At 42.1% G+C, this 121896-nt stretch overlaps 6 protein-coding genes and 1 long non-coding RNA gene across 15 annotated transcripts in view; 4 read left to right on the top strand and 3 right to left on the bottom strand.

Moving 5' to 3' along the window:
- LOC117271268 (uncharacterized) overlaps positions 1-6454 on the top strand; it is an 11098-nt gene extending 4644 nt beyond the window's left edge. Inside the window, exons 2-3 of the long non-coding RNA XR_004502855.2 lie at positions 3239-3339; positions 6123-6454. This is a non-coding gene — a long non-coding RNA (uncharacterized LOC117271268). The remainder of the gene's footprint in view (positions 1-3238; positions 3340-6122) is intronic.
- A 12803-nt stretch (positions 6455-19257) lies between these two features.
- stx7l (syntaxin 7-like) lies at positions 19258-31810 on the bottom strand. 2 transcript variants are annotated; one of them, XM_033649070.2, is made up of 10 exons: positions 31726-31810; positions 28089-28182; positions 27832-27901; positions 27547-27637; positions 27284-27421; positions 25004-25050; positions 24828-24918; positions 24641-24713; positions 22882-22964; positions 19258-22426 (listed from the first exon to the last, which is right to left on the bottom strand). In XM_033649070.2, exons 2-10 carry the CDS (start codon positions 28171-28173, stop codon positions 22331-22333), a joined length of 774 nt encoding a protein of 257 aa, XP_033504961.1. In that variant the 5' UTR covers positions 28174-28182; positions 31726-31810; the 3' UTR covers positions 19258-22330. The 2 variants fall into 2 exon arrangements, with proteins under 2 accessions (XP_033504961.1, XP_078029779.1); XM_078173653.1 differs by having other exon boundaries at positions 25004-25053.
- A 4680-nt stretch (positions 31811-36490) lies between these two features.
- Positions 36491-42036, top strand: leg1.1 (liver-enriched gene 1, tandem duplicate 1). The gene is made up of 8 exons (XM_033648309.2): positions 36491-36834; positions 37100-37186; positions 37269-37342; positions 38713-38817; positions 40425-40543; positions 41218-41359; positions 41463-41559; positions 41673-42036. The coding sequence occupies exons 1-8, from the start codon at positions 36537-36539 to the stop codon at positions 41819-41821; spliced, it is 1071 nt and encodes a 356-aa protein (XP_033504200.1). The 5' UTR covers positions 36491-36536; the 3' UTR covers positions 41822-42036.
- A 4404-nt stretch (positions 42037-46440) lies between these two features.
- On the bottom strand, positions 46441-88448 carry dpf3 (double PHD fingers 3). Of its 8 annotated transcripts, XM_078173634.1 has the most exons (13): positions 88316-88448; positions 74242-74402; positions 71617-71724; positions 66490-66623; positions 66190-66285; positions 65340-65412; positions 64788-64829; positions 60908-61045; positions 60578-60706; positions 53231-53343; positions 53068-53121; positions 50152-50233; positions 46441-50010 (listed from the first exon to the last, which is right to left on the bottom strand). In XM_078173634.1, the coding sequence occupies exons 1-13, from the start codon at positions 88345-88347 to the stop codon at positions 49943-49945; spliced, it is 1230 nt and encodes a 409-aa protein (XP_078029760.1). In that variant the 5' UTR covers positions 88348-88448; the 3' UTR covers positions 46441-49942. The 8 variants fall into 8 exon arrangements, 6 of the variants coding, with proteins under 6 accessions (XP_078029760.1, XP_078029761.1, XP_033504690.1 ...); XM_078173635.1 differs by lacking the exon at positions 64788-64829; XM_033648799.2 differs by lacking the exon at positions 53068-53121.
- Positions 88449-88885: 437 nt separating this feature from the next.
- wdr21 (WD repeat domain 21) lies at positions 88886-106555 on the top strand. The gene is made up of 13 exons (XM_033648870.2): positions 88886-89362; positions 89452-89576; positions 95386-95543; positions 95668-95750; positions 96203-96305; positions 96466-96609; positions 98578-98627; positions 98723-98802; positions 99060-99152; positions 99591-99688; positions 99831-100007; positions 101158-101272; positions 104666-106555. Exons 1-13 carry the CDS (start codon positions 89244-89246, stop codon positions 104899-104901), a joined length of 1581 nt encoding a protein of 526 aa, XP_033504761.1. The 5' UTR covers positions 88886-89243; the 3' UTR covers positions 104902-106555.
- Positions 106556-108370: 1815 nt separating this feature from the next.
- On the bottom strand, positions 108371-116335 carry zfyve1 (zinc finger, FYVE domain containing 1). The gene is made up of 13 exons (XM_033649476.2): positions 116198-116335; positions 115231-115726; positions 114897-115140; positions 113514-113774; positions 113223-113437; positions 112940-113046; positions 112313-112421; positions 112137-112234; positions 111816-111933; positions 111309-111479; positions 109697-109877; positions 109482-109595; positions 108371-109393 (listed from the first exon to the last, which is right to left on the bottom strand). Exons 2-13 carry the CDS (start codon positions 115717-115719, stop codon positions 109161-109163), a joined length of 2340 nt encoding a protein of 779 aa, XP_033505367.1. The 5' UTR covers positions 115720-115726; positions 116198-116335; the 3' UTR covers positions 108371-109160.
- A 1986-nt stretch (positions 116336-118321) lies between these two features.
- pigh (phosphatidylinositol glycan anchor biosynthesis, class H) lies at positions 118322-121249 on the top strand. The gene is made up of 4 exons (XM_033648221.2): positions 118322-118818; positions 119218-119427; positions 119570-119653; positions 120146-121249. The coding sequence occupies exons 1-4, from the start codon at positions 118639-118641 to the stop codon at positions 120215-120217; spliced, it is 546 nt and encodes a 181-aa protein (XP_033504112.2). The 5' UTR covers positions 118322-118638; the 3' UTR covers positions 120218-121249.
- The last annotated feature ends 647 nt before the right edge of the window (positions 121250-121896 follow it).

Below are 121896 nucleotides of genomic sequence, written 5' to 3' on the forward strand. Positions count from 1 at the left end.
ATAAAAACATCATGAAAACATCATAGTATAGCATGTCGATAAAAACATCATGAAAACGTCATAGTATAGTATACTTTTGTTGAAAAACAAAAGACAATAAACAGACAATCCCATATCACATACATATGTGCTAAGTTAAAAAACATGTCTATCAACAACTCCAACTGTTACTGAAAACATCAGGTATGACTACCTTTATTGTCTTTTGTTTTTCAAGATATTGTGTGAAGCATGTACCATCTTACATGCCACTCTAGGGTCTGTGTTGGTGACTGTTGATTGAACACAGCTGACCACTGCAGCTGTTAAATCAGTGCATGCACTACTAGTCCTGTAACTCACACTGATGAAGGCCGGACGGCCGAAAGCGCTTTGTCCTTTAAAAATGCTTGAAAGGCCTCATTGAAATCTTTTTACCTGCTGACGGACATATCTGTGTGCGATCCTCAAACTGTTTTTGTTCTTGCCGGATATTTATTTGGACTACGCACCAGGAGGGTCAGAGCGCAGTGGTAATTTTTGAACGAAAATTTAAAAACGTAAAACAAACTAGGCATGCAAAAATACAAGAAACAGCAATAAATAATAATAATAATGAGCAGTGAATAAAAAGTGAGCAATGGATTGAAGTGATACTATGTAGATAAAAACCTGATAAAAATGTCATAGTATAGTATGTCGATAAAAATGCCATGAAAAATGTCATAGCATAGAATGTTATTGAGATTGTTATAAAAATGCATCAAAGTCACCGAATGAATTTCAAATGTCATAAAAGTCATATAATTTGTCATTATCATCAAACTTGATATTGTCCATAAAATGTCTCATAGAATAAATAAAATGCATTCAGAGAAGTGTTTTTTGATTAGATTTCCAAAACCTTTTCACAAAATGCTGGATTGTTTCTACTAAATGTCTTTCATTACACAAACGGTCTAGTACCAATCAGTGCAGGACTTTGGCTAAGACAAGTTGGCTGAACAGAAGATAGAAATGTTGCATCCCTGATTAGCCAACGAAAATGTAGCAGCTCAGGGAAGTGAATGCAGCCTGCTCTTCTCTCCTTCAGCTAACACCATCGTAATGTCCTTGAGGGCATTTCCTAACGTCCAAATTGCTGCCCAGTAGACCAACACTAGAAGACTGTGGTTGCACTGGGCAGCAGCCAGGTATGAATGTGTGTAACTTTGTACGTGTGAAGCAGGGTGTTGATGAAAGAGAGCATGTGTCCTTGGCAAATATTCCCAGGATAAATTAAGGCAAAAAGTGAAAAAGTCTAAACTGAGAGCTAAAAAGAAAGCGTTTGATGTGGTGGCAGATTTGTGCTTTGAAGGTCAGATTGAACCGGTCACAGAACAGAAACACGGGGACGGAGTCAGCTGAATGCCTGTTCACCTCTAGATGTGTATCTTTGCTTGAGACCAAGCTGCCTGAGCCCACAGAGAAGTGTAAAGAAAAATCAAAGTTTCACAAAAATGCATTAATTAATCCCTCTGCCAAAGCCATAACTGTAATAATGATCTCATTTTATGAAACCGTTTATGGTCTCTGCCATCTCTCTTTCCGTCTCATCTATCAAAGTTGTCTCATGTCATCAGTAAAGTTAATTTAATCTTATCTAATCTTTGTCTTCTACAGAATACTTTGCAAATGCTATCATTTAAATTTAGAGAATTTTGAGGAACTTGTACTTGAGTATATCCATGTTATGCTACTTTATACTTCTACTCCACTACACCTTAGGAGGAAATAAAATAAAACAAAGCAATATATAAGTACACATTAGTACAACAACAGTATAACAACACAATGCAAAATAAAAGCAGTGAACAAAGCAAGATGTAATACATAGACAGGCTATTTACATTATTGCATGTATCGTGTAGACACTTCACAGCTGGTATCAGATATTGCACATGAGTGATGACTGGTTGTCCATAGTTTTTGCATGTCACTGAAGGAGCTTCACAGTGCTGTCAAAGTGTCCTGCATGGGGTGGGACATGTTGTCCATAAGAGATGACAGCTTGGCTATCACTGTCCTTTCTTCCATCACCTCAGCTGGGTTGAGGGAACATGCCAGGACAGAGCTGGCCTTCTTAGTCCGTCTGTTGAGTCTCGTCCTGACAGCTGTCGAGATGCTGCTGCCCCAGGAAACCACTCCTTAGAAGATGGCTGATGCCACCACAGAGTCAAAGAAGGTCCCCACGAGTGCCCCCTGTAAAGGACCTCTCTTGTATAGTGTATTAGTCCAGTCCAGGTTATTGTTCAGGAGAACACCCAGATACTTGTAAGATTTCACTAATAAATGAACCAATCGACTAACAAATGATGATGTATAATAATAGATTAAACTACCAAGCAGTATGTAAAGAATTTAACGAGCTCCACCTTCACCAGCTGCAGCATACACTCAATGGCTACTTTAGGTACACCTGTTCAACTCCTCCTTACTGCAAATAGCTCATCAGCCAATCACGTGGCAGCAGCTCATTAACATTTAGTCATGCAGACATGATGAAGACAAGCTGCTGAAGTTCAAACGGAGCATCAGAATGATGAAGAAAGGTGATTGAAGTGACTTTGAACGTGGCATGGTTGTTGGTGCCAGACGGGCTGGTCTGAGTATTTACTGGGATTTTCAGCACAACCATCTCTAGGGTTTACAGAGGATGGTCCCAAAAAGAGCAAATATCCAGTGAGCCAAAATGCCTTGTTGATGCCAGAGGTCAGAGGAGAATGGCCAGACTGGTTCAAGATGATAGAAAGGCAACAGGAAGTCAAATAAGCACTGGTTCCAACCAAGGTGTGCAGAAGAGCATCTCTGAAGCAACAACACCTTGTCCAACCTTGAAGCAGATGGGCTACAGCAGCAGAAGACCACACCAGGTGCCACTCCTGTCAAAGTCTCTGAGGAATGTTTCCACCACCTTGTTGAATCTGTGACACCAAGAATTAAGACAGTTCTGAAGGCAAAAGGGTTCTAACCTGGTACTAGCATGGTGTACATAATAAAGTGGCCAGTGACTGTATAAGTGATTGCTGGTGTGCGCTCTCACTTGCACACAATCACACAAAATGTGCTGCTTAACCATCACAGAGGACCCAAAAAGCTGGTGTTATATCTGTCTCATCATTATCGTCAGTTCTGTCTTTGCATTTCTTTTTTTCTCGGTCTCATCTAAACTATATATTTCCTCCCATGTTGTCTCATCTTGTCTGGTCTCATCTGTCAGCTGCACCTTGACAGTTGAGGATGAATGCCAGACAGTGAAATGGAAACAAGCAGTCTGAGAATCCTCCCGGTGTGAAAACATGACGAACATCTCACAACACTGTGAGTAAACCCAGGGCCTCCCTCCTTCACTTTTCCCCTCTCGTGAGCTGTCGATCTACCTCCCTGCCTTCCTCGTCCTGTCTCTCACACATTTATCCTCCCCCTGTTTGTGACAGCAAGCTGTGTTTGCCCAGCAGCTTTCACCCGACCACCATCCCCGCCCCACCCATCAACCCCTCTTAACCTCTGACCCCGACTGCCCCACCTGCCTATTCAAACACACACACTCTTTACACCTCCTGTTGTGTTAGCTTTGTCCACCTCTGACGTCAAACTCCTTTCAATGCAGCCGATTAACAGGTATAATTCACTCAGGGCTGTAAAATAATGGCCGTGCATTCCTGTGTGTGTGCTGTTGTCCAGTAAATCAACCATGTCCAGATAAATAATTGAGAAATAACCTATTCAACAAATTGTGCAAACAAAGAGAGGTTTTTTGAGGGATTAATCATTAAACACAGTTTGCAGTGCTAACACTGTTATCAGTCTTTATTATATTGCTATCAACAAAGTGATGTTTGAATTGATATTTGATAACCTGAAAGCACTTCAGAGACATCTATGCTTGACTGTGCTGATATACTGTAAATACTCCACCACCTCTAAATAAAATTTTAAAGGTACACTATGCAGGATTGTGTATAGACTTGTACAAAAGTAATTCCTCTCAATCCACACTTATGACCCATTAGAAGTGGATGACGGTGTATTTATCTGCAGAGATTCTGCACTCTATATTTTCTGATTTTCTTCTTATTTTGCTGTGTTGGGGACATTTCTGGGCACCGTGTGCAGAAGAGATCAGGACTTCAAAAAAAGGTAGTAACCAGGTGCCAGACTAGCCTCGAAATCCAGACCCAAATCTAGAAAGATTTAGGGTCTGGCTATGAGTAATGCAAATGGCCCAACTCGGTGGGGGGGCACCAAGCATGTATTTGAAAATATCACTGCACGCAATTGGATAACACTACAACCAATCAGAACAATACACGGGGTGACGTATCCAGAGCTTAGCTACCAGCGGAGCTAACTGGTAGATTAGACTCTTCGGCAAAACAGCAAAAACGTCCTTCTTGCAAAGGAAAGACTCGAGCGCCGTCTTCTGTTCCTCTTTTAGAGAAAAAGCCAAGTCTAACTCGTTCATTGTAGCGGCCAAAGCCGTTTCAAACAACTGGTGTTCATCCGTAGCCATCTTGCAATGTTTACTGACTGATTCTGGACTTCGTCGTCACAGTGCTGTCGCCATCTGTTTAGCTCGCCTCTGGCCCGCCTATATCAGATACACTGATGTGATCGGTGCAGCTCAGCTCCAACAGCATGGGTAATGAGCATCATTCCTGATTGCCAGAGTGACTCGCTGAGCAAATTCAAATTGTGCTCTTGCGAGAACTCTGGATTTCCAGGGTAGTGCCAGACCATAAGCAGCACGCATCTTAGGGGAAGCTACAAAAATCACAGACACAGCACCGAAAAATATAAATACAACAAGGCCGGACACCAAGCGGAGTGAACCTGGGGATTGTTTTTACTTTCACTCTCCCAATTCCTACATAATATACCTTTAAAGGTCCTGAGAACCTACTTTCTCAATCAACTTCTTACCATCAGTGATAGGATCCTATAAGCTCACTCAATTTTCTGCTAAAGATTTAACAGTTTGGTTTATTTTGTCAGAATTCTTTTGTGTTTTGTTTTCATCCTCACTTTAGAGCAAGTTGTCTACCGATCAGAAGGATGATGGTTCGATCCCTGGTCCCTGCAGAGTACAGAACAATGTGTCCTTGGGCAAAAATACTGAATCCCAAATAGCTCTCTATGACTGTGCTATCGGTGTGTAAGTTTAGCTTAGTTTATTTCCACCTACATACATAGAAAATACAGTTAAAACATTGTGCAGGAGAGGTTAGAGGCCAAACATGGCTTATGAAGATACCTCCTCTGTTAATTAACAACAATCTTACATAAAAAGAAAAAGATAAAAGTGAAGATTTCATAACTGAACAAGAATTCCAGACGAAGAAGTGATACAAAATTGTTAGAGATGTACAATGTAAAAAAAACAACAACCAAACAAACAAATTACAAATGAATCAATGAAGAGTCTTTGCAAATTAGAGACCATGTCATATGTTTTCTGAATAACGGTAATGTAGCTGATGACTGTAGAGATGGAAGTAGGTTGTTCCAAAGAGATGGTCCTTCGTGCGTTAATGTTTATCGGGTGACCAGGTGGAACCTTGTATGGTGGGCACCACAGCACCAGACTGCCCAAAACAAGTTAAGCAGGTTTGTGTTAAAGTCACCTCTGCATACCCTTCATTCCATTTTTACTTTCTGTCACTCTTGTCTGTTGTTTTTATTTATTTTAATTATGACTTTAATTGTGTTTTTAATGCTCTGTAAAGTGTCCTTGAGTGTTGAGAAAGGCGCTTTTAAATAAAATGTATTATTATTATTATTATTATCAACTTAATGTGCTTCTTGTCAATGAAAGAGTCATACAAATCCAGCTGGGACTTACACATAAAATGAAGTTAATTTCTTAACTTAGGTTTGGGAGCAGGACCACGCCTCAGCCACACCCCTGACTACCTGTCAAGCCTGCTTATACCTGGTCAACCCATCCTGCTCTGTTTGTCATAGATTTCTTGACCCGCCCTCCCTTTCCCTTCCCTTCATCCTCCCTGCGTCATCCCTACCAACATTCCTTAATCCTCTCTTCCCTTCTTTCATCATCTCTCCTTATTCAATCAGGTGCATACCTCTCCCATGTCTCATTCTAGGTACCATCTGGGGGCCTGCAATAAGCTCAAGTTGGAAAAATGCCTGAGACGCAACCCCCACACTGAGTCTCCCTCTGCCTGATCTCTGGTGCATCCTCCCAGATCAACCTATCAGAAGACATCCCTCTTCCACCACAACCCTCCAGTTACACCCATTCACCAGTCCTCAGCAACTAACACCTCCTGAATTACAATAAACATTTAAACGACATATTGTTGTGGCGCGGTCCTTACTGGTGAAACTGTTTATAATGAGGTCATTCAGCACAAACTTTTCATATACGGTTGCAACCAAACAGAGTGAACTACCAGTATCTCTGAGATTGACTGAAGCACAGAGAAATGTTAGGCCAGCTTTGAAGAGGTCATAATATTGACCTCGCAAATCTAATACGGTGTTGTCCTTTAATGTCTCTTTTCTTTCTGATTGTGATATGGATACTGTATTTGTGCTTCTCGGTCTTGGCATCTTGACCCCCCGAGAATCCCAGTGGAAAACGGCCTGCAGATTTTATGTGTTATTTAATCCTTGCCAGTTGTAGATGTACAGTCTGTGATAACTGTCTTAATTGCTTATATATCTATCTATGGTAGCCCAGCCACCAATGTATGAATGTCTGTGTGAGTGGGTGAATGAGGGCTTTGTTGTAAAGCGCTTTGAGTCGTCGCTAAGATTAGCAAAGTGTTATACAAATGCAAGCCATTCAACATTTTCTCTCTGGTGAGAAGTAGGCGAGGTTGAAAAACAGCGATGTCATGTATCTCCTTGCACAAATGAGGAGTTAGCAATGTATTAATAGCAGTGCAACAGTTGTGGGTATGTTTCTTCATACCCATCATTTCCGACATATCAGACTGGAGCCAACAAAGAAAGGACTCAAAAACACAAGGTCTTTTTACTGAGAAAAAAAAAAGGGTCGGTGCACAGATAATGAGTCTAAAAACACAAACAAAGGTATCAAAACCTGGTGAGATCCAAAGAGAACACTCGGGAAAAAGACAAGGACATACACTCAGACAACTGAGGATGAAGTGGCAACAGACAAAGGGCAGCACAAGGACTGAGTACACAAGGGAGGAGGGGTAATGAGGGACAGGTGAAGCCAATCAGGGCGGGGCAGGGAAACACACAGGGGCAGGAAGTAAAGTACCTGAAACGAGACACAAGGGTGAGTATCAAAATAAAACAGGAAATACTGACAAAAACTGAAAACAAGGAAAACATTACCTTAATGTGGACCTCAGGGTTTAACACAAAGTTTGAAAGTTGCTTATGAATATTTAATGTTGTTAATGCTTGTAATTCAGGTTATTTATTCTCTGCTTATTCTGTTACATTTTACAGCCTAATATCAGCCTGTGCTAGACTGCACGTAGCTATCATCATGGAAGAACAACTAATGTAGAAAATGATGTAGTTTCTGCTCCCTAATTACCTAAAATTATGCAGTTTGGATGGGAAGCCGCCTAGCTTACTCTGCTGGCATGTTTTTCCTGCATTGTGCGGCTCCTCAGAGCGTAACTGTGTTTCCACAGGAACCTCTAACCCAGAGCCAAATTCCTCCAGTCCCAACATGACAAACGCCCACAATTTATTACCCACCATTATAGAAACCAAGAATCAAATACCTACCAGTATACTTAACCAGACTCTAATTCCATGGTCCTTTCCATGGTGAAGCCCCAGAGTTTAAGCCTTACCTCTGCATAACAATAATAAGAGCTGAAGCTTGGCGAGGCCTCGCTACTTGTGTCCGTATGTGTGTCTCTGTTTGTGTGTATGTGTGTGTGGTCTGACCGGTGCCCACATCCTTCCAGAGCAACAACATGGCCACCTAGGAGACACACATCCATTCCTCAATTACCTCCCTGCCTTCCTCCATACCTACCTCCATCTTTCATTCTTCATTCCCACCAACAGTGAGGTGGCTGCAGAGTTATGACGTCTGTTGCGTTACACAAGGTCACCCTAGTTTGTCTTCCTGCATTTTTTCCCCTGGTTGCGCTCCCCTAAACAAACAGTTCCCTACACATATAGGAGATGATTTGAGGTGAGCAAACCAGGATGGTATTTAACTTGTTCACACAGGATGTAACAAAAAATATTTGAGGTGAAGGTTAGAGAGGCCTCTCTCCACTTCTCCGTTGTTGCACATGAATAAATCAATTTGTGCTGTAATCAGAGACGTCTGCAGGATGAGAAACTGGGAGTTCAGGGAAGCGTTAACACAAATCATCTTCCAATATCAGCTCGCACCTCACATACAACTCGAGGTTTTAAGGTCAGCATTTAAATCACAAGGAACAAGTTGGAGACTGTAAACAGAGTGTAGGGTAACAGAGACTGGACCTTTTTAAAATGCAAACGAGGGAGTTTTTCAAACTGGGACACACCCAGACTTATGAAAATACAGTGGTAGCCCTGTGATGCAGAGATGTGGAACACAGGCCCGTGAGACATTTACAGTGATATCTAGAGAAACTGCATGCTAGGAGAGAGGAACAAGATATACAGGTCGCCTAAAAGCGTGGCTGCTTTGAGTGACAGGTGGGCGCAGTCCGTGTAGAAGTCACTACCACTCATGAGCTCACGGTCGCGACATAAATTCGTGTATACAACATGCTTGATGTTCAAGTGGTGAGAGAAACTCTGCTAGGCACCAGTAACATTAATGCTACTGTCAGCGAATAAAAGCCAACAAGGCTAACAAAGCTAGAGAATAACGCAGGACATGCAAAGGCATAATGACAGAGGAAAAAGATGAGGCTGAATACCATAAATTTCCTTAGACATATTGGCCTACAAAATTACAAAGAACCAGCTCTATACCACTAAATTTACAATACAATTACGCACAATCAACGAAAAAAATGAACGTTCATGGCCTTCACCATTTCTAAAGAGGTTGGCAAATATATCACAACTCGTGAACTCTGAGCTTTCTGAAAATTTCACCTCATGAGGTCATGAATACCGCAAGAGGGGGGCATTCATATGGACTCTCCCTGTGAACACAGTTAACCAGCCCTTAGTGTATTTGTAAGTCTTTGGAAAAACCATATTGTTGTCGTTTGTGTACTTTGCGTTGTGTGTCATTGTAAACGCAGTTTTCACGCACTCTGAGCCCAAGACGAATTTCCTGTAGAGGACAATAAAGTTTATTTGATTGATTTGATTTGATGAAAGTTAATTGTAATGTTTTGGTCGCCTACAAAAGTCTTGTTCAGTGTTCGGTTGTACTAAAAGACCTTCTAAGGAGTCGGATGTTCTGTTTTAATGGTTTTAAGCTGGTTTTTCAGTAGCGAAAATTAGCATTAGCACAGTTAACCATAGCTGTAAATGCACCGTGCTAACCAAGCTAGCAGCTAGAGTTGGAGTGCTCCACCCTTTTGTCCAAATACAGACACTTCTGACTAAAAATCCAAGATGGCGACGGGCAAAATGCCAAACTGGAGGCTTCCAAACGGGACTCCACAAAGTCGTCACATGGCTACATTCATATCATTCCTATATATATATTCGGTAACACTAAAAAGATTCGTAGGTTCGAGGGGAACAGCAGTCAGTTGACAATGCTCTAAGGGTTCATTACTATGAGCGGCCCCTACGACATTACATATAAAGTTTATAAAAATATTGATTAGTGCAGCTTTAAAGACACCTGATCACAACTGACACACGACTATGTATCACATGAGGCTGCAAAGACAAACGAGGTCCTATTCCCACAAGTTAAGACAACTGTCTTTTTTCCAAATGCAAAATGTGACACAGTGTATGGCCACTAACAAAAGGTTTACCGAGGCTAACGCAGACGTTTCAACTTTCTGTGACCTTAGTGACCTTTGGTATAAAAGGCCGTCACTATGGTTAATAAGAGGATACTGCATGCTGTTTACTGACATCACATCAAATGGATTCTGCTCACTGAAGTTGAGACATTTACCACTGGCTCCCACCAGCATCGACCAGCATCTTAAGGTTCCTGCTGCAGGCTTAAATATGAGAAGCTCAAAAACACAACCTCTGCGCTCACTTGATGCTAGTTATTTATTTGTTTTTCAGTGCAGAGGGAATAAACACTTCTGCACAGGTGTACTGAGGGTTTCTTCGGTGTGCGAGCTCGGAATTTTAACTTTGAAACAGCAGGTGAGTGCAGCAGTTTCCTCTCAGCGTGGAACATCCTGTCACATACCTGAGAGCCGCTTCCTCTTCAGAAAAACATCAATATTTACCAGAATACACAGAAGCCTCTAAATCTAAAAAACCCGCTGGCGTGTTTTTCTGTTCTAGTGCCAGTTGTTATCCCACCAGTGCCAGCTCTACCACATCTTTATTTATGACTCAAAATATTCCCTTTCAGAGAGAGCACACCTCGGGGAGGACATTTTGACGGCAAACTCACTGCATTCCTCCTGCTGGACCTGAGCTGGACTCCAAAGTAAAGTTTACATTCCTGCTGCTGGGAGGAATGCTGCCCTCTGGGGATCTGGAGCAGACCCGGGGATTACAAGTCAGGGATCTCGGATGGAGACTGGGATGCTCTGTTACAGGTGAGTTTTGAGGATGTCAACAAGAGGAGCTCATTTACACATTTCAGTGGTTTATCTTTGTGTGTCAGATCTGCAGACTTGAGCAGTGGCTGCTAAACATATGAAATGTATTAAATGAACATTGATGTAATCTCAATTTTAATTCTCAGAATTAATGATTCTCTGTTGAATGTAAAGTCTGATTTAACAGACACACAATCAAGACGTTAGCTCTTTAATATACTGACTCAGCTACCGTCATATTTCAAATCAGAACTCAAGCTTTGCATCCCTGAAATGATGTCGTGATTGTCCTGAACAAGAGCTGACATCCTGTGGGTATTGGCCAGCCCTAAAAATAGTGAGGGCATCTGCAGCCATAGATACAGCACCGTAGATGTGCTGTAAGTGAGACGGGAGGAGAGAGGACGAGAAATAAGAGTATAGGAGGAGAGGAGAGGATTTCAGCTAAAAAAATAATGTACTACTCTGTAGCTATTACTGCTCCATCTGATGATAATTATTATTAGCTGATCTGCGCCCCAGAGCAGACAGAGGTTCATTGTTTCTCTCAAGGACACTTCTGCATGATGGCTGCTGAAGGGCTTGAAACTGAGCAGCCGCTCTGAAGGACAGTCTGGACTTTGATCTGAGCTAATTAACATGGACTGGACCAGAAAAACCTCGCTGGGGAGAGATCAAAGCTCAGACTGGCTGTGATGAAAGTCTAATGCAGTTTAGTGGCACTTGGTGTTACTCCATAATATGACATGTGTTATTCTACAGACACATTTACCCCTTGTATTTGTGTACAACTGTAAACAATGTACAATGGCAGTATACTGTGTGGCTGTTGTGTTATTGTACATACAATACCAATACAATGTGACAGCATTGCATATGTTGTGGACTCATGGTGGTTATAGTAAGCAGTCCAGCACTGCCCTCTGCTGGCAGCAATAATTATCTACTTTGCTCCTGTGCAAAGATGCAAGCCAGATTTTTTTTAGCAAATTTCAGCACCATCATTCAGCAGGTGCACATTTCAAGAAGTAAAAGATGTGATTAGAAGTGCACTGAGTTTAAGAATTGCTGAGATGTTACTGTGTACGACTATCTGCACACAAACCAGGTCCAGCACCACCTCCAGGCTCAGGGACAGCTTTGTCCTGCAGGTTTCAAGTTTCATTTTATTTGTGTAGCACTTTAAAAAGCAAAACAGGTTTTGCACCAAAGTACTTGACAAAGACAGAGAAACAGAGCAAAGAAAAACAGGTGGCATGGTGGTGCAGTGGTTAGCATTGTTGCCTCACAGCCAGAAGAACCCCCCCCCCAGCAGGATAAGCGGTTACAGAAATGAATGAGGTCAAATACAATTAAAAGCCAGAGAATAAAATGGGTCTTAAAGTGTGTCTTAAATGCATCAACAGACTCTGGCTGTCTAATGGCTTCTGGCAGGCTATTCCAGAGCTGAGGAGTTGCTATAAATGTCCCTAGCCTTTCTTTTCCACTAATGGGGCACAGCCAATATGGCCCGGTGGTGATCTGACTGGTCTGGTGGTCATGTAAGGGTTAAGGAGCTCCTAGAAATATGTAGGGGCAAGACCACGAAGAGAGTTATAGACAATTAGAAGAATTCTGAAGTGTATCCTGAAATGAACAAGGAGCCAGTGTAAGGATGCAAAGGTAGGGGTGACGTGACCTTGTAACTGATGAGCGTTTTGAACTAGTTGCAGACAGGAGATGGTAGCCTGAGAAATGCCATGGTACAGGGAGTTACAGTCGTCCAGCCTGGATGGTATTAGTGCATGAAAGACTCTTTCTAGATCAGTGGTTGACAGAAAAATGCCTAATTTTGGATATGGTTTTGAGTTGGTAGAAGCTGGACCAAACAACAGAATGAGACATTGAGCTCCTGAGCTCATCACTTAACCTTATATATATGTGTTTATTTACTTCTCACATTTATTACACTCATGTTTACATTCAGTTTATTCCAACAAGTCCTCCAATCCTCATGAAAAGTACGACTGAGTACAGACCTGTTTATTCACTTGCAACACTACCACTACCATATAAGTATTTTTATATATACATATTTAACAAGCATTGTTGAAGGGAGCCTGAGATCTACATTTTTCATTGCCAACCACTGTTTCTTTATAACTGCTTTGCATAGGATAATAAAGAACTTGAACTTTAGCTTGAAATCATTTCTCACATTAGACGTACGGCTAAAATACCAATGCATATTACAATACACTATTTCATGGTTTATAGTCGATATGATCCCCATTAGTCTCGCTAATGAGGTTTTGAGTTTCCTTGGGGCTTAAAAATACACACAAATGACATGAAACAAAAATAAAAACAAAATTAGTTAAAAAAAAAAAAAAAGATTGACCTGGAACACGGCCCCGTGTCTTTGCCCTGGAGAATGGTAACAATGACTGTTTAGAAGACCTACTTTCAGCTTACTAATGGAAAAGGAAAACTAATAGCAACATGTTATTTTCTCCAGTTCTTTTCTAGAGATGCACATAAAGTGCGCACAGTGAGCTCAGTGTTTGCCCAGATGAGTTATTTCTCCAATTGATGTGCGTCACAGCAGAGTGAAACTTCTATGTACACTCCTCCAGTGAGTCCAACTCCTGTCATTTTCTGTGATTTTCTACACCAGCAGGCAAAATCCGCCTCTGTGCCCCAGACACATTATGCTATTATAAGAAAGAAGACAGATAAACAGGTTATTTCCACCCACAGGTTCAGCCTCGATTCACGTCTGCCAGAATCACGTGTATTTCTGTTTTGCATTTTTCTTAGCAGTTAAAAAAATGTAAAAGAAAGTGACGCGTGAAAACAACCTAATAATTTCCTCTGTGTCTGTCCACCTCACACCAAACACCTCTTGCTTCCTTTACAGTAACTTTGCACGCGGTCAGACTTTCCCAACCCTCCTCAGCTGTGACATTTCTGTTTGGAAGGAAAATCCTGCTCAGCTCTTTGCAGCAACGTGCTACTTTCTGTGTGTGTAACCAGCCCAAAATACTCCCTGTCCTACTGACGCCCAGTTCAACCTGTTCTGTGCCCGAGTGATGTATTTACAACACTGTGTCCAAATCCTCCACATCTCGCACTGCCAAGGAAACTTTTGCCTTCTGCGTCACAGCAGTCTGTGACTTCCACATCCCACTCCAAGTCCAACACCGTCTGCTCTGACATATACAGGCTAACTCCCGTCTGCTCCTTGATCTCATTCTCTCATGGCTGCCTGAAACCTACTTTCAATGGGGTAAACAAGGAGATGGCATAGAATATGGGTTTTAACTCTTTTTAGACACAATTTTATGTTTTCATAACAGTTTAAGGTGTACCACAGGGATCTGTTTTTGGTCTTCTTAAATTTACATGTTCTTTTTAATGTATAAGCATTAAACATTTGTGAAATTTGTGTGTCTATGCAGATGTCACCTTGTTATATTTGGCTCAGCCCCAAAAGTTGATGAGGTATTTACTTAATTCCAGTTAACATTAGCCTTGAGAACGTAGGCTGTTCTTATAGGTGCAAACTGCTGAGGTGATGTTCTCAGGAAACAGGAAGACACTCTTGCATCACATGCAGATGCAGTGGATTACTGTCTTATAGGTTCAGAATGCAATTCTGGAAAACGACATCTGTTTGCTGAGTCTGATTCCTAGGTCATCAAATACAAACAGCCATGGGTTGGTAATCAGACCAGACCACCAAACCACAATCCAAAGTGTCAGTATTTGACAACCTGGGATTGTCTGTGTAATATTTTTCAGTATAGTTTATCATGAGCATAAATGTACACATTTCTTAAGTTTACTTTTAATCTATTTTTGTTTATTCTATTGATGTATATATTGTAGTTAAATGTCACACTTAAAGCCCCAGCACAGTGACAATATATATTTTATTTTTAACATTTGAATATCTTAAGTACTAGTGTTAAACACTGTGGCATAATGCACATTCTATTTTTTTTATCTTAATGTACATTTTCATTCCTGTTTTATGATAGTTTATTGCTTTATATTTACATACTTCTATTTCATACTCTTATTCTTACACATTATAATTCTCTGTTCTTTACATGAGAGCAACTGTTACAAATCACAGTTTCTCCTTGAGGATCAATTAGGTATTTCTGACTCTGATCCTGATTCTGATCGAGACTCCATAGATATGCGATGACCCGGGAATGGAACTTACCAAACAACTATCTTTCTTCAGAATTACATACTGCACCTTTAAATGCACAACAGCTGTTGCCAATATTATGCTGAGTATCATCACTTTGACCAGACATTCCCTGTAGTGCAACAGAGTTCTGCCACTACACCATTTTTTCCTGTATTTATTTGCATGATGTCAGGGCCTAATTTAACTATTACTTTTCCAAGGAAAGTCAGTTGAGCACACAAGTTGTTCTCATTAGCAGGAAATGCTGAGGAGAGAAATCACTGTTCATGACTGTCTTCAAAAACTTTCATCACTTTTACCTGACATTCCCTATTGTGCAACAAAGTTCAGCCACTGAACTATTTGTCCTTTTATTTATTTTCCCAGTGAAGGTCAACTAAGCAATAAGCAAGCATGTTGTTTTCAAGTATCACCCACATACACATTTATTGTCATCGAGTAGTGGATACTGAGTTGTACTGAAACAATTCAGTTAACTGTCTTGATAAAAGAAAGAATAGTCATCCACAGTTACTGAGGGTAGGAGGACCATTAGTCAATCATCTTCCCTAAATGTGTTCCTATAACCAGTCTCCACTTTACTAATCTCTATGTTGCTACTCTCAAACCAGCATAAGTGTTTTGTCTACAAAGTTAACAACTCAACTTTCTTCAGTCTGCAGGGTAAGCAAGGTGACGACATATTATGTGTTTGTGAGTCTTTTAAGATTAGATTTTATGTGTACAGTTTTGACATAGGGTGCACCACAGGGATCTATTGTGGGTCCTCTTTTATTTATGTTTTTTATGTTCTATATCAAAACATGTAAAATGTAGATTTTCACAGTTTTACACTTGTCTTATTTGGCTCTGCCCCAACAATAAATGAGCTTTAAATAATGTTCAGTCTTAGTCTTGAGAAAGTAAGCTGTTCTTATAGGCAGGAATTGCTGAGTTAATGGTGTTCTTAAGAAACAGGGACCCATTACATTACAAGCAAATATCATGAGTGTCCTTAATGCACAACAAGTATCATCACTTTGACCTGACATTACCTATGGTGCAACAAAGTTCAGCCACTGTACCATTTGTCTTTTACTTATCCGGATGGTGTAAGGCCCAAAAACCTTATTTGAACCTTTATATTTACAATGAAAGTCAGCTGGGCACATCATGTTTTCAAGCATCAACCACAATATACATTTACTGTCCTCAGGTAAGGGGTACTGAGCTGTACTGAAGCAATGCAGTTAAATGTCTTGATAAAGGGAAAGCAAGATAGTCATCCACAGTTACTGAGGGTAGGAGGACCATTAGTCAATCATCTTCCCTAAATGTGTTCCTATAACCAGTCTCCACTTTACTAATCTCTATGTTGCTACTCTCAAACCAGCATAAGTGTTTTGTCTACAAAGTTAACAACTCAACTTTCTTCAGTCTGCAGGGTAAGCAAGGTGACGACATATTATGTGTTTGTGAGTCTTTTAAGATTAGATTTTATGTGTACAGTTTTGACATAGGGTGCACCACAGGGATCTATTGTGGGTCCTCTTTTATTTATGTTTTTTATGTTCTATATCAAAACATGTAAAATGTAGATTTTCACAGTTTTACACTTGTCTTATTTGGCTCTGCCCCAACAATAAATGAGCTTTAAATAATGTTCAGTCTTAGTCTTGAGAAAGTAAGCTGTTCTTATAGGCAGGAATTGCTGAGTTAATGGTGTTCTTAAGAAACAGGGACCCATTACATTACAAGCAAATATCATGAGTGTCCTTAATGCACAACAAGTATCATCACTTTGACCTGACATTACCTATGGTGCAACAAAGTTCAGCCACTGTACCATTTGTCTTTTACTTATCCGGATGGTGTAAGGCCCAAAAACCTTATTTGAACCTTTATATTTACAATGAAAGTCAGCTGGGCACATCATGTTTTCAAGCATCAACCACAATATACATTTACTGTCCTCAGGTAAGGGGTACTGAGCTGTACTGAAGCAATGCAGTTAAATGTCTTGATAAAGGGAAAGCAAGATAGTCATCCACAGTTACTGAGGGTAGGAGGACCATTAGTCAATCATCTTCCCTAAATGTGTTCCTATAACCAGTCTCCACTTTACTAATCTCTATGTTGCTACTCTCAAACCAGCATAAGTGTTTTGTCTACAAAGTTAACAACTCAACTTTCTTCAGTCTGCAGGGTAAGCAAGGTGACGACATATTATGTGTTTGTGAGTCTTTTAAGATTAGATTTTATGTGTACAGTTTTGACATAGGGTGCACCACAGGGATCTATTGTGGGTCCTCTTTTATTTATGTTTTTTATGTTCTATATCAAAACATGTAAAATGTAGATTTTCACAGTTTTACACTTGTCTTATTTGGCTCTGCCCCAACAATAAATGAGCTTTAAATAATGTTCAGTCTTAGTCTTGAGAAAGTAAGCTGTTCTTATAGGCAGGAATTGCTGAGTTAATGGTGTTCTTAAGAAACAGGGACCCATTACATTACAAGCAAATATCATGAGTGTCCTTAATGCACAACAAGTATCATCACTTTGACCTGACATTACCTATGGTGCAACAAAGTTCAGCCACTGTACCATTTGTCTTTTACTTATCCGGATGGTGTAAGGCCCAAAAACCTTATTTGAACCTTTATATTTACAATGAAAGTCAGCTGGGCACATCATGTTTTCAAGCATCAACCACAATATACATTTACTGTCCTCAGGTAAGGGGTACTGAGCTGTACTGAAGCAATGCAGTTAAATGTCTTGATAAAGGGAAAGCAAGATAGTCATCCACAGTTACTGAGGGTAGGAGGACCATTAGTCAATCATCTTCCCTAAATGTGTTCCTATAACCAGTCTCCACTTTACTAATCTCTATGTTGCTACTCTCAAACCAGCATAAGTGTTTTGTCTACAAAGTTAACAACTCAACTTTCTTCAGTCTGCAGGGTAAGCAAGGTGACGACATATTATGTGTTTGTGAGTCTTTTAAGATTAGATTTTATGTGTACAGTTTTGACATAGGGTGCACCACAGGGATCTATTGTGGGTCCTCTTTTATTTATGTTTTTTATGTTCTATATCAAAACATGTAAAATGTAGATTTTCACAGTTTTACACTTGTCTTATTTGGCTCTGCCCCAACAATAAATGAGCTTTAAATAATGTTCAGTCTTAGTCTTGAGAAAGTAAGCTGTTCTTATAGGCAGGAATTGCTGAGTTAATGGTGTTCTTAAGAAACAGGGACCCATTACATTACAAGCAAATATCATGAGTGTCCTTAATGCACAACAAGTATCATCACTTTGACCTGACATTACCTATGGTGCAACAAAGTTCAGCCACTGTACCATTTGTCTTTTACTTATCCGGATGGTGTAAGGCCCAAAAACCTTATTTGAACCTTTATATTTACAATGAAAGTCAGCTGGGCACATCATGTTTTCAAGCATCAACCACAATATACATTTACTGTCCTCAGGTAAGGGGTACTGAGCTGTACTGAAGCAATGCAGTTAAATGTCTTGATAAAGGGAAAGCAAGATAGTCATCCACAGTTACTGAGGGTAGGAGGACCATTAGTCAATCATCTTCCCTAAATGTGTTCCTATAACCAGTCTCCACTTTACTAATCTCTATGTTGCTACTGTCAACCAGCAGAAGTGTTTTGTCTACAAAGTTTACAATTCAACTTTTATCAGTCTGTGGGGTAATCAAGGTGATGACATTTATTGTCAAGTCTTTTCAGACTAGATTTTATGTGTATAGTATTGACAAAGGGTGTACCACAGGGATCTGTTGTTGGTCCTCTTTTATTTATGTTTTTTATGTTCTAAATCAAACATGTCAAATGTAGACTTTCACAGTGTTGCACTTGTCTTATTTGGCTCTGCCCCAAAAACACATGGACTTTAAATAAAGTTCGAGTTAAATGGTTGAGTTAAATGTCTTGAACAAAGGTAAGAAAGTCATCAACAGGAAATGAGTGTATGAAGACCATTCCTTAATCATCTCACCTAGATATGGTCCTAACTCTATCCTTGACAAAGGAGGGGAATGACATTCATACAAATAAATGAGCACCCAGTGTTATGTGAAGTGACCTGTGCACTGACTGTCATCCGGCAACCTGCCAATCGGTCTCTCATTTATTTAACTTTGGTTATAAAACTAACTAACTAGATTATTTAAATAAAAACAAGTCTAATATACTGTATTTTTTCTGCAGAATGAGTCATGCACGAATAATTAAAGGACTTTTTAAAACTAGAGAGACTTTGTGTTGGAAAAAGAATAAACTTTAAGTGGTGACTCAGAAATTAAAAATAATATTAAGAATTACAGAGTTGCATAAAAAAACACTCTTCTCATTTAAAGTTTCGTACATTCAGGTATTTTATTGAGCTCGTGGTAGGCAGCGACATCTCAGTATTAAAAATATACATGTGATCTTAACTTTACATACAGGTCAAACTGTTGTAGCAAATAATTATTAGTGTTTGCCTTCACTTACTTTACTTTGGGTTATAAAAACTGTGGTTTCTTTATATCAGGAATAAAGAGATAAAGATAACTCTGTCTCACTTCCAACTCGTCCAATGCCAAGGCTTGGTCAGTGGCCTTTTGTATCAGATACCGATGCACCAAGGCACTTATTAGCGGTGATATGAGATGCACAGGGCAGCAGCATTTTTTGATGCTCTGAGGCACTACCATAGTACTCCGAACTTTCTTGGGGGAGACTTTCCCGTGTGAAATCAAAAGTCAATTGAGTTACTGTAAAACTTCAATTAATAGCCCGGGCTATTATTTGCTTAAATCACTGAAATCAACAGGCCTTCATTTGGGACAGGCGTCTATATGGGACAGGTCTTCATTTGTCAAAATGTATAGGTACACCAGGGTAGTACAAGGGACTGGGTGTTTAATTGAGACTAGGCTTTTAATTGAAGTTTCTTGAAGTGTATCTTAATAACAGCATAGTATGTGTATCATGCTACGCTACTGACGTATGTCACATGACGTTGCATTACGCTAGTAATAAATGTACTTGTTTTAGGCCAAACTATTATGTTTTTTCTAAACCTAACCACGTACTTCTGTTGCCTAAACCTAACGAGGTAAAGATATTTTTACATTTGTCCTGAGGTCATTCTGAAAAGAGACGGGATGCATTTGACGAGCGCAAAAATTAAAGTTTATTTTGAAAAGCTGCAATGCATGTAACTTGCATAAATTGATACGCCCTCCCCGAGCATCCAAAACTGACACTGGTGAGGTACCTAGAGCGCCGTAGTTTGACGTGTCAATCAAGCCTCAGTATTTGATGAGTTGGATGTAAGAATGTTATGATAAAGACGGTTACTGTGGACTGCCAGTCACAGAAAAACAATGACAACTGACTATCAGTACTTTTCTATGGGTAAAGCCTCTCAACACAAACTGTCAACCCCCACAGGTGTTTTCACTTCATTGGGCTGATTAGACCGTTCCACTGGACCACGATTGATTACATGTTCAAGGGAACCATAGCTGTGTTAATCAGGTCTAATTAGCCAGAAACTGAAAACACCTGTATGATGTACGGTGCCTTTAAAGAAACATACCTAAGTACTGTAGGTTAAAACAAACCATAAAACACAACTTTAACAATAACATGTTGCACTGATATTCTTTATGTGTGATCATCCGTAATGTGACAGGTAATTCAATAAAAAAGATTTTCCGCGATGTCCATTCAATCTCCCTCGGCTGCATAGTTAAAAACAAAGGAAACACACCACCTACTTAAAGTAACAACAAAATCTTCTCCTAATGGAATGATTGGCTTAAATTGGAGCGTAATAAAATGTCCTAACAACAAGATTTGGGATTGATATGTACAGTACTTATTGATTTATCATTAATATTAGAATCATTGGAAGAACATATTTTAATAGAAATGAACAATTAATCTCAACTAATTACAACTTCAAGGGGCTCTATACAATATTCAGAGCACATCTATGATTTAGAGCAGAGCTGGTGCAGCTACAGGGTCCAGATTTCCCCTTTGTCATTATAGGTCCATGCAGTTTAGCATATTCAGCATTATACTTGTGTTTGGCCATGTGTCGAGCTAGTTTGCTGTTTCTGTTAAGTAGCTGTTTGTTAGTCACTCACTCTACAGCAGGAAATGGCACTTCAAAATAAAAGCTCTGTGCTGGAAATTCAGTGGACTTAAAAATAAAGTGTGTTTTTTACAAAGCTGATATGTTAGCAAGTTACTTATGGACCCCCAACCCACTTTTGGGAACCACTGATTTAGCGGTTGTCTCCACAGAGCTCTCAACATGGAGGTGACTGAGTTAGTGGCTAGTAGCTAACTGTGCTAACAGCTGAAACAGTGCTAAAAATAGCAACAGTGCTGAAAAAGCTATAGGTGTTAACCTGGGAGGGTGGCTGGAGGGTGGCTGCTACGCTTCAACAACAACATCATCATCCCCTTATCAGTGGCAACTGTTGTACGGGTGCAGTTAGAGTGGCAGCAATCAGTTAGCCTGTGGGATACACACACAGGGACTCATGCTCTAACATGGACCTGTGGCCGGACTGTATCACAGCAATAAACAGAGACGCTCCGATTGCAACACACAAAGAGAGCATGACTACATTCTCAGCACAGGATGTCATTGCTCCACTTTATCTTTACATGGCAAATAGTTGTTTGTTGCTATATTAATGTTGTGAATGTTGTTTAGAGCTTCTCTAAAACAAAGGAGATAACAGATTTTTAAAAAGAGGGTTTTGTCACTTAGAACTCTGCATTGCAATAAGTTGAGTGCAGTTAAACTGTGCTATGGACCAAAGCTGACTTTTGTTTAATCTTAAATTTACATAGTGCACTTTATTCAAAGTTTAATTGCTGAGTAAGGTTTAGCACGTGAGCTTTTTACATCTGACCTGATAAAAGGAAGCAGCTGCAGCAGTATGACTGATCCAAAGGTTAATCCCCTCTCACCTGCTTACAGCAACTTGCTGCTTCATTGCACCCAGAAGCATTGTCTGTAAAGTACTCAACATTCAAAGCCGGTGGAGTCAAAATGGCTGCCACTGAACACAGCAATACTCCACGTTTACATTACACCTCCATCTGACAATCAGGTGCAGACTCAGACCTTTAAATCATGCCTAAATCAGACACTCTTCAATTAAAGCTGATTATATAAAGCTACCTGTGCTAGTTTTGTTTTCACAGTGAAGGAGTGTGCCGCCCCGTCAAAGAGGACTGCGGTGTCTTAAAAATATAATCGAGTCAAAGAAAGACAGACTCAAGGACTCCCCTTCGTGAGGGGGGTGAGAAAAGGAGGAGGATGAGAAGGAGAGGAATGATGTTGCTTCATCCTTTGCCCAGGTTGATGACTAAACAGGAGAGGCAGAGGAGAGGAGGAGGAAGAGGAGGAAGAAGCCCTTATTTTTTGAGAGCACCCCAGATGATGAATCCAATAATAACAATCGCTACAGCCAGCACTATCAAAATGATGCATATCTTCTTCCGGGAGCTCCGCTGGGGGGAGAAGAAGCACAAAGTGGTTGTTTGTGCATTAAATCAATTATTAGTCAGAAGATAATTAATATACAAGTATTAGATATAATCTGGATTTTAATGGAAACATGGATTGATTTACTCTGGACAGCTGATGGTTCGAAGTGACTCACAACCATAGCATGAATCAGATCACCTTGTGACTCAGCTTTTTCTTTTATTTTCTCCTTTACGCCTCGTTATCTACGTCTTATTTACCAAAGCCAACTGACTAAGAGCATGGTTACACAAGGGAGTGCAGGAGGTGGAGGAGTCATACATGCACACATACTGCTACCTCAGAGACTTTTTAATTGCTTCACTAATTTCAAGCTAACTTCTCATGTATGTGTACATTTCAATGCGTCTTCTCTCTTTGCTCCTTTCTTTATATCGCTCTTTCCTCTATCCATCCTCTCTGTCCGGCGGTGTTTTACCTGGTACTCTGCAGCACGTTGCAGCTGCTGGGTGGCGTTCTGGACACTCACGTCTGCAGTCTCCACGTTGGCTTCTATACTATCTGCAGAACACACAGGGAACACATTTTAAAGTGCAGCAGATCTGAGAAGGGCGAGCACATGTGGAATTGTCAGCACAGAACATCACTTGGACAAAATCACATTCTTTGTTTTGTTTATTCATTAGTTATCTAATGTTCTTCATATTAACCAGCACAGCAACGTTGCAACAGCTGGTATTAGTGCTTGTGGCTTCAGGGGTTCTGCCATTACTGTTCTGGGGCGGCAGTAGCTCAGTCCATAGACTTGGGTTTGAAACTGGGGGGGGTCGCTGGTTCAAGTACCCGTCCATGTTAAGCACTGAGTGTGGACTGGTAGCTCCATCTCTCCATTTAATGCATGTAAAGGTCCTGTTTGTACATGTGTGTGTATTTCAGGCCTGTGTGTGTATGACAGAGTGAAAAAACTGAATTTCCCCTTGGGGATTAATAAAGTATATCTTCTTCTTCTGGAGCCTATGGCATGTACCCTACGCCATAGCCTGACGTGCACCTGCCCAGAAATGTAACTACATGTTGCGGCGACGCTAGTCTGAGTGGGTGGAAGTTCGCTGCATAGATCAGCCTCTCATTGGGCGGAACAAGCCACCCGCTGAAGTCCCGCCCTACCACCTCTGGTTGTGTGGCAGTTTTCAATCGTTTTCAACACGTCCTTTACTAACTTTTTCGGTTTTTCATCTTGCGGGGATGTAGCCATTTTTCTGCCATGGGTCGCGTCCTGTAGGCGATATTTTTGTGGGCGTGTTACACCAAAACCTGTTTCCCCCCGGCAATATTTTTGCAAGCGCACCGTTGCTGTGGCACCGCCAAGAACGACTGTGATTGGTTGAAAGAAATACAAGCAGCTGGGGCGTTTTTTTCTCCAATCTCAAGGTGAGAGTCGGCCCAGCCAGACCTTTCTTTTCTTGAGAAAGGTCTGGTGAGCGAGACTACGGCGACGCAGACCTCCTGTCTATTTCTGTAAGCTGAAACCGTTTCCCTCAGTGGAAACAAAGCTGATTTGTGTACTTGTGTTTGAAACTGTCTCTATTAAGCCATGTTTAATGTATGATTAATGTGTGTTTTGAATCAACTAAATTTTACAGCACTTCACAGAAACCTACACCACCAACTAGTGTTTTGGAGGTGTAACTGCAGAGTGATACAGACACACCACCGCACAAGTATAAATGCTCACAACGGCGTAGGCTACAGCACAGGGTCTGCCGCACAACTAGAAATCCCGTCACTAGTCCTCAGCTACACTGCAGTCCCTGATTGGCTGCTTACGTTGTCAACTATGGTGTCCATCCCTGATTGGCCCTGAATGGATTTTAATTTCTGAATACAAGGCAGGGTGGCACCCTGACTGATACAGAGAGCGATGGTCTTACCAGGCTGAGATGCTACTAAATCCTACACACTTGACCTTATGTCATGGATCCCTGTATCATGGCTGGAGTGATCCCATTATGAGATGCTTTCTACTGTAATTTTACTATTGTTTGGGTTTTTGGTGGAGTTTTCATTATCTAAGGGCCTAAACATGCATCATTATATATATATATTACCTTTTCCCTAAAACATTGTGCCTCTGCGCCTACATTAGAAATCAGTTCAATTCAGTGACATCAATGAAATGCTTTGGTAGAAAAGTAAGTAAAGTAAATGTTTCAGTTCAGTTTTCTATAAAATCTCACCTATCATGTCTCCCTGCTCGTGGACCATCATCCCCAGGTCCTTGAAGATGTCATTGATATCTGTGATGTCAGACTGAATCAAGCAACACCAAGACAGATGGTTCATGTGAAAGGGAAACACTGAGCTGATTAGATACTGTACACATTAGTGTCCATGCTGGTAGAGACATCTGATTCTTATTTGTACCTCCAACTGTCTGATGGACATCTCCCTCTCCTGGATCAGCCTCAGGTCTTCCTCAGTGATGGCCTCGGCCTGAGCCTGCACCTGGGCGTCACTGCGGGGACACATGTAGATGAAATAATAAAAATGGTGATACTAACAACAGAAACTTTAATAATGACCAGAAATTGTTTCCCTACCTGAGGAAAGGAGGCGCATTTCCAAAGCTGTCATCAGGCTGTCCTCCCTGCTAAAGGAAATCAGGAGGTCTGTCATTATTACAGTACACACAGGGTGCTATAAAACCTGCAGTGCTCACCATCATAATACCTCATTGAATTCAATCTGATTAATTATCAACAGAACAGTTGTCATAAACATATGCGTGGTGACAGAGTAAACTGTACTGTAGCTTTTAGCTCCCAGCTGATACACGTTCCTTACTGACTTTAAAGCGGTAGGGAACTGTTCCTGCTTATCAGCATGACCACAGCAAATACAGACACTTTTCTGTGCTGTGAGATAAGCAGTGAGGGGGCAGAGCTGCCAAGTGGCACTGTCCCGTGAAACTTCTCTTTTAAACTCTCAGTTCAAAATCATATTCAGGACACCACCAACAACAAATACAGGCTCAACATATTTCTTACTGTTCAGATTTCTTATGACTTTATGAATATACAGTAGCAGAATACAGTTCTCACTGATCCCAGATCCAAAGGAAGTCTGTGTGTGTCCAAAGATTTGATTTATAATTCAGAGACATGAGGAGGGAGACAGCTGAAGAAGAGGAAAAAACTTCAAAGTTCAAGTCTTAAGTCTTTAAATGTGTACTATAATAGTAGATGTGGGTATTGTAAAACTGTAATACATTTACATTTTGATCAGTATCTCCATTAGAATGTAAGGGAACACTTTACTTGAAGGTATCTACATAAGAGTGACATGACACAGTGATGAACCTGTCATAAACATTATGTACATGTCATAAACATTTATGACTGCTGTCATTAAGTGTCATTTGGTTTTTGTAATGACAAGCTGACATTGTTTGGGTTGTCTTGATTATGACAACTTGACATTAAATTTGTTTGGCATGTCCGTATAATGACAACTTGACATTAACCAGGATGACATTACCAGAAGATGTCTTTGTCATAACAACTTGACATTAACAAGAAATGCACCTGTTTTTGTGTTCATGACAAGTTGACATAATGATTACTATTGTCATGACAAAGACATCTTCTGGTAATGTCACTTTGATTAATGTCAAGTTGTCATAATCAAGACAACCCAAACAATGTCAACTTGTCATTACAAAAACCGAATGACACTTAATGACAGCAGTCATGAACATTTATGACATGTACATAATGTTTATGACAGGTTCATGACTGTGTCATGTCATAGTTATGACAGTGTCATGTCACCCTTATGTAGATACCTTCAAGTAAAGTGTTACAGAATGGAATTATTTTGAGTAACAGCTATGTGTAAAAACAGCAGTACAGCAGAAAGTGTGTTGTAGTTTGGGTATGCAGTTTTCTGGATTCATTCATTCATTCATTTTCCGTAACCGGAACACCTACGGACAATTTAGAGTCACCAGTTAACCTGCATGTCTTTGGACTGTGGGAGGAAGCTGGAGCACCTGGAGGAAACCCACGCTGACACAGGGAGAACATGCAGGCTCCGCACAGAAGGCCTCCCCCACCCGGGATCGAACCAGGAACACTCTTGCTGTGAGGCGACAATGCTACCCACTGCACCACTGTGCTGCCAGTCATGCATAACGCAAAAAAAGGCAGAATTTAAAAATACAGCCAACTTACTGCAGTTCTCCCCTCTTAATCCTCAGCCTCTCCCATCAGAAAAACTATGGGCACATGCACGTGTTTCACACCGTAACCTTTATGGCAGTAAGCCGTACAGGTCCTTTGTACAGTAACTTGTAGAACGTGAGGGTTTCTAGGTTGTTAATGAGAGTCAGACAGACAGTACATTCATGTTGTTTTGAATCATGCGATATCCCATTTGTCTGCTTTTTGTTCACTTGAATGTGTGCATGATTAAAGCCTTTGAAGGTCAAAATGTAGCGTCGTTATATTTGTGGGAATCTTACAGTAGTCACTGTGCAGAGTGTCTCTCACATTCATATTAACCTAACCCTAACTGAGGTCGGATGGTCACCCTAGCCACCCTCCTACATTCCACCTAATTACATGTCTGAACTTACCAAGCTATTGATGGTATTAAAGTGCAAAAAACCTGACTGTATTAAACCTGACGCCAACGTTTACATCTCGCTCTGTCACAAACATGAGCCTCTTGTCTGTGAGTAGATGCACCCTTCCTTCTGCGCAGTGATATGGTTGGCAGGTGTAGTTTGGTAGTAAGAAAATAGTTCCTACATTAAACTGCTCACATCAGGGTCTGTGGATTATCCTGAGTAACCAGGTCAGACACAGCAGGTTACTCACCGACACCCTGGAGCTGGCTCTGACTCTCGCCACAAAGTCTCTCTCTTTGTCGGCCGCCTGCCGCTGGGTCCTCTGGAAGCTGTTCAGGGCGGCGGAGAAGTCGTTCACCAGACGCTCTTTCTGTAACTTTCTCTGACGCTAAAACACACAAAACACAAAAGTTATGGAGACAAACAAACAGTGTGGAACCAAAATGGTATTGACTAACAGGGAAATTACGACTTTGAGCAATTGTGGTCAAGGAGACGTTAAGAGTTCAGCACCTGATCGGGGCCAACAGGAAGTGCACTGAATGCTTTCATCAGTTTGTCAGTCTCCTTCGCTAACTGGTTGCCTTGTTGCTGTTTCTGTTGCCTGGTGACAAAAAACGTTAATTCTGATTTTGTTAAAGTAGAGAAATACTGGACACATAAAGAAAACAGATTGCTGAGATGTTGATGACTGATCACTTGACGACTTTTGGACAGGTGTGCTCCAAAGGTTTAACCTTTTCTCCACCATTTGTATTAAGGTGTTACAGTTAAACCTGCTGCACCCTCATAACTCACAGGGTGTGTAGTAGCTGGCTGCTGTCCTGCTCCGTCCCCACCAGAGAAACTGCCCTCTGCAGCTCAGACGCTGGTGAAGAAGAAAGAGCGCAGACGTTACTTATCTGTACTGAAGTATCTCTACGGATCTACCATGACTCACACAGTAAGGTCAGTACAGTGGGTTTAATCTGAATGTTGCAGCTGATGATGATGATGATGACTTCTTCTGTGTGTGTGTGTGTGCGTGGGCGTGTGTGTTGGGGGGTTGTAATTACTCAGCAGTGTCAGCTTATGGATGTTGGAGCTGATGTTGTTCACCAGAGCGCTGGGCTCCTCTGGAAACCCTGCCTGGTAGGCCATGATGGAGAGCTGTGAGGACACACAACAGTAACAGTCAGGGGTCAGACAGAGACAGAGTCTGTTACCATGGTTACTGCAGCCATTGCACTGTGCAGGCTAGTGGCATGAAACAACCTTTGGGCTTTGTGTGCAGGAGTGTCTCAGTCATCAGCTTTAATCCCACAGACACGTCTGAGAGCAGCACTAATGGCCAAAGTTGACATCAAAAAATTTCACCCATACATGATTGTTGAACGTCTCATTCCTGAACACTGGGAAGTTCCTCCACACCAAACGTAGAAAAGCATGTCTTTATGGCTTCCGTTTTGTGCACATTTTTATCAAGTTAAAATCGAAGCTTAGTGGAAGTTCATTCAGAAAGACTTTTATGCTCTGTCTCTCACTACTCAATCAGCTGACTACGGGCGTTCACTCTTTCAACCAAGCAGATTTTGCCACAACCTCAACAAGCGACCCTCTTCCACTCCATTCCCAGCGCCCAGCATTCCTCCCATCATTGAGACACCTGCTCCACATCAATCAAGATCTTCAGACATTTCCCTTAGACTCTATACGGCGATATTCCTGAACTTCTTATGGCGTCTCTAGCCCCTAAAAAACTGACGATGTCACAATGGGTTCTTGTCACCAAAGACTCTAAACTTAATTTTGCACCATGTCAACTGATTTACGTCACTCTTACATAAAGTCTCTCTTGATGGCCCTCGTCTATGGAGATTGCCATGTTGCACCTCCATGTTTCTACAGTAGCCCAGAATTAACAAACCAAACACTGGCTCTAGATAGGGCCATTTGTGTTTTCACGTCAGTCTCCATAGAAAGCAGCCCCTCCACAGCGAGAGAAACCCACAGATTTTTTTTAACCTGAAAAAGCTTTATTCAGTGTTTTACCAGTTTAAATGACCTCATCTGTTTGTTTTGGAGAGGATGAGACCTCTGTGCATAACTCAGCTCCCAGAAAAACCTCCTGAACATATACAGCTTTTGATGACTGTATCTTACTATATAATGAGGAAAACTCTGTGTGTGTGTGTTCCACGTTTTTCTCCTCACTGACTTGGTCAATCCATGTGAAATTTGGCACAGTGGTAGAGGGTCATGGGAGGATGCCAATGAAGCAACATTACATCAATTGGCCAAAGGGGGGCGCTATAGCAACCGATTGAAATGTCAAACTTTGAATGGGCATATCTCATGCCCCGTATGTGGTAGAGACATGAAACTTTGCACAGAGATGCCTCTCCTCATGAGGAACACATTTGCCTCAAGAACCCATAACTTCCGCTTATATAGATTTTCCACCATTTTGAATTTTTTGAAAAACACTTCAAATGGATCTTTTCCTAGGAAGTTTGAGTGATCTGCATGAAACTGGGTGAACATAATCTAGGGACCAATATCTAAAGTTCCCTCTTGGCAAAAGTTGGAAAACTTACTAAAACTGAGCTTCTATAAGGCAATGAATATTGCGGAGGGCGTGGCTCATCACATAAAGGTGTATAACATCTCAAGGGTTTCACCCATCACCACGCAACTTTGTAGGCATATGACCACACATAATCTGAGGGGACCCCTCCATTATTGACCCCATCAAACAAAATGGGGGCGCTAGAGAGCTCATTTCTTATCTAGGCCTAACCGCCATATGGATTTTTACTAAACTTGGTAGATATGTAGAACAGGACGCCTCAAGGTGACTGGAGAAATTTAACTCTAATTGGCAACTGGGTGGCGCTATAACAACAGAAAAATGCTTCAAAATGGCTAAAATGTGACCGATCGCTGTGGCTCCCCCTGTGGACCAATGTTGGTGTTGTTTCTAATTTTTGGTATGTCCCACGTTTTTCAAACACTCTGTCTGAATACATTGCTCTTCTTAATGGGTTCAGTTGACTATTTAATCTGCAGTTTCCTATGACCTGTATCCCAAACACACACCATATGAAACTGTACGTGGGCAACTGTGCACTCAGTGGGTCTGGACTAGTTTTGCATTTATTCTACAGTTGATTTTTAAAGAACACAAGCAGGTTTGAAAGACATTTATCACAGCAAGAAACTAGAAAATGTAAATTATCGTTGGATTGTCCAATTTCCGACGGTCCTTGAACACATTCTGTGGGAATAATAGGGGCTGTACACATGCTGTGTCTTTAACCCCCTAGAAAATGCGAGGTTGGATGCTACAACATTAACAGTCACCATACCATAGCCTATTTACCTAAAACACTGAGCACAGAGCTGATCTTCTTCCAGGCGCTGTTTAAGTGTGTAGGCCTATCATGCGTACAGATGTAAAGCTCTGGGTAACTCTGCACTAACATGATCAACTTTTCTGTATTTATCACAGACTGATATTTGTGGAAGAAGAGAAAGATATCTGTCGGCTGTGATTGGTCGGTCCTCGTCAAACGCTGCTGCGTTCCAAAAGTTGAACTCAGTTTATCTCAGAGTGCAGCTGCTGTGCCCTGAAAATTAGGCACTAAGGAACGCGGTCAAGCTGCAATGGCGTCTCTCTGGTGTTAGAGTGTGCCTGCTGTGCAGCTATGTTTAAAACAATTCATTTGAGGGCGCAAAAAATACGCCATATGTACGGCCCCATACTTCAAAAAAAAACCCATCACCACATCAGAGCTTAAAATAGTGATTTTTTTCATCAACATCACTTTAGTCTCATTTAAAGATACGTTTTTAAAATCGAACAACTAGGGTTAGGGAGGAGTGAAGGCCGTGCATGTTAGGCCACTCACTGAGGGGATCATCAAAATAAATAATAACTAAAAAAAGAGGTCACACCCCATCCACCCTCCTCCTCTGATAAATAAAGAACAGTCCCTAAAACAGCTCCATGAGGAGCTACTACTGACGTTTGCCTATTTTAAAAGCAGTTAATGTGCATTTTCTAACGGACCGTGAGCCCTTATTTACTGTATGGCCTTAAATGTAAGAGGGCTGGGAATGTTAAACGCGGTGAAGCAGACTTCCTGTGCTGCTGACTGACGACAACTGAAACCATGGTCAGTATGCAAATCACCATCTGCTCAGGAACTGTCACACACAGGCTGCTCAGCCCCGAGTCTATCTACTGCTGCACAGGAACCAGTCTGATGGTTTTTACTGGAATAAAATAAACACTGACTCATGAACTGCACTGTAATGAAGACTGCCTTGTGTGTGTGTGTGTCCCTGTACTAACACAGAGGCTGGCTGCGAGAAAAATGCGGAAATCACAGGAGCTGTCCTCTGACATGAAGAGCAGTGTTCACATGATCTGTTTACACGACACACTTGTCATCAGAATCACTGAAGCTGTCTTCATGTGACTTTAATGTCCGTGTTGTGTCCAACATGCAGCAGCTGCTCACGTCTTTAAGTCACAAAGTCACAGTTTGAACATTTGTCTCTGCCGTGTCCCGGAGAACAGATTCCTGTGACTGTGGCTGCAGCTGAACATGAGACGGCTTCATGAGACACACTCTATCATGTTCATCTGTTAGTACAGTCAGTGATTCCTGGATGTTGAGCTCAGCTGTGTAAAAGTTTAGACTTTACCTTTCTTGTTACTTCCAGCAGCAGCAGCAGCAGCAGCAGCAGCAGCGGTGTGTTTCCTGCTTCTCTGCTCCGCCCCGTCACATGATGAGCTCTGCCTGCTGCTGGCAAATTAAAAATAAGTTCATGACCAAGGCTGGGCTCAATAAAGACAGAAACAAATCACTGACAATAAATGTTATGACAAGAAGTTTACCAAGAACCTGTCTGGACGTAAATGTTAATTTAATTATCAAATCATATAAATATATAAATATAAATATACACTCAACTTTCAAACTGTAATTTTGAGGACTGTTAGCAGCAAATCAAATATATATTAATTAATAAGCACACAGCTTAATATTTCAGAAGTCAAAACGCATCTAAAAACACAAAAATGAAGTTTTTATTATTATTTTCATTATTGATAATAATAATATTTGGAGAGGGGACTTGGACTGAAAAAAATAAATAAATAAATAAAAATCTGCCATCACACACCAATCACAAGAGCTTAACTTAAAATGGAAATTAAACACCCACAATCAAGGCATTTCCTTAACTTTTATTTCACTGATTGTTTTATTCATTTTATTTTATTTTAATCATTTTTCATTTTCTCTAATGTGTAGATCCCTTAGTGCCTTGTTGTATAACTTTTACATTGCTTTTAATTTTTTTAAAATAATTTTCTATATTTTTTGTAAAGCACATTGTAACTCTGTTATTATTATTTTTATTATTATAAATAATAAAATAATAATAATAATAAAATAATAATAATAATAATAATAATAATAATAAAGGGCTTTACATTCATTTCAGGACTGCAATGAAAAAAAAATCTGACATCAGACCATCACTGACCAATCACAAGAGCTTAAATCAGAATGGAAATTAAATACCCCAAATTAATATTAAAAAAAAAAAATAATGAAATAGGCACTCCATGTACAAAGGCCACGTCCTCACCCCAACAACCGTGGGCTCAATTCCAACCTGTTGCCATTCGCTGCTGGCAGTTAAATACATCACTGCAGTGTACAGTATATATGAGAATCTAACACACTAAAAGGATCATCCTGCATGCAAGAACTTTTACTTCATAATTTATAAGTAAACTTTTATTTGTAACATACTTTAAATTGTGGTATCAGTGCTTTAACTCATGGATCTGAACTCTCATCTCAGCGCTGACAGTAACACCGACAGTATAAATCATGATATTTTGATACATGAAGAATATTTTGTTGCTGATGCTGAAATTTTGAGTGCAGGATTTTCAACCATAAATAAATAAATAATGGATTATTCCTGGCAGTGTGGAGCAAACTGTGAAAACTGCATTTAGACTTTTATACTGCAGCAGTTAACAAACGTAATTAAACTGAGCTGAATAAATAAAAACTGTTCTAGAGCTGTTTCTGTCTGCCCGGTCCAAATGCTGCAGAATGTTGCAGGTGCAGGTTTTTGGGGGAACAAGGACTCATTTTTCTATAATCTTCTCCGAAGCATAAAGAAAGCTGCAAACATCAAATATCAGTGCAACAAAAACGTGTCTTGAACATGAGTGAGTCCAGTAAGTGCCATTTTAGGTGACTGAGGACATCTGATTTCCTTATCCGCAAGGGGGGGTCCAAAGAACAGAGGGATGTCGTATGCTGTAAAGCCCTGTGAGGCAAATTGTGATTTGTGATATTGGGCTTTATAAATAAAATTGATTGATTGAATTGATTGATCTGCTGCCCGCAGCACACACTGTTGGGACATCCAGGTTCAGGCAGGTTAACGACACAGCTTCTTGAACAGATTCCAGTTTCTGGTCATACAATGTTTTACCCACATCTGTTCAGTGTTGGTTTGCACACCAGCAGCCTGTCACGATCACAGCTGCTGTGTGCACTCAGCTGGGAATCAGGGAAATAAAATGAATATCAAACAGCAGAAACAAGACCACACAGAGAGATTGCAACACTAAAGCATATTAGCTTTACTGCACATGGTCTAACATACATTGACCTCCTGTTTTGTAACATGCATACAGTGTACAGTACAGTACAGTACAGGATGAGTTTTCAGGTCCAACATGGGCGCCAGATCAGTGACTGCTGGTAAACAGTAACAAGTGAACACACAGTGCAGATGGGGATTCACCACTGCTGACTGACAGAACAGGTTTTGGGTTCTTTAGAGGTGAAAATCAGTTTCATAACCAATCAGTTTACAGCACCTGGTTATTGTAGGACAGAAAATATACAAAACAACATTATGATATATTTATATCTAATAATTTAATGTATATTTATAACTTATTTTGTGTCCCTGAAGTCATTTTCCATCATATCAGTTTGTATTTTTTTACCCTCCAAAATAAATAAATAAAATTAAATTTAAAAAATAAATAAAAAATCATTGAGACCATTTTTAGGAAGGAACTCAAAAGGGGAGTAAAGTAAGGTGAGCATAATTTTTATCCCCATGTTCCGTGATGTTAATGGGATAGTGCACCCAAAACTGAAAATTCAGCCATTATCTACTCACCCATATGCTGAGGGAGGCTCAGGTGAAGTTTTAGAGTCCTCACATCACTTGCAGAGATCCAAGGGGAGAGGAGGTAGCAACACAACTCCACCTAATGGAGGCTGACGGCACCCCAGATTCAAACGTCCAAAAACACATCATTGAAACCACAAAATATCTCCATACTGCTCGTCCGTAGTGATCCAAGTGTCCTGAAGCCCCGACATAAAAAGTTGTTTGGAAAAACCTCATTTGAACTCTGTTTTTAGCCTCATTGTAGCCTGTAGCTCTGACTGCCTCTCTGGGCACCGCGCTCACGTGTGCACGTTCTTCCAAACAACTTTTCATGTCGGGGCTTCAGGACACTTGGATCACTACGGACGAGCAGTATGGAGATATTTTGTGGTTTCAATTATGTGTTTTTGGACGTTTGAATCTGGGGCGCCGTCAGCCTCCATTAGGTGGAGTTGTGTTGCTACCTCCTCTCCCCTTGGATCTCTGCAAGTGATGTGAGGACTCTAAGGCCCAATCCCAAACCGGCCCCTATCCCCTCGCCCTATTCACTCCCCCTCCGTTTGCGCGGTCACGCGGAGCTCCGCCATATTAAGGGCCGTCCCAAACCAATTATCGCTGAGTGCGAGTGGACTGCTCAGCCCTTAGATAGCTAGTGTGCATCAGTGCAGGCTTCTGATGAGCCCAGCAGGAAGCGCAACATCACAATGGAGGAAACAACGTACAAATGTAAGAGTTCCGTCTTTCTACTTTGTAAAATATTTTAGATCAAACACACACATTTGTTTTCCTCACACTGACTTTACAGTCTCAAACAAACTCACAGAATGTTTGGTGTCAAAAGATGAAAACCTCCACGTCCATATGCTTAAATGAACTATTTAAAACTGTCTAAAAAATTCCTCATCCCGTTCTCATGATTTTTAAAAAATATATAATTATGTGTTCACAGGGACAGAAGAAAAAACAAAGAAGTTAATTGATCTACGGATTAAAAATGAGTCTCTTTACTAAAAAAAGGAATGCTGCAAAGCAGGGATGGAGGTAAGATTGCCCAGATTAATTAATAAAGTTCATCTGTGAATGTGTAAACTGTGTCTATAAAATATGAACAAGTTAATTACTTTGATTACACTGCACTGTATCTCTTATCTGGCTCATTCAAGTTTATTTTTATTATAACTCAATTTAATTAATATCTAAATGTTTTTTTATAGCCCGTTGCTCTATTTTGCTTTCACAAAGCGTCTGTCTGTATCCATGGTTACATCTGCTTCCTATTTCCGGTAGAGTGGCGAGGGCGTCCCATGGTTTGGCTTCTCTTTCATACACTTCCCCTTAATCAGGAGTGCCCTCCGCAGCTGCGAGTGTAACTTGATTTGGAGTGACACTCGGTAGTGAAGTGGTAGTGGGTAGGGAGTGGTTTGGGATTGGGCCTAAAACTTCACCTGAGCCTCCCTCAGCATATTTTCATTTTTGGGTGCACTATTCCTTTAAACACATGGGCTCACAGCATGCTGGAAACTCCGCAACAATATGTTAAGTGTACAATGATTGTGTTTCACTTTGGCCTTAAACTAATTAGGTGAAATTCGCTTCATAAATTTTAGTTAAATTAGATTAAAACTCAAAAACTGTTGACTTGACATAACAAGATTATGTCAAGCTCACAAGGGATGAGTTTATGTGTCAACTGTACATAAAGTTTTTATGTGATTTTGACAATCTGGGGAAGTTGTGTAGACTTTATATTCAAATTTTGTGTAATGGATGGATTGGGATTTACAGTGTGGGGTGGCTGAAAGTACCACACTCTTTCATGGTGCATACAATACTAAGCTATTAAAATAATAAATTTGATTCATACATCATGTTTGTTTCTGAGTTGGACGGTATGTCAGAGTCTCCACTGTGCTTCACTAATACTGCAAATTGGCCAATATCACGGCCCTTAAAAACACAGCTGAGTGTAACAACTGTTGAAGTGTGTCGTAGTATTGTTTCTGCTGTGTCATCTATTGTTCTAATCTACTGTGAGTAGAGTGTTGGCACTGTGTCACTACGCTGCGTTATCTTTTGTGTGGGTGTTTATGTGAGTTTAATGGAAAGACTTTCTGTTTCTGCATATTTGGACAGTATTGAGCTCTGTGTACACACACTTTATCTGTCCGCCGCTGAGGGTCCATTGAACCCAACGTCACATGGACAGTCCATGACCGTAGACAGAACCTTTGGATGTGAACAGAACAGTATAAAAGCCTTGTGACTCCATCCCTCCATGCAGTCGCAGCTCCTCAGCCATGATGTGTGCAGCGTTCCTCGGCCTCCTCTTGGCATGCGCAGTGTCTCTTAGCAGCTCTGCTCCAGTCCTAGACAATGGCATGCCCCTCATGTGGTCGCAAACGGTCGACCAAGTGTCTGCCCTGCCGAAACAGAATGACGTGGTGACCCCCGACCCGTGGACATTCGTTAACCGCATGAGCCTTTACCGGCTGTTGATTGCTGCCACAGACCCGTATATGGGATGCATGGGGACAAATGCCACAGACAGTCCAGTGTGGGGACTGCCACTGCAGCTTGCATGGATGAAAACCTCAGGTAAGATGACATTTCTTTAAAGAATTACTCCATTGTTTGCCTGCTTCTCTTTAATGATAATTGGTGCAAACATGGATGATGAGTCATCTAAGAATATTTATATAAAACTCAAACTCTCAGCAATATAACGAATAAATAACCAGCTTATACTGTGAGTCCCACAGTCACTGAGTCCTAAACTGAGTGACCATGACAACAAAATGCCACCAGCTACCAAAGCACATACACACAACCTAATGACGTTATGTAAAACGTGTCACTGTAGGGCGTCTCGCTGATCCAACCGGCGCTACGACCTGCGGCCTGGAAACTGGAGATGCTTCGTGTATTTCTCCTCAGAGCTGGTGGTCCTGTAAGTGTGGCAGACAGACACATGTATACATTCACACACATTAAAACCTGAGCAATTACAAAACCATTTCTTTCTCCTCCAGGTGTGAACTACTTTGTGTCTGCTCTGCCCTTCCTGTCTGCTGCACAGCAAGGCCTCATGGGAGCAGACGTCCAGGTAGTAGTGCAGCTGAACGTCTCAAACTGGAAGTGAGACAGTTGAAAACACAGACAGACGGTGAAAAGTTAGACAGACAGTTCACCCCAAATCCAAAGCCTGTATCTTTCCTCTGACCTGTAGGTATATTGTTTTGGTGTGAGTTGCAAAGTGTTGGAGATATCAGCTGTAGAGATGTCTGCCTTCTCTCCAATATAATGGAACTAGATGGAGAACTACATGCACCAACCGAAGGAGGAGTGCATCTACTGCTAGCTTACATAGCACCACTGAGCTAGTTAACGTTACAGCTCAGCCAAGGAGGACGCCATTAATGTTTACAAGTCTATCACAAACACAAGCCTCTCATCCATGAGTAGATGCCACCTCCTTTATTTGTTCAGTAGAAAGAAAATAGTTCCTACATGAAACTGCTCACAACAAGGTCTGTGGATTATCTTGAGTAACCGGGTTATGATTTCCGGAAAGAGGCATGCTGCACTTTGAGCACCACAAGCTAAAGCCTGATTTATGGTCCTGCGGCGTACCTACGATGTACCTACGTCGTTGCCGTGATGCCGTCGTGAACCCTTTGAACTTCTCCGTCACTCCATTTCGTCGCGGTGCAATTCACTGCCAGAGCAGTAGGGGGCTGCGTTCCTTTCCTGAATGGTTATTGTTGTCTCTAGTTGATTCTTTGTTTAGCTTCCGGCTTTTCTGGTCACAGTGAACAATGGCAACCAAGAGAGAGAGAATCTTGCTAGAGTTGGAGTCGTTGGATGTCGAAGAAAGTATGTTAATACTGCAACATCTACATCGCAACAGATAATGTTTAAAGATGGCGGGGATGGCGCAATCTGGAAACACGGAACCGGAAATGCGTTGCTACCAAGCAAACCAATCACAGCCCTCTTGGTCTGCGCTGGGTCTGCGTCGCCTTGACAGTCACATGAAACTGATTACTGAGAAATTGAGTGCCATCTAATTCCATTATACTGGAGAGAAGGCAGACATCTCTACAGCTGATATCTGCAACACTCTGCAGCTCACACCAAAACTATCTAGACTGATAAACAGCACTACAGGTGAGAGGAAACGTGTATTTTAAATTTGGGGGTGAACTGTCCCTTTAAGGGATAACCAAAGTCGTTGTAATTAATTCTAAGGGGGACATGAATCACCAAATCATTAACAACATCAATGAGACTCACCCTAAAGGCACCACAAACGCCTGTACCAAACTTTATGGAAATCCATCCCATAGTTGTTGTGATATTTCAGCCTGTGTCGTCAGTGGTTTACCAACTGGCCAAAATGTTCTCACAAAAACCTGAAGCCCATTTTGATATTTTGATGATGATTGTACTGATGGGTGATTTTGTTTCTCTTAGGTCACGATGCAGGTACCTGAAGGCGTCGAAGGCTATTGCACTACATATACCGAGTGTGCAGCGAGCTACCCTGACGCCATGACCAAGTGGGACGCCTTTTTCCAGGTACATGAGATACATATCACTGAGTTTGATATAGCAAGGCAGAAGTGGACAGTGCTTCATATGCTAACCCTTTTGAACACACACTGAAAAAAAATATTGCAAAAGGGGCTGCTTTAATACAAATTAACATCACCAGCCATGGGGAGCAGGCCCATGTTATAAAGTGGGAGTTTGGAGTTTGAAAAACACAACCATGCATAGTATAAAGTATGAAGTCAGGAAGTCTCTCAACTTTTTGGTGCTGTGGTACAAAATTGTTAAAGTAAATGGGTCACTTCATATTATGCACTAACATTTCTGTCCCAGTGACTTACTTCTGTATATTCTGTGCCACATATTGATAATTAGTAATGTCTTAAAACAAGATTGAGATTGTCTTTATGACATAAACACACAAAAAAAACCATGTGTTGAATTTTAAATATATTTATATCTAATAATTTAATGTATATTTATAACTTATTTTGTGTCCCTGAAGTCATTTTCCATCATATCAGTTTGTATTTTTTTACCCTCCAAAATAAATTAATTAAATTAAATTTAAAAAAATAAATAAAAAATCATTGAGACCATTTTTAGGAAGGAACTCAAAAGGGGAGTAAAGTAAGGTGAGCATAATTTTTATCCCCATGTTCCGTGATGTTAAAGGGACAGTGCACCCAAAAATGTAAACTCAGCCATTATCTACTCACCCATATGCCGAGGGAGGTTCAGGTGAAGTTTTAGAGTCCTCACATCACTTGCAGAGATCCAAGGGGAGAGGAGGTAGCAACACAACTCCACCTAATGGAGGCTGACGGCACCCCAGATTCAAACGTCCAAAAACACATCATTGAAACCACAAAATATCTCCATACTGCTCGTCCGTAGTGATCCAAGTGTCCTGAAGCCCCGACATAAAAAGCTGTTTGGAAAAACGTGCACACGTGAGCGCGGTGTCCAGAGAGGCAGTCAGAGCTACAGGCTACAATGAGGCTAAAAACAGAGTTCAAATGACGTTTTTCCAAACAGCTTTTTATGTCGGGGCTTCAGGACACTTGGATCACTACAGACGAGCAGTATGGAGATATTTTGTGGTTTCAATGATGTGTTTTTGGACAGTTGAATCTGGGGCGCCATCAGCCTCCATTAGGTGGAGTTGTGTTGCTACCTCCTCTCCCCTTGGATCTCTGCAAGTGATGTGAGGACTCTAAAACTTCACCTGAGCCTCCCTCGGCATATGGGTGAGTAGATAATGGCTGAATTTTCATTTTTGGGTGCACTATCCCATTAAATTGTTTGTAAAACTCTTTAAGTTCCACCTTGTTAGGCAAAATTATGAAGAAAGTCAGTCCAAACATTTGATATAATTAAAAAAAGTTCTGTTCATGTGTAGAAGGTTTGCTGGCTAAATCTGGATCACTCAAAGAGCTCCAGCTAATTTAGCTCAAAATTTTTCACCCCATTAGGTCCATAAACCAAAATAAACCAGTCCAACCATATTGGATAGATTGTTATTCGAGTCCCTGGGATTGACTAATATGTTTCGCTGATAATTAAACATGTCATTATTCTTTGTTTTTTCCAAACGTTTTGAAGCTGAAATGTTTTCATGTGTGTGTTTAAAGGCTCTGAAGGGTGCAAATGAAAATCCTCAACCCGACGATGAGAAGAAAGACACTCTCCTCGGTCTCTACTGGGACGCCCAGATGGCTTCAACCTATGCCTCTGCTGCATGCAAGGCCAAGTAATCTTTCTCTCAATCCATCCATCCATCTTAAACCAATAGTTTGACATTTTTGGAAATACACTTTTTGAGAAACACAGATACCCTTCCTTTTGTCAATTATACGGCTGCAGCCAGTTAGCTTAGCTTAGCATAAAGATGGGAACAGCTGGCCAGGCTCTGTCCGTTCCCACAGTGAAAAGTTGTGGATGGTCCCAACAGAAGCGTTCCTTAGCGTCCCCATGTTTGGTCCCCCCTCTGTTGGGGTACCTAGCACACAGATCTGGTACTAAAAGGTGGAGCTAGAAACCCTGCAGTCTGATTGGTCAGTAGAGGACGGTCACTCTGCTCAGGGCTGAGTTGTGTCTGGTTCTATGTTGAAAATGTGGGCGTGCAGCCTCGTTTTGTGGACGATAAACCAGGTGCAGACTTCCATCTGTGTCACCGCTGTTGAGGAAATACAGCGAGTGCTGGACGGAGCAGTGAGTGACAACAACCCCGCCCACATTTAAGAGGACTGTCTGAACACACCGAGGGTCTAGGTACCATGTCTGAAGGCTTACTGCTGGTTCCAAAGGGACTGGACTGAAAGGGTTTGGTGGAGACGAGGCTTTAGAGGTGTATCACTGTTCTCACCTCTCTCTTCAGCAAAGCCAGTAAGCTTTCTCCTTCTATTGTTCCCTCCTCTCCTTCAGGCAGAGCCACCTCTCCTCTGTAGAGGTGTCATTTGCAAACAGCTGGCTGAACTCAGCCGAGTACGTTTCTGCGGCACACTTCCAATCCGGTTTGACGAAATCTGCGATGTTCATGGCGCCCCTCCCAAGTCGCGTTTTAAAGGTACGTAACTACAACTGCATCCATGCATTCATTCCTAAACCTGTCACATTTTACAACCTGTGCTTTCATCTTACTTTGTTCTGTCTGTCAAATCTGAATGTAGGTCGGTGACAATGCGCCTAACATAGCCGATATGACCAAGGAGGAGAACCACACACTGTCTACCTTCTCCTGGATGAATTACATCAACAATCTACTGGGTAGGCCACACACACACACACACACACACACACACAAATATTGTACCATGGCTTCTTTTTTCTAAATTGAATCGGTGAGCTTTTAAGGATGATCATGATCATGTCTCTATCAGCTGGGTCACTGGTGTCTTCCTGGAAACGTGCCATGTGCTCCGTGGACACAAGAGCCAAAGGAAGAGAGATGCTGGAGCAGCTCCTACTGAACCCCAGCTACGCCACGTCCACTTTCGTGTCCATCGTAACAGGAATGAGTGGCTGCTGAGACCCCCCCCCACACACACACACACACACACACACTGAGGCTTCACTGAGGACACTTGCAATGCATAAAGATATAACTGACATTACTTTTAAGGAGTGAAAGTATTTGGAGAGCGTAGATCAACAGATTTAAAGATAAAGCATGTAATCGTCTGTATGTCTTTGTTCTTGTCACTCTTGTGGATATACTGTGCCCCAGTAAAGCTTCAGAAAACACTCATTTTACTGTCATTATTGTACTAACTGTACGTTAAGCTGTGTCCGACTACAGCCAAACATTTCCTCTGCCACTCCTCCTGGGGCCGTATTCACAAAGAGAGTCCTCTCAGAGAGCTCCTAACTTAGCATTTAAAGTAATGAGTCCTAGCTTAGGACGTCTTAAAAGTCCTTCTCTCTACTCCCAACAGTTTTTCACCTTAGGAGGTCTTTTAAGGTCTAGGATTCTCTGTGAATAACTTATCTTTACAAGGACCTAGTCTTAACTTTAATGGGAAATTCTAAAAAAAAAAACATCACACTTCTAAGAATTTTCCTGGAATTTCGTCACTGGGAGCAACAAACTGGCGCTGAGAGAAAACAAGACACTAAATACTCTGGTGAGGGGAAGGGTATCGAGACACAGGTGAGACTCATCAGGGCGGGACAGACAATCAGACACAGGTGATGTCATCAAAAGGGAGGGAAAACACACAGGGGCAGGAAGTGAAGTGATCTTAAACAGCAAAACAGGAAACAACATGAATGAATGAAATAAAAAACATAACCTACGAAACTTGAGCTGTGACACTTACTTAAGGGTGTTGTGTCACCCATAGAATCCCTTAGAAGGTCTCCATAGTTAAGTAAAAATGTCAAAGCATTTACTGCATTGAAGATTGCACAGTGGTAAAATACTAGTTTCCATGACAACAATGTGCATGCTTGTGCTCAAGCTTGTGATACCTTAAGTCTTTTGTGCAATGGTGTATTAACTTTAAGGGATTCCTTAAGTGTAAGACCAAGATATAGAGAAACCCTTAAATACTTAAGTGAACATTTTAAGGAAATGTGAAGGAAAAGACGTGTTTTGTGCAACTGATTTTATTTTAAGAAAGCCTTAACATGGACTTTAAGGAAAACCTTACTTGTTTTGAAGTGTTCTTGAAGATACACAGTGAGGTTCGTAATGAATCATCCTTACGTACCAAAGTTTGTTTTGGAGTTCCGCAAGGTTCTGTGCTCGGACCAATCCTATTTACTCTATATATGCTTCCTTTAGGTAACATCATTAGAAATCACTCTATAAATTTCCATTGTTATGCAGATGATACACAGTTGTATTTATCGATGAAGCCAGAAGAAAGTAATCAATTAACTAAACTCCATAACTGCCTTAAAGACATAAAAAATTGGATGAGCACCAATTTCCTGATGTTAAATTCAGACAAAACTGAAGTTATTGTTCTTGGCCCCAAACAACTCAGAGACTCTTTATCTGATGACATAGTTTCTCTAGATGGCATTGCTCTGGCCTCTAGCACTACCGTAAGAAACCTCGGAGTAATATTTGATCAAGATTTGTCTTTTAATTCTCATTTAAAGCAAACCTCACGGACTGCATTTTTTCATCTGCGTAATATTGCGAAAATTAGGCCTATCCTGACCCGAAAAGATGCAGAAAAATTGGTCCACGCTTTTGTTACCTCAAGGCTAGATTACTGTAACTCTCTATTATCAGGTAGCTCTAGTAAGTCCTTAAAAACTCTCCAGCTAATTCAGAATGCAGCAGCACGTGTACTAACAGGAACTAAGAAACGAGATCATATTTCTCCTGTTTTAGCTTCTCTGCACTGGCTCCCTGTAAAATCCAGAATTGAATTTAAAATCCTACTGTTAACTTATAAAGCTCTAAATGGTCAAGCTCCGTCATATCTTAGAGAGCTCATAGTGCCTTATTATCCCACCAGAACACTGCGCTCTGAGAACGCAGGGTTACTCGTGGTCCCTAAAGTCTCCAAAAGTAGATCAGGAGCCAGAGCCTTCAGCTATCAGGCTCCTCTCCTGTGGAATCATCTTCCTGTTACGGTCCGGGAGGCAGACACCGTCTCCACATTTAAGACTAGACTTAAGACTTTCCTCTTTGATAAAGCTTATAGTTAGGGCTGGCTCAGGCTTGCCCTGTACCAGCCCCTAGTTAGGCTGACTTAGGCCTAGTCTGCCGGAGGACCCCCTATAATACACCGGGCTCCCTCTCTCTCCCTCTCTCTCCCTCTCTCTCTCTCTCTCTCTCTCTCTCTCTCTCGTATTCTATTACTGCATCTTGCTAACTCGGCCATTCTGGATGTCACTAACTCGGCTTCTTCTCTGGAGCCTTTGTGCTCCACTGTCTCTCAGATTAACTCATATCACAGCGGTGCCTGGACAGCGTGACGTGTGTGGTTGTGCTGCTGCCGTGGTCCTGCCAGATGCCTCCTGCTGCTGCTGCCATCATTAGTCATTAGTCATACTTCTACTGTTATTATACACATATGACTATTGTCACACATGTATACTGTCTGATATTAATACATACTTTCAACATATTGTACCACAGTAGCCAGAACTATAACTATAATATTATTACTTTCATTAATGTTGTTGTAAGCTACTGTCATTACCTGCATCTCTCTCTCTCTCTCTCTCTCTCTCTCTCTCTCTCTCTCTCTCTCTCTGTCTCATTGTGTCATATGGATTACTGTTAATTTATTATGCTGATCTGTTCTGTACGACATCTATTGCACGTCTGTCCGTCCTGGAAGAGGGATCCCTCCTCAGTTGCTCTTCCTGAGGTTTCTACCGTTTTTTTTTTTCCCCGTTAAAGGGGTTTTTTTTGGGGAGTTTTTCCTTATCCGCTGTGAGGGTCTTAAGGACAGAGGGATGTCGTATGCTGTAAAGCCCTGTGAGGCAAATTGTGATTTGTGATATTGGGCTTTATAAATAAAATTGAAAATTGAATTGAATTGTTTGCACAGAACATCTGCAATCAATGAGAGTCTTAAAGAATTCATCTCAGGACAATGTCACAGTGTGTGGGGCAAATGGCAGTGGGGGAGTATAACTACAGAAAAACTTAAATTAATAGTTGTAGATTAAAGTAAAGGCCCTGATTTAAATGAGCGAGCAGTTTCAGCAGACCTCAGGTATTCAGGGAGCTCGCTCCACAGCTGTGGACTGCAGAAACTAAAAGCTGCTCTTGTTTTGATCCTGGAAACACTGATTTAACCTGTCCCAGATCACCTGAGGGGTCTGGATGCTTTGAAGCGTACATGTAAATCAGAAATGTACTACTACTACTTTTCATGGCTGTGGCTCAGAGGTAGAGTGGGTCGTCCACTAATTGGAAGATCTGCAATTCGCTCCCTGGCTCCTCCAGTCCACATGTCAAAATATCCTTAGGCAAGATAGAAAACCCCAAATTGCTCCCGATGGCTGTTCCAATGGTGCGTGAGAGTGTCAGTGGTTACTGATTCATTTATTTTCTGTTACCACGTATCCTGCTGGGGGTCACAGGGAGCTCGAGCCTATTCCAGCTGACATTGCGTGAGAGGCAGGGTTCACCCTGGACAGGTCACCAGACTATCACAGGGCTGACACATAGAGACAGACAACCATTCACACTCACATTCACACCTACGGACAATTTAGAGTCACCAATTAACCTGCATGTCTTTGGACTGTGGGAGGAAGCTGGAGCACCTGGAGGAAACCCACGCTGACACAGGGAGAACATGTCAGAGCACCTGGAGGAAACCCACGCTGGGTGGGTGTCGGTGGCTTAGTGGTAGAGCAGGCGCCCCATGCACAAGGCTGTTGCCGCAGCAGCCCAGGTTCAAATCCAGCCTGTGGCCCTTTGCTGCATGTTGTGCCCCCCCCCCCCAAAATGGCCAAAAAATATCTTTAAAACTCCACACCAAGGGGCTGGATTCCTGGTTCCTGGTTGCTGTGAGGTGACAGTGCTAAGCTCTGCCCCACCCTGCCGCCCTATACATATCAACAAATTAATTATGATGTATTAGTGTGGTTAAAAATGAAATGTCATTGACCCCTGAGCACTTCTTCAACCTGATATCCAAATAAATTCCAGAAATAATAAACTGTATATTCAGACAGGGTCCATCCAGAGCTCTACTCCAGTCCAATAGCTCACCCTAGTGGTAATTTGATGTAAGTGCTAACCCATCATGAATTGCCAAAGGGTGAAGCACAAACCCAATAACATCTCCAGTAATATGATGACCAGGATATTTGACATAAAACCTGAAATAAGATTAAATAAAATATATTCTGGTAATAAAGTCCATGAGGGTTTGGACAGCATTATATTAGCTGCACAGTGTTACACATACAGGTTGATAATGCAGAGGAAATCCACGTTTGTAACCTCTTATAAAGTTAATTCTGTGTCGCTGGAGAGAGCATCCAAACACAGAGATGGTCCGGAGACATGGCTCATCTGTCAATTAGAGTATAATGGATTCATATCAGACTCAGCCATCTTGGCCAGAGCCACATAAACACTCAATGCCTATTTTTAATTTGGATACACAGCATTAGGGTTTCCTGGTAATGGATTCTTGAAAGGGAACAAAAACACTTCAAACAGTATTTCTGTAAATATATTTTACAGGAACTGAAGATACAGTAAGCAGGAACTTTCACAGATGACGTGAGGAAAGGACTAAATGAAAAACTTCTTTGTTTCAACACAAAACATAACGTTTACTTTAACAAAACACAACACACATTTTAAATCACTGTAGGTGACGGCATCAAATAAGAATGACAGCAAAGACATGTTTTAAAAAGGAAGACACAAAGGGTCGTTGAACCCGCCATGGAAAAGCACAATAAAACCCTCTGCATATTATTAACATCATGTATCTACGCTAGCTCATGATTGTCTGTGGAAAAGCAATATCAAATACAAAGTCACAATAAAAAAGACAAAAATGCAGATTGTGATATCCTGTGAAGGCCTGCACACCACGTGTACTGTGAGGGCTTATTCTTGATGGTTCTTCCTATTTATGACCAACCTTGTTTTTAGAGCATTAGATTTCGGTACAGAAACATAAATTACACTGATGGGGCTTTGAAGATTTACAAGAAACCAGTTTTACATATTAATCTCATTTATGGGGTAATAAACATCCAGGTTGTCCAGAATATATTCTGGTTATAACCGGGTAAAGAAATGTTATAAATTCAGATATAAGCTGTGCCAACTTCCACACAGGACTCACCAGTAAATACTGCTTCTTCAGGCCAGTTTAAAACAGTCATGAATCAAGGTTTGATAATAAAACACACATTGACCTGGTTCATTTACAGCAGTGGTTCCCAAACTGTGGGGTGGGGCCCTCTAGAGGGGCACAGAGGTATTGCAGGGGGCACACATTACTCATATAGTGAGAAAACAAAAGGTAAAAAACCCTTTTCACAGCAGATTATTTTGAAATGTCCGACACAGGTGCACAGGTGTATTAACTGTTCACTGAACTCCTCCCTAAAACAGCTATTGTCAATCACCTTGAAGCAACCATTATGGCATGGCTGACCTCTCCAGTTTTTGATTTTGCTGACATATTGAGGCATATGCATGGTGCATGGTGCATGTATGAGGACTACAATGAGTATTAAAGAGTTTGAAGCAGGGGAGACCAGGGTCGGTTGGCACACAGGTATTTTCTGATCCTTTAAAGGTCACAGAAGCAAAAAATGTAACATCCAAATGTTTGTTTTCTTTACCGGCACTCATGCACTGTAACTTGCCTCTCAGTGCACCACGCTCACATGTGTGTGCTTGTGCGAGACCGTGAGACATGGGCACCGCCTTCATGTGTGTTCACGTGCTTTCGCTGGTCTCGCCCAAGCGCACACACGTGAGTGCGGTGTCCAGAGAGGCAGTCAGAGCTACAGGCTACAATGAGGCTAAAAACAGAGTTCAAATGAGGTTTTTCCAAACAACTTTTTATGTCGGGGCTTCAGGACACTTGGATCACTACGGACGAGCAGTATGGAGATATTTTGTGGTTTCAATTATGTGTTTTTGGACGTTTGAATCTGGGGCGTCGTCAGCCTCCATTAGGTGGAGTTGTGTTGCTACCTCCTCTCCCCTTGGATCTCTGCAAGTGATGTGAGGACTCTAAAACTTCACCTGAGCCTCCCTCGGCATATGGGTAAGTAGATAATGGCTGAATTTTCAGTTTTGGGTGCACTATGCCTTTAACATTAGCTTGACGAGAGAACCAATGCAATGTTAACCTCTGTGTTGGCCAGCGGAAAAACATCGTCCTTGGAGAACTGTATACATGAAGGCTATTTCTTGATGTCTTTTTACCAACTGGTGAGGAGGCTGAATCTTTTAGCTAAGGACATGATACTTTAGCTGTATTGTGTATGTAGCCATCACATGTATATTTCATTTCCTTTTACAGGGTTCTTGTTTAAAATTAGTCCCCGGAGATCAATTTTATTTTTCTTGAACCAACTCACTGATTTAGCGCTAATTAGCTAGCTAACTGTAGTTGATAAATCTTCCAGTGCCAGCTAAGAAAGAGACATGTATAGCTGCAGACACATTCTGTTTGAAGAGCACACGCCACATCCCTACAAACTGCACCCATTATACCTGAAGACCTGATTCACTTAATAAGTAACAAGATGTAACCCTCACCATGACCCTTACCTTAACCTCTCTTTTACTTCATACTTCATGGATAGCTAAATGCTAGCTTAGCATTTTCTTCAGGGCTTCCAGTTTTGGATTGAGGGGTGAAGGGGTCTGATCTTGGACTGAGTGGGTGAGTCATGTAGCTGCTCCAGCCACAGCTCTACCTACTTGCCAAGAAAACCAAAAGTCATTAGCTAGGAAATACCTTGACAGACATAGCAACAGTAACTAAGACAGGCAGCGGTTTGCAGAAGAAAGGTATTCTGTCAGTTCCACCTGTGCCTTTCCTGCTATGAAAAGTCAAACTGTCTGCTGTGAAAAAAGGTCATTTGGGAACAACAAAGAAACACGAGCGCTCTGATGCTATCAAGACGATCAAGATTCAGATTAGTGATCCAGCTGTACGGAGCAGGTTCCAACACGTGAGGCACCTTCGAGATAAATAGCCTTGACAAGGAAGAAAAGAAGAATAGTTGAGGTTCATCAACCTGTCAGTCAAATCCAAAGCTTTAGGAATCTTGATCTTGAGTTCACTGTTTATATAATAGGTGAACTTTGGCCTGTTGTGCATAAATACTCCATGAAAGAAAAAGTTTGGGAACCACTGATTTACAGTAAAGATCTCCTCAACAGTAACATTTGGATTGTGATCAACAATAAATAAATAAGCATTTCGTTCTATGTTAGAATTTCTGTAAAGTGTCAAATTGAGCACCATGGTATCCTAGCAACCACCAGGATACAAAAAACAGACGTGGATTAAAAATGTCACCACGCTCCGACAGGAATGATAGCCGAGACTCTTTTATCGCTCCGTTTCCTCTCACTGCAGATATAAATTTCACCAAGCTTGACAAAAACCTGTGAACGATGGCTAACTAACGTTGAGTCTGTCCAGATATGAAATAGGAATGTCACCGTAAAGTGTAAACACAGGAGAGGAGCAGAGCCGGGAGGAGAAATTTAAACAAACATTAGTCAAACCCGCTGCGAGCGGCGAGGGGAGGCGAGTGAAAACAGCTTCAGAAGAAAGTCTGCGACAAACGTCTTTCATATCAAACAAATGTAAATCAGGGGGAACATCCAGGGAGCTGTGTGTGTGTGTATTCCACACACACACACATGTACTACACAGTATTAGCCGTTATCAATCTTGCTTTGGCTTCTTGCCGTCTGCTGAATGGTGAGGTAGAGAAATGACTGAACGGCAGACCTGCTGTTGGCTGACATATGGTCGAGATTGCATGTTGATGCCGCTTTGCTCGGCTACAGTATACGCCTTACACAGGAAACTGCCCTGAGCCTGCTAATGCACTGGAGCGTGTGTGGACGAGTGTATCTGTGTGTGTTTGAATCTATCTGAGAGAGTGTGTGCCAACGTGTCAAACAGTTAATGTGTAGGTACAGCTATATATACTGTGTCTGAGGAAGTTATGCTTCTCCGTAGGCTGAGGCCTTGTCTTTCAACAGATCCAGACACACGTGACAGCTCCAGCTCCCTGCGGACAGAGAGACGGAGAAAGGGGGTGAAATCTCTTCTCCATATATAGGCCTTTGCTTGTAGCCTCTTTTAAATATACAGCACATGACATATATATATAGTATCAGCACACTGATGTATAATAAAACCTGTGCTGTACCTTCCGGAGGCTGGGTCATCGGAGGCTTCAGGCAGTACATGTGGTATCCTCTGTCACAGTCATCACAGAACAGCAGCTGGTCCTGCATTAGCAACACACCATTGCATTCAATATATAATGGCTATAAAGCACGTACAGGGGGCAGAGAATTAAACCCTGCCTGGAAGAAGATATAAACACTGCAGTGAGTAAATCACAGTTACAAATGCTGCTATAAATGTGGCTCATATTATGTTGAGGTATTTATCAGCTATGAAAGAGGTCTGGTGGGAGCACTGGGAGCTTTCAAAGCATCATGGGAGAGCTAATGGAGCTTCAAACAGGCTAAATCTGTTGTGTCCAAAGTGCTGCTACACCTGTCAGGAAAGTGCTAAGCAACATGCAACCTTATATAACACACATAATGTTTGCTATGGTAGATATTTATTCCTTTAAATGTATTCTATGGAGGATTTTCCTAGAAAACAATACACTCATACAGAAGCATCCCTTCCAATAACATGTATGACCCACTAGAAGTGTGTATTTCATTATATTATCTGGATGTTTCTGGGCACCGTGTGCAGAGAAGGCCGGGACTTCATAAAAAGGTAGTGACCAGGTGCCAGACAGTAAGCAGCATGCATCCAAGGGGAAGCTACAGAATTCGCAGACACAGCACCAAAGCAACACAAATACAGAAAGGCTGAATGCCAAACGTGTTAAGGGTCTTTATGGGTGTGTACCCTACAGTGGTCAGGTGAGGCTGGAGCTTTGTAAAAAGGTAGTGACCAGGTGACAGACCATAAGCAGCAGGCATCTAGACCCTCGTTTCCACCAAACAGGCTGGTTCATTTTCCGTTGTAAAAAGTTGGGGATGGTACCGATAGAAGCGTTCTACTCCATTCTGTTTTTTCGGTCAACCCTTTGATGAGGTACCTAGCACGCTTATCCGATACTAAAAGCTTGAGTTAGAACACTATAGACCATTGATTGGTCAATAGAGAATCAATGGTCTTGCTCGGACTACAGTGGACTGTAATGGTGAATGGACTGCACTTGTACGGCACCTTTCTAGTCTTCCGACCGCTCAAAGCGCTTTTACACTACATGTCACACACTAAGGGCCGAGGCTACTATACAAGGTGCCACCTGCTACTCAGTAACCATTCACATGCACTCACACACTGATGGAACAGCCAGCGGGAGCAATTTGGGGTTCTGTATCTTGCCGGTGTATAAACGACCCACTCTACCTCTGAGCCGCCCCCGACTGTAGCCAGTGTTCCTAAGGTGGCAAGTTACATTGGTCATCTATTGCCACAAAATGAGTAGTCTCTATATAGAGAGAGTCTGTAGGCAAACCCCGGAGATCTTGCCTCCGGAAGAAGAGCGGAAGAGCCCTGGTTTCCGGTTGTGGGCTGTTTGTAGTCCGCGTGATATTGACCAATCACATTTGAGCCGGCTGCAGTTGTTGCCAGGTTAAACGCTCCGTGCGGTGAACTAACGAGGCGGAACATAATTGGCGTCACTGCAAACTCTGAATCCATCGCAATGGTTCAGCATATTTACTTACATGAGCAGGGGGAGGAAACAGAAGTTGGAAACGGAAATTCGCGTCCTCAAACCGGAATGCCAAAAAATTGGGGGTCTGCCCCCAGAGGCTGTATCGCCGTCTGCCGGAAGTCAGACGCCGAATACAGCCGATGGGATCCGCAAATGCAAAATGAGAGGATGTTTTGCTGCCTTTTCATCTTTACTAGTTAAAAGTTAGTGGCTATAGATGGAGAAAAATACCTGAATTCACTGTGCTGCTCAGAGGCTACTGCCGGCAGCGACTTTTAAGGTGGAATGTTTTCTTGCATTGCAACTCTGACAGTTATATTCATTTTTATTGTCTCTCTTGCATGACATTCACTTTAGAGAGATTGGATCTTCAAGCATTCAAACTGCAAATATTCTTTTTAGAGTTGTACCGATACCAGTATCAGAAATGCCTCCGATACTGCCTAAAATGCGGGATCAGCGAGTACAGCCTACGACCAATCTGATACCACGTAATGCCTCATGTCATTACGCATGCTACAGGTAAACGAAACAGAAACGGAGCAGAGTTTAAAAAGCATTCTACTGTAGCCTTTAAAATGTCTTTTTTACCAAATTGTGTGGCTGCACTGGATAATAATAATTATAATTAAAAGTTTTATGGCATTCATTCTACTATTATGTATTTATTTTAGGAGTTGAGACATACAACAATTCATATCCCATCCATTTTTATTTTACGTGCTGGTATTGGATCGGTACTCGGTATCAGCAGATACCTAAGGTTCAGGGATCGGAATCGGTATCAGGAAGGAAAAAGTGGTATCGGTTCATCTCTAATTCTATTTCCTCACTTTACTAAGAAAAGTGGTGCAACGTCTTTAATCCACACTGCACACCTGCTCTTTTTTTGTTCTGAAAGTCGAATGAAACCCCTTTCTGTGGACGATCAGCGAGGAGCAGACGTTCCTCTACAACGGAGTAATGTCTACGATGAAAACAGATCTACAGTTCAGGTTCATGTCTCAGGGTACTCTACCTAACGTGTTTGGTGGAAATGTGGCTCAAGAGACACAGTACCAAAAAAGCAGATATAGCGAGGCAAAACACCAAACGAGAGTAAATCTGGATCTGGCTTTCACTTTCATTTTCACTGGTGAGCTTGTTTACAGTAACAGATAATTCTGCACAGTAAAGTCCTTCTTGATATCTTGTAAATCAGACTGCAATGGATTTGAAATGAAATTGTGCTGCACTAATAAACATGTTTGGCCTTCCCGTTAATTTATGATCATTTAAATGTTGTAATCCAAAAAAGCAGGAGATGTATTTTCATACATTTCTGAGCCAGTCACTGATATGAAAAAAATCCCATCAAGGGTGACTTATCACATGTAATATCTGCATGGTGAGTATGTATAGTCCATGACAGGCTGAATGCCGACTCTGAAAAGGTCACAACATCAAAAGGAAAACATGTCAGCTTTGGTGCACTTCACACAGAAATCTAGCCACACAGGATCACACAGCTCCCTCTCTCCTACAGTATACATACATCGTTCTCTGAGGTGCCACACAGGCTGCAGGACTTGCACTCTATGCACTGCCACTGGTACGTCCTCACTGCCTGCATCATGTTATCAGTGAACTGCAGACACGTGGGGTGACCTGCGGAGGAACGGTGAGGAGAGGCGAGAGGAGTGAAGAGGGAAGGAAGGAAGGAGTGACAGAGGAGTTTACAAAGCAAAGTCAGCGGTGATTTTGGATGTACTCGCCGACAGACATGCGGCAGAAGCTGTTAATTGGAGCTGACAGCAGACAAAGACTGACACACATCTGAGCATATTTACATAATCCACAAAAAGCTGATTTACATGATGTGTAGCTAAATCTGACGGCCCCAGTGCCTCCTTCAGGCTGGGTTTTTCCACTGTGCTCAGATTCTGCTGTGTTTGATTTTAACGTAACGTTGGTGCTTTTCAACATGGACCCTGCTTTACCGTGTTGCTGTGTCTAAGTGACCAATGGGAAGAACAGTTTTTGAAATTGGTTCCTTGAAAGTGCTTGTTTTGCCACTGACAGGCTCAGATTGTTATTATAAGTGTCTAGAAACATTATGGCAAGGATCCCTACAGAGATAGGCCTTTTTCTTAAAGTGTAAGATCCTCTTTTTGTAACCAGAAACATCCCTGAAATTACCAGTGCCAAACTCACCAGACTCTATTTAAATAAACAATAATTTTAGCACGTATAGAGCTGGTATATTTTCCTTTACAGCCTATGATAATTTCACATCTAAGTATGTGAGTTAAGGGTTTATTTCAAGTCACACATGAAGTGTGTTCTACGATGATAAAATTACTGTTTATTTAAATGGAGTCTGGTGGATTTTGCAAGAGCGATTTCAGGGCTGTATCTGGTTAAACAAAGAAATCTCACTCTTGAACAAAAAGGTCTATCTCTGAGGGGATCCTTTTCATACAGTTGTCAGACATTTAGAAGAATAATCTGCTCCTGTCAGTGGCAAAAACAAGCATTTTTAGGGGGCGTAAATTGATGATGTACATTACATTGCTGCAGCTCTCTCGCTCCGTACCGGACCAATTTCAAAAATTGTTCTCCCCATTATTCACTTAGACTAGTCCATACCCATTGAGTGCACAGTTTCCCCACATACAGTTTCACATGGTGTGTGTTTGGGATACAGGTCATAGGAAATTGCAGATTAAATAGTCAACTGAACCCATTAAGAAGAGCAATGTATTCAGACAGAGTGTTTGTGAATTTGATAGTACGATTGCTTTATTGAAAGTACAGTAGTACCATTGCCAATAGTGGGATAGTTAGTGGGCTAAAACTGTACATTAGTAGTTGAGGTAGCACGTTGAAAGGCAGATAGTTAAAGTGTTTACATGTTGTATTGACTTCAAAGTGGGGCGCACTGGTAGTTCACATGGGAAAGGTGCAGCTAGCCCTTGTTGCAGCAGCATACCATACCATGACTTAGTCATACCAAACATTAGAAACACCAACATTGGTCCACAGGGGGAGCCACAGCGATCGGTCGCATTTTAGCCATTTTGAAGCATTTTTCTGTTGTTATAGCGCCACCCAGTTGCCAATTAGAGTTAAATTTCTCCAGTCACCTTGAGGCGTCCTGTTCTACATATCTACCAAGTTTAGTAAAAATCCATATAGCGGTTAGGCCTAGATAAGAAATGAGCTCTCTAGCGCCCCCATTTTGTTTGATGGGGTCAATAATGGAGGGGTCCCCTCAGATTATGTGTGGTCATATGCCTACAAAGTTGCGTGGTGATGGGTGAAACCCTTGAGATGTTATACACCTTTATGTGATGAGCCACGCCCTCCGCAATATTCATTGCCTTATAGAAGCTCAGTTTTAGTAAGTTTTCCAACTTTTGCCAAGAGGGAACTTTAGATATTGGTCCCTAGATTATGTTCACCCAGTTTCATGCAGATCGCTCAAACTTCCTAGGAAGAGATCCATTTGAAGTGTTTTTCAAAAAATTCAAAATGGCGGAAAATCTATATAGGCGGGAGTTATGGGTTCTTGAGGCAAATGTGTTCCTCATGAGGAGAGGCATCTCTGTGCAAAGTTTCATGTCTCTACCACATACGGGGCATGAGATATGCCCATTCAAAGTTTGACATTTCAATGGGTTGCTATAGCGCCCCCCTTTGGCCAATTGATGTAATATTGCTTCATTGGCATCCTCCCATGACCCTCTACCACTGTGCCAAATTTCACATGGATTGACCAAGTCAGTGAGGAGAAACACGTGGAACACACACACACACACACACACACACAGAGTTTTCGTCATTATATAGTAAGATACACGGGGAAATCGGGTCCTGGTTGAAAAACACCAAAGTTTACCTGTAATACTGTCTACTAAAAATGGTCATCTCATGTCAAAAAAAAAACAAAACAAAAAAACCCTTTTTGCTGAAGTTATTGAAAAACATTTGAAAACATTATTTTCTTCCTTCAAAAGAAGACGACTTCAAAGGAACCAGCACTAAGTGTCAACTTTGTCTGTAATTGCAGCCCATAGTGTTTCAGTCTGTACAGCTGGATGAAATGTAGCATCAAAAGCAATCTGGCCACAAAAGACGAGTGATTATATGTCTGGAAAACAAAACACAAGCTGTGATGTGTGTACAGGAAAACACAGCCGAGCAGAACTATAAATCTACAGCTGTGAAAACTCAGAACGAATATTTGGCATTTATAAAACTGTCTCCTTGTTCCCCTGTCTTATTAACAAACATTTTACAGCTACACCAACGTCTGTTAATGTCTCCCTGCAGCTTCACGGTGCTGTCAGCCTCTCATGCACACAGTAATCTGCATCACTGTGGTATCAATGGGGTATCAATGAGCCATGAATGAGCCATAATCAAGGATGAAGTGATTTATATCTGGACTGGGAAAGCAGCCAGAGACGTTCTTCAGCCTGTGACTGGTGAATAAAGACAAACATGATCTGAGTGAAATTTATAGCTCAGAGGTTTAAGCTGCTGCCTGCTTCCCAAATTAAACTGAGGATTTAGAGTCAGTGAGAAAAATAGCTGTGGCAGTTCAAAAGATCAGCCTAAATGTATGGAGGACGAAAAATTACACAATTATCATTACATTAAAAAAAATGTATAAATAAATACAGGAATAAATAAATAGAAAAAAGAAATAGATGCTGAAATAAATATGGAAATAATTTCATAAATGAATGCAAAATAAAGAAATAAAGCGTTTATTGTGTATCATTAACATACACAGAAAAACAAAAATAAATAAATGTAAAATAAATTTAAGATATTCATGTTTTATAACCTGTTTAATTTTCAACTTTTATTAGTTTATGTATCGAATTTTTTTTTTTTTTTTGCATTAAGGTATTTTTTATTTTATTCATTATTTATTTATTATCAAATTTAATCTGTTTTAACATTTATTCTTTTTTTATTTAATCATTTATTTCTGTATCTATTTCAGAAATGTATTTATTTTATTTATTTATTTTTCTTTTGTTTATGTATTTCCATATTTCCTTATTTATTTAAATATTTCCTTATTTAATAATTTAATTTATTTTTATTTTATTTTTATTTTTCTTCCGTTTATTTATTTCCATATTTATTTATGCTTTTATTTCTTATTTAATTTTTCTTTTTCTTGTGTCTCTTATTTAGTTATACAATCATTTCTGTATTTATTTAGACATTTTTTATTCTAGTATTTATTCGTTTATTTTATCGTAAGTCATCTTACATCCTCCATAAAATGGACGCCAGTTAGCAGCAGGCAGTAGAAAAGCATTTCTACCCAGCGACTACTGATAAAAGAAAAGACACAGAGGAGCAATGGAGTGCCGATTGGCTCTTACCTCTCGGCTACCTGTCCTCTTTAGCCAATGGAGTGACTCAAGAGTCCACGTGCAGCCCTCCCCCTGCCACATTAGCGGCCCTCATGTAACTTATTCCTTTTTCTCTGGTCCACGGTGTCTGTTATTTACCTTTTCGGTCCAGAGTAAATTAGGATTTGGTCGAGAAGTTTAGTCTATGATTATCTTACGCAAGTGTGAGGAGATTATTGTTGGTTTATGGAAAACGTCTTAACAGGCTGAACAGTAAAATCCATCGGAGCACGGTAAAAAAAAATTGCAATTGTATCCATCAAAGACAAAATTTCCAAGAAAAAGACGGCTTTATGTGTCTTTTGAAGGAATACACGTCCTGCATCTTCAAAAATATCAAAATAAATCTGGAGATTTTCTGGCAGAAGTGTCTTCAAGATGAAGTCCACCACTGTAGTCCAGTCTTCTACTGTGCCCTCAATAAAAACATCAGAAAATCAGTTTCATCGCCACAAGGTCCAGGTGGTCAAGAAGTCCCTTAATCAGCATCAGCATCATCATCGTCTGAAAACAAAATGTCTTCCAGCTCTGCATCTTCAAAGCCATGAAACGTGGAGGCCTCGCTGTCTGACTCGGTGCCGAACAATTCCTCTAGAGCACTCATCTTCCTCCCATCCTTCTTCACTCTTCCTCTTCCAGCTACCATGAAAACATCAGCGTCAGAGCAACACACACAAGGCCACACACTCTCTCGCAGCTGTTCTAACAAAGCCTACCGTAGCAAGAAAACATCTCACTCGTTGAAATGAATGCTCTCTTACTGCATGAGACGGTCGAGCTGACTCGAGACATGTTTTGCTGAGATATCCAGCAGAGGCGGCTTTGGCCAGTGTGGAGAGAAAAAAGGGAGAAAAGGAAACAAAAATATGCAGCCAAATGTGCCATAAGGTGATGCGTGAAAACTGAGCAACAAAAGAGAGAATGCATGTCGTCTAAAGGCAGAGGTCCTGATGGGCGAGGCTGACATGGAGAAGCATGCAGGATGGAAGCAAGCAGCGGAGCCTAGGGATCAATATTATTTTGAGGAGTTCCAGCAGTTGGCTCTCACTTCTGATGATCTACAAGGCTCATTGACAACCCACTGAAAAGACACTGTGGCAACATGGAGGCTCAAATTCACTGCACGCCATAAATGTATAATCACATCTACATCATCAGGTAAAGACACAGATTGGTTTGAACAATGGTGACTTGGATTAACTGGACTTAAATCAACTGTGTGAACATTAATGTAAATATAATAATAGTATAGTTTATTGATGTGTGTAATTTTTATTCTAAACACCACATTGGGGAAGCACCGTTTTAGTCCATGTAACAAAGATAAACATCGCAAGGAAGCGAGGAATAGACATGAACAAGATTGTGGATAAAAAGGAAGTAAAGGGAAACAAAAATGAGATGTGTAGTAGACACAAATTAAAGTATGACACTAACTCCTAAAAATCTCAATTATTTCCCAAAGGAAGCATCTAAAATTTTGGGAAATACGCTTATTTGTTTTCCTCCTAAGAGTGAGACAAGAGGATTGATACAACTCTTATTAAATGTGAGGCTTCAATCAGGAGACGGTTAGCCTAGCTTAGCATTGAGACTGAAAGCAGGGAGAAACAGTTAGCCTGGCTCTGTCCCAAGATAACAACATAAGTCTAACAGCAAATTTAAATCTTGCTTTTTCACATGCTATATCTAGTTTGTTTATTTCGTACAAAAACCTCCCAGCGACTCCAGGGAGTCACTGCAACTGGCCGAGAAATAATCCAGTACATAACCTTCTGTAAAGACACAACTTTTACACTTCAGCTTTTGTACAGACTAAACAAACAAGATTAGCCAGCTAGCCGCGGTAACATGTGGAAACATAGTGCCTACTGCCCACCCTCCACTCTCCACTGTTTGGCTAGCCTTGGCTGCGCTGTACTGTGCACCAGCTGGGTCAGGTGGGAGTTAGCGAGCGACACCAGTCATTAGGTGATTTATCAGTAGTAATACTGTCCTCACCCAAAAGCGTTGCTGTGTAAACACTTTGCCCACCCTCCAGTCAGTTAAGTGGCTTAACTTTAAACCGCAACCCCCCCTTAGCATTATTAACTTCACTGTAAGCTCTGTTAGCACCATTGGCAGTGTCACCATTGGCAGTGTCACCACTAGCTGTGCTGACACTGCCAATGGTGCTAACAGAGCTTAGCATTATTAACTTCACTGTAAGCTCTGTTAGCACCATTGGCAGTGTCAGCACAGCTAGTGGTGCTAGCATGGTTAACAACGCTAAAGGGGTTTCGCAGCTCAAAATGAAGCCAGGGCCTCCTGGGGGGACAGCAGAGGTGGCCACCATAGCAATGTCATCCCGCTAACGGGACAGCGTTACTAGCGGTAATCACGTATGAGTGGTGCCGCTAGTTGGCTCCCACTCAACCCTGCTGCTGTTCAGTGCAGAGCTGCCAATGCTATTAGCTAACCAGTGGAGACCAGAGGGTGGGCAGTGGACACTATGTTTCATGTTAACGCGGCTAGCTGGTTGTCCGTTAGCAAGGTCATTAGAAAATAAAATAAAAGGCATGTGGGGGGAGACCAGAGGGGGGCTACTGTATTTCCATACCAACACTGTCCCGGTGGCGGGACGTCATTACCAGCGGTAGTTGCAGAATAAGCAGCGCTGCTAGCTAGCTCCCACCCTGTTGGAAGGGTGGCTGCTATTTTTCTGAAGCAACCATGGGTTGGGACAGCATTACCGGCAATTATCACCAAATGAGTGGCGCTGTTAGCTAGCTCCTGCCCGGCTGGTGTGCAGTGCAGAGCAGCTAGCTAACCAATGGAGACCTGAGGGTGGGCACTACGTTTCTGCACGTTAACTCGGCAAGCTGGCTGTCTGTCAACAAAGCCAACAGAAAATAAAATAAAAGGCAACACAATTAAATAACCAAACATTTAAATTTTAAGACCTCTCAATGGAAAGCTTTTGAAATGTGGCACTAAAGTTCGTTCATAAAGTCAATGGAGTGACCAAGTAAAAGAAAAGGCCTCTTGTGTTTCACGTCATTTTACTTTTTTTTTTTTTTTTTAAATAACCAGTTAGTTACGGATTAAAGGGTGTTGGGCTAACAAAAGCAAAATTAACCAAAATTAACATCCATAAATAAGATACAACGTGCTATTAAGTGAGTTGCTCAAGTGTTGTCAGGCAGATTTTGTTACCTTTGGACAGGCCAGCTGAGCTAAGCTAAGGTAAGCGTCTCCTGGCCCTAGCTTCCGGAAGGAAAGCGAATAAGCGTATTTCCCAAAATTTCATACTATTACTCTTTATAAAAATGGTATTATTAAGAGGAGTTTTCTTGCTGTCCTAATGAAATCACTGTTCGTTAAAATCCATTAACACTACTTGTGTTCTACATCTAAAGCTGACGTCAACAAAGAACCTGAAGCTTTGACGGAAACCCTCCATGCTGTGGAGATTTGGGACTCACCGGATCGTCCACAGTCAGAGCAGGACACCAGCTCCTCGGCCTGGCCTGTCTTCCTGTTGGAGTCCTGGTCTCCCAGGCAGAAGTCACAGTAGTCGTTGGGGATGATGGTGCCATCCGCAGCCTTCTGAGCTGTCGGCAGGAACACACACATGTAAGCTGAAGGACACATGAGCTGCCATTCATTTTCCAACAGCTTGAGGCCATCTACGTTATCATAAACTGTGATTTGGGAAGCTGTGTGAGTGTGTGCATTGGGGGGTTTCTGTCCCCAGCTAGCACTTACTGAAACTCTTTGTTGTCTATGTAATTACATTCTAGGCAGCAGCTTACGTTTGTGGTTGTCTGAGCTGTGTGGAGGAGACGGAGGCATCTCTGTATCCTTCTCCTCCTCGCCCTCCTCCTCTGCCAGGTGAGTGTGGGTGTAGTGGTAGCTCAGGCCAGGCCGGTTCTTGTAGCGCTTTCCACAGACTACAGATAAAACATCACAGGTCCATCAGTAACTCGTAAAAACCTTGTGCTGTAGAGCAGTGGACAAAGAGTCTGCTCAAAATCATCTGTCATCACTGCCTTAACAGATTTTATGAAAGGTGTCGGAGACAATTTGCAGGAACTTCAAACTGCTGTTGACTATAGCAACCTTAACACCAAGTGCATTTTGGGATGTAACCATTAGACAGTGTTACTGAGAGGCCATATTACTCTCGCTGAGACAGTAAGAAAGAAGTTTTATCTGTTACGTATTTTATGCCAAGAAAATGTTTTTATAGTTTTAATAACTTCAAATATGGCTAACTTAAAGGGTAACTCTGGTATTTATGTTTAACCTGGACTCTATTTTCTTATGTTTTTGTGTGTAAGTGACTAATGGGAACAACAAAGTTTTAAATTGTCCCAATATTGAGCTAGACCACTGCAGCTGGCAGCCATTATACCACTCAGGGCATATGCGAACCTTCAGTTTATGTCAACTAAAAGTGTTTATTTTTGCCACCGACAGGCTCTGATTATGATTTCATGAGCTGGACATCATTATGGTAAGGATCCCTACAGAGATAGACCTTTTGTTGAAGAGTAAGATCCTTTTTATTTAACCAGAAACAACCCCAAAATCGTTGTGGCCAAACCCACCGGACTCCATTCAAATATATTGTAATTTTAGCATGTATAGATCCAGCATATTTTCACACCTAACTGAGTGAATTAAGGGTTTATTTAACCAAACCAGAGTTGGTGATTGTTGGAACAGTGGAAAGACAAACCAAGATGGTTTTTATGAGTTTAATATTGTCTGTGTAGACTTTGAACAGACTCATCCTCCCCTCCATCAAGTCTGCCATCCCTGGTGACCTTGACCAACATCAGTTTGCATACCGAACCATTCTCGGAACCCATCAGCTGTATTCGGCGTCTGACTTCCGGCAGACGGCGATACAGCCTCTGGGGGCAGACCCCCGATTTTTTGGCATTCCGGTTTGAGGAGGTGAATTTCCGTTTCCGACTTCTGTTTATAAAATAGTAAATATGCTGAACCATTGTGATGGATTCAGAGTTTGCAGTGACGCCAATTATGTTCCGCCTCGTTAGTTCACCGCACGAAGCGTTTAACCTGGCAACAACTGCAGCCGGCTCAAACGTGATTGGTCAATATCACGTGGACTACAAACAGCCTACAACCAGAAACCAGGGCTCTTCCGCTCTTCTTCCGGAGGCAAGATCTCCGGGGTTTGCCTACAGACTCTACATTCACTGAATGTAGAGTCTGTATATAGAGACTACACTGAACTAATAGGTCGACAGAGGATGCTGTCATGATAGCGCTCCACACAGCCCTCACTCACCTGGACCAGAGCAACACCAATGTGCTGTTTGTGGATTTCAGCTCTGCATTCAACCCAGTCATCCCCCAAAACTGGTCCTGAATCTGAGCAACCTGGGCTGAGGCAGTTCACTGTGCGCATGGATACTGGACTTCCTCAGGAACAGACCTCAGCAGTCAGGATGGGAGATCGCACTTCCTCCACACTCCTCCTGAACACCGGAACACCACAGGGGTGTGTCGTCAGCCCCCTCCTCTTCTCCCTCTTCACCCATGACACCATCGTCAAGTTCGCTGACGACACCACCATTGTAGGACTGATTAGGAACAACAATGAGTCAGCCTACAGGGAGGAGGTCGAACGCCTGACAGACTGGTGCCTCCATAACAACCCGGACCTCAACACAGCCAAAACCAAGGAAATTATTGTGGACCACCCTCTCCATCAAAGGAGAGGAAGTTGAGAGGGTGGAGAGCTTTAAATTCCTTGGTCTCCACATTTCAGCCAACCTCACCTGGTCTGTCCACACCTCCTATCAGGTGAGAAAGGCCCACCAGTGACTTTACTTCCTCAGGAAGTTAAAGCAGGCCCACCTCCCAGGCCCACTGCTGGTTAACTTCTACAGGGCCTCCATCGAGTCCATCCTGACCTACTGCTGCACAGTGTGGTTCACCAGCTGCACTGCAGAGGACAGGAAGGACCTACAGCAGGTGGTGAGGACCGCAGAGAAGATCATCGGGACCACACTGCCCCCCCTCAAAGACACTTACACTGGCCGACTTCTCAGGAAGGCCAGAAACATCAGCACAGACCCCACTCATCCCGGACATTCCCTATTCTCCCCCCTCCCCTCTGGAAAGAGATACTGCTTTCTTAAAGCCAGAACAACCAGACTCATTAACAGCTTCTTCCCCCAGGCCGTCAAAGCCATCAACTCCCCCACCCCACCCAAAGACTGACACTGGAACCACACTAAACTATTGAACTATTGAGTGCAATACCCCCCTCTGCACTCAGGATTTCAGGTAAATAGGCTATGATACGGTGCTTGTTAAGGTTCCTTCGCAAACCTCAGATGCAACCTGCCACCATGCTCTTGAAAGCTGGCACAGAGGAGCGCCTGACCTCACGTTTTCCAGGCGGTTAAAGAACCGTTAACTTCCATCTGTGTCACCAGTGATGAGGAAATACAGCGAGTGCTGGACGGAGCAGTGAGTGACAACAGCCCTGCCCACATTTAAGAGGACTGTTTGCAGTGGAAAGGCTAGGGTCTAGGTACCATGTCTGAAGGGTTACTGTTGGTTCCAAAGGTACCATACTGAAAGTGTTTGGTGGAAACGGGACTTTAGAGGATGTACAATGACGGTGCTCAAAAGCCCAGAGTGGTTACATGGCAGCCTGTGTCGCTGCTACTGGCTGCAGCCTCTTTGCTTAGTACTGTACCACTTTCAAAGACTGTTGTTACCATTAGTCACTTAGACACAAAAACATGGAAAAGATAAGGTCCTGGTTGAAAAATACCGAAGTTACCCTTTAAGGCGGAACAACAGGCAGGACAGACAGTTGAAATGAAAAATACACAGGTCGTAAAACAACTAATCGATATGGAGACATGGCATGAGATGTTTTAAAGGTTCACCTTCAACTGTTCCTAAGTACAGATTATTTAGAGACACTTTTTATTCTAATGTTGCTGTTCTGTGAAGCCTTGTAGGTCACAAATCTAACATATAAAAACAGGATTGGTTTGGGAGCATTTTATGTGCTAATAATAAAAAAAAACAGGATCTATCGTGTAATACTGCCGCATCTCTGGGTCACTGAGAACTTGATGAGCACATTAGAGTTGTAGCCATCATAGAAGCTTCTTATTATACTGTATATTTCTGCTGCTTTCCTTCCCACGCCCCAATACAGCTGTTATTTCTGTTCAGACTTTACAAATTTGCATATTATACCACAAAGCTGCAAAGCTTCGCCAATCCAATCCCACAATTTAAAACATACCCATATAAAACATGTGAAGAGATTCCACCCAGTGCAAACACTTCTACAATGGCTACATCTGCGGATCACATCACAGCTAGTGCGGCTTTAAGAAAACATGCATCCCTCGGTGCGACATTAGTGGAGCTGCTGCTGCTTAAGCATCATTTGGTGCATGCCTTGCAATGAGCAAGCATTAAAGCACGCGGCGTAGCGTTAGTGTCATGCAGTGCTTGCACTGAACTCAGGAACCTGGACTAGCATACAGCATTTAAAGCGTTAGATATGTCCAAGGGATTAGCAATCAGTCAGCCATTCCCACACACACACAAAAAAAAAAAGAGGCGAATCATAAAGACAGTTCACGGCAGCCCCTAGAAAAAGAAGATGGCGACAGGTTCAGATACCTTCTTCAGCCTTTTTTGAGTTATGCTTTTGTTTGTATCTATCTGGAACAGAGAAGACACAAAGCAAACGATAAAGGAAAGACAGCACAAGACACAAAATGAGGATGAGATTCATCTGTTTGAGGCCCAGTCAACGAGGCTATCCCTGTCCACATCCGCATCCATTCCTGTCCAAGTACGCAAGTGGCATGCTAGTCAGGTCTGGATTAACAACAAACTCTTCTTCATGCTGCAGAGGACAGCTCTTAGAGCAGAAGGAGAGGCGGGCTGTCACTGTAAGACGAGAGAGAATGACTCTTCTGCTGGATTCATCAGGTGTCTAAACACATAATCTAACAATCTGGAACAAGCATATAGAGTGCGGTTTCCTGACAAACATCTTAAAGGGATTAACTTTTGTATTAGCCAAATTCGATGAGTGGAGACTTTCTTCACTTCCTTGAGCTTTAGGAAACACTGTGGTTCTGAACTTAGGTAAACTAGCATGTAAAAAAACCCATTAAAGACACCGATCACATGATGTAGAAAGAATGCAGCTTTCTTTTCCCTTACTGTCACAGACGTATGGTTTGTCCTGGTCGTCCATGTTAACAGGCTCTGTCCTCCTACGACTGGATCCTCTGTTCTGAAGCACAACAAACATTTGATATTTCAAAATCCATGTATCAACGTTTCCACACAAATGCTCATTTCAATCATTTGGTATGAAACAAAGCCCTTAAAGGTCCCATTATACACCCATTTTCAGGGTCATACTTGTATTTTGAGTGCCTGCTCGAACATGTTGACACGTTTTAATGTCTAAAAACACTTAACTTTCCTCATACTGTCTCTCTGAATATACATGTATTCACCCACGCTCCGTTTTAGCGCCTGTCTCTTTAAGCCACTACTCTCAAAAAAGCCCAGTCTGCTCTGATTGGTCAGTGTTTCCAGGTCTTCAACGCCTGCGCTTTTGCCGTCTCTGCGCTGTCACTGCAGCCAGAGGAATGACTGTAATGGCACTACAGTGGAACTTTTATCTTTATAAAGTACAGTTGTGACATCACAACTTCACGAAAGTCCTGACAGCTTGTTAAAAGGCGCAGTTACAGAATATGGACTGTGTGCATTTCTCTAATGATTGAGCGTTTGGATACATACACAGTATTTAAGAGCACCTTTACCTACTTTATAATTAAAAAACATGGAAATCTGACTTTTCATAATATGGGACCTTTAAGATGTGGCACAAGTTTCACATAATCCGACATACTTCTGCTTCAATGGAAAGAAGATGCTGTAGGAATAAAATATAATTACATTTAATAGATTTTGCATTGATGAAACTGTGTTACTTTTCGCTTTTACACCACACACACAAACATGTGTGTGCCTCTGTGTCTCCATCTGTGACACTCACTTTGCCTCTGTTTCTGTTCTTTCTCTTTGGAGTATCCAGGTCAAAGTCTTCGTCATCATTGAGACCGTCCCCATTTTCCTCCGCCTCCAGAACTCTCTGCAGAGCACAAACACACATACACACATACAGACAGACAGGCAGACAGACAGACAGACAGGCAGACATACAGACAGACAGACAGACAGACAGACAGACAGCAGGAGGGTTCGGTAAAAGTAAGAAAAACTGTATGAAGAAGTTCAGGAGTAAAACAAGGAGACAGACAACTGTACTGTTCATAATGAACACATCATTAAATACCTGTATTTCCAGCAACGTCTCCTCTTCTTTACAGATACTGTTTTTTTTCTCCACCAGGTTGTCCCCCCTCAGGAGGGCCTCCAAGGCTGTGGCCTCGCCAGGGGGAGCCTCGCGCTTAGGGGCCAGCTCGGCTTCTGTGGAGGCAAGGAGAAGGAAAAAAGCATTTGAGATGGCAGGTGTTCCTCCTTAATTCATTTATAAAACTCTTTTGATAGTTAATCATCCATCCTTTCCGGGGCCGGGTTGTGGGGGCAGCAGGCTGAGCAAAGCACCCCAGACGTCCCTCTCCCCAGCAACACTTTCCAGCTCCTCCTGGAGGACCCCGAGGTGTTCCCAGGCCAGATGAGATATATAATCCCTCCAGTGTGTTCTGGGTCTGCCCCGGGGCCTCCTACCAGTGGGACGTGGCTGGAACACCTCTAACAGGAGGCGCCCAGGAGGATCCTGATCAGACACCTGAACCACCTCAACTTGACACCAAGTAGGAGCAGCTCTACTCCGAGCTCCCTCCGGATGTCTGAGCTCCTCACCCTATCTCTAAGGCTGAGCCCAGACACCCCATGGAGGAAACTCATTTCAGCCGCTTGTATCTGCAATCACATTCTTTCGGTCACTACCCAGAGCTCATGACCATGCGACCAGTAAACTGAAAGCTTCTGTCTTCTCAGCTCCCTCCTCATCTTGATGGTCCTGCACAGCACCCACATCACTGCAGACGCCGCACCAAACTGCCGATCCATCTCACGCTCCATTCCACCCTTGCTTGTGAACAACACCCCGAGATACTTGAACTCCCTCACTTGAGGCAGTAACTCTGATGTATGATCAAAATGGTCAGAGTATTTAGAAAACACTTAAAAAGCTTCTTGAACGCCAATTGACCAAAGCAGATAAAAAGTATCAGTATCACAGCGGACACTGTGTAAGTGTTCCCTCTGCTGCTCTGTATATGATGTGAAGGGAGTGTTAGTGACAGTGGCACCAGGTGCACAGTTAGAGAGGAGGAAATAATGAACCAAACTAAAAAACACTGCTCATGGGCCTGAATTATATCTCTAGTGCCTTTCTCTCTGTCTTTTCTTTTGTTTTTGCTTCTCCTTTATCTTTTATCTTTCCTCCTCTCCCTCTTTTCATTTCCGTGGAGATGAACTGGCTGCAGCATTTACTCTCTGTCCTCGTCTTTGAACTCTAACACCGGGATGAAAACAGAATGAAAGTAGGGATGTGATAAGGCAGTGGGCTGTGAGATGTTCTTACTGAATACAGAGCTGCTGTACCTCTGGGTCTCCTCCTTTCCCTCCTCCTCTCATTTCTTTGTCTGTTTGTGTGGGTTGACTTGCTGGCACTGACAAGACATTTCCTCCCTCTCCACAGTCCCTAAACCTGGCCGACCCCAACCCCTCCCCAAACTATGCCTCCTCCTTCACCTCTGTTCTCTGCTGACAAACTCTCTCCTCCTCTACACCAAATCCCTCCTTCCTTTGCTTACCTCTCCCCCATTTTCTTTACCCATACCCATCCTTCTTCCCCTTTATAACCTCCTCACCCTCCCCCCTTTTACTCTCCAGGTTAAACATGGTGGAGTGAATGTGATGCTGAATGTTCCGGCAAAAAGCAAAGAAAACTCAGTTACTGTTTGTCAACATCGCCAGAAAAAGTGAAAGTAAAAGACAACCCCAGATTCACTCTCCTAAGCTATATTTGTGGGGGGTTTTTTCCGACGCTGCGTCCACGATTTTTGTAGCTTCCTCTTGGATGAGTGCTGCTAACAATCTGGCACCTAGTTGCCACCTCTTTATAAAGTCCAGGATCAGATCCCCAGCCCCAAGGTCTGCCGACTGTGCTAGTTTTCAACCAGCTCTGCCGTGGCAGTGTGGGCAGGGTGCACAGATGAATGGTGTTTGGTGGGGATGCACGATAATATCGGCACGTCATCGGTATCACCTAATATCGGCTTTAAAATAAATTATGAGAACCGGCCAACATGCTTTTTCTTAATGTGCACAATGAATGAATATTACATACATTGAAAAGCATTGTATTTAACGTCTCCATCTGCTGGTGGGCCGTCATGATAAGAGTAGGAATGAATAATATGATGTTAATTCCACTCCAGACGAGACTTGATGATCACTACAGTTAGGTAGGGAAATAAGTGGATATATCAGCATCAGTTATCAGCCAAATGAGTTGTTATGTATCGGCAAAAAATCCAATCTCGTGCATCCCTAGTGTTGGGCTTTCCCCAGTGCCACCATGGTGCCACCAGCTCTCAACTGGGATGACAGAGCTGGTTGAAGATCAGTTTCACTTTAACGGCTGTAGCGACTCAATTTCAGTTTGTAAAAACAGCTAAGCACAGGCGAGATGTACACATGTAAACAAGATGCAAAGATGCATAAAGGAGGCAGAGAGGTATCAAACCCACGTCCTGGTGTTGTTCAAAGCCACTGATAAGCTCAAGCTGTGCTGTGCTTGCATACCACAGGAGGCTGGCAGCCAATCTTTGAGCCTGACGACTGGCAGCCCGTTTTCATCATATGGAAGTAAGAGTGCTTCTGTCTAAAATGGCCAGAATTTTACATCAGGATTAAACTTTATGGAAGTGCTAAACGTATTCACTGGAGTGACCCTGTAATATAAACTGGCCAATGCCGGGGCACCCAGTGGCTCAGTGGGTGTCCCACGTACATAGGCAATGTCCTTGCCACAGCGGCCATGGGTCATCCCCTTTCTCTCTCCCCTTTTCACACTCAGCACTGTCCTATCAATTAAAGGCAAAAGCACCCAAAATAATTAAGTGTAGAAAGTTTCTTTTTACCAGACAATGAGTTTTTAAGGAGATGTAGTTTACCTTGACATGTTTCGATCGTCACTGCAGTCTTCTTCAGAAGCGTCTTCTTCAGAAGCGTCTTCTTCAGAAGCGTCTTCTTCAGAAGTGTCATCTGACGTGCGTCACGACGTGTCTTTATCAGCTGGTAGTATCCTGGAGGCGTGACCAGCCTGGCAATCTGACAGATTTGCCAGGCTGGTCACGCCCCCCTGCCGCCCGGTGTTCTTTGGAGGACAGAGTCCCAGGTGTGCGACAGCATGAAAGCCCCCTCATCCTGGTTGATGGTGTCCCTGGCCCGCCTCCTGATCTCTATGGCCTCCTTGATCCAACGTTTGAACTTTTTGCTTTATGATCCGTTGACTTTTGCGTTGTCCCAGTCCATGACATGATTATTTCTTTTGCAGTGATCTGATATGGCTGATTTTAGGTTCACCTGCTCTGCTTGTTCTTTTTGTGATCTTGTGAGACATCCTGTCGTTTCCTTTTCGCATTCTTTTTTATGTTCTGTTTTTCTTGTATTGAAGCTTCTTCCTGTGTCCTATGTATGTTTTGTCACACGTTATGCATGGGATTTCGTGTATTACGTTGCATTTTTTGTCCGTATTTATCCTGTCTTTTGGGTGAACTAAAAGCTGGCAGAGTTTTGTGTGAGGTTTTACTACTGCGTTTATTTTGTGTTTTTTCATTGTCCTCTGTATGCGCTCGCAGACCAGCCTGGCAAATCTGTCAGATTGCCAGGTTGGACACGCCTCCAGGATACTACCAGCTGACACGTCATGACGCACATCAGATGACGCTTCTGAAGAAGACGCTTCTGAAGAAGACTGAAGTGACAGTCGAAACATGTCAAGGTAAACTACATCTCCTTAAAAACTCATTGTCTGGTAAAAAGACACTTAACACTTAATTATTGTGAGTAGACAAAATGAACCTAATTACACCACCCAAAATAATCTTTAAAAACTAGCCACTGCCACAGAGTAAGGTTAAGAGACATGAACTAAGAAAAACACACAAAAAATTACTATAAAAGAAGTGGATTCAAAGTGCTTGCTTGTTGCTTTTTGTTAATCTTAAAATTCATTTTGAGTATCACAAAAATATCTCGCTCTTATTCTTTTTACTTTCGCCTTTTAAATCAGATTAAATAGGGAGTTTATACTGATGGAAGCAAAATGGCTGCTGAGGCACGGCCACAAGTTGAGCAGTGACATGAAGAAAAAGCCGAGGATCTACTGTACAAAACAATTCTGGTTTAAAACTATTTCAAAGCAACCTTGTGACTGTGTATCCTCACACACACACACACACACACACACACACACACACACACACACACACATGCACAGACAAACCTCTCTGCTCAGGAAGCATTAAATAAACATAAAGCGTTTCCAAAAGCCTGAAAGGGGAGCACTCACATTCCTCTGTCGTGTTATGATAGATATCTGGGCCAAACTGCAGAAATGGATCTCTGAAAAACTAAACTGGAGACTTCTACTCTTTCTTTCACCCTACAAAGGCTTTTTCCTGCTCTTGTTAACTACAACACATCGCTAGTTCTCTTTCCCTTTAGTTAGTCGCTTCGGGGGAGTTTCTTCTCTCTTTCTTTTCCATGAAAATGACTCTTATGCTTAAAGCTGGAGTATTGGAGTATTATATTGCGTCTGGAAGACAGCGAGGGGGAAACAATAGTGTGGCAAAGCCGAAACAAAGACTCGCCTTTATTTCTCCCCCCTTATCAGGTTCCTGAGGCATTCCTTTCCTAAAATCCCCCATAACACACACACACATATGCATGCACATAAAAAATGCACACACTTCCACCTCATAAGACTCACTTACATTCTAATGCCTCATGGACAAATGATTATAGAGGCCCAGCTAGGGTGCTTCTGTGCTGCAATACAGAGCGAGAGTCATGTGTGGGGGTGTTTGTGCGCTTATGTATGTGTGTGTGTGTGTGTGTGTGTGTGTGTGTGTACTGCCAGAGAACAGTGAGAGGAGGCATTGATTCAGGGGAGAGAATGAACCTGGAGACCTGGCGAGAGAGACGGGGCTAACCAGAGCCAGATGGTCAGATAGCGAACATTAACGCCACTGAGCACGCCTAAGCTCTCTGCGCAGAGGGCACAACATACATGTGCATTTAGGTGACGGTGGCGCAAGTGCAAAAAGGAGCGGATGCACCAGTTTCAGCAGCTTTCATTGTGTAACTGTGGGTCAATACTGCTGCAGCCATCACTGTGCAATGAATGTCAATGTGCAGTGTGTGTATGTGCTGTTTGTCTTACCTAGTCTGAGCTCACACAGGCGGAGCTGGGGATCCAGAGGAGGGTGGAGTCGCCTCTTCTTCCTCCAGCAACGAGCAGGGTAGGTATACATCTGTCCTGCTGCTTGGCCTGCACACACACACATACACATATTCATATATGTATAGGCGAACACGCATGCAGAGACACAGGCACACAGGAAGAATTTTAACAACCACTGGCAGGCTTACAACTTTAACAGAACTTGCATTGAGACCCCTACACACACAAAAACACACACAGAAATACACACAGTGGACTGGTTTTGTTTTCCTGACACTTAATATGTCCCGCTCTCAGTGCTCAGACTAATGGTCCACATATTCAGAAAACTCCTGCTCTTATAGCCAGGTTCCAGAAACTCTTATAAAACTTGGAATTTTGGGAACTTTGTCAGACCTATCAGAAATGTGACTTCACGTTGAGGATGGTTTTGCTCCAAAAAGCAATTTAAATACTTTTGCTTTGACACCAAGCAGACGTCTTGTGCCTAAAATATTTTGGTTATCTGTGTCTAATCATATTCCACCATTAGCTTGGTAGAGGACAGAGATGGAGGGAAGTAAGCGTGTTTTTTTCTGTCAATATGAGCAGAGAAAAAAAAAGAGAAGGAGGGGGCGGAGGGATAAACCCAGAATAAATGCATATAATGTGAGTTAGGTCTGCCACAAAGTATAGGGTGTGGCCTGAAGGGCTTTGCATATAAGATGGAGGACAGGCTATTTGTGTCCAGCTCTCAGTAAAAAGCAGATTGTTCCCTTTGGTTGTTCAGGCGACACAGATGTGCACTTTGACTGCATGTCTCAGGATAAATCATCAAGTGTTAACTGTAGGAAGGGGTGACTCACTTTTATTGAGGGAGGAGATTGATAAATTAAATCTTTCTTATGCATTTCAGCATTTCTGTTAGATGAGGAGATTGACACCACTCTGCATTCAATATACAGCCAGCAGCTAGTTAGCCTAGCTTAACTTAGCATATGGACTGAAAATGGAGAAACAGCTGTCTATAAAATCTGTCTACCAGCCGCTCTAAAGCTCACTAATTATCATGTCAGATTTCATGGTGTCTATATTGGCTGCCTGGCAATGATGGTTTCCAAGACTCCAGGAAATCACTAGGAATAGTCCGGCACATAACCTCCGGGGCTGAAAAATAAAGCAAATGCCTAAGTGCCAAAACTGCAGTTCCTCAAATGGCCACTTGAGGCTGGCTCCAAGAGCAAGTAAATTCCCACAGACCCCCATGTAAAAGTGTCCAACTTTACAGCAGAAATAAAAGGCTTAAAGGTATGCGTAATTAAGGGCGTGGTCACTTTGAGTGACAGGTGGTAACAAGTTGTTACCACAGCGACAGCGTTGGTTAGTTAACGTAACCATGGCGTAACCCCAGGTTAACAGAGCGTAGTGTAGCCATAGCTGCCACTATTTCCGTGTGTTTTAAGTAGGGGTGAGCGATATGGCCCTAAAATAATATCACAATATTTCAGGGTAATTTTCCCAACATGACAAATTAGTAAAAGAACATTTTATTATTAATCAAGAACATAGATGTGCAACAAAATAAGTGATATAGTTTTACATGTCAACAATTTGCCTTCTAATATTCAGTTAAAAAATTAACAAAAACTATCTCTCATTTCTTTCTCTCAGTTTTTTGTCGAGCTGCGGGCGTCACGTAGGTTTACATTACCAAAGGTTTAAGGCAAAATAACTTGACAACACCGACTCCCGTGTGCGCACAGCGAGAGAGGAGAGGGAGAGACGCTGTGCTGCTGCCAGAGGAGCCACTGAATGAGTTCCCTCTGAGCAGTAAGTCACTAAAAGAGTCTGAGAAGTCCGGGGCTGTTCATAAGACATTCACAGTTTATTCCACACTACTGAAGCTGCTCCTCTGTTTGGAACCACTGCAGAGTTGGTATTAATTTCTCTTTCAGCCATGCTTGTTGTTGCCGTGGGTAACAGTATTCCATCACATGTCAACAAGTCGAAATATTGTGATTATCAAGATATGAATTTTTCATACCATATTAAAAATGATATCTGTATTATCGTGAACATTATGATATGGCACAGCCCTAGTTTTAAGTTTGTGAAAGTCACTTGTCCCACAGACAGAGAACGGACCTGAAGCACTTTGGTGGACACAGCCCCTTATGGTTACCTCCACCCTCTTCTCCAAATTTAGTTACTTCTGGCCTCAAAAATCCAAGATGGCGACAGTCAAACCGCCAAACACAAGGCTTTTAAACAAGGGTCCACAAACTAATGGGTGGCATTACGGTGGCTACGTCCATTATTTTGTACAGTCTATGGTTTGACAGTACAGTTTAGTTTTTGTACAATTAAACAAAAAGATTTTTTAAACTCTGGACGCAGCCAGGCTAGCTGTTTGCCACTGTTTCCAGTCTTTATGCTAAGCTAAGCTAACCAGCGACTCCTGTAACTCTGAGCAAGAAAGTGACAAGCATATGTCCCAGAATATCACACTATTCCTTAAATGAAGCAGGAATGGTAACAAAAACCAGATCTACAGTATTCAGAACATAAATATTTACATATATATTAAAGCCATATGAGTGTTCAGTGGATCAGACTGTTTCCCACCTGGCTGACGGTGGCACTTTTCCATCCAGATGTAGCAGTTGTTCTGCGCCACACCCGTTTGCGAGTCCAGGAAGGGCATGCGCACGCTGCGTTCGGCACAGAGACGGGCATTGTAGCTGCGACAGTGTTCGATAGCCTCCTTGTAGAACTGGTCACCGAGCCTGAGCACAGACAGACAACATGGCAGGTAAACAGTCAGACAGACAGACAAGAAGAAGCAGGCTCAGGTTGACCACAAGTAACATTCTGGTCCCATTTCCGCCATTGATCTCAGCTATTTGCAGCATGCGGCTTCGATTTCTGCTTTCTGTGCGCTGAGTCACCCCTGCTCTTAAAGTCCTATCAGCTAAACACTAACAGTTTTGATGGTTAATGGCAATAACATGTGCTGGGCGGCTGAAGATTTGGTATGGTCTGCAAATCAAGTACAAGTGGGCCTGTTCAGTCCTGGTTAACTTTAGCTTAATATAACACGCCCAGACTTCTCTCTGCATTTTGGCTCAGTGTATTGCGCAAAGTCTGGATTTGCTGCATAAAGCAGACGAAGCATGAAGACAGCCGAGCTGAAGGAGCATCCATACAGGCCGAGCACAATGAGAGCTGTGAGGGCACACACACACACACACACACACTTATGCAGGGAAACGATAATGAACTATACGAATAAGAAGAAATGTTTCATCCTGTCAAAATGACGGATAAGACAGAGGGCCGGATCGAAGTTCACACAACACAGTACACATGCACGCACACACTATCGACCCACATGAGGTTTTAAATCAGGATGTGAGCCATCAATAACCTCCACAGCCCCAGTCTAGAGGGAAGATTTCTGCAGCTAAGATGTTCAGAGACAGACAGAAAAAAACAAGATTAACTCAGTTTTGCCAAAAATAAAATATCCACCTCAAGTAGGTTATTCTTTATTTAATCACATAGCTGAAATCCAGAGGGGGAGATAGAGGAAATATAGCTCTAATGGGGTCTTAGCCAGCAGGGGAACACATGGCTCAGCTCCAGAGGTGAATGAGTCAACAGTCTTTGGGCACAGTTTGCTGTATATGATTTCCAGACCTCGTCCTATGCTAATAACGAGTCAGTGAATTTAAAGTTGAAAATGTTAAAAAGAAAAAGAAGAAGAAATGTCACTAGTATCCTTTGGAGATCCCCTAAGCAGCAGCAGGATGCTGTCTGTCTCTCTGTTTATGTGCATACATGTCTGTCTGCCTGCCTGTCACCCTGTCTGTCTGCCTGGCCAAGCGCAGATATGTAAAGAATTCGGAGCTGGACAAAGACCAGCACACTGGTCGCACTGAATCTCACAAAGATGTGCAGTGTTTGGAGGTGGAGGGAGGCAGAGGGTGGACGGAGGAGGAAGAGGATGGGGGATGGAGGGATGGAGGGAGAAGGGTGAGAGGTTGGAGCGAGTAGCAGCAGTGAGTGAGCCAGGTAGTGCATGTACTGATGGAGGAGAAAGGGGGAGGGTTCAGAGGAGGAGACAGGTATGGAGAAGGGACTTGATTTGTGGTTAATGAAGCTCTGTACCAGTGGTCCCCAACTGGTGGGTTGTTGTAAAATGTACAGTGCTGCGCCTTTTACCAGCAACGTTACAAAACATAAACAGTCACCACCCACCCCCTAAAATGTATAAATACCCCCTATGTGAAGCATTTAGTAGGGCTTTTCCTTTGGCACCTCTGGTGTCAAATCTAGCCGTGCAAATTTGCGTTCCCATCGTCAGTTTTAACGTGTTGAATTGCGCAGAGCTGCACCTGAGATCAACTGTCTCTGGAGTCTGGCCAAAAGTGTGCCAGATCACCTCCAAGAGGGAAGCACTGACGTCTTGCCAACCACAGCCAGACCCTGACGGATACCCCTTATCCCCCTTTACTTTCTAAAACAAGCCTCTGTTGTGACCCTCGACTGCTGTTTGCGCAGGAGACCAGAGAGAAGCACGTTTTTAAAAGTCTCTTTGTGTTCAGCTCATAGTATTTTTATAGCTTCTCAATGAATCTTTGTGGTTTGGAATTTAGTTTCTCTCCTGTGTCCCAATTTATACTTTCAGATATCTACTTTATTTACTTTATTTTACTGTCATGGGTTTCCTCCAGGTGCTCCGACATGTTCTCCCCATGTCAGTGTGGGTTTCCTCCAGGTGCTCCAGCTTCCTCCCACAGTCCAAAGACATGCAGGTTAATTGGTGACTCTAGATTGTCCGTAGGTGTGAATGTGAGTGTGAATGGTTGTCTGTCTCTATGTGTCAGCCCTGTGATAGTCTGGTGACCTGTCCAGGGTGAACCCTGCCTCTCACCCAGTGTCAGCTGGGATAGGCTCCAGCCCGACCATTTATCAGGATAAGCGGTTATGGAAAATGACTGAATGAATCTTGGTTTTAACCAGTATATAAGTTGTGTTAAAGGGATAGTGCACCCAAAAATGAAAATTCAGCCATTATCTACTCACCCATATGCCGAGGGAGGCTCAGGTGAAGTTTTAGAGTCCTCACATCCCTTGCGGAGATCGGCGGGGGGAGCGGCTAGCACACCTAATGGCAGACGGCGCCCCAGACTAACGTCCAAGAACACAAAATTGAATCCACAAAATATCTCCATACTGCTCATCTGTAGTGATCCAAGTGTGCTGAAGCCCCGACATAAAAAGTTGTTTGGAAAAACATTTGAACTCTGTTTTTAGCCTCACTGTAGCCTGTAGCTCTGACTGCCTCTCTGTGCTCCACACTCACATGTGCGCACTTGCACGAGACCAGCGAAAGCATGAGCTTTGCTTACCCGTGTTTACATTACGTGACACGTGCACCGCAGGGAGAGACAACAGTAACCACATATCCGAGACAAACACCATTGTCTGCCTGAACTACGGTAGAAATTAATGACTTACTCCTCTGAAAGCCTGCCATCTGGCCTCTGCCTTTTCTTCCAGTTGATCTTGGGGAAGTAAAATGTCTCCAGAACACCACGGGTCAGTAGTGCTGGAAACTCAGGGTGATCGGTGATGCACGGTCTCTGAAGAGCAGCAGTCTCGTCAGTACTGATGTCCAGATTCTCAAGTGCAGGCATCGCCAATTCCCAGTCTGAGCAGCAAAGACTTTCCTCATCCGTTGGCATTGCTTTGCATTTGAAACAACTACACCACCAGGTTTCCAGTGCTCGACTCCGGTATTCTGCGGCTGGCTGAGGGTTAGGCTCATGAGCTGCGGCGGCTGCTTCGTCCAGTAGCCTGAGTTCCGTCCGTGTACTCGGGCTCAAACAAATACGGAAATGCTGTTCCTCCTCAGTTTCAAAGTCTTCAGACATGTTGGGCTGTCCTTTGCTAAAAGACCGTAGTGCAAATTATCTTTTAGCTCTGTGGTTACTGCTGTCTCCCCCTGCGGTGCACGTGTCACGTGATGTAAACACAGGTGAGCAAAGCTCATGCTTTCGCTGGTCTCGCGCAGGCACGCACACGTGAGCGCGGAGCACAGAGAAGCAGTCAGAGCTACAGGCTACAGTGAGGCTAAAAACAGAGTTCATATGACAACTTTTTATGTTGGGGCTGCAGCACACTTGGATCACTACAGATGAGCAGTATGGAGATATTTTGTGGATTCAATTTTGTGTTCTTGGACGTTAGTCTGGACCATTAGGTGTGCTAGCCGCTCCCCCCGCCGATCTCTGCAAGGGATGTGAGGATTCTAAAACTTCACCAGAGCCTCCCTCGGCATATGGGTGAGTAGATAATGGCTGAATTTTCATTTTTGGGTGCACTATCCCTTTAAGTTACTGCTGATGATAAAACACTGCAAAATGACGGGAGATCTTTGGCCATGGATCAGCCTGCTACTATTAAATGTCATCGACATTATCACTAGACACACCTTCAAGTGGGTAGCCCTGTTTTAATGTAGATGTAAATCCCTGCCACACTGGGCTGACGTGCTGAGTCAAACCACGTCAAGCCAAGCCAGCAAGTGTATGGAAAAACGGCATAAGTGGAGAATTCCCCCCCTTGTGAAAAATTTCTTTCATTTAAGAGAGATGTTTGCACATCCAGCTGTCTCAGATGCAGGTGCGTTAGGAAATATCATCTGAGTCTTTGAACAGAAAATCCCGCACACTGCTTTTGCTCAACTTCACAGTTTATAAGTAACACTAACATTTCGGTCAGACTGGACCTTCGTCATCACTCGACGAAGGTCCAGTCCGACCGAAATGTTAGTGTTACTTATAAATGAATTTCAGGCACTGCAGCACCAACAGTGCTAACCGTGGCCAAAGTGCTGACAGAGCTGACTGGAGGATGGGCACTACCCTTCCACGATGAAACCATCCCATTATCACCAGTAACCACTGTTTGTTTGTTTTTTAAATTATCTTTTTATTATGTTTAAAGTCAACATATACAGAGTGCTATACTTTGTACACTTTTTTAACCACTGAAACAGTACAAATTGGACAAACAGAAAAAGAAAGTAAGAGAATTAAAAATAGAGGTAAAGTAAAATAAATAAATAAATAAAGGGGGGTGTGTAGCATAGAAAAAACATGGGGGTTACATTACAAATGATGTTCCATTATAACCTGAAGTCTGATCTATGTAGGCTAATGAAATCAATCCATCCATTCCAGCATTTTTCAAATTGATCCATCTTGAGTCTTAGAGCGAATGTTAGTTTTAGTTTTAATTTAAATTTTCCCAGTCCTCTAGTGATAGTACAAAGTTTCCTTTGTTTTCCCATCTTTCTTTAGTAACCACTGTTTAAGTGCAGTGCAGAGATGATGAGCTAGCCTGTGGGATACACACACTGGAATCACATACACTAACATGCATGCACAGCTGTAACGTTGTACCACAACAATGAACAGAGAAGCTTGGACTACTTACTCCTCAGAACGCCATTACTCTGCTCTATCTTCACGTAGCAAATAGTGGTTTGCTGCTACATTAATGCTCTGAATACGTATATATAGCTCCATGAAAAAAGGAAATGAAAGTATGAGTAAAAAGAGGGGAAACAGGAACATTGGACAAATTTGACATATGGCACAGCACAGCTACCTTGGTACACCTTGCATACTGTCTATTTCCAGGAAGTCATTGCTACCAGTAAACAGATAGTCCAGCATGTAACACCCCACAAACTGTTGTTTTCACAGCACCACAGCAAACACGCTAAAGTAAAACCTCTATAGTGGCTCTGTGTGCACCTCCAGCGCCACAGTGAATGTTTAACGTCCGCGCTTCAACACATGTGGCATTTGCTGGCTGGGGTTTGTGTCAGGAGACCTACAGAAATGAGGAAGGCAGCTGGTGTTTTTAAGCCACGCGTGTTTTTACAGTATGACGACGGACCAGCAGTCGCACTGATCCAGTCAAATCCAAATCTCCAGAAGAGACTTCCTGTCACATAACTCACATTCCCAGAGGTGAAGCGTTATCTCTGCTTTCACTATTTGTTGCCTGGGCTGAAGTGTGTGTGTGTGTGTGTGTGTATGTGTGTGTGTGGACCTACAGGCATCTGTCTTCCCCACTCTTCTTCCTCCCCTGTGTCATCCCATATCGCCTGTACGTTTCTGTCCCATTTCCAGCAACAAAGCGTCTGTGTGACGTCCTCGGGCGGCTTCATAAACTCTTACATAAGCGAGCATTTCGTGCCTGTTTGTTTGACTGCTGTGCATTTTGTCTGAGAGGTGTGTGTACATGTGTTTGGCGAAGTGAGAGTAAAGAGACAGTGTGTGTGTCTATATGCCTCCAAGACCATCTGTCTGTGGGTTGCGTGTCCTGATACATCCTCCCCCCACTCGCCCAAACCAGATTCAACCATCAGAGATTGTACTGTGCTCCTGTTTGTGCCCATTAGTCGACTGTATGGCTGATCCTAGTGATGGAGCTTATGTAAGAGGAGTTTTGCATGTCGGAGAAACACATTCCTCTTGGTCAACAGCTTCCTGGATACTGATGGAATCTGCAGTTGCTGTGTGTTTGTGTGTGTGTGTGTGTGTGTGTGTGTGTGTCTGTATACCACTGTGATTGTCTCAATTGCTTCCATACAAGCACAAAGGAGCTTTGTGTGTGACGGCCAGTCTTGTCATTGTTTCCAGGTAAAAGCTCCCAGAGACAGAGCTTATGGACGTTATGCATATTCAAACCTCAGCTTAATCCTCATCTCTATTAATCAGACCTTCTGTTTGGATGTCTGCTGTCACTCCTCGCCATCAATCTTACTCTAATCCACAACGTGTCTCTGTCTGTTATGTATTGCTCACAGCACGTTCGCTCCGTGCTGAATTGAATAATTAATCACTGAAAGAACTCATCAGTGGCATAATAAATCACTGTCCTATTTCTCCCTACATTTCCTCATTTCATCCACATGTTTCCCTCCTGTTTCGACAAGTTCTGAAAACTAACACACATCTAAAGACCCAGACATTAGCGTGCCGCTACCAAAACAACCACCACGTCCTGCACTGATGCTGTAGTCCTTCTTGGGGACGCATCAGGACGCATTAGTGTTTACACTACAAAAGATATGTGGTCAAATGCGTCCCCAGACCACCTCAGCAAGTGGTTTGAGTGATTGGATCACAATGTGTCTCGCTGGTTGTTTACACATTTTTAGCTCTGTCAACTTGTGTTCAGATCAACCAAGACGCATGTTAATACCATGTATAAAAAGGAACATAGTCTGGATCAGGAGTCAGCGACCATTACTATCAAAAGAGCCATTTTTGACCCAAAAAATTATAAAATAAAAAATCTGTGGGGAGCTGAAAACATATTTGAGCATTATAATAGAGGTAAGCTAGCCTATTGCATCTAAATAAGCCCATACTAATAGTTTAAATGAGCATTCATGAATATGTTTTACCACAAGGTGGCGACTGTGCAGGGAACTGGACCTAATTGTATTGCAGAGTTTTGCACAGCAGCGACCGGATCTTTGCTCTCAAACCACAAAAACGTGATGGCACAACAGTCTCCTTCAGTACATTATTCTATGCTTTCTTTTGATTTTCACATTGGCTAGTCATCCTGTTTAATTTGTCTTCTGATTAAATCGGAACCGTTGAAACAAGCACAGCCTTTATAGACTGAGCTGAGTAGTGATGCGTGGGTCGACCTGTAACCCGCGGCACCCGCAAATGGACCTGCGGGTCGGGCAGCAGTGATCGTCTGTTAAATCGGTCTGTAAATGATATTTTGACATTATTGGCTATTACTGTCATGGCATCCAAAGGTACTGATGCGTTGAGCAGGTGACAGTCCGTGATCGTTTTCAAAACACACTTGTGTCACGCACTCCAAAAGAAACTTGTGGAAACTTTAAACAATAATTTATTGTACAAAACGGGGGAAACAAACGTTGACAAAAATGGTTTCATAATTCATATTAAATTCAAAAGATAACGAAAACACAGCTACAAGTTAGAGGGAATAGTGATAAAGTGGTAAAACTTGGCATTGATCCACAGCCTCAGACGGATGCGCTCATGCACACAAGCTCCGTTGGTAGGTGATACTATACTTTCACATTTTTAACAATGCAATTTAAAATTTTTATTTTTATTGATAACCTACATTGACCAACAACAAAAAGACTACATTTAGCACCAACAAAAATATGTAAAAAAAAAAAGGAATACCAAATTTTTATAACGAACACCTACCCATAGAAACGAATATTAGAATATCCGAATATTTGGGTACAGCCCTAGACAGTTGATTTTCAGTGAACCTTGTGAGTTGTAATGGAGCTGAATTTTGTAACGTTACCTTTGTTAAATGTTGCTGTTGTCCCTGGCTTCATATGAGTAGAGGAAGAGTCTGCTAGCTGCTAAGCTAAGTTTTACAATACAAAATGCCATAGGCTTGTGCTAAAAACATTAGCATGTTGTATTTGTGGGGAAAATGTGTCCAGATAAAGACAAGTGTTTGTCTGTGAATGATTGCACACAAGTATAAATCCCGCTTAAGTCTACCTGTGACCGACTAACTGACTCCCTTACAAAATGGACTGCAGACCATTTTCAGCAGTAGAGGATAGGGGGACAATCGTGTCCAAAATCCATTTGAATTGACATTTTATTAAATTCTGTTACAGCAAAAGTTGATAAATGTGATTCATTTAGAATAATTAATCACAGAGCTTATAATTAATTTGATTAATTTGTTTAATAGCTTGACAGCCCTGATTCCAATACGTCACGTTGATCATAACAGACTTTTTTTTTTGACATTTTATAAACCAAATCATTCTTCAGTTACTTCAGAAAATAATCAGATGCAGAACGGATTGATAAATGATGAAAACCACTGTTTTCTTTCTTGGGTTAAAGCAAAAAAAAAAAAAAAAAAAAAAAGCCCTGAGGCAGGAGGTGTTTTGTTGGTCTTATACTAGAATCACATCTTTGTCAATCATTTTAATGAGCTCTCTGCTTTGAAGCAGCATCCAGGCTGACGGCTGAGGTTACAGCATCAATGACATCACCAGAGACAGACAGACAGACAAGAGACGACAGAAACTGAGCTGCAGATTTAAAAACATATTCTTTTTATGTTTTGTTGTTGTGATGTGAAAACTGAATTGCAAGACTTTCAGGTGTTCATCTTGGAAAATTAAAGAAACATAAAAGCCTCTGGTGATCTGCAAAAGGTTTCACTCTGGATTTCATCCAGCAGCCACCAACTAATTTGGTTTTATTTCTTCACCACAAAATAATTAGATTAACAAGTCAGACTCTGCTTTTAGCAAGACGTGTGTGTGTGTGTGTGCTGACATTCTTGCAGGTGTGTGTGTGCAGTAGAGCTGTGGTGCTGCTCTGTCTCTGTACTTATGAGCAGTTAATATGAAATTTGAAGGAGGTGCTATGATTTATACCTTCTGTTGAAACAACAACAGGGAAGCATGAGAAAAGAACTTAACACTTATTAGATGTTGTTAATGTAATGTGATACAATACAATGCAAAGGACAGATAACAAGTGAGACAACAGGAGAGACAAATCACAACTCATGGCAATGCAAAATGAGGGGAGAGCACAGCATTGTAATAAACAGTGCAACATCAGTGTGACTGTAACACTCAGTGACAGTGTTCTTAAAAAACGTCACCACAGCAGGTTCAAAGGACTTATTGGACACAACAAGCCGATCACTAACAGAGCTCTTCAGCTCGCTAAAACACTGAATGATGATCATCATTTTGCACAACACTCCAGAGCTTCCTACTTATTTTTTGCTCCACGATAATGTCTTCAGGGTTAGGGTCAATTTCAAGTACACCTTTTAACCAAATTTATGAAAGGTTTTTGGACAAATCTTGTTTTACTTATTTAAGCACTGCAGGCAAGTGGTATATATGTGGTCTTGTGCAGAGGTCAGTGTTATGTAGGAATATGGTTATCAGAGTGAGTTAAGTCAGTCTACATTTTGCCAACAGGTAAGTGCAAGTATGGAGTAAAATGACGGTATTTTAGTTTTGTAACATTAGAAGTGTGGACTTTTACAAACAATGGCTTCACTCATTTTCACAAAAAGAAATTTAAAAATGGATAAATAAAATTAGATCAAATGTTTGTAGTAGTTAAGACCTCACAAAATCAAATTTGAGACTTTTAAGGCCTTACTGTTGCAACATTGAATCTAAGACATTTTAAGACGACCTGTAGACACCCTGTTCTCATGAGTCAGGGGTCAGGCCAATAATGGATCCTGCCTTGCTGAACGGTTTGTTGATCTTGTTCCTGTATCCTGAGCTGCACCCCCAACAAACAATGGCATAAAATAGGACACTTGTTCAACAGCTCATGGACATTCGTAACAGTTGTGCTTCTGAGTGCACAGACATCCTGCGTTAGAAGGGATACCTCAGTGTTACTGCATCTTACATCAAGCAAGGGAGTTCAAGTATCTCGGGGTCTTGTTCACGAGCGAGGGGAGAATGGAGCATGAGAGGGATCTGCAGTTTGGTGCAGGGTCTGCAGTGATGCAGGTGCTGTGCTGGACCGTCATGATGAAGAGGGAGCTGAGGAAGCTTTCGATTTACTGGTCCATCTACGTCCCAACCCTCACCTATGGTCATGAGCTCTGGGTAGTGACCGAAAGAATGGGATCATGGATACAAGCAGCCGAAATGAGTTTCCTCTGTAGGGTGTCTGGGCTCAGCCTTAGAGATAGGGGGAGGAGTCAGACATCCAGAGGGAGCTCAGAGTAGAGCCGCTGCTCCTTCACGTCAAAAGGGGTCAGTTGAGGTGGTTCAATATCTGATCAGGATCCTCCTGTTAGAGGTGTTCCAGCCTCGTCCCACTGGTAGGAGGCCCCGGGGCAGACCCAGAACACACTGGAGGGAGTATATATACATCTCGCCCGGCCTGTGAACACCTTGAGGTCCTCCAGGAGGAGCTGGAAAGCGTTGCTGGGAATAGGAACGTCTAGAATGCTTTGCTCGCAACCCGTCCTCGGATACGCGGCTGACAATGGATGGATGGATGTTTTCATGTTTTCTGATTAACTCCATAACAAACCCTGGTTTTAGATACATGCTTTATAATTCAGAATATTTTGAACAGCATGGGAAGGCCTCGTGATGCAGTTGAAAGTGCTAGAAAAAGCTCCTAAGTGATGCTTATGTTACCTTTTTTTGTGTAACTAAGAGTTCTTGGAGTAGCACTACATTGCATTTAGTGGTAACTACACAGTCGCTCAAGTGGCTCAATATGAATGTTGTTTTTGAGTACTAGTATCATGTTCTGAGTCTTTTTGCACTGTATACTTGCAGTAAATCACATTTAATGTACATAGTACAAAACGTGTCTTTGACATACTATAATTTTGGAATATATAAAACTGAAAGGGCCCACTGACGAGCTGATAATAGCCGGTATGACTTTACAGCATTTCTCAGCATGAACTGTTTAAATGTTGTTTGCATGACCTCATTCAGCTCACTGACTCAGAGGTAATGCGAAACTGTATCAACGACTGACTCTTTCACAACACGAACCTCTCCAACAAACAATCAGACACATCTCTCTCATAAAGATCTGCCCAGGACGCACACACAGCACCTCAGAGGAACATTTTAACACCACTGGTAGTGTCAGGGAATGATGGGGGTTCACCACTAAAGACAGAGCGGGGAGAGGAAGCTTATTTTTGGCAAGGAATAGGTAAGAGGCCCCAGAGGAAGTGGCAGCAGCATGTGGGCACTGATAGGCGTCTTTGTGGCACTTTGTAGGGTGAGCAGCGGGGTGAAGCAGAGAGGAGGAAGACGAAGAAGAAGAGGAGGAGGAGGAGGAGGAGGAGGAGCCAAGGAGGCAGAATGGGAGGGAAGAGGAGGGGTCCGATATGTCCCGGGGCACACGTGTTCCCTTTCAAACCCTGTCACACTCATTTTCTCTCAAACACGCGGATGTGTGTACGCACGAGCGCACTCACACACACACGCGTGCTTGTCCGTGCGCAAACAGACACACAAAGGGAATGAAAGGGAAAGGTGCAGAGTGCAGACGGAGGGGGGAGGAAAGGGTGTCGCAAAGGGGAAACCCTGATTCAGATGCAGTTTCAGATGCTATGTGGAGAACAACATCCATTCACATGTCAGTAATCTCACACACACAGAAACATAAAGAGGGAAACATGTGCCAGTTCCATGTGCACAACAGGGAGGAAAAAAAGGATTGATCACTGCATGGAGCTTTCTATAAAAAATGTTCCTGGCCATTTAACTCCCCATGCCTGGAAACCATTCCCGGACATTCCCACTCCCCGGGCTCGCATAGACAAAGGCCAGGGTTCGCCCCTGTGCTGAGGGTGTAGTATAAATGTATGCAGTAAATGCAGCCAGACAGACAACCCCCCCACCCTCCCACCTCCCCCCCAAACCTCCATCACTCACTCACGCTCCCTCTCACGCAAATTGGGGGAGGGGCGGGTAGCTACACAACCGCCCACGCATCCAACAAACACACATAATAAAAACACACACGTTGACCCCCTCCTTTAAAATTTCCCTAAATCTCAGCCTGCGTCCTTTCAATCCCTCATGCAAACACAACCCAAACCACCTTCCACCTGAGCTCTCCTCTTCCTCATCACAACCCTAATGATAGAGAAAGCACATATAACACGTACATCTCTGCATGTAAATTACATCGCTCATTTGAATACTTCTCATGTCAGCTCTTCATTAAGTCCAAGGCCACCCAGGTTTCAATCACAAAGAGGTCTTTGTAGGGAAAAAAACACAAGAGTTTAAATAAATCAAGTAAATATGCACAGCTAAACATGTCTGAGTGAGTCGAGGGAGAGCCAGACGTATTTACTGCGAGCTGCTGATGGTTGCAATTCATCTTTCAGAGCAGGCAAGATTATATCACGTTCTCTGTGACTGCGTATGATTTACCAGCTACATCCTGAGGACAGATGACAAGCCGGCCCTATTGTTTCATACAGTGGACTCAAAACCTGCCTTAAAAACTGCAGCACAACATTATTCTCCATAAAGTCACACACTCCAACAAGACAGTTTTCTCTTAATATGCACACATTGTTTTCCCTTTTTGCAGATATCACATGCAGGGGAGGGGGGGCAATCCTGTCTGAGAGAATCCTGTCATATATGAAGGGCAGATGGGGTTCCCTTCCTCCATCAGTCTGTCTGTCTTTACATATACCTCTCCCTCTCTCAACAGACGGACCCAGGAGAATACTGGGACGCTCCTAATCTCCTGTTCTGCATGCACAACTGCACACACACACACACACACACACACACACACACACACACACAAAACACCCATATACCTACATTCTCCACAGCCTAATCTGTTTCAGTAGAATACAGCAGCTTAAAGCCTTTTTTTGTACAGTAGGATCTTCTTTGGCTTGTCAACAAAGAGCTCTGCAAAACAAGAGCATCCTGAGTCCTCTCTCTTGCCCTCCTTGTTTTCTCCTCTGAATATAAATACAGAGAAATGTTATTTGGCACATTAATGGTTCAGTTTTGTTTCCAGTTTAAGAGGATGCACAGCAGATGACTGATGACAGTTCAACAAGGTTTCTTCACACTTCCATGTTATTACATTTTTTTTAAATGAAAGCATAGATGTGGATTATGCTACACTTATCCACGGCATCAGAGACATTCATGTATGGCCCCTTTGCACAACAGATTTTAGGATAAGGGTCTTAACTCTGTGCACATTCCACATGCCCAGTGGTAAACATCTGCTGTCAGCCAGAAGGAAGACAGACATGCATTCAGTAAAATGGCCTGAGCTGGAAGTTACGGGTGCTTTTATTGCAGGACACACATAAGAAGGGTCTTTTTTAATTATTTTTTTTATATATTTGGCAGTTTTTGCACATTTTCTTAAAGGTGGCAAATCAGAAAACATCCATGCGCCCATTGCAAAGATCTGCCACTGCCACCTTCAAGTCATCCGTTGTAAAAATCTAACTTCGGGGACACTGCACGCCCCCTAAATCTGCTTTACATCGCAGCTTCCCTCCACATGCACGAAAGGAGGTCAATACTGTATATTAATAACATGTTACAAACCGCCATCCATTGTTTACATGCGTTTGACACTCGCAGCAAAAAGCCCGAGCCGCGCAGCGAGCGAGAGTCGCCCTCTCAATGTGCGCTTTGTGACATTAATTCCATGAAATTATCTATGCAAATCCACCCGCCTGCCACTGACAAAGAAGACCTGCATGCAAACTTCTGTCAACCGTGTTTGTAAAGCAGAATGTGCACGGTGGCAACTTTCTGTCTAAGTGAAACCAAGTGCATGAGGTGGAGAGAGAAACAAAGTGCGGACATTTACGCGCGGGTTGGAGACGCTTTCTCTGCACATTGTGCATGAGTGCATGCTTTAATATTAGTGTTACACAACACAGCAAGTACAACGATACCTGCAGATAACACACGGAGACTGTCCAAGAAGTGCATGGCAGCTGTGTTCATTTTTGTGCTTCTTATTTAAAACCCTTAACCCTGTGCAGATCAGTCACTACCTTACATGCAGTCAAATGTGCAATATTTTAATTTTAAAAAATGAATTTTACTCACGATTTTAGAGGATTATGAATGACTGTCGCCATTTTCCTGCAGGACTGTAACGTAATATTCCAAATCTCGGTGTAGTTTGGGACCCTTATGAAAAAAACACAACAGCCAATGCGGTCCTGGGCACTGCGCTCCCTACCAATACAACACCAGCATCAAGACATTAGGCGTGGCTTCAGAGAAATCTGTCAACATCAATGTCCCAGACCTCAGAGTAGTAACAATATCACAGAATAAAATCCAGCTGTCTTTATTTTAGTGAAGGAGTTTGAAATAAGAGTGTTAAATATCATGGACTCTGTTGCAGTGGCCTTTACAGGTTTTATTCTGGGCTTTTTATACAATAACAGCCTGTAATACAACCATTTATTTTAATTAATTGAAATCAAAAGGGGGTAAAATAAGAGGGTGCACATTTTGTATTAGTATTTGCAATGTCCATCGTCTGTCAATCAAATATAACAAAACACATTCCTTCATTATAATTGTGGTTCGTGGCTCACACAGAAGACAACCAATGAATGCCTGCGACGTCAGCCGCTATTGTTAGCGAACAGCCAATGAGCGGCATCAGGAGGCGGGACAACATGACAGGAACTCACTGCACAACAGTTAGCTTGAAAGGTGTTTAAACTGTAACGTTACGTTCATTTATAAAGTAAATAAAGATTGTTAACCTTTAACGGGAGGCGTTTTTACTGAGCTATTAAAACTGTATTCACGTTTACTCATGTCTAATCTCCGACATTAATATAAAGGTGTCGAAAAAGATGTGTAGCTAACGTTAGCTAACGAATGCTAATGGATACCCCTTGCTAATTTAGCTAACACGTAAACATGCCGCTTCAATTAGCCTTAAACACTCGTACACACAGAAGTGGATGAAAGACAGTGGTGTGAGGATCCTTACGTTGCGGCCCAGACAGCAGGGATGAAGAAGTGGAACTGGAGAGAAGGGCAGCGGCCGTACAGGCGACGAGGTGGTGGTGGTGGTCAACGCCATGGTTGGTACAGGGGCAACCGGCAAAGGTCAACACAGGAGGAGCAGTGGTATGTTTAAGGACACTCTGGCGCATAGCTAATTTTAAAGAAAGTGATGTGTGTCTGTGTCGTCAGTAAGAGTGGTGCTGTATTGTCAGGTTTGGACATGATGATGCTGGGCCATCATACAGAGCACCTCAGAGGAGATATGAGAACAAGTCCACCTCCTCCTCATCTTCCTCATCTTCTTCCTCCTCCTCTGAGACCAGCACTACTGCACCAGGTCAGTAACACTCACCAACTCTTTCCATAACTGAACAAGCATTTGTTGTGCAGCACAGTGGTGTTCAAACATTATTGTTCCAAGGCAAACCCTCATGAAGGTGACATTTCCAAGGCACACTATATGATGTGTACCAGGGGTGTCAAACATACGGCCTATGGGCCAGAACCAGCCTGCCAAGTGGTCCAATCCGGCCCACTAGATGACTTCGAGGTGTCAGGTTTGAGGAGCAAGTTAAACAATGTGTTGTCTTCTTCATGTAAAATTCTGCTTCAGAGGCTTCTCCTCCCTGACCAGGATACAGTTCTCTGATATAACAATTAATACTTACTGTGACCATGTTTAAAGATATATATTGTGCAGAATATTGTCAATCAGCAGCTTCACTGCAAAAGAATCTGTATCAGGAGATGTCTGGATAAATGCACATGTAATGACAGTGAGAAGTAGAATGACTGATAGATTGTTGAAAATTGCACTTATTTTTCTTAAGACATCTCAGGCTGCTCATCTGTTTTGTGAAAGGATGGATGTCCTCAGACTGTACTTGTAATTCCTCACACAGAAAAAGGCAAATATTGGTTATGGTGTGATGGTTTTATCGGTCCGGCCCATCTGAGATCAAATTGGGCAGCATGTGGCCCATGAACTAAAATGAGTTTGACACCCCTGATGTATACTATGCATCCTCAGAAATGATAATAATAATAGTAATAATGACAGACTTTCTTTACATAGCAATGTTCATACAAGAAATGCAGCACAACAAGAGGCCCGTTTCCACCGCAGGAACTTAGGGGTAGTTTTACGGGGCCGGGGCCGTTGGTGCGTGTCTCCACCGCAGGAACCACCCCCGAAGGACAGAGTTATGGAACTTTAGACCCGTTTCCACTGAAGAAGTTCCTGGTACTATTTGGGGGGCAGGAACTTTACAGGAACGTCCTTTCGCTCGGCCCTCTCAACCACCGTGTCTCCACTGAGAGGGCGGAGTAGGAGGAAGGTTCCTGTAAAGTTACCGGGCTCTGGATGAGACATAATCATTGCACGACCATTTTGCCCGGGGCGACACGGCAAAGAAACAAACAAAGAAGAACAACAACAAAGAAGAAGAAGAAGACGTAAGAAGAAAAAAGCAGACATAAGAAAGATGATTATCAACATGGAAGGAGCTGAGGTGGTTGCTGGGTTTCTGGCGTATCTCTTCGTTTACATGGCAGTGGAAGCTATGAACGAGCTAACCCTCGTCTGCTGAGTTTTAAAAATGCCGGCTATTTTGTCGCTTTCTGTTGATGTCACATCCCGCCTTGAGTATATCCAATCAGCACCAAGTAATCCCCAAGCTCAGCCAGGAGTTTTTCAGGGCCGTTCTGAGTACCTACTCTGAGGCAGGGACTTATTTAGCCCCTGTAAAAGTTCCGAAACTCCTCCTGGTTCCTGCAGTGGAGACACGCACCAACAGCCCCAGCTCCGTAAAATTACCCTGAAGTTCCTGCAGTGGAAACGGGCCTTTTTACAGGAGCTAAACAAGTCCCTGCCTCGAAGCAGGTACTCAGTGGAGACACGGCGGTTGAAAGAGCCGAGCGAGAGGACGTTCCTGTAAAGTTCCTGCCCCCAAATAGTACCAGGAACTTCTTCAGTGGAAATGGGTCTAAAGTTCTGGAACTCTGTCCTTCGAGGGTGGTTCCTGGGGTGGAGACACGCACCAATGGCCCCGGCCCCGTAAAATTACCCCTAAGTTCCTGCGGTGGAAACGGGCCTCTTGTTGTGCTGCATTTCTTGTATGAACATTGCTATGTAAAGAAAGTCTGTCATTATTACTATTATTATTATCATTTCTGAGGATGCATAGTATACATCAGGGGTGTCAAACTCATTTTAGTTCATGGGCCACATGCTGCCCAATTTGATCTCAGATGGGCCGGACCGATAAAACCATCGCACCATAACCTATAAGAGCCATCAGCTCCAATATTTGCCTTTTTCTGTGTGAGGAATTGCAAGTACAGTCTGAGGACATCCATCCTTTCACAAAACAGATGAGCAGCCTGAGATGTCTTAAGAAAAATAAGTGCAATTTTCAACAATCTATCAGTCATTCTACTTCTCACTGTCATTACATGTGCATTTATCCAGACATCTCCTGATAAAGATTCTTTTGAAGTGAAGCTGCTGATTGACAATATTCTGCACAATATATACAGTGCCCTCCAAAAGTATTGGAACAGTGAGGCCAATTCCTTTATTTTTGTTGTAGACTGAAAATATTTGGGTTTGACATCAAAAGATGAATATGAGACAAGAGATCAACATTTCATCTTTTATTTCCAGGTATTTACATCTGGATCTGATACACAACTTAGAAGATAGCACCTTTTTTTTGAACCCACCCATTTTTCATGAGAGCAAAAGTATTGGAACATGTGACTGACAGGTGTGTTTTGTTGCCCAGGTGTCTCACAATTACATTGATTATTCAAACAATAAATAGCACTGAATGTCTGAGCTCAGTTTCAGATTGGGTACGATAGGTTTTGCCTGTGCAGACTGCATTTAGAGGTGGAACCAACATGAAAACTGAGAGCTGTCTATGGGTGAAAAAGAAGCAATTGTGAATCTGAGAGAAGATGGACAATCAATCAGAGCCATTGCACAAACATTGGCCATAGCCAGTACAACCATTTGGAATGTCCTGAAGAAGAAAGAAACCACTGGTGTACTAAGCAACAGACGTCGAACAGGTAGACCAAGGAAAACATCAGCAGTTGATGACAGAAACATTGTGAGAGCTGTCAAGAAAGACCCTAAAACAACTGTTAGTGACATCAGCAACAACCTCCAGAGGGCAGGAGTGAAGGTATCACAATCTACTGTTCGCAGAAGACTTCATGAACAAAAGTACAGAGGCTACACCAGATGATGCAAACCACTCATTAGCAAGAAGAATAGGAAGGCCAGGCTGGAATTTGCCAAAAGGTACAGAGATAAGCCTCAAAAATTCTGGGAAAAAGTTTTATGGACTGATGAGACAAAGATTAACTTTTTCCAAAGAGATGGAAAGGCGAAAGTTTGGAGAAAGAAAGGATCTGCTCATGATCCCAAACATACAAGCTCATCTGTGAAACACGGTGGAGGTAATGTCATGGCTTGGACTTGCATGGCTTCTTCTGGGACGGGCTCTTTCATCTTCATTGATGATGTAACACATGATGGCAGCAGCAAAATGAACTCAGAAGTCTACAGAAACATTTTGTCTGCTAATTTAAAGAAAGATGCAACCAAACTGATTGGGAGGTCCTTCATCATGCAGCAAGATAACGACCCAAAACACACTGCCAAAACAACAAAGGAGTTCATCAGGGGCAAGAAGTGGAAGGTTTTAGACTGGCCAAGTCAGTCTCCAGACTTAAACCCAATAGAGCATGCATTTTACCTGCTGAAGAGGAGACTGAAGGGAGTAACCCCCCAAAACAAACAACAGCTGAAAGAGGCTGCGGTGAAAGCCTGGAAAAGCATCACAAAAGAAGAATGCAAAAGTTTGGTGATGTCAATGGGTCACAGGCTTGATGCAGTTATTGAAAGCAAAGGATTTGCAACTAAATATTAAGTCTCATTCACTTTAATCTATTTTAAGTTTATATGTTCCAATACTTTTGCTCACCTAAAAATTTTGTGTTCCATTACAAATAATGCTATCTTCTAAGTTGTGTATCAGATCCAGATGTAAATACCTGGAAATAAAAGCTGAAATGTTGATCTCTTGTCTCATATTCATCTTTTGATGTCAAACCCAAATGTTTTCAGTCTACAACAAAAGTAAACGAATTGGACTCACTGTTCCAATACTTTTGGAGGGCACTGTATCTTTAAACATGGTCACAGTAAGTATTAGTTGTTACATCAGAGAACTGTAAAACAGGCAAACTTATTTACTGATTCAAAGCCACAAATCTTAAAATCATAAGATGAAAAAGTCATTAAAAAAATGACATCATGGGGCGTCGGTGGCTTAGTGGTAGAGCAGGCGCCCCATGTACAAGGCTGTTGCCGCAGCGGCCCGGGTTCGAATCCAGCCTGTGGTCCTTTGCCTCTCTCTCTCCCCCTTTCACACTTACCTGTCCTGTCCATTAAAGGCAAAATGTCCCAAAAAATAATAATAAAAAAAAAAAATGACATCATAAAATCATAGCATTGTATGAATTGTAGATGAAGCTGAGCAAGAGCAGTGTGTGGGATTTTCTGTTCAAAGACTCAAGTGATATTTTCCAGTGCACCCACATCTGGGACAGTTTGATACACGAATATCTCTCTTCAAACTATAAACCACAAATAAACAAATAAAATCAACTAAGACAGGTTTTAAATGAGTTGCATCAGTGTGAAGCGTAAAAAGGAGTTTCAGACCTGTGTTAGGTAGCTCAGAAAGAATAAGTATTCATGTAGAATATATTGTATTAAAATGTATATAGAGTCTATACTGCATCACAAATATACAATTCATGATAAAAATGACTTACAATTTTCCCTTAAGGGACCTCTTTTCTATCACTGAGTAAACTGACAACTTCTGACAAAGTGACATATGTCTATTGATATTTTATATTATATTCAGTGCAGAACAATAACAATAAACTGTACAATTAACCAAACCGGTGAACACAAGGACGCAATCTGGATTATTTTTTCCTGTGATTGTTACACCACAGATGAGTTTTCTTGATATTTTTATGAAGTTTTTATACAAGTCTGTTTTCTTTTGTTTTTTTGAGAATCCTACACACCTAATAGGCTTCTGCTGTGTTGTGTTGTCTGACAAATTCAATGTGCCCTTCTCTTTTAAACTTTGCCATTGCTCGATTAGCTCTGTTTTTTTTTGTTTTTTTTATCCGCATACTTTTCTAATTTAGGGGGAGGCTGTTTAGCAGAGTGAAGACTCAGACTCTGTAATTATTGCTTGTGTTCAGGTCTTCAACATGCCCTCATCCTGTAACCATTATATCTTGAAGGATAAGGATAATCTAAACTTAAAATAACAATACCTTTTTCTTTTTTTTTTAGATTTAGGCCCACTAAAATCAAGAAGGCCTCGTGACCCTGTGTGAAGCTTTGGCAACCTCTAGTGGGGGTCAGGACCTCTGAGTTGAGAACCAACAAAGCATTATTACAAAATCATGTTTCCAGAATTAAGTGCTTTTTTTAGACTCGTTCTTTAGGTTTTAAACTGCGAAACTAATAATTAAATTGTTATTTATAATTTAACAGGCCATAAAGAAGAACCAGATTTTATTTTTTTACAATAATGAGGCAGGTTCAAATGCTATCACACAAATATGTTACAGAGAGAAAATTACATTTCAAATAGGTCTGCTTGCTAAATATATGTCTGTTGTTTTAGTTGATTTGGAAGAGCTATTAATCATAGCATTTTTGTTCTGAACACAGAGGTTTAGTGTTCAGTCATGACTCATCATCCATGACACATAACACGCACTGTATACTGGTACTCGTACACTAATTTAATACAGTTGGTGCCCACATGAAGACTTAATCAAAAAACACTGCAGCACAAAACCCTTGCTGATCAGTACATGGTTATTCCGACTGTAAATGACATGATCAGGAACTTCAATAGCAAGAACAACTACTGTTCATGTACTTGTAGATATATTTTCTCTTCTTTTTACTATTTTAACTTTTAAAAGCTTCACTAAAGACACTGCATCTGGTTCTTGCGCATCAATGTACAGTTGTAATGCCACTGCCGTGTCCATATCAAATAAACTAAACTAACTTTACCACTGGTTGTTGCCAGAGCTGCCTGGTTTCTACTTTGACCCGGAGAAAAATCGTTACTTCCGCCTGTTGCCCGGACACAACAACTGCAACCCGCTGACCAGAGAGCAGATACAGGAGAAAGAAAGAGAGAAAGAGAGAAACAAGATGCTGGCAGAGGATGAAAAACCCAGAAAAGTGAGTCAGAATTATTTCAGTTGTTCTTCAGCTCGTAGCATTGTGATGTTATTTCTTGTGTTTGAAACTGCAGTGCTACTTCTTCTCATCACGTGTTTGGGTTCCATGTTTGTTTGTTTCATAGAAAGCACCAAGAAAAGGTTTGAACACTTCGCTGCTGCTGCAGAGACGACATCTTGGCCTGTTGCCTGAGAACTCCTATTGCAGGTACTGTATCACACTGCTGTGTGTATACATGGACACAGAGCTAGTCCTCTTGTATCCTATCCACATTGCTCACAGCTGTAATACATTAAAGAAAACAACCCCAGCAAAACAGTCTAACTGTAATGATAATCGGTTCTGTATGTGTAGAGTGAGTTTTCTTTGGAGCGTTGCCGGGCCACTAATAATGATGCTAATCAATTTTGACGTGGGTTAAAAAAACGGGTCAGGAAAGAAACATACTAAAACAAAGTCATAACGTTGTGCAGCCTGACTGTCTCAACTATATGAATACATTTTATTTACATGATTTATTTTATCCTCATGTCAAACATTTCTGTACACACATAAATACACAGACACATTGTCAGAGAGCAGAGAGGAGGGGAGTTAATGATCCTGGTTGTCTGCAGATGTTTCTAGTCAGTGTTAACGTGGTTACTGTGCGTCTCCAGGCTGGTCCATGAGTTGAAGGTCAGTGGAATGAGACGCCACAAACTAGAGATTCAGAGCACGGACAACAGCAACCCCAACACTGACAACTTCAGACTCATAGTGGTGAGAACACACACCAAACACACTTGAACTCATACAGTACATCAGTCGCACTGTATAAACACATTTTATGCTTCGTTTAGAGTTGGAAAAATCATCACTGTTTTTTCCCAGTGTACTTGCTGGTCTGTACACCCTCCCTCTTCTTCCTCGTCTCTCTCAGGGGGACTCTGCATGCGAGCGAGTGTTCACAGTCAACGATGTGTCACACGGAGGCTGCAAGTACGGCATCATGAACTTCAGCAGCAGCAGCCGAGGATCTCTGTCTGTGGAAATGTGCGACAACCTCTACTTCACTAACCGCAAGGTGGGAGTGTTTCACAGGAGCAGTGACTCTGAATGTGTATCCATGTTCCTTCATACATTTTAAAGGCACGCTCTGCAGGAGTTGTCACTTATTGTTGGTAAACACAACATTCAAACTTCTCGATTCAACCAAACTGAGAGAGCAGCAGTGCTCCAGCAAGACAGAGAGTGAATTAATGTTAAAGAGAACAAAGCTTTTTTTCTGGTGTTTTAAAGCACAAATAATCACACTCACTCCTCCTCACAGCTCTGCAGGAAGGTGCTGCCTTGTTGAACTTTTTCTGAGTTCAGAAAGCACATGCTTCATCCTGTCCACTTGGCTTCTTTGCTCTGTGTAGCTCAACCTTGCCCTCGATCACACAGACATGCAGACTTGCAGCTTTCATCCACAGAGCAGAGCAGAGCAGAGCAGAGAGACAGAGACCGTAATGTAGCCCGGTCGCTATGTTTTTATGGAATCCTGAGGCCTGTACTACAAAGCAGAATTTAAAGTTAGCGAGGTAACATCGGGGTTAACTCTGGGTTTTCAGTACTATGAAGGTGGTTCTCTTTTTAACAGGATAAATCACAGTTGCACAGTTGATCAGTTTTTAAAGAAATTGGGTACTGTATACCACTGTGCTTTGCGTTTTATTACTGGTTGCAGCTATCGTGTACATCACTATTCCTTATATGCCATCGCACATTGCCCATCTTTGTATGTTCGTAGACTCTCTCACTGGCTGACTTTGATTTATAAATCTATTCTTGGACTTCTGCCTACATATTTGTGTTTACACGTGTGTAGAAACCTCAGCCGATTTGGCCTGCGTTCTCAGGACATCATACAGATAAAGGTCCTGAGAGTCAGAACTGAACTGGACAAAAAGGCTTTTAAATTTTCTGCCCCGTCTACCTGGAACGATGTGCAGAAGGACTTGAAACTGACACATCTTGTAACTCTGGGGGAATTCAAGACAATTATAAAAGACAGAGAATTAAGTTCAATTGGATCTTGTGACTGCACTGTGTAATCATGTAATCCCACTCTGGTTTTACTGTAGTGTGTGATCGTACTTTATTTGTGTCTTGTGTGTTTGGTGTAACCATTTTGCTTTTGTGCTGCCGTCTTGGCCAGGTCACTCTTGGAAAAGAGGTTTTAAATCTCAATGAGTTTTTACCTGGTTAAATAAAGGGTATTGATTGCAACTTAACAGCTGAACAGCTGACCTCCGGAGCAGGTTAACTTCAGAGTATCGGATCACAACTTTTCAGCACCCCGACCTCTGACCAATCAGATCACTGAAGAAAAAGTATCCATGGACAAAAGTCTCAGATAAAAAAAGAGGAGCCTTTTTATTGTTATCGTTCAGTGGAATCATTTCATTGTCTCAGGGATCTGTTTCCACTGGCTTTAAAACAGAGCTTCTAACAAACGGAGAAAACATTTACAACAATAAACACATGATTTTAGCAGGATTTGAACTCACGCAAAGTTTATTTTAGTCTGCAGTGATCACTTACAGTGCTGCACCTTTCCACTCTGCAGCTCAAAATAACATGAGACACCTGTGTGATTAGAACTGGGATAAAAGAGATATTATTTCATTAGTAAAATAATCCACAATCACATATCACATGGTGCAGCCTTCTTCATTCATAGTTCTGATGATGTCACGTGTAATTAACACCCCTGCCACTTTCACATGAACGCACTCGTGGCTGGATAGGAAAACCCAGAGTTGACTGAACTGGTTGATGACCAGCTTTGTGGCACCGGTTATCAGACGGCCGATGTGACGGGTGAGTCAAGCCAGATGACGAAAAGATATCCTGGGTACATTGAACTGGCTTCTGACCTCTGACCTCGTGCACACCACTACCCAAAGGATGACACCCAAATTCCTGCAGAGTAAACCCTGTTAGTTTGGTTACCTGTCATTTTGTTTTGGCTACCCATGAGCTAAAGGTTTGTCTAATTGTGTTTCAGGTGAATTCCATCTGCTGGGCCTCAGTCAACTACCCAGACTCTCACGTCTTGTATCCTTCTTCAGCATTAGTGGTGCTCTTAGTCAGTCTACATGTGTTAAAACTCAACCACTGCTTGTATTTCCCTTGACTGAGCTGACTGTCAGGCTGTGTCTGGTAGGAGCAGCAGACACCCCCGGCTGTGTCAGTTTACTTCCTGCTTCTCTCTTCAGCAACTCCAACCCAGGTTGTACTCATCTTTTTTGGTTTCTCATGCCATGTAAGACATTCATGTTTGCCTCCATATGATGTTAAGTAATCAGAATAATTCATTTTGACCCTTTTTTAATTCATTAACCCTCACTGGGCTTCAAAATTCCTGACTTTGTAATGTACTCAAATGTCTGCAGGCTGACCGTGATTAAATAAAACCCATATTTTATGCTGGTCTTGTTTGCTTACCTCCCATAGTAACATTTCTCCTCTGTCCCTCTGTCTCCTCAGAGCAGCCCGGGATGCTGTGCAGCTTCAAGATATCCTCAGCCTGGTCTTGTGCTTGGTGCCTCAACCCCCAGTTTGACAAGACCTTCAGCACAGGTTTGTCCAGCCGTCACCCTTTGTTTTGAAACTCAAGATTAAATATGAAATACATAATCAGATCATCGTAATAACTGGCTTCTGTGGAGCCGTGAGTTTTCCAGCTTGGCTGTAGTTTCAGGATGTTGAACAGCTTTGAATGATTTGTTTTGGCAGAGAAAAAGTGACAGCAAAACGTTGGAATCGAAACAAGAAATTTTCTGTTTTACCAAATCCACTCGGACAGAAACGTTGATATCCATCTTAGGCTTCAAGTTTATGTTGGAATGCAGAGTTACCTAGGCGCTCATTGTTGTTTTAAATCATTAAAATAGTGTATTAAAAGTTACCTAAGTAAGAGAGCTTGTTACTGGCCAATTTTGTAATTACTAATTGGGCAAACATTTCCTCTTGACAAACTGATAAATCTAAGTGATGTTTTCTTGCATGTGTTGGCAGGCCTGTCTCGTAGGGTGATAGTTAAAGATGCAGAGACGGGCCGAACACAGACGTACAGCGCCGGCAGCGATGTCTTGGCTCAGCAGTTTGCCCTCAGGGTGAGTCATCTGTTACCTTTAAGTGATTCAAAGCATGTTTGAGTTCACTGAGAACATGCTGCAGTATGAATTTCTCTTTGACAAGGCTCAATGTTAAAAGACAGGAAGAGGCAATTAAGTAAAAAACAACTTTTTCCATCAGGTCCCTGTGCTGTTTAATGGTTGCCGGTCAGGAGAGATCTTCAGCATTGACCTGAGGCAGCGCGGCCGCAGGGATCAGAGCAGGAAGACCAGCCGCTTCCATCAGGAATCAGCCATCACCTCCGTACATGTCCTGCAGGATGAGAACTACCTGCTCGCTGCTGACATGCTGGGCCAGGTCAGCTTATTGGCCTGAACATTTTTTGAAGATTAGTACTAAGTTATATAAGAGGGTGCTTCAACTTTACTGATTTTAAATTCAAGATAAAATTATGGCTCAAATCAGGCCAGTCACGCACCCGTCAGGCATGAACAGAAACACATGACCCACCTTTCCCTGCTGTACTCTGCCTCTGACTGGTTTACCCTGACATTCTTATCCTAACTAACCAACATTCATTCATTTTGCACAAACATAACCAACCTAACTAATGAAGATAACGAGCACTAGCCAGTCATAGGGAGAGAAGGGCAGGTTGTGCCTTGTGCCATGATGCCAGTCCAGGTGTGCCATGGGATTTTGTCATTACTGTACTTTATTACTGCAATATTCAACTGGGCCTACACAAAAAGTTATGAATGCATTTTTGATAAAGAGGCAAACTGTAGCTAAAAAATGTGATTTAATTTAATTTAATTTTAGAAAACCCTCAGGGAAGCTATTTGTTGTTGTTCAGACATGGGAATCATAAGTGTGTGACACATCAAAAGCCCTGATTGGCAGCTAGTGTGAGGGACGGTAACATTTAAAAGGAGAAAGCCGTGAGTGGGACGATGGACCCAAGTGAGTGAGGACGACCTCCCACAGATAATAAAGGGAAACGAAAGCTACCTGTCATAATTTTTCTTATTTTTAGTCTCATGCCATGATAAGAGTGATGACACACACACTGTAGATGCTACTGTGCACATATATAAATACAGGTGTGGCCTGAGATTTTGGCTTGGGCACAAACAGTTTGAAAACCACTGTCCTAGGAAACAGTCTATAGTCAACATGTACTGGCTTCCTGACCAGAGACTACAGATGTAAGTTAGCTCAAAGCTAACTCTGGTGCAGCTCAGAAGCTCTGTTTGTCCCTGTCAAATAAACAAATAAAATACAGATCTTTTTTGTAAACAGAGGGTTATAGATTAGGTCCTACAAACATCTCAAAGACTAGTATGTTAACCATGTTTTGGCCCTGATGTTAGGTAAGTGATCCAGGTGGGAAGAAAATGGGTAACTAGCTTATATTTACACAAACTTCTTCAGAAGATAATTCATAAAGTATTAGCCCATGTGGATTTTATTATTGCTTTAACTATGTGTTCTTATTTCTCTGCAGATTAAGCTGTGGGACGTGCGGGTGACAAAGCCAGTGCAGGAGTACAAAGGGCACTATAATGAGCATGCCTACCTTCCCATCCACGTCAATGAGCCTGAGGGGCTTCTGTTGGCAGGTAGGACAGGACACAGTTTGGTTTTTAAAACTTTTACTGTTAAACTTGTTGCAGCCCTGATTCCCCAGGTTTCAACAGGTCAGGAGGAAGTGTGAGAGGCAGTTCACAACAACATAAAAAAATAATTATTCACTAGTAGAAACAAGTGTCTACAATGGGAATGCCTCTTCGATAATGAACCAGTGTGTTTGTATATGGGGTAGGGGTCATGTTAGGTCAAACACACCAAGAGTAGCCCAGATGCAGGTGACCTAGTGTAAAGGGATTCTTTAATATTCCCTCCACTCAAATTTTAAGATGCACAAAATCTCCCTCAAGCAGCTCAGCCAAATGACAGCACAGAATTCCCAGACAGACCTAGAGGTCAGAGTCTCTGGGGCTGTCCCATTTTTCCACACTTGGTTGAGTGCGCTTGGTTACGCACACACTTTGGTGACTTTTTGCCACGCGGAACGTACATTTGCCTGTAGTGTTCAAGCACGTATTAAAGGACAACTTTGGTATTTTTCAACCTGGGCTCTATTTCCCCATGTGTATGTGTGCGTATGATTCATGGGTACAACTCGTTCTAAAATTGGTTCAGTATTGAGCCGCGAAACGAGCTAAAACGGTAATGGGGGCAAATGCGTCCCGTATAAAAGTGCTTTTTTTCGCCACTGACCAGTTCAGATCACCAGTGTTATCTCTGTAGATAGCATATGGTAGCGGCCCTGGGGCAGTGGTGACTGTGAATGAGTGGAGTCAGCTGTCAGTCAGTGTTGGAGCAGAAAGGCGGAAGGTGTCCCCGCTCGGTAATGTAAATGAGTATGTGTGTGTGAAGTGTGTGTTTTTTCGCCACTGACCGGTTCAGATCGCCAGTGCTATCTCTGTAAATAGCATGCTAACTTAGCCTTTCCCTTACCTCTGGGCTGTGTGACGTCACGAGCTTTGCTCCACTGTGTCTGTAGCTCTCTCTACTCGTGGGACAGCCGTTTTCTTGAGGAAGAGGTGTTTCGGGATTGGATGTCTTCTCTTCTTCGGCTGGCAGTAGTCATCTTGGGAGAAGTGAGCACTGCAGACCTAATGGTCTGCAAGGCGCAGTGTCTGGACAGGAGTGTTAGCATCCATTTGTAGCACAACTAGCCACAACTTCAGCATCTCGCTGTCTGACAAAGGCAGCCTGTGAAAGCTGTAACTTACGGGAAAAAGGCCCGTTTATTTGAGCACTCCAAAAACTCCGGTAACACTCCAGGTGGTAGCACGTAAAAGACTCTGTCCCAAACTCTGACTCTTCTGGCGTAACACACACACTTCATACACACATACTCATTTACATTACCGAGCGGGGACACCTTCCGCCTCTCTGCTCCAACACTGACTGACAGCTGACTCCACTCATTCACAGTCACCACTGCCCCAGGGCCGCTACCATATGCTATCTACAGAGATAGCACTGGTGATCTGAACCGGACAATGGCGAAAAAAAGCACTTTTATACGGGACACATTTGCCCCCATTACCGTTTTAGCTCGTTTCGCGGCTCAATACTGAACCAATTTTAGAACGAGTTGTACCCATGAATCATACGCACACATACACATGGGGAAATAGAGCCCAGGTTGAAAAATACCGAAGTTGTCCTTTAAGTGGCCAAGTACACAGGGATATTTAAAGAAATTGGGACAGACTTGACAACGCCCCTTACGTAGTGCATTGGATGTTATTCTCTGTGAACAAAAAAGTTATCCAAACATGATCCTGTTTAGAAAAGGGTGTAAAGAAATAATTTTCATGTAGGGATGAAAAAAGGTGTGGATAATCAGCAGGGATCTGCAGCTGTGATTTATGTTGAGCTGATGTATGTATATGGATATATGATAATATTTTCATGTTGGTACATGAACAGTTCATGATATTTCCATGACATGCATTTAACGAAGTCAGTTAATACGCTGGCATATATAACACTACGTTGGGTATCTAAAGGAAAGTTACAGGTTATTAATTAGTGAATAAAAGGGGTAATGTTAAATAAATTAACTACTGTTTTGTAATATTTGTCATGTTGGAAATAAAGACATCAATCAAAAGAAATGACGGCGCAAACCACTCACCTGTATCCATCAGCTGCAGTATTTTTAGCCCTGTTAAACAGGTAATTGTTTTCCGTTCTTAACTTAATGAATTTGAGCGTTTGTTCCGTGGTCCCTATTTCAGATAAATTCTGTGGTTAGTAAATAAATCCAGGGCAAAGCTTGATGTGAATTTCCTCACCACAGACACATTAACAAAGCTTCCTAACATGTACCATCGTGACGCTATGATATGAATGGGACTGTGATATAAAGTTAAATTTATAAAACATTTTTCTTACATTGAAATTTCTTCTGCGGCATCTCAGTCAAAATCCTGATGATGGCAGACTCACTGAACTATAGTGGGCAGACTTCACCAGCTTCTCCTTCTTTAGCTTATTGCTGAAACTCCACCAGCTGGTGATGCATTGTGGGATTTATACTTGGCCAAATACCGCTCAGGTGCAGTCTTACCGTAAATGTGGGTAAAGTACAAATCAAGCGCACTGCACTTGTGTTCGTCGTAGAAATGGGATACACTTGTGCTCTTACACTAAGCTCATGGACTCGCACGTCAAGTGTCCAAGTGCACAAGTGTGATGAAGCGCACATAATGGGACAGGCCCTCTGACTGACAGTGTTTGCTAACATCAAGTCTGCATTCAATTGAGGAAGAGTGAGAATGTTTCCTCAGCTCTCTTAGGAAGGGCGTCGTCCACCCTGATTGGTCCAAAGGGGAAATTCACCAAGCTGCTGTCCATTAATTAGGAGTCAGTACACACACACACACACACACACACACACACACACACACACACACAACAGGTGACCTGAATTACCCTCCAATCAACTCCAGGGAGCTGTGACATCCACCCAAACTGTACTGCACTAAACAATGAGGGACTGCTACACACTGAATCAAACAGACACCAAGGTCATATCTACCGTGCTCTGATACACTTAGGCCTTGTTTAGACTGTCAGTCCAAATTATTTTCATATCCAAACTGTATCCAGATTGATTTTAGGACATCTGGACCACAAAAGAAAAAACACATGAAATATGTTTTCAGCAAATATGATCTGAACTGTATTTGGAGGTGGTTTGAAATGGGATTCCAGTCACACTGACAGATGTGTCTCAGTGTGGACTCTGTGGATGCTCAAATCAGATTTCAAAGTGTCTTTTTCTTCAGCTTCAGTTAAAAAAAATACACTGCGGCCAGATGAGGTATTTCAGTCAAAGATGTCTCATGTCTTTCAGTGTGCTTTCCAACCGTGATTGCAAAAACAAAACTCTCACTTTGCATTTCCTCCTCTTCTCTTCTCTTCTTCCCCAGTCGGTCAGGATTGCTACACAAGGTTATGGAGCCTGAAAGATGGCCACCTACTGAGGACCATCCCGTCACCCCACCCGGCTGCAAACGACTTGATCCCGAGCGTGGTCTTCTCCTCCAAGCTGGGCGGCTGCAGGGGACTCCCCGGCCTCCTCATGGCCGTCAAGCACGACCTTTACTACTTCCCGTACAACACTGACTACCAGGACGGAGGAGAGCAGCCGGCCAGCACTTATTAAGGAAAAGACTGAGAAAGCTTCATCTCACAAATCATTTCTTGAAAAACTACATTTCTTTTTGCCAAATGTTTGGATGGAGTTATATTCATATACAAGATCTGTAGGTATTTTATAGCTGAAAGCGTTCGGCCAGTGTACGTTTCATTTCCACAAGGCTGAACTGAACTTTTGATTGGGAAGATGACCTCAGAGGAGTTGCATTTAAGTCTCAGGGGAATGTTATTTTCGACCCAGTTGTTTGTGCCAAGAGGAAATAGAAGTGCTACATAGACGAGTGCACACAATTACTACAGTTAAAGGGATAGTTCACTATAAAAATGACCATTTGTTTATGAATTACTGAACTTGGGAAGAAGTCTTTCTCGTAAACCTCCATCGTGAACGGAGAATCTGAAAAAGGCGAACAACAGCATAACTAGATCAAAGCATCCATTTGCAAACTCTCACAGGAATCCAAGTGGTTGAATCCAAGTCCCATTTATTTCAACAGTTTGCTCAGTTCTTCCCAAACACGTCTTTGCACTTCAGTCCTACAAGTACAAGTAGCAAGACCTTGAGTGTGCCTGAGCATGCATGTATGAGCTCCACAGCCCTGCATACGACTGTTTGTACCAATGACAGTAAAAAAAAAAAGATGGACAACGCATTTCCACTTCCTCCTCCTGGGTTAGGGTGTCCCATCTGCAGCCAGCCACCAGGGGGCGATGGAGGTGCTTTGTCTTCACCTCGTCCATCTTCATCTACAGTCTATGGCTTTACTGACGTGTTTTAAATCACAATGTTTAGCATAAAATGCATGTGTTTGAAGGGCTGAGCACCAACTGGATAAATAAGACTTGGATTTTACTGCATGAGACGTGCGAGTGTTTGTAAACATGTTTTGATGTAGTTTTGCTCGGGCTGGGCAATATGAAGATATTATGTCGTTATCGAGATATGAGACTATATATCGTCTTAGATTCTGGATATTGTGTCGTGATGTGGCATAAATGGTGTTTTTCCCTCATTTTAAAGGCTGCATTACAGTAAAGTGACTAAACTTACCAGATCTTTTATTTGTTCTAACACCTGCCTTAATTATTATTGAGTATTGATAAAATATGTCATTATGTTTTGAACACAACAAAACAAAACAATAGTCATCCGTACAACTTTTGTGCATCACAGAGTGTATTTAGTCAGAAATATAATGTTGGATTTTGTCTCCCAGTCCGAGCATTGATGAAGTGCTTTTGAGGAGATTTAAAAATAGAGATATAGCCTAAAAATATTGTTAAATAATTTCCAGGACATATCGCCCAGCCCTGAGTTTTGCTGTACTTTAACGTGGTCCCCAACCCATGAAGAATGTTCGCCTTTTTGGATTCTTTGTTCACCATGGAGGCACGCAAGAAAAGCAAAGTTTCTCTCATGAATTCAAGGTGACATGGCGAATAGCTGATATACAAATGATCATTTTGGGGTGAACTGCTCCTTTTTAAGATTTCTTTAATCTTTTCAAATAAGTGCTCTTATGACGTGATTGACCTTTGATTTTTAATACAGACTGATAGTAATTTGGAAATCTTGCATTTATACTGTGATTCAACACTTTCTTATCGTTGGTGATTGACAATTATATTCTAAAAAAAAAATAAAAAATCAGTAAACATGGTGATGTGTTGCGTTGTTTTTGCTCCTGAATGACACACACACACACCGACGTGAGTTTCTGCAGTTTAATACATACTGTATGAGCGTACATGAACATTAAGGTATTGATTTGTTCCATGTGATATTTATTGAACACGTCTCTCCGAGAGCGGGACGGTGACCAGATAGTTCAACGTGTTATTTCAGCTTATTGAAATTGTAACCGAACCAACGTTCCCAGTCAGTCACTGAAAATAATCCCAGGTTAACCATCACTGCAGTCAGACCTCACAGCCTTCAGTCGAAGCCTGACTGCATCATCACGTGTTATATTTGTCAGATAATTGTACAGTACAGTCTCTTTCTCACGTGGTGCTCCTAACTAACTAGCTACACAGCCTGAGTTGACAGAGTAATGGATTACTCCTCTAAGTATGTCCTGTTTTGAGGGGCCAGCCTCAAAGATGGTTTCAAGTCTTTAACTGTACCATATTGCTTCTGTGAGAGCTGCTGCATGTCATCCCACTGCAGTCACATTTGTCTTGTTAGCACATAGTAGTTCTACCATTTTAAAAACAAAGCGAGGCCATTTAAAAATTTCCCTATTAAAGTAAACTTTTCCCCATATATGTATATATTCTATGTAAAATTTAAAGTCAATGCAAACAGCATTATTAAAGGAGAACAGGTATTTCTCAACCTGGACCTTATTTTCCATTGTTTTCGTGTCTAAGTGACGAATAGAGACAGTTCTTGAAATCGGTCCAGCTGCAGTGTGACCTCTGAGGGCAGGTGTGCACGTCAATTTACATCTATTCCAAGAGTTTGTTTTTGTCACTGACAGGCTCAAATTGTTATTTTGAGTGTCTGAAAACCTTACAGAAAGGACCCGACTGAGAAATGAAATGTTTTTTCATAGCTTTCACTTGATCCGATCTGTTGTGTGTTCAAGTCTCCCTAAAGAAAAAGTTCTGAAATCTTGTGGGCTTTGTCACATTGTCAAAATCAGCTCGAATCTCGCTGCTCGAAAACTTTACATTTCCTTATTTTGCTGCTTCACAATAAAAGTTTTCACATAACAAAATGATGGGGGACTTTTATTGTGAAGAATCTACAGGAAATAAAATGTGTTTATCACCGAATTAGCGGAACTTTGTTAGCAGATTTTCTTCAATAAAGGCCAGGGAGGAAGAGTAAAGGCAGAGAGATGTTGATGAAGAGCTGCAGACAACAGGCTCTTACTGCACGTCTGCAAACAGCTCACCTCCAACAGGTAAACTTCTGTTACCTGCCCTGCTGTGGAAAAACACATGCAGCAAAAATAACAGGGGACTAAACTGTATACCTGCACATGCCATTTACAAGCTGGTTGCCAACCGCCAGAAAACGTAGAAGAAGAAGAATGCGAGACTTGTTTTGTTTCCGGTTCTGTGGAAAACTCGCGCGAGTTCGTAGTTTTTGCCAAAGTCCGTACATTTAATGGAAACACACAGGATTTGTATTCCTTTTAATGCACATTTCCCAATGATTCAAATCACTTTTGGATGGAAACACAGCTACTGTTAATAACAAGCTGAGCCTGTCAGTGGCAAAAACAAGCACTTTTAATGGATGTAAATTGACGGGGCGCACCTCCTAAAAGTGGTTAAATCGTAGCCGCCTGTGCTGCTCCAGCTGCAGCCCTCTCTCTCAGTACTGGAGCAATTTAAAAAAATCGTTGTTCCCATGAGTCACTTTGACACAAAACATGGGAAAACAGGGTTTAGGCTGAAAAACACTGCAGTTCCCCTTTAAGGCTCTTCTATTATCGTCTGCCCATTCGAATGCACAAACAACCACAGAGTATGGAGGGATTATGTAAGACGTAATTATATAAATTGGAATGCATCTCAGTGCTACAGTACATCATTGGCTTCTGATTGTTCTAATCCTCCTGAAGCCAAAGAGTGGCAGAGAAGCTAAAGCTTTGCGGGGCTGAAGCAGAGGAAAATAACTGCACATCATCCACCAAATTAATTGTGGTGGATCCTTTTTCAGATTTTTCGTCGTTGCGTTTGAAGCCGGCCCTGAACTCTACATCCAGGGCTCCTGCAGAAACAATCTTACAATAAGAGTGCTTACCTGGAGTCAGTTTAAGATGCTCAGTCAGTACTATCATTAAATCACATGTAGCCCCAGACTAGAAAAGGTGCTAATAGTACAGGTGTGTCACACTGGGAGGGATTGTCGAAGGGGTTCATGTGCATCGATATAGAAATTTAAAGGATCACGGGGGTACATTGATATTTACCTGAACTCAACTGTGAGCAAGCACGTACAATACTCACTCTCATAAAAGTTTTTATCTCTCCACCTTCCTGATTTTCAAGTCTCACTCTGACTGTATTCTTCACAGTGTAAAATAGAGGCATATTATAGTGAAATAGCATCAGGGGACTGATGTGACGTGAGAACGGCATTAAAAAAAACAGAGTTCAACCTGCCACGGACAGTCTAGTGGCAGCCATTAAATGCCACGTAAGAGACAAAAAGGGAACTGAAGCCTTTTAGCCAAATGTCAAAAAATGTTGTCAATTCCAGTTTTTGTAGAGGCCAGTATCCTTCACCGTCTCCATCTCCTCGTCCTGCTAGAGCTCCCCAGCTTTCTGGTTGCAGCCGCTGCAGACCCTCACCGGGTGGTCCCAGCCGCGGGAGGGGACGGCACGTCGCTCCTGAGAGCAGTCGTCACACACTCCCTGGCCGCAGGCGCGGCAGTGGTGGATGGAGAGACGTGGGGAGAACTCCCTCTGGCACTCGTTGCAGGAGTGGATGTCCTGGTCTGGGACCCAGTAGGCTGGACGAGCGGCGTCCTTCACCAGGCCTGGACGTGGAGGAGAGGAAGCAGCAGTTACTGATACGACTGTTCTTACTGCTAAACAACAGCTGGATAGAGAGATAGTAATGCTCACCGAGAGGTATGTCGATGGCGCCGACTACAGCTCCTAAAGTGTTCTGGACCGCCTCCCCAACCTTCCTGGCTATCAGGGTGCCTCCTTCCTCCTCCAAGGCAGCATCCAGTAACTCTGTATGAGAGTACACGCACGTATGAAATCATTGTCACTGGTAAGACTCACATTCAGAGAACCAAAACTGACATCACATCGAAAATTAAGTAGAAATTTACCAGTTGGGATTCCTCTGTTGTGGAAACATGCGTCGCAGACTCGGACAGGCGCGAGGCCCCAGCCCCTCTCCGGGACAGGTCGGGTTTTTGAGGAGCAGGAGTCACAGAAGCCCTCTCCACAGGCACGACAGTGGTGCTTGGTGTCGTTGGGCTGGAACTCCTCCCCACATTTATGGCAATTCTGCAACACACACAGTGAGGACGACACCTTGGTCTACTACCAGCTGTCACACAGTAGATATAATTCCATAGAGTGTAAGATATGGAGGAACCTCGTAGGATATATAGGAATACTTTGACTTCCAAATGACAATTTGCATATCAATTCCTCACCCTGCGTTACATTGAACTAGTGAAGAAAACTTTGCTGTTCTGGCATGCCACCACAGTGAACGAAAAATCCAAAAACAGAGAAACTGAAGTAATGCTAGACCACATTTAACAACAGCAAAACTATACCAAAACATCCATTAACAAACTCTCACACAACTCAAGCAGTATAATCCAAGTCTCATTTATCCAGTCGTATGCTCAGTACTTCCCAAACAGTCCTTTGTGACAGAGAACTGAATGGAATGTGAAACTATACAATCCTCTCTTCACAGCCAGACTCCACTGACAAAAACAGTAATTTTACCACACTGAACACAGGAGCTGCTGGTCTACTGCTGCCTCCATCAGTTAGTTATTGTGTGACTTTGGTGTTTTAAAGGTTTAGTTCGGATTCAGCGAAGTCACAGTCACACAAACTAACTAACTATCTGAGGCAGCAGTAGACCAGCAGCTCCGTGTTCAGTGAGGTAAAATCACTGTTTTTGTCAATGGAGTCTGGCTGTGAAGAGAGCATGGATCAAGGTTCACTTTCCATTCAGTTCCCCATCGCAAAGGGCCGTCTGTTTGGGAAGTACTGGGCATACAACTGGATAAATGAGACAAGTTATGTGAGAGTTTGTAAACTTATGATTTACATAGTTTTGCTGTTGTTATACTTGGACCCCTATGACTTCAACTCATCAAGAATTTTCTCCATTTTTGGGTTCTTTGTTCCCTGTGAAGGCATGTGAGGAAAAATAGTTTTTCTTCATGAATTCAAGCTAACATTGGGTGAGTTACTGATACACAAATGACCCTTTGGGGGGGGGGCATGTATTCCTTTAACAGGTGTGTAATAAACAGTGGTATCTACACTATGTGCAAACACTGTCAGTTGGCCTTTCGTGGTAAAGCATGAAGGCCTGTTTCTCACTGGATGTATGATCTCTATTTTACCCATCTGTCCCTATCCCCCTCATCACTGCTGCATCTAAGCAACAAAGGCTACTCTTCAAAACCAAACCTTTGTTTTAAAATACTACAAATTATAAAGCTGCCAGCTAACTCTGCAGATTAAACCTACAAGTGCCAAATAACTGTAGTAAAAGCGCTGAGGCTCTGAGCTTTGCACCAAGTTGAATTTTATGAAAACTAACAACAGTGTGGACTCTGTTGAACCTTTTCTGTTCTTGGCAGCGGCTCTCTAAGTGGTGACCTTGGTTTGGAGTGTGTGAGAAGAAAAGTTCAACTCTAGTACAACCCAACATGCACTCACTTTCATCTAGTTTTCGTTACATACCAGGATAAGAGAGTTGGGTTTCCAGTAGGCAGGAGCGATCTGGTCGGTAAGCCAGGAGGTGACTGCTTTGGCAGGCTTGACGCTGAGTTCAGACACTGACTGAGAAATGTATTTGACTCCGTCCAGCAACCTCTGGGCGGCGTTGTTGTTGTCTTTCAAGAAACCGTCAGACTGAAAAGAAGGCAAGGGGAGAGGAACAGAATGAAGATAGGAATGAATATACTAGCTGGCATATAGCATGTTTCATGCCTGGCATTAAGTATGCCAGCTCTTTTGACTAAGTATGCTTAGATCCTCATGTTAACATGAAAAAAGGTCATAAACCACGTTTGACATTTGATTCCTGGGCGTCTACTAACGACCGACGGGTGAGAATAAACCACAAATGCAGTTCACAGTGGACGTGACAACATTCATTCAACTTAAAGCCTTTGAAATCCTGGCTGGGCAACTTTGTTTAATTGGTTTAGGCAGAATCTCATTTAGGCTGTTCCACTGTGGCCTTACCCCAGGCCAGATGTGCTGGATCTCTGTTCTGACCACTGTTTCCACTGGATCCTGGTTTCCATACCAGTACTGCCTGCTTCTGTAGATCACTGCACAGTTGGGGCACTCGATTACATACCTGGGCAAAGACAACAAACAGTTCCAGTATCAAGTGGACAGGTTGTTCCTTCAGTCTTGATCTGAATTGAATAGCTGCAATACATTTGTCTTTACGCTTTCTGCTATAATAGCTCCAGATTAGCACTTGGGCTCATCACACTGTGTTTAAAAGGAAGCCATTTCCACTCATCTTCCCAATGGTTCTGTGGTAGCTGGACTCACCCAGACCAAGCATAGATGGCCAAGCCAAACCACGGTGAGTCAGACGAGGCCGTCGTTTTGGGAACCACGATTACCTCCTTCCCTCCTTCATAGCAGGCCTGAGAAGTTCAGCACAGACACTCAGAACCTCGTCTTTGACTCAAACCCAATATGTGGCGTTCTGTGCTTGTACTTGCCTTGCAGGTGTAGATGCGGTTGTCATACTGTGCAGAGTAGCGGCAGCGATGTTTGGCTTCGTGGTCAAGTCCTTCCTTCAGGTGATTCATGCTTCTCTTACAGCCTGAACTGAAATCGGAGCACATCATGTCAGAGAGAACGGCCAGAATGTTTTACAAGTGAGCGATAAATCATAAAAATGTTTCAGTTATTTTAATACCTGAACATTGTTGTGCAAAAACAAAGCAAAACAAAAAGTCCTAGTGTCTTCAAAGGAGTACTTCCTTTATAACGGCATTTTAGCTTGTTGCTAACGCTAAAATCAGTCGAATTAGTTGCCATATCAAACTACAGATATTATTTAACACAAATAATTAAATTTAAACACAAAATTTTATCAGGTTTTGCACCTTGTCTGCTTCTGTGTTGGGATCAGCTGCAGACTGAGCATCAAAGTGTCCACAAACGAGGTCAACAGGTCCAAGTTAAGCAGAATGAAGTGTAAGGTGCAAGAAACCCAAAATGTGATGTGCTCATATGAGGACGCAGGGTCTCAGGAGGTTATTTGTTTTTTTAGTATCACTAATTTGAATTCCTCCTTCTGGTTAATGAACTACTAAGGCCGCAGTGTGCAGAGAGACACGTACCCACAGCTGAGACAGAGGCTGGAGCAGGTGAAGTACTCATCTGGAAAGAACGAGTTACTGGTCATGTGCTCGTCTGAAATCTCCCCACTGAAGCGTTCGCTCAGAGCCTGAAGGAAGGGGCAGGGAGGAGATGGAGGGACACGATGAGTCATTAACGCTCAATGTAAATATTAATGTTAACACACTCATAGTGTATACACAAAGAAGTGTTCTCTCTAAGTCACATTACAAAACGTCCAGAGGCATGAGTATATGACGCACACTTCTTTATACAATCAACTACCTGCAGAGCCTTGTAGATGACGCTGGCAGAGCGTGGCGAGCGGGTGGTGTTGTTGTCCAGCTGTTGCTCCAGGCTGCGCAGAAGACCGCTGAAGTCTGTGGGAGGGTTGTAGGTCCGAGTTCCGCGGTACTGGATGGAGCTGAACGCTTCTGGAAACAGACCAAGCTTCCTGAAACGCTCCTGGAGAAGACGCTCGGCCGATTCAGACGGTTTGTCTAAAGATGGTAAACAGAGTCAGAGACAGACAAGAGTGGAGGAGTCCAACATCCCAAAAATAAAAGCATCATGTACCTGATCCTAGCAGCTTTGTGTGGACGGTCTCATGGAAGATGATCACAGCAGGGCCCAGAGTGGACAACGGGACATCGAGACCACAGCGGGTGGTCGTTGCCTTCAGCTCCTTGGTGAAATGTTTCAGGTAGGCATCTGACGCGTCACCCAGGAACTTGAAGAGATCGTCATGGAGACGGTCGGCATGGGTTCGGTAGATGACCACGTCGCAGATAGCCAGGACTTTGAGGAGCAGCCGGGTCCGCTGGCCCTGATTAGCTCCTGATGAGAGACAAGTGTTAAATGCATGTTAATGAGAAAATCAGCCTCCCAGCAGCCCGTTCATGTCATCATATTAAAGGGACAGTTCACCCCAAAATCAAAAACACATTTTGTGTTTATCAATCGAGATTGTTTTTCCATGAATTGCCAAATGTCGGAGGTATCGTCAGCCTTCTCTCCAATATAGTGGAACTAGATGGCACTCAGCTTGTGGTGCTCAAAGCGCCAAAAAAACACATTTGAAACCTCAACAGCAATGTGTCTTTCTGGGAATCAAGATATGCTCAAGATAATCCACAGACCAAAGCTAATCATTTAGTTTTATTGAAACCAGCATGTTTTTCTGACGTCAAACTCATGCGTCCACGCTGCTGGATACTCGCGACAAGAAGGAAGCATGGCAGCGAGGAAGAAAGGCTTCATGTCACAAAGAACGATGACAGCAGTGCTACTTGTCCAAAAAATGATGATTGATCAGGAATCGATAAGGAATCAGACTAATTAGCAGAACTGATAAGGGCATTGGTATCCATAAAATCTTATCAATTCCCATCTCTAGAAGGAAGTATCTTCTCTCTACCGGGCTACACCCGCCAACAGAATCACAGCACAGAAGGAAGAGTGCATCTACTGCTAGCTCACCTAGCGCCACTGAGCTAGCTAACGTTACAGCTCAGTCGACGAGGACGTCATTTAAGTTTACATCTCTCACTGTCACAAGCAAGAGCCTCTCATCCATGAGTAGATGCACGCTTCCTTCTGCATGGTGATATGGCTGGTGGGTGTCGTTCAGGAGAAAGAAAATAGTTCCTACATGAAACTGCTCACAACAAGGTCTGTGGATCATCTTGAGTAACCAGGTCATGATTTCTGTAAAGAGACATTGATGTTGTGTTTTTCAAATGTATTTTTTGGCGCTTTGAGCCCCACAAGCTGAGTGACATCTAGTTCCATTATATTGGAGAGAAGGCAGACATCTGTACGGCTGATATCTCCAACACTCTGCAGCTCACACCAAAACAATCTAGACTGATAAACAGCACTACAGGTAAGAGGAAAAAAATGTATATTTGATTTTGGAGTGAACTATCCCTTTAAACGACTCCACTGTTTGTCCCATACCAGCTCCCAGCAGTCCTTCTGTGTCGATGACCACCACACGGTGCACAGGGTCCATGGCTGCCCAGACACCCACAGTGCAGGACTCCTGGGTGGGTGAGGTCTTGAACACTTCTCGGCCGAGGAAGAACGTGTGGTTCAGGGTGTGAGACTTGCCCTCGCCGGTGTTCCCAAAGATGGAGACCACTTTGAGGAGCTCGTCTGGCATGCAGCCCAGTCTGCTCACAAAGTCGTCCTCATCCTTCACCTGAGGAGCCGCACAAGACCAGCCCCGTTATAATGACATCATATCAATGAGGTGTTAGGGAATCATTAAAGGTGGCTGCTGGGTATTTACCTGCATCTCCTCCCTCTCATCCACCAAAAGGAAGCTGCACACCCTCTCCAGCTCTGCCTTCAGCAGCTCCATCTGTGACTCCCCCTCACTCACGCTGTTGTCCTGGGGAGCTCTGGCAGGGGGGTAGGGTGTCAGAGGGTGCTTCCTCTTGTTGACTCCGCTGTGGGTGCGTTTCTGGCAGTCCAAACACAGGTTGATCTTACAGCCCTGGCAGCGCACCACCGCCCTGAGCCGACCGCCGTTGACGGAGCAGCTGCTGTCACCTTTGCACGAGTCGCAGAAAGGAACGTGGCCCGGTGCAATCCGAACCCGGTCGTGATTCCTCATCCGCTCCTGGCGGTGCAGCTCCAGCTCGCAGCGGGCACACTGCAGGCTGCCACATTCATCACACTCAAAGGCGGCCTCATCTGAACCCCCGCAGGCGTAGCTCTCCTGACAGCCCAGTGTGGAGTTCATGCCTTTATCTGCAGCTGGACCTTGACCACTCATCTCACACCTGACAGGAGGAGAGTGACTGGGATTGCACAAGCAGCAGTGGAAGACAATATTATGGTTCCTATGAGAACCCAATGAGCAGATGTGATGTAACCTTGTTTGTTCAAATTATCCTAAAAAAGCACTCATGTGCAACACGGTCCCAAAGTGCTATAAATAATCAGCTGTAACACTGTTAATGCCTGCTGTTAATGAGGGTGTTCAGCCTGTTATAAAGCCAGTCTTTGTGGAAATGTCAGCCACACTTGTTCTGAATAATAATGACTTTGTTTTGGCACAACACTTTGCTAGCTAGCATTAGCTGCCCCGCATTCTCTCGTCTTGTTTTGATCACGTAGCAGCTGTCAACATGCTGTGCTCGCCATAACGTCCCGAAAATACGTGCTGAAACTGAGTGATACACACTTTGTCTGTGACACAGAGAGAAAGAGATACACCTGTGAGGGAACAAAACAGGCTTCAGTCCACTGACCTAGCAGAAGCTACCCGGTCCGACCGACGACGACTGTCCTCACTGCCGCCGCGACACGGTCTAAGTTACGAGCTGACACGTACACGGTCTAGGAGCATAGCGCCCGCTGCCACATATGGCTAACGTTGTGGAGAAAGTTAGCTAGCTGAGCTATTCTGTGTCAGACCCCTGTAGATGTTGTTGCTTTTACATCAGCTGATCGGCTTGTTTTTATCCAGAGTTCAAAAGTCACACGAGCACAATGCACTCTGGGAAATGGAGGACGTGGGAGTCGCGAAGAAACACGACGATTACATCAGTGTTTTAATCTTTTTTATAAACTATTTTACAGCACATGTAATAACTAATAGTCCTGGAATGGTTTCTACATGTAGTTTGACGACGGTTGCCTAAATATTTGAACAAATGTAATGAATGTATTGACAAGTTACTAACCGTTACCCATAATGCTTTGCACCTCACAGCTGCTGTAGTGTCTACTCTTATTTATAACCGGCGTACACCGGAGTTTACACGGTTATTAGGCGGAGACAGCGACTGACAGAAGGGTTTCTCTCTTTATTTATAGTGCACAAATTAATTTACAGAAATACAAACACATACACAACCCTCTGAGAGCCCAGTTGTTCCTAACTGAATCACTGTGAATCATCTCTGCTGCTAAATACTGACCAGTTAGGGACTTTGCTAGATAAGAGGGATGCTGTAAAACCCTCTAAGGCAAACTATTGAGCCTTATAAATAGAATTTAATTGAAATTGCAACATCAATCCAAAATGTTCTAGTGTATATACAGTGGAAAATAAATAATCTTGAATAAAATACTTGTTTTTCCAGCCCACAGAAATTATACTTTTAAACTGTATTTAGCTTGGATCTTTATAACACGAGCTTTACTGGGTAAAATCTATGATATTTCTTGAGAGAAACCTCCTTAAGCTTGTTATTTATACAGTATTTATCACATATTTTCCATGCTTTATACACTATTTATTTATTTATTTTTATTTATTATTTTATCAGTTTATATTTTTTATTACATATTTATTTATTTATTGTTGTTATTATTTTATTTCTTATTTATTCATATTAATTTACATTTTATTTTATATTTAATCACTTTATAGTTTATTTTGTTTTAATCTGTCACTTTACTGGGTAAATTCTATGTAATACACTGAAAGATACTTCCTTAAGCTTGTTATTTATACAGTATTTATAAAATATTTTCCATGCTTTATACACTGTATACACTTTATAGATAGGGTATCTCTTTATATTTTATGTGATATACTTTTTATAAAAACATTTTTTTATTGATTTATCTATATTTTATTTTTTTATTTTACAACTTCATATTTTATTTTTTCACTTTATCTCATTGAAACACTTTATACACAGCTTTACCAGGTAAATTCGATGTAATATATTGAAAGATACTTCCCTAAGCTTGTTATTTATTTATCACATATTTTCCATGCTTTGTACACTGTATACACTTTATAAATATTTTATCACTTTATATTTTATATTATATATACATAATTTATTATGATGATTTTATTTCTTATTTATATATTTATATTTATTTACATTTAATTTTATTTTATATTTTATCACTTGACATGGTATTTTATATTTTATATTATATATATATATTTCTATTTATTTATTGTTATTTTAAATTTATTATTATGATTTAATTTCTTATTTATTTATATTTATTTACATTTAATTTTATTTTATGTTTGATCACTTTACATGGTATTTTATATTTTATATTATATATATCTATTTCTATTTATTTGTTGTTATTTTTCGTTTTTTATTATTATTATTTTATTTTTTATTCATTTATATTTATTTAAATTTTATTTTATTTTGTATTTTATCACTTTACATGGTATTTTATATTTTATATTATATATTTCTATTTATTTATTGTTATTTTTAATTTATTATTAATTATTTCTTATTTATTTATTTATTCCTATTTATTTCCATTTAATTTTATTTTATATTTTATCACTTTACATGGTATTTTATTTTACTTTATTGTTTTAATTTCATACACTTTATACACATGCTTTCTCTAACACACAACCAACAACACATCTAACCGGAAGTACCCGGTGTGAGTAACAAGTGCACCTAATGAGAGAGTTTCATTTGGCATCAACTCAGTCGAACTTGTGCTGTGAAAACTCAGTGTTTTTGACGTAATTATTTTTCTTATATTACATTTAACAGCAGAGACTTAGCATCGTATGTGGTCATGCATCATCTCCCGTCTGAGAAAGCACCATTTTATGTTTTTATACGCGCCTGACCTTGTGTGTTCACAGCTAGCTCTATGCTAACCTGTGCTCAGTGTTAGCCGGCTAAGCTAACTGTTTCAGAGGGCTCGTTTTGACTCTTCTCTTCGTGTTTTTGTCGCGTTCATGATGGAAGATGAGGCGTTCACGGACATTAATGGCAAACCCATATCTCTGGACTGTCAGAGTCACTCCAGCCTCTGCAGGGAGTTCACTGTGAGCGTCCCCAAAGTGTCCATGGGTAAGGTGATGGTGTACACCTGCTGTGTGTGGCTGCTGGCGTACGCTGTGTTCTTCTTCACACAGGTGAGTCCACACACAGGTGTCACTCCTGACTGAGTCACTGAGCCTGTACTGCTATCAGTTAGGGACTGTACTCTACTCATCAGAGTAGGAGGGTGGCTGGGGTGTGACTTTATTTACAGATATACACTCACCGGCCACTTTTTATTAGGTACACCTGTTCAACTGCTCATTAATGCTAATAGCTCATCAGCTAATCATGTGGCTGTAACTCAATGCATTTAAGCAGGTAGACATGGTGACAATGAGCTGCTCAAGTTCAACTTAATCTTCAGAATGGGGAAGGAAGGTGATTTAAGTGACTTTGAACGTGGCATGGTTGTTGATGGTATATAACGAGTCACATTAACATGTTACACTGAACAAGATCTACACTTTAAATGTCTTCTCCCTCTCTTGCAGAACACAGCTGTTCTGTCAGGTGCTATATTCGTCACCCTGGCCGGCATGATGCTTCACATCCACTTTGTGAAGGTAGACCACGAGTCCCTGCTCGTCATCGGCTCTTTGGGCATACAGCTGTCCTCCAGCTACGCGTCAGGCCGCGAGACCACCACCTTCATCGAGATGAGCAAGATCAAGGATATTGTCATCAACGAGGCCATTTACATGGTGAATAAGGATTTTATGTCTGTGTCACGTGTGTGCATTTTACATTATCACATCATTATTCTCTAGTACTTATTCTACAGTTACATCAGTTCATGCTTTTGTAAGAAGAGTGCACTGATGTGTGGTGATGCTTTTGTTTCAGCATCAGATCATCTACTACCTTTGTGTGCTGCTGAAGGACCCTTCAGATCCGAACGCAGTGTCAAGTGTTGTGCCATTGTTTCAGGTGAGGTTCAGTGCAAAGTGTACACATGTCCCATAAAGCAGCTTGCTTTAGTAAGTTACGTTTGGTGTTTTGTTTCCTGTCAGCCCGGAGAAAATGTTGGCGTTTTACATTTCTGCAAACTGCTGTTCCAGACCAACAAACAAAACCGGTTCAGTCAGACAACTCACGTTTTAAATGTTTGTTTCAACAGCAGTGACATCGCTGCTTTTCTAGCAGGGATTTTGACCTCAAACAGGGTATTTGATCTTTTCCCAACTATAACCAAGTGGCTTTTGTTCCTAAACCTAACCACATGTTAACTACAGCGTTGTAAAAGTTTCAGCGTATAAACAACATAATAACGTGCAGATGTAACATATCAGTGGTTTGCAGAAATGTACAATGCCAACATTTTTTCTGGCAGCTGGATTGTTCTTCTTAAGCTCCGTTTATAAAGGCTTGTTATACACACAGTAACACGTTTCTAATGAAGCCCCTTTTCTCTTTTTTCAGAGCTCAAAGCCGAGGCTCAGCTGCTTGGTGACAGTTTATAAAAGCTGTCAGGAGATTCTCTCAAAGAGCTGATGACACACACAGTAATTTTTCAGGTCATGCAGTATGTTTTTAATGTTTCTTTAAGTTTCTTTTTAATGGATCAAAGCAGAAAGAAGTTTTTATTCCATTTTTATACATCTTGATTTGATGTACACTGTATTTTTCTTGATTTTTCTCACCTGTATGAATGTGAATGTAATGTGTTGAATACAAAAGCAAGTTGTGCCATATATGAAACTCCAATTTTAGTTTGACAGTGTCTTCATGTTTTGTTGTGTTGTGTAGTTACTTGAATAACTCAGCCCAGTCTGCAGGAAAGATGTTGGTATTGTACACTTCTGACAGTGTATAAGTTACATTTGTATGCTGTTATATAGCAGATACTGTGAAACCTTACGCTTCAACAACACTGTGGTTAACATGTGGTTATGCTTTGACACAAAAACCACCTGGTTATGGTTAGAAAAAGGCTAAATACCCATGTTTGGCGCACAGTCCTGACAGGAACAGCAGCGATATGTCACTGAAAAACAAGCGCTTTTCGTGGCACTATCCCTGCTGGAAGAACCCAAATGGGTCGTTAAAAAACACCCACACAAACAGCAATGACTCACTAAAACACAGCTGGATTTGCTGCTTGTTGGTCCTCTACCGCTGTCTGCAGTGATCAGTGTGGACACCATCCACCGTCCACTCCACCTCCAAATGACAAAGTCAGCTCATATACTTTGCAACTTTAAAATGTTGATATAATACATATGAAACATGCAACTGTAATCATGGTTTGCAGAAACACACAATACCAACATTTTCTTCTGGAAACTGGGCTGATAACTTGTGAAAAATAGCACTGGTGTTAGAACACTTATTTAAACCTAAAGACTTTAACTGTCATCGTATTAAAAACTAAAAAATACCTTTGACAAATTAGCTTTTTTTTAACTTATTTATGAATTTAGATTTCAGTTGACTAATTATGCCAATGTCTGTATTTTACAAGCATCTTCACATTGTATTTTTGATAAAAATAAATGTGATAAAACATTAAAACTAAAGAAACCATGCCATCTCTGGTAGTTGGTGTCTTTTTGGGGTTATTTTTTAAAGGAGCTTTACTTTCCTTCCCCAGTAGGGGGCAGCAACACACTTACATAAGCTCATACATCAACTTGTATTTATACACAACTTTTCATGATTCAGCTCAAAAGCGCCTCAGATACACTGACAAGAAGTTCTGGTCTTTGTCCACAGTTGCGTAAGTTTTCTATTGACCCTGTGTGTGTGCAGAAAGCTATAGAAAACAGCTGCAGTGTGAGATGTCATGTATTCACAGTGCGTCTTTATAAATAAACATCCACACCTTCTTCCTTGAACATATTTTCACTTCCTCATAACTACTCACACTTCATCTCTTAGAGGCAGTTGATCATGTTTACATCAGACTTGTGATCCCAGACCTGTTTCCAGAGAAGTTATTATTTCATGGACTAAATGACAGTAATGACAGAGTGTGTAGCATCAAGTAATGAGTAATACTGTGTTGCAGTGGAAAGACCCTACTACCAGTTTGATGAAGTCTTAAATCCTGATGTATACAAGTGCTCTAACCTGACATGACTTTTTGTCTTGTAACCTCCTTGTTAAATTGTAACTGGAACAATTATTAACCCAGGTGTTACCTTGTCACCATCACAAGTGTGATGCAACAA

This window comes from Epinephelus lanceolatus, chromosome 13 (assembly GCF_041903045.1).
Source record: "Epinephelus lanceolatus isolate andai-2023 chromosome 13, ASM4190304v1, whole genome shotgun sequence".
Taxonomy (NCBI): Eukaryota; Metazoa; Chordata; class Actinopteri; order Perciformes; family Serranidae; genus Epinephelus; species Epinephelus lanceolatus.

Bases quoted from the DNA above. Each gene is read 5' to 3' on its own strand.
- stx7l (XM_078173653.1), bottom strand. From the start codon at position 28,173: ATGGCCTACCAGGCAGGGTTTCCAGAGGAGCCCAGCGCTCTGGTGAAC. The intron at 24,919-25,003 runs GTAGGGAAACAA...GTGTCCCCGCAG, and splicing joins AATGCGCCTCCTTTCCTCAG to TGACGCCCAGGTGCAGGCTC. The intron at 22,965-24,640 runs GTGAGATTTTAT...TGTGTTCTGCAG, and splicing joins CGAGCAGGGAGACATGATAG to ATAGTATAGAAGCCAACGTG.
- leg1.1 (XM_033648309.2), top strand. From the start codon at position 36,537: ATGATGTGTGCAGCGTTCCTCGGCCTCCTCTTGGCATGCGCAGTGTCT. The intron at 37,343-38,712 runs GTAGTAGTGCAG...TGTTTCTCTTAG, and splicing joins TCATGGGAGCAGACGTCCAG to GTCACGATGCAGGTACCTGA. The intron at 41,360-41,462 runs GTACGTAACTAC...ATCTGAATGTAG, and splicing joins TCCCAAGTCGCGTTTTAAAG to GTCGGTGACAATGCGCCTAA.
- dpf3 (XM_078173634.1), bottom strand. From the start codon at position 88,347: ATGGCGACAGTCATTCATAATCCTCTAAAATC. The intron at 71,725-74,241 runs GTGGGAAACAGT...GTGTGTGTGCAG, and splicing joins AAAGTGCCACCGTCAGCCAG to GCCAAGCAGCAGGACAGATG. The intron at 50,234-53,067 runs GTGATAAGTCAC...TTGCTAATGCAG, and splicing joins TCACCATGCAGATATTACAT to GACCAGCTGCTGTTCTGTGA.
- wdr21 (XM_033648870.2), top strand. From the start codon at position 89,244: ATGAAGAAGTGGAACTGGAGAGAAGGGCAGCGGCCGTACAGGCGACGA. The intron at 99,153-99,590 runs GTTTGTCCAGCC...ATGTGTTGGCAG, and splicing joins TGACAAGACCTTCAGCACAG to GCCTGTCTCGTAGGGTGATA. The intron at 99,689-99,830 runs GTGAGTCATCTG...TTTTTCCATCAG, and splicing joins CTCAGCAGTTTGCCCTCAGG to GTCCCTGTGCTGTTTAATGG.
- zfyve1 (XM_033649476.2), bottom strand. From the start codon at position 115,719: ATGAGTGGTCAAGGTCCAGCTGCAGATAAAGGCATGAACTCCACACTG. The intron at 113,438-113,513 runs GTACATGATGCT...TACCATCTTTAG, and splicing joins CACAAAGCTGCTAGGATCAG to ACAAACCGTCTGAATCGGCC. The intron at 112,235-112,312 runs GCAAGTACAAGC...TGAACTTCTCAG, and splicing joins ACCGCATCTACACCTGCAAG to GCCTGCTATGAAGGAGGGAA.
- pigh (XM_033648221.2), top strand. From the start codon at position 118,639: ATGATGGAAGATGAGGCGTTCACGGACATTAATGGCAAACCCATATCT. The intron at 118,819-119,217 runs GTGAGTCCACAC...CCTCTCTTGCAG, and splicing joins CTGTGTTCTTCTTCACACAG to AACACAGCTGTTCTGTCAGG. The intron at 119,654-120,145 runs GTGAGGTTCAGT...CTCTTTTTTCAG, and splicing joins GTGTTGTGCCATTGTTTCAG to AGCTCAAAGCCGAGGCTCAG.